The sequence below is a fragment of the Mesoplodon bidens genome (assembly GCF_964165515.1).
Source record: "Mesoplodon bidens genome assembly, contig: HAP1_SCAFFOLD_59, whole genome shotgun sequence".
In the NCBI taxonomy this organism is placed as follows: Eukaryota; Metazoa; Chordata; class Mammalia; order Artiodactyla; family Ziphiidae; genus Mesoplodon; species Mesoplodon bidens.
In genome coordinates this window covers 1,182,832-1,327,010 of record NW_027671484.1, presented here as the reverse complement: position 1 = coordinate 1,327,010, position 144,179 = coordinate 1,182,832, and positions in this window count along the sequence as shown.

Sequence of the window (144,179 nt, the reverse complement as noted above, 5' to 3'; positions counted from 1 at the left end):
GAAATGGTACCTGTGCTTATATCAAACTCTGGTTTTATGCATCACCCCACCTCTCCTTTCCCCTTAAGCAGGCATAAGAGTGTTTTCTAAATGTGAGACTCTGTTCTCTTTCGTAACTCAGTTCATGTGTAGCCATGTTTACAGGATCTTCATAAGTCATATCTTATGATAAGTTTCTTTTTCTGTGTGACTTATTTCACTTAGAATCATCGTACCTGAATCCACTCACTTTGCTGCTCCTGGTCTTATGACATTGATTTCATGGCTGAGGGATATTCCATCGGACATAAATACCACAGTTTTTTGAACCATTTTTATATATCCTGGGATATTTAAGGTGTACCCAAGTTGAGGTTCTTGTAAGCAGTGCAGCCCTAAATTTGGGGGTGGCTCTGTCTTATTGATTTTCAGGTTTCCCAATGTATATTCCCTAGACTGGAAGTGCCCTTGGCTCTGTAGCTCTGTTGTTTACTTGTTTTAGGGAACGCAATGCACTCCTCCAGTGAGACAGTTGGCAATTTACATCCCGCCCATCAGCATAACAAGGCACCCTGTTCTCCAGGGCCAGTCTTGCCTTTCTGGTTTTTACACATTTTGTGGATGTCCCTTTTGACCGGTGGGAAGTGATTCTTCTTTGTAGTTTAGATTTGCATTGCCCGCTTGCTTGTTTGGCCAAAAAGGGCGTATGAGTTTTCTCCTGAATATATTCAGGAGAAAACGCATACGCCCTTTTTGGCCAACTGCGTCACTGTCGAAGTTGTGCCCCTCTTCCTGTGCTTTAAAGGCGATTCCAACGTACCTCTTGAAATCTGTTTCCTGCTATTCTGCCTGGCTTTCAAGTCTGCCTCGTTGCCTTCCCTCAACAGATTGTTGGACGATAGTTGTCCTTTATTACTCTGCCGGTTTGTGAATTGCTGTGGCCCTGAGCTCCATTTCCAACTCGTTTTTTGTGAGCTGTACGCAAGTCCAAAATTTTGGTTCAGGACCTATACTGGTTCCCAGTGGGTGGCTGAGACTCTGGTTAATTCTTCTTCCTGCCGGGAAATTAGAGTGACATGTGCCCGTCCAAATGCCTAACAGCTACTCTCTCATTGGTTCTCCCTCTTCCCTTCCATCCTCTGCCAAATTGGCAACCTGTGCGAACCAGGAGGTTAAAGGGGCTGTCTCTCCAAGTTGGGAGTTTGATAGTAAAGCAGTTGGACAGTCAAACCGGAGCACCAGGAGAGGGACTACTCGTTGAGTTTTAGAAACCTTTTGTATTCACAGTGTGTCCATTCTCTAGGTTTCCCGTACATGTTATATCTGTAGTAATATTCCCTTCAACCTGGAGAGTTGGGACCCATGGAATGGGGGCCATGCATTTTTGCTTTAAAGGGTCTGCATTTGCTCACCCAATCTCACCAATCCTCTCAGGCCCAAGTGTCCAGCCTTATGCCACATCCAGCTGTCATTGTAGACAGGGTTTTTCCAGGTTTCATCAGAGACCCTGAAGGAAATTGAAAGAATTTCCCTGTTTTTTGGTTTTGTTTTTGAAATTCCTTTTTACAGTGGGTTTGAGCTGATTCTCTCTGCCATGTTTATGCCAGTCTAGACACACTTGATTCCCTTACAGAGACATATCAATACATAGGTTTTAAGATTCTTACTAGTCAGATCTATTCCTCTGCGGGAAATATGGGGTTTTGAGTCCCTTTCACTGAGGAAGGTGTAGGTCTTGTCTATTCCACAGTTGGTTTTGGAAATGGTACCTGTGCTTATATCAAACTCTGGTTTTATGCATCACCTCACCTCTCCTTTCCCCTTAAGCAGGCATAAGAGTGTTTTCTAAATGTGAGACTCTGGTCTCCTTCCTAACACAGTTCATGTGTAGCCATGTTTACAGTATCTTCATAAGTCATATCTTATGATAAGTTTCTTTTTCTGTGTGACTTATTTTACTTAGAATCATCGTACCTGAATCCACTCACTTTGCTGCTCCTGGTCTTATGACATTGATTTCATGGCTGAGGGATATTCCATCGGACATAAATACCACAGTTTTTTGAACCATTTTTATATTTCCTGGGATATTTAAGGTGTACCAAAGTTGAGGTTCTTGTAAGCAGTGCAGCCCTAAATTTGGGGGTGGCTCTGTCTTATTGATTTTCAGTGTTCCCAATGTATATTCCCTAGACTGGAAGTGCCCTTGGCTCTGTAGCTCTGTTGTTTACTTGTTTTAGGGAACGCAATGCACTCCTCCAGTGAGGCAGTTGGCAATTTACATCCCGCCCATCAGCATTACAAGACTCCCTGTTCTCCAGGGCCTGTCTTGCCTTTTTGGTTTTTACACATTTTGTGGATGTCCCTTTTGACCGGTGGGAAGTGATTCTTCTTTGTAGTTTAGATTTGCATTGCCCGCTTGCTTGTTTGGCCAAAAAGGGCGTATGCGTTTTCTCCTGAATATATTCAGGAGAAAACGCATACGCCCTTTTTGGCCAACTGCGTCACTGTCGAAGTTGTGCCCCTCTTCCTGTGCTTTAAAGGCGATTCCAACGTACCTCTTGAAATCTGTTTCCTGCTATTCTGCCTGGCTTTCAAGTCTGCCTCGTTGCCTTCCCTCAACAGATTTTTGGACGGTAGTTGTCCTTTATTACTCTGCCGGTTTGTGAATTGCTGTGGCCCTGAGCTCCATTTTCCAACTCATTTTTTGTGAGCTGTACGCAAGTCCAAAATTTTGGTTCAGGACCTATACTGGTTCCCGGTGGGTGGCTGAGACTCTGGTTAATTCTTCTTCCTGCCGGGAAATTAGAGTGACATGTGCCCGTCCAAATGCCTAACAGCTACTCTCTCATTGGTTCTCCCTCTTCCCTTCCATCCTCTGCCAAATTGGCAACCTGTGCGAACCAGGAGGTTAAAGGGGCTGTCTCTCCAAGTTGGGAGATTGATAGTAAAGCAGTTGGAAAGTCAAACCGGAGCACCAGGAGAGGGACTACTCGTTGAGTTTTAGAAACCTTTTGTATTCACAGTGTGTCCATTCTCTAGGTTTCCCGTACATGTTATAGCTGTAGTAATATTCCCTTCAACCTGGAGAGTTGGGACCCATGGAATGGGGGCCATGCATTTTTGCTTTAAAGGGTCTGCATTTGCTCACCCAATCTCACCAATCCTCTCAGTCCCAAGTGTCCAGCCTTATGCCACATCCAGCTCTCATTGTAGACAGGGTTTTTCCAGGTTTCCTCAGAGACCCTGAAGGAAATGTAAAGAATTTCCCTGTTTTTTGGTTTTGTTTTTGAAATTCCTTTTTATAGTGAGTATGAGCTGATTATCTCTGCCGTGTTTATGCCAGTCTAGACACACTTGATTCCCTTACAGAGACATATCAATACATAGGTTTTAAGATTCTTACTAGTCAGATCTATTCCTCTGCGGGCAATATGGGGTTTTGAGTCCCTTTCACTGAGGAAGGTGTAGGTCTTGTCTATTCCACAGTTGGTTTTGGAAATGGTACCTGTGCTTATATCAAACTCTGGTTTTATGCATCACCCCACGTCTCCTTTCCCCTTAAGCAGGCATAAGAGTGTTTTCTAAATGTGAGACTCTGTTCTCTTTCCTAACTCAGTTCATGTGTAGCCATGTTTACAGGATCTTCATAAGTCATATCTTATGATAAGTTTCATTTTCTGTGTGACATATTTCACTTAGAATCATCGTACCTGAATCCACTCACTTTGCTGCTCCTGGTCTTATGACATTGATTTCATGGCTGAGGGATATTCCATCGGACATAAATACCACAGTTTTTTGAACCATTTTTATATTTCCTGGGATATTTAAGGTGTACCCAAGTTGAGGTTCTTGTAAGCAGTGCAGCCCTAAATTTGGGGGTGGCTCTGTCTTATTGATTTTCAGGTATCCCAATGTATATTCCCTAGACTGGAAGTGCCCTTGGCTCTGTAGCTCGGTTGTTTACTTGTTTTAGGGAACGCAATGCACTCCTCCAGAGAGGCAGTTGGCAATTTACATCCCGCCCATCAGCATAACAAGGCTCCCAGTTCTCCAGGGCCAGTCTTGCCTTTCTGCTTTTTACACATTTTGTGGATGTCCCTTTTGACCGGTGGGAAGTGATACTTCTTTGTAGTGCAGATTTGCATTGCCCGCTTGCTTGTTTGGCCAAAAAGGGCGTATGCGTCTTCTCCTGAATATATTCAGGAGAAAACGCATACGCCCTTTTTGGCCAACTGCGTCACTGTCGAAGTTGTGCCCATCTTCCTGTGCTTTAAAGGCTATTCCAACGTACCTCTTGAAATCTATTTCCTGCTATTCTGCCTAGCTTTCAAGTCTGCCTCGTTGCCTTCCCTCAACAGATTTTTGGACGATAGTTGTCCTTTATTACTCTGCCAGTTTGTGAATTGCTGTGGCCCTGAGCTCCATTTTCCAACTCGTTTTTTGTGAGCTGTACGCAAGTCCAAAATTTTGGTTCAGGACCTATACTGGTTCCCGGTGGGTGGCTGAGACTCTGGTTAATTCTTCTTACTGCCGGGAAATTAGAGTGACATGTGCCCGTCCAAATGCCTAACAGCTACTCTCTCATTGGTTCTCCCTCTTCCCTTCCATCCTCTGCCAAATTGGCAACCTGTGCGAACCAGGAGGTTAAAGGGGCTGTCTCTCCAAGTTGGGAGATTGATAGTAAAGCAGTTGGAAAGTCAAACCGGAGCACCAGGAGAGGGACTACTCGTTGAGTTTTAGAAACCTTTTGTATTCACAGTGTGTCCATTCTCTAGGTTTCCCGTACATGTTATAGCTGTAGTAATATTCCCTTCAACCTGGAGAGTTGGGACCCATGGAATGGGGGCCATGCATTTTTGCTTTAAAGGGTCTGCATTTGCTCACCCAATCTCACCAATCCTCTCAGTCCCAAGTGTCCAGCCTTATGCCACATCCAGCTCTCATTGTAGACAGGGTTTTTCCAGGTTTCCTCAGAGACCCTGAAGGAAATGTAAAGAATTTCCCTGTTTTTTGGTTTTGTTTTTGAAATTCCTTTTTATAGTGAGTATGAGCTGATTATCTCTGCCGTGTTTATGCCAGTCTAGACACACTTGATTCCCTTACAGAGACATATCAATACATAGGTTTTAAGATTCTTACTAGTCAGATCTATTCCTCTGCGGGCAATATGGGGTTTTGAGTCCCTTTCACTGAGGAAGGTGTAGGTCTTGTCTATTCCACAGTTGGTTTTGGAAATGGTACCTGTGCTTATATCAAACTCTTGTTTTATGCATCACCCCACCTCTCCTTTCCCCTTAAGCAGGCATAAGAGTGTTTTCTAAATGTGAGACTCTGTTCTCTTTCCTAACTCAGTTCATGTGTAGCCATGTTTACAGGATCTTCATAAGTCATATCTTATGATAAGTTTCATTTTCTGTGTGACATATTTCACTTAGAATCATCGTACCTGAATCCACTCACTTTGCTGCTCCTGGTCTTATGACATTGATTTCATGGCTGAGGGATATTCCATCGGACATAAATACCACAGTTTTTTGAACCATTTTTATATTTCCTGGGATATTTAAGGTGTACCCAAGTTGAGGTTCTTGTAAGCAGTGCAGCCCTAAATTTGGGGGTGGCTCTGTCTTATTGATTTTCAGGTATCCCAATGTATATTCCCTAGACTGGAAGTGCCCTTGGCTCTGTAGCTCGGTTGTTTACTTGTTTTAGGGAACGCAATGCACTCCTCCAGAGAGGCAGTTGGCAATTTACATCCCGCCCATCAGCATAACAAGGCTCCCAGTTCTCCAGGGCCAGTCTTGCCTTTCTGCTTTTTACACATTTTGTGGATGTCCCTTTTGACCGGTGGGAAGTGATACTTCTTTGTAGTGCAGATTTGCATTGCCCGCTTGCTTGTTTGGCCAAAAAGGGCGTATGCGTCTTCTCCTGAATATATTCAGGAGAAAACGCATACGCCCTTTTTGGCCAACTGCGTCATTGTCGAAGTTGTGCCCATCTTCCTGTGCTTTAAAGGCTATTCCAACGTACCTCTTGAAATCTATTTCCTGCTATTCTGCCTGGCTTTCAAGTCTGCCTCGTTGCCTTCCCTCAACAGATTTTTGGACGATAGTTGTCCTTTATTACTCTGCCAGTTTGTGAATTGCTGTGGCCCTGAGCTCCATTTTCCAACTCGTTTTTTGTGAGCTGTACGCAAGTCCAAAATTTTGGTTCAGGACCTATACTGGTTCCCGGTGGGTGGCTGAGACTCTGGTTAATTCTTCTTCCTGCCGGGAAATTAGAGTGACATGTGCCCGTCCAAATGCCTAACAGCTACTCTCTCATTGGTTCTCCCTCTTCCCTTCCATCCTCTGCCAAATTGGCAACCTGTGCGAACCAGGAGGTTAAAGGGGCTGTCTCTCCAAGTTGGGAGATTGATAGTAAAGCAGTTGGAAAGTCAAACCGGAGCACCAGGAGAGGGACTACTCGTTGAGTTTTAGAAACCTTTTGTATTCACAGTGTGTCCATTCTCTAGGTTTCCCGTACATGTTATAGCTGTAGTAATATTCCCTTCAACCTGGAGAGTTGGGACCCATGGAATGGGGGCCATGCATTTTTGCTTTAAAGGGTCTGCATTTGCTCACCCAATCTCACCAATCCTCTCAGTCCCAAGTGTCCAGCCTTATGCCACATCCAGCTGTCATTGTAGACAGGGTTTTTCCAGGTTTCATCAGAGACCCTGAAGGAAATGTAAAGAATTTCCCTGTTTTTTGGTTTTGTTTTTGAAATTCCTTTTTAGAGTGGGTTTGAGCTGATTCTCTCTGCCATGTTTATGCCAGTCTAGACACACTTGATTCCCTTACAGAGACATATCAATACATAGGTTTTAAGATTCTTACTAGTCAGATCTATTCCTCTGCGGGAAATATGGGGTTTTGAGTCCCTTTCAGTGAGGAAGGTGTAGGTCTTGTCTATTCCACAGTTGGTTTTGGAAATGGTACCTGTGCTTATATCAAACTCTGGTTTTATGCATCACCCCACCTCTCCTTTCCCCTTAAGCAGGCATAAGAGTGTTTTCTAAATGTGAGACTCTGGTCTCTTTCCTAACTCAGTTCATGTGTAGCCATGATTACAGGATCTTCATAAGTCATATCTTATGATAAGTTTCTTTTTCTGTGTGACTTATTTCACTTAGAATCATCGTACCTGAATCCATTCACTTTGCTGCTCCTGGTCTTATGACATTGATTTCATGGCTGAGGGATATTCCATCGGACATAAATACAACAGTTTTTTGAACCATTTTTATATTTCCTGTGATATTTAAGGTGTACCCAAGTTGAGGTTCTTGTAAACAGTGCAGCCCTAAATTTGGGGATGGCACTGTCTTATTGATTTTCAGTTTTCCCAATGTATATTCCCTAGACTGGAAGTGTCCTTGGCTCTGTAGCTCTGTTGTTCACTTGTTTTTAGGGAACGCAATGCACTCCTCCAGTGAGGCAGTTGGCAATTTACATCCCGCCCATCAGCATAACAAGGCTCTCTGTTCTCCAGGGCGTGTCTTTCCTTTCTGATTTTTACACATTTTCTGGATGTCCCTATTCAGCGGTGGGATATGATACTTCGTTGTAGTGCAGATTTGCATTGCCCGCTTGCTTGCTTGGACAAAAAGGGCGTATGCGTTTTCTCCTGAATATATTCAGGAGAAAACGCATACGCCCTTTTTGGCCAAGTTGGTCATTGTCGAAGTTGTGCCCTTTTTCCTGTGCTTTAAAGCGATTCCAACGTACCTCTTGAAATCTGTTTCCTGCTATTATGCCTCGCTTTTAAGTCCGCCTCGTTGCCTTCCCTCAACAGATTTTTGGACGATACTTGTCCTTTATTACTCTGCCAGTTTGTGAATTGCTGTGCCACTGAGCTCCATTTTTCAACTCGTTTTTTGTGAGCTGTACGCAAGTCCAAAATTTTGGTTCAGGACCTATACTGGTTCCCGGTCGGTGGCTGAGAGTCTGGTTAATTCTTCTTCCTGCCGGGAAATTAGAGTGACATGTACCCGTCCAAATGCCTAACAGCTACTCTCGCATTGGTTCTCCCTCTTCCCTTCCATCCTCTGACAAATTGGCAACCTGTTCGAACGAGGAGGTTAAAGGGGCTGTCTCTCCAAGTTGGGAAATTGATAGTAAAGCAGTTGGAAAGTCAAACCGGGGCACCAGGAGAGGGACTACGTGTTGAGTTTTAGAAACATTTTGTATTCACAGTGTGTCCATTCTCTAGGTTTCCCGTACATGTTATAGCCGTAGTAATATTCCCTTGAACATGGAGAGTTGGGACCCATGGAATGGGGGCCATGCATTTTTGCTTTAAAGGGTCTGCATTTGCTCACCCAATCTCACCAATCCTCTCAGTCCCAAGTGTCCAGCCTTATGCCACATCCAGCTGTCAATGTAGATAAGGTCATTCCAGGTTTCATCAGAGACCCTGAAGGAAATGTAAAGAATTTCCCTGTTTTTTGGATTTGTTTTTGAAATTCCTTTTTATAGTGGGTTTGAGCTGATTCTCTCTGCCATGTTTATGCCAGTCTAGACACACTTGATTCCCTTACAGAGACATATCAATACATAGGTTTTAAAATTCTTACTAGTCAGATCTATTCCTCTGCGGGAAATATGGGGTTTTGAGTCCCTTTCACTGAGGAAGGTGTAGGTCTTGTCTATTCCACAGTTGGTTTTGGAAATGGTACCTGTGCTTATATCAAACTCTGGTTTTATGCATCACCCCACCTCTCCTTTCCCCTTAAGCAGGCATAAGAGTGTTTTCTAAATGTGAGACTCTGGTCTCTTTCCTAACTCAGTTCATGTGTAGCCATGTTTACAGGATCTTCATAAGTCATATCTTATGATAAGTTTCTTTTTCTGTGTGACTTATTTCACTTAGAATCATCGTACCTGAATCCATTCACTTTGCTGCTCCTGGTCTTATGACATTGATTTCATGGCTGAGGGATATTCCATCGGACATAAATACAACAGTTTTTTGAACCATTTTTATATTTCCTGGGATATTTAAGGTGTACCCAAGTTGAGGTTCTTGTAAACAGTGCAGCCCTAAATTTGGGGATGGCACTGTCTTATTGATTTTCAGTTTTCCCAATGTATATTCCCTAGACTGGAAGTGTCCTTGGCTCTGTAGCTCTGTTGTTCACTTGTTTTTAGGGAACACAATGCACTCCTCCAGTGAGGCAGTTGGCAATTTACATCCCGCCCATCAGCATAACAAGGCTCCCTGTTCTCCAGGGCGTGTCTTTCCTTTCTGATTTTTACACATTTTGTGGATGTCCCTATTGAGCGGTGGGATATGATACTTCGTTGTAGTGCAGATTTGCATTGCCCGCTTGCTTGCTTGGCCAAAAAGGGCGTATGTGTTTTCTCCTGAATATATTCAGGAGAAAACGCATACGCCCTTTTTGGCCAAGTTGGTCATTGTCGAAGTTGTGCCCTTTTTCCTGTGCTTTAAAGCGATTCCAACGTACTTCTTGAAATCTGTTTCCTGCTATTATGCCTCGCTTTTAAGTCCGCCTCGTTGCCTTCCCTCAACAGATTTTTGGACGATACTTGTCCTTTATTACTCTGCCAGTTTGTGAATTGCTGTGCCACTGAGCTCCATTTTTCAACTCGTTTTTTGTGAGCTGTACGCAAGTCCAAAATTTTGGTTCAGGACCTATACTGGTTCCCAGTGGGTGGCTGAGACTCTGGTTAATTCTTCTTCCTGCCGGGAAATTAGAGTGACATGTGCCCGTCCAAATGCCTAACAGCTACTCTCTCATTGGTTCTCCCTCTTCCCTTCCATCCTCTGCCAAATTGGCAACCTGTGCGAACCAGGAGGTTAAAGGGGCTGTCTCTCCAAGATGGGAGTTTGATAGTAAAGCAGTTGGACAGTCAAACCGGAGCACCAGGAGAGGGACTACTCGTTGAGTTTTAGAAACCTTTTGTATTCACAGTGTGTCCATTCTCTAGGTTTCCCGTACATGTTATAGCTGTAGTAATATTCCCTTCAACCTGGAGAGTTGGGACCCATGGAATGGGGGCCATGCATTTTTGCTTTAAAGGGTCTGCATTTGCTCACCCAATCTCACCAATCCTCTCAGGCCCAAGTGTCCAGCCTTATGCCACATCCAGCTGTCATTGTAGACAGGGTTTTTCCAGGTTTCATCAGAGACCCTGAAGGAAATTGAAAGAATTTCCCTGTTTTTTGGTTTTGTTTTTGAAATTCCTTTTTACAGTGGGTTTGAGCTGATTCTCTCTGCCATGTTTATGCCAGTCTAGACACACTTGATTCCCTTACAGAGACATATCAATACATAGGTTTTAAGATTCTTACTAGTCAGATCTATTCCTCTGCGGGAAATATGGTGTTTTGAGTCCCTTTCACTGAGGAAGGTGTAGGTCTTGTCTATTCCACAGTTGGTTTTGGAAATGGTACCTGTGCTTATATCAAACTCTGGTTTTATGCATCACCTCACCTCTCCTTTCCCCTTAAGCAGGCATAAGAGTGTTTTCTAAATGTGAGACTCTGGTCTCCTTCCTAACACAGTTCATGTGTAGCCATGTTTACAGTATCTTCATAAGTCATATCTTATGATAAGTTTCTTTTTCTGTGTGACTTATTTTACTTAGAATCATCGTACCTGAATCCACTCACTTTGCTGCTCCTGGTCTTATGACATTGATTTCATGGCTGAGGGATATTCCATCGGACATAAATACCACAGTTTTTTGAACCATTTTTATATTTCCTGGGATATTTAAGGTGTACCAAAGTTGAGGTTCTTGTAAGCAGTGCAGCCCTAAATTTGGGGGTGGCTCTGTCTTATTGATTTTCAGTGTTCCCAATGTATATTCCCTAGACTGGAAGTGCCCTTGGCTCTGTAGCTCTGTTGTTTACTTGTTTTAGGGAACGCAATGCACTCCTCCAGTGAGGCAGTTGGCAATTTACATCCCGCCCATCAGCATTACAAGACTCCCTGTTCTCCAGGGCCTGTCTTGCCTTTTTGGTTTTTACACATTTTGTGGATGTCCCTTTTGACCGGTGGGAAGTGATACTTCTTTGTAGTGCAGATTTGCATTGCCCGCTTGCTTGTTTGGCCAAAAAGGGCGTATGCGTTTTCTCCTGAATATATTCAGGAGAAAACGCATACGCCCTTTTTGGCCAACTGCGTCACTGTCGAAGTTGTGCCCCTCTTCCTGTGCTTTAAAGGCGATTCCAACGTACCTCTTGAAATCTGTTTCCTGCTATTCTGCCTGGCTTTCAAGTCTGCCTCGTTGCCTTCCCTCAACAGATTTTTGGACGGTAGTTGTCCTTTATTACTCTGCCGGTTTGTGAATTGCTGTGGCCCTGAGCTCCATTTTCCAACTCATTTTTTGTGAGCTGTACGCAAGTCCAAAATTTTGGTTCAGGACCTATACTGGTTCCCGGTGGGTGGCTGAGACTCTGGTTAATTCTTCTTCCTGCCGGGAAATTAGAGTGACATGTGCCCGTCCAAATGCCTAACAGTAACTCTCTCATTGGTTCTCCCTCTTCCCTTCCATCCTCTGCCAAATTGGCAACCTGTGCGAACCAGGAGGTTAAAGGGGCTGTCTCTCCAAGTTGGGAGATTGATAGTAAAGCAGTTGGAAAGTCAAACCGGAGCACCAGGAGAGGGACTACTCGTTGAGTTTTAGAAACCTTTTGTATTCACAGTGTGTCCATTCTCTAGGTTTCCCGTACATGTTATAGCTGTAGTAATATTCCCTTCAACCTGGAGAGTTGGGACCCATGGAATGGGGGCCATGCATTTTTGCTTTAAAGGGTCTGCATTTGCTCACCCAATCTCACCAATCCTCTCAGTCCCAAGTGTCCAGCCTTATGCCACATCCAGCTCTCATTGTAGACAGGGTTTTTCCAGGTTTCCTCAGAGACCCTGAAGGAAATGTAAAGAATTTCCCTGTTTTTTGGTTTTGTTTTTGAAATTCCTTTTTATAGTGAGTATGAGCTGATTATCTCTGCCGTGTTTATGCCAGTCTAGACACACTTGATTCCCTTACAGAGACATATCAATACATAGGTTTTAAGATTCTTACTAGTCAGATCTATTCCTCTGCGGGCAATATGGGGTTTTGAGTCCCTTTCACTGAGGAAGGTGTAGGTCTTGTCTATTCCACAGTTGGTTTTGGAAATGGTACCTGTGCTTATATCAAACTCTTGTTTTATGCATCACCCCACCTCTCCTTTCCCCTTAAGCAGGCATAAGAGTGTTTTCTAAATGTGAGACTCTGTTCTCTTTCCTAACTCAGTTCATGTGTAGCCATGTTTACAGGATCTTCATAAGTCATATCTTATGATAAGTTTCATTTTCTGTGTGACATATTTCACTTAGAATCATCGTACCTGAATCCACTCACTTTGCTGCTCCTGGTCTTATGACATTGATTTCATGGCTGAGGGATATTCCATCGGACATAAATACCACAGTTTTTTGAACCATTTTTATATTTCCTGGGATATTTAAGGTGTACCCAAGTTGAGGTTCTTGTAAGCAGTGCAGCCCTAAATTTGGGGGTGGCTCTGTCTTATTGATTTTCAGGTATCCCAATGTATATTCCCTAGACTGGAAGTGCCCTTGGCTCTGTAGCTCGGTTGTTTACTTGTTTTAGGGAACGCAATGCACTCCTCCAGAGAGGCAGTTGGCAATTTACATCCCGCCCATCAGCATAACAAGGCTCCCTGTTCTCCTGGGCCAGTCTTGCCTTTCTGCTTTTTACACATTTTGTGGATGTCCCTTTTGACCGGTGGGAAGTGATACTTCTTTGTAGTGCAGATTTGCACTGCCCGCTTGCTTGTTTGGCCAAAAAGGGCGTATGCGTCTTCTCCTGAATATATTCAGGAGAAAACGCATACGCCCTTTTTGGCCAACTGCGTCACTGTCGAAGTTGTGCCCATCTTCCTGTGCTTTAAAGGCTATTCCAACGTACCTCTTGAAATCTATTTCCTGCTATTCTGCCTGGCTTTCAAGTCTGCCTCGTTGCCTTCCCTCAACAGATTTTTGGACGATAGTTGTCCTTTATTACTCTGCCAGTTTGTGAATTGCTGTGGCCCTGAGCTCCATTTTCCAACTCGTTTTTTGTGAGCTGTACGCAAGTCCAAAATTTTGGTTCAGGACCTATACTGGTTCCCGGTGGGTGGCTGAGACTCTGGTTAATTCTTCTTCCTGCCGGGAAATTAGAGTGACATGTGCCCGTCCAAATGCCTAACAGCTACTCTCTCATTGGTTCTCCCTCTTCCCTTCCATCCTCTGCCAAATTGGCAACCTGTGCGAACCAGGAGGTTAAAGGGGCTGTCTCTCCAAGTTGGGAGATTGATAGTAAAGCAGTTGGAAAGTCAAACCGGAGCACCAGGAGAGGGACTACTCGTTGAGTTTTAGAAACCTTTTGTATTCACAGTGTGTCCATTCTCTAGGTTTCCCGTACATGTTATAGCTGTAGTAATATTCCCTTCAACCTGGAGAGTTGGGACCCATGGAATGGGGGCCATGCATTTTTGCTTTAAAGGGTCTGCATTTGCTCACCCAATCTCACCAATCCTCTCAGTCCCAAGTGTCCAGCCTTATGCCACATCCAGCTGTCATTGTAGACAGGGTTTTTCCAGGTTTCATCAGAGACCCTGAAGGAAATGTAAAGAATTTCCCTGTTTTTTGGTTTTGTTTTTGAAATTCCTTTTTAGAGTGGGTTTGAGCTGATTCTCTCTGCCATGTTTATGCCAGTCTAGACACACTTGATTCCCTTACAGAGACATATCAATACATAGGTTTTAAGATTCTTACTAGTCAGATCTATTCCTCTGCGGGCAATATGGGGTTTTGAGTCCCTTTCACTGAGGAAGGTGTAGGTCTTGTCTATTCCACAGTTGGTTTTGGAAATGGTACCTGTGCTTATATCAAAATCTGGTTTTATGCATCACCCCACCTCTCCTTTCCCCTTAAGCAGGCATAAGAGTGTTTTCTAAATGTGAGACTCTGGTCTCTTTCCTAACTCAGTTCATGTGTAGCCATGTTTACAGGATCTTCATAAGTCATATCTTATGATAAGTTTCTTTTTCTGTGTGACTTATTTCACTTAGAATCATCGTACCTGAATCCATTCACTTTGCTGCTCCTGGTCTTATGACATTGATTTCATGGCTGAGGGATATTCCATCGGACATAAATACAACAGTTTTTTGAACCACTTTTATATTTCCTGGGATATTTAAGGTGTACCCAAGTTGAGGTTCTTGTAAACAGTGCAGCCCTAAATTTGGGGATGGCACTGTCTTATTGATTTTCAGTTTTCCCAATGTATATTCCCTAGACTGGAAGTGTCCTTGGCTCTGTAGCTCTGTTGTTCACTTGTTTTTAGGGAACGCAATGCACTCCTCCAGTGAGGCAGTTGGCAATTTACATCCCGCCCATCAGCATAAAAAGGCTCTCTGTTCTCCAGGGCGTGTCTTTCCTTTCTGATTTTTACACATTTTCTGGATGTCCCTATTGAGCGGTGGGATATGATACTTCGTTGTAGTGCAGATTTGCATTGCCCGCTTGCTTGCTTGGCCACAAAGGGCGTATGCGTTTTCTCCTGAATATATTCAGGAGAAAACGCATACGCCCTTTTTGGCCAAGTTGGTCATTGTCGAAGTTGTGCCCTTTTTCCTGTGCTTTAAAGCGATTCCAACGTACCTCTTGAAATCTGTTTCCTGCTATTATGCCTCGCTTTTAAGTCCGCCTCGTTGCCTTCCCTCAACAGATTTTTGGACGATACTTGTCCTTTATTACTCTGCCAGTTTGTGAATTGCTGTGCCACTGAGCTCCATTTTTCAACTCGTTTTTTGTGAGCTGTACGCAAGTCCAGAATTTTGGTTCAGGACCTATACTGGTTCCCGGTGGGTGGCTGAGATTCTGGTTAATTCTTCTTCCTGCCGGGAAATTAGAGTGACATGTACCCGTCCAAATGCCTAACAGCTACTCTCGCATTGGTTCTCCCTCTTCCCTTCCATCCTCTGACAAATTGGCAACCTGTTCGAACGAGGAGGTTAAAGGGGCTGTCTCTCCAAGTTGGGAAATTGATAGTAAAGCAGTTGGAAAGTCAAACCGGGGCACCAGGAGAGGGACTACGTGTTGAGTTTTAGAAACATTTTGTATTCACAGTGTGTCCATTCTCTAGGTTTCCCGTACATGTTATAGCCGTAGTAATATTCCCTTGAACATGGAGAGTTGGGACCCATGGAATGGGGGCCATGCATTTTTGCTTTAAAGGGTCTGCATTTGCTCACCCAATCTCACCAATCCTCTCAGTCCCAAGTGTCCAGCCTTATGCCACATCCAGCTGTCAATGTAGATAGGGTCATTCCAGGTTTCATCAGAGACCCTGAAGGAAATGTAAAGAATTTCTCTGTTTTTTGGATTTGTTTTTGAAATTCCTTTTTATAGTGGGTTTGAGCTGATTCTCTCTGCCATGTTTATGCCAGTCTAGACACACTTGATTCCCTTACAGAGACATATCAATACATAGGTTTTAAAATTCTTACTAGTCAGATCTATTCCTCTGCGGGAAATATGGGGTTTTGAGTCCCTTTCACTGAGGAAGGTGTAGGTCTTGTCTATTCCACAGTTGGTTTTGGAAATGGTACCTGTGCTTATATCAAACTCTGGTTTTATGCATCACCCCACCTCTCCTTTCCCCTTAAGCAGGCATAAGAGTGTTTTCTAAATGTGAGACTCTGGTCTCTTTCCTAACTCAGTTCATGTGTAGCCATGTTTACAGGATCTTCATAAGTCATATCTTATGATAAGTTTCTTTTTCTGTGTGACTTATTTCACTTAGAATCATCGTACCTGAATCCATTCACCTTGCTGCTCCTGGTCTTATGACATTGATTTCATGGCTGAGGGATATTCCATCGGACATAAATACAACAGTTTTTTGAACCATTTTTATATTTCCTGGGATATTTAAGGTGTACCCAAGTTGAGGTTCTTGTAAACAGTGCAGCCCTAAATTTGGGGATGGCACTGTCTTATTGATTTTCAGTTTTCCCAATGTATACTCCCTAGACTGGAAGTGTCCTTGGCTCTGTAGCTCTGTTGTTCACTTGTTTTTAGGGAACGCAATGCACTCCTCCAGTGAGGCAGTTGGCAATTTACATCCCGCCCATCAGCATAACAAGGCTCCCTGTTCTCCAGGGCGTGTCTTTCCTTTCTGATTTTTACACATTTTGTGGATGTCCCTATTGAGCGGTGGGATATGATACTTCGTTGTAGTGCAGATTTGCATTGCCCGCTTGCTTGCTTGGCCAAAAAGGGCGTATGCGTTTTCTCCTGAATATATTCAGGAGAAAACGCATACGCCCTTTTTGGCCAAGTTGGTCATTGTCGAAGTTGTGCCCTTTTTCCTGTGCTTTAAAGCGATTCCAACGTACCTCTTGAAATCTGTTTCCTGCTATTATGCCTCGCTTTTAAGTCCGCCTCGTTGCCTTCCCTCAACAGATTTTTGGACGATACTTGTCCTTTATTACTCTGCCAGTTTGTGAATTGCTGTGCCACTGAGCTCCATTTTTCAACTCGTTTTTTGTGAGCTGTACGCAAGTCCAAAATTTTGGTTCAGGACCTATACTGGTTCCCGGTGGGTGGCTGAGATTCTGGTTAATTCTTCTTCCTGCCGGGAAATTAGAGTGACATGTACCCGTCCAAATGCCTAACAGCTACTCTCGCATTGGTTCTCCCTCTTCCCTTCCATCCTCTGACAAATTGGCAACCTGTGCGAACCAGGAGGTTAAAGGGGCTGTCTCTCCAAGTTGGGAAATTGATAGTAAAGCAGTTGGAAAGTCAAACCGGGGCACCAGGAGAGGGACTACGTGTTGAGTTTTAGAAACATTTTGTATTCACAGTGTGTCCATTCTCTAGGTTTCCCGTACATGTTATAGCCGTAGTAATATTCCCTTGAACATGGAGAGTTGGGACCCATGGAATGTGGGCCATGCATTTTTGCTTTAAAGGGTCTGCATTTGCTCACCCAATCTCACCAATCCTCTCAGTCCCAAGTGTCCAGCCTTATGCCACATCCAGCTGTCAATGTAGATAGGGTCATTCCAGGTTTCATCAGAGACCCTGAAGGAAACGTAAAGAATTTCCCTGTTTTTTGGATTTGTTTTTGAAATTCCGTTTTGTAGTGGGTTTGAGCTGATTCTCTCTGCCATGTTTATGCCAGTCTAGACACACTTGATTCCCTTACAGAGACATATCAATACATAGGTTTTAAGATTCTTACTAGTCAGATCTATTCCTCTGCGGGAAATATGGGGTTTTGAGTCCCTTTCACTGAGGAAGGTGTAGGTCTTGTCTATTCCACAGTTGGTTTTGGAAATGGTACCTGTGCTTATATCAAACTCTGGTTTTATGCATCACCCCACCTCTCCTTTCCCCTTAAGCAGGCATAAGAGTATTTTCTAAATGTGAGACTCTGTTCTCTTTCCTAACTCAGTTCATGTGTAGCCATGTTTACAGGATCTTCATAAGTCATATCTTACGATAAGTTTCTTTTTCTGTGTGACTTATTTCACTTAGAATCATCGTACATGAATCCACTCACTTTGCTACTCCTGGTCTTATGACATTGATTTCATGGCTGAGGGATATTCCATCGGACATAAATCCCACTGTTTTTTGAACCATTTTTATATTTCCTGGGATATTTAAGGTGTACCCAAGTTGAGGTTCTTGTAAGCAGTGCAGCCCTAAATTTGGGGGTGGCTCTGTCTTATTGATTTTCAGTTTTCCCAATGTATATTCCCTAGACTCGAAGTGCCCTTGGCTCTGTAGCTCTGTTCTTTACTTGTTTAGGGAACGCAATGCACTCCTCCAGTGAGGCAGTTGGCAATTTACATCCCGCCCATCAGCATAACAAGGCTCCCTGTTCTCCAGGGCCTGTCTTGCCTTTCTGGTTTTTACACATTTTGTGGATGTCCCTTTTGACCGGTGGGAAGTGATACTTCTTTGTAGTGCAGATTTGCATTGCCCGCTTGCTTGTCTGGCCAAAAAGGGCGTATGCGTTTTCTCCTGAATATATTTAGGAGAAAACGCATACGCCCTTTTTGGCCAACTGCGTCATTGTCGAAGTTGTGCCCCTCTTCCTGTGCTTTAAAGGCGATTCCAACGTACCTCTTGAAATCTGTTTCCTGCTATTCTGCCTAGCTTTCAAGTCTGCCTCGTTGCCTTCCCTCAACAGATTTTTGGACGATAGTTGTCCTTTATTACTCTGCCCGTTTGTGAATTGCTGTGGCCCTGAGCTCCATTTTCCAACTCGTATTTTGTGAGCTGTATGCAAGTCCAAAATTTTGGTTCAGGACCTATACTGGTTCCCGGTGGGTGGCTGAGACTCTGGTTAATTCTTCTTCCTGCCGGGAAATTAGAGTGACATGTGCCCGTCCAAATGCCTAACAGTAACTCTCTCATTGGTTCTCCCTCTTCCCTTCCATCCTCTGCCAAATTGGCAACCTGTGCGACCAGGAGGTTAAAGGGGCTGTCTCTCCAAGTTGGGAGATTGATAGTAAAGCAGTTGGAAAGTCTAACCGGAGCACCAGGATAGGGACTACTCGTTGAGTTTTAGAAACATTTTGTATTCACAGTGTGTCCATTTTCTAGGATTCCCGTACATGTTATAGCTGTAGTAATATTCCCTTCAACCTGGAGAGTTGGGAACCAAGGAATGGGGGCCATGCATTTTTGCTTTAAAGGGTCTGCATTTGCTCACCCAATCTCACCAATCCTCTCAGTCCCAAGTGTCCAGCCCTATGCCACATCCAGCTGTCATTGTAGACAGGGTTTTTCCAGGTTTCATCAGAGACCCTGAAGGAAATGTAAAGAATTTCCCTGTTTTTTGGTTTTGTTTTTGAAATTCCTTTTTATAGTGGGTTTGAGCTGATTCTCTCTGCCATGTTTATGCCAGTCTAGACACACTTGATTCCCTTACAGAGACATATCAATACATAGGTTTTAAGATTCTTACTAGTCAGATCTATTCCTCTGCGGGAAATATGGGGTTTTGAGTCCCTTTCACTGAGGAAGGTGTAGGTCTTGTCTATTCCACAGTTGGTTTTGGAAATGGTACCTGTGCTTATATCAAACTCTGGTTTTATGCATCACCCCACCTCTCCTTTCCCCTTAAGCAGGCATAAGAGTGTTTTCTAAATGTGAGACTCTGGTCTCTTTCCTATCTCAGTTCATGTGTAGCCATGTTTACAGGATCTTCATAAGTCATATCTTATGATAAGTTTCTTTTTCGGTGTGACTTATTTCACTTAGAATCATCGTACCTGAATCCACTCACTTTGCTGCTCCTGGTCTTATGACATTGATTTCATGGCTGAGGGATATTCCATCGGACATAAATACCACAGTTTTTTGAACCATTTTTATATTTCCTGGGATATTTAAGGTGTACCCAAGTTGAGGTTCTCGTAAGCAGTGCCGCCCTAAATTTGGGGGTGGCTCTGTCTTATTGATTTTCAGTTTTCCCAATGTATATTCCCTAGACTGGAAGTGCCCTTGGCTCTGTAGCTCTGTTGTTCACTTGTTTTAGGGAACGCAATTCACTCCTCCAGTGAGGCAGTTGGCAATTTACATCCCGCCCATCAGCATAACAAGGCTCCCTGTTCTCCAGGGCCTGTCTTGCCTTTCTGGTTTTTACAAATTATGTGGATGTCCCTTTTGACCGGTGGGAAGTGATACTTCTTAGTAGTGCAGATTTGCATTGCCCGCTTGCTTGTTTGGCCAAAAAGGGCGTATGCGTTTTCTCCTGAATATATTCAGGAGAAAACGCATACGCCCTTTTTGGCCAACTGCGTCACTGTCGAAGTTGTGCCCCTCTTCCTGTGCTTTAAAGGCGATTCCAACGTACCTCTTGAAATCTGTTTCCTGCTATTCTGCCTGGCTTTCAAGTCTGCCTCGTTGCCTTCCCTCAACAGATTTTTGGACGATAGTTGTCCTTTATTACTCTGCCAGTTTGTGAATTGCTGTGCCACTGAGCCCCATTATCCAACTCGTTTTTTGTGAGCTGTACGCAAGTCCAAAATTTTGGTTCAGGACCTATACTGGTTCCCGGTGGGTGGCTGAGACTCTGGTTAATTCTTCTTCCTGCCGGGAAATTAGAGTGACATGTGCCCTTCCAAATGCCTAACAGCTACTCTCTCATTGGTTCTCCCTCTTCCCTTCCATCCTCTGCCAAATTGGCAACCTGTGCGAACCAGGAGGTTAAAGGGGCTGTCTCTCCAAGTTGGGAGATTGATAGTAAAGCAGTTGGAAAGTCAAACCGGAGCACCAGGAGAGGGACTACTCGTTGACTTTTAGAAACCTTTTGTATTCACAGTGTGTCCGTTTTCTAGGATTCCCGTACATGTTATAGCTGTAGTAATATTCCCTTCAACCTGGAGAGTTGGGACCCATGGAATGGGGGCCATGCATTTTTGCTTTAAAGGGTCTGCATTTGCTCACCCAATGTCACCAATCCTCTCAGTCCCAAGTGTCCAGCCCTATGCCACATCCAGCTGTCATTGTAGACAGGGTTTTTCCAGGTTTCATCAGAGACCCTGAAGGAAATGTAAAGAAGTTCCCTGTTTTTAGGTTTTGTTTTTGAAATTCCTTTTTATACTGGATTTGAGCTGATTCTCTCTGCCATGTTTATGCCAGTCTAGACACACTTGATTCCCTTACAGAGACATATCAATACATAGGTTTTAAGATTCTTACTAGTCAGATCTATTCCTCTGCGGGAAATATGGGGTTTTGAGTCCCTTTCACTGAGGAAGGTGTAGGTCTTGTCTATTCCACAGTTGGTTTTGGAAATGGTACCTGTGCTTATATCAAACTCTGGTTTTATGCATCACCCCACCTCTCCTTTCCCCTTAAGCAGGCATAAGAGTGTTTTCTAAATGTGAGACTCTGGTCTCTTTCCTAACTCATTTCATGTGTAGCCATGTTTACAGGATCTTCATAAGTCATATCTTATGATAAGTTTCTTTTTCTGTGTGACTTATTTCACTTAGAATCATCGTACCTGAATCCACTCACTTTGCTGCTCCTGGTCTTATGACATTGATTTCATGGCTGAGGGGTATTCCATCGGACATAATTACCACAGTTTTTTGAACGATTTTTATATTTCCTGGGATATTTAAGGTGTACCCAAGTTGAGGTTCTTGTAAGCAGTGCAGCCCTAAATTTGCGGGTGACTCTGTCTTCTTGATTTTCAGTTTTCCCAATGTATATTCCCTAGACTGGAAGTGCCCTTGGCTCTGTAGCTCTGTTGTTTACTCGTTTTAGGGAACGCAATGCACTCTTCCACTGAGGCAGTTGGCAATTTACATCCCGCCCATCAGCATAACAAGGATCCCTCTTCTCCAGGGCCTGTCTTTCCTTTCTGGTTTTTACACATTTTGTGGATGTCCCTTTTGACCGGTGGGAAGTGATACTTCTTTGTAGTGCAGATATGCATTGCCCGCTTGCTTGTTTGGCCAAAAAGGGCGTATGCGTTTTCTCCTGAATATATTCAGGAGAAAACGCATACGCCCTTTTTCGCCAACTGCGTAATTGTCGATGTTGTGCCCCTCTTCCTGTGCTTTAAAGGCGATTCCAACGTACCTCTTGAAATCTGTTTCCTGCTATTGTGCCTGGCTTTCAAGTCTGCCTCGTTGCCTTCCCTCAACAGATTTTTGGACGATAGTTGTCCTTTATTACTCTGCCAGTTTGTGAATTGCTGTGGCCCTGAGCTCCATTTTCCAACTCTGTTTTTGTGAGCTGTACGCAAGTCCAAAATTTTGGTTCAGGACCTATACTGGTTCCCGGTGGGTGGCTGAGACTCTGGTTAATTCTTCTTCCTGCCGGGAAATTAGAGTGACATGTGCCCGTCCAAATGCCTAACAGTAACTCTCTCATTGGTTCTCCCTCTTCCCTTCCATCCTCTGCCAAATTGGCAACCTGTGCGAACCAGGAGGTTAAAGGGGCTGTCTCTCCAAGTTGGGAGATTGATAGTAAAGCAGTTGGAAAGTCAAACCGGAGCACCAGGAGAGGGACTACTCGTTGAGTATTAGAAACCTTTTGTATTCACTGTGTGTCCATTCTCTAGGTTTCCCGTACATGTTATAGCTGTAGTAATATTCCCTTCAACCTGGAGAGTTGGGACCCATGGAATGGGGGCCATGCATTTTTGCTTAAAATGGTCTGCATTTGCTCACCCAATCTCACCAATCCTCTCAGTCCCAAGTGTCCAGCCTTATGCCACATCCAGCTATCATTGTAGACAGGGTTTTTCCAGGTTTCATCAGAGACCCTGAAGGAAATGTAAAGAATTTCCCTGTTTTTTGGTTTTGTTTTTGAAATTCCTTTTTAGAGTGGGTTTGAGCTGATTCTCTCTGCCATGTTTATGCCAGTCTAGACACACTTGATTCCCTTACAGAGACATATCAATACATAGGTTTTAAGATTCTTACTAGTCAGATCTATTCCTCTGCGGGAAATATGGGGTTTTGAGTCCCTTTCACTGAGGAAGGTGTAGGTCTTGTCTATTCCACAGTTGGTTTTGGAAATGGTACCTGTGCTTATATCAAACTCTGGTTTTATGCATCACCCCACCTCTCCTTTCCCCTTAAGCAGGCATAAGAGTGTTTTCTAAATGTGAGACTCTGGTCTCTTTCCTAACTCAGTTCATGTGTAGCCATGTTTACAGGATCTTCATAAGTCATATCTTATGATAAGTTTCTTTTTCTGTGTGACTTATTTCACTTAGAATCATCGTACCTGAATCCACTCACTTTGCTGCTCCTGGTCTTATGACATTGATTTCATGGCTCAGGGATATTACATCGGACATAAATACCACAGTTTTTTGAACCATTTTTATATTTCCTGTGATATTTAAGGTGTACCCAAGTTGAGGTTCTTGTAAGCAGTGCAGCCCTAAATTTGGGGGTGGCTCTGTCTTATTGATTTTCAGTTTTCCCAATGTATATTCCCTAGACCGGAAGTGCCCTTGGCTCTGTAGCTCTGTTGTTTACTTGTTTTAGGGAGCGCAATGCACTCCTCCAGTGAGGCAGTTGGCAATTTACATCCCGCCCATCAGCATAACAAGGCTCCCTGTTCTCCAGGGCCTGTCTTGCCTTTCTGGTTTTTACACATTTTGTGGATGTCCCTTTTGACCGGTGGGAAGTGATACTTCTTTGTAGTGCCGATTTGCATTGCCCGCTTGCTTGTTTGGCCAAAAAGGGCGTATGCGTTTTCTCCTGAATATATTCAGGAGAAAACGCATACGCCCTTTTTGGCCAACTGTGTCATTGTCGAAGTTGTGCCCCTCTTCCTGTGCTTTAAAGGCGATTCCAACGTACCTCTTGAAATCTGTTTCCTGCTATTCTGCCTGGCTTTCAAGTCTGCCTCATTGCCTTCCCTCAACAGATTTTTGGACGATAGTTGTCCTTTATTACTCTGCCAGTTTGTGAATTGCTGTGGCCCTGAGCTCCATTTTCAAACTCGTTTTTTGTGAGCTGTACGCAAGTCCAAAATTTTGGTTCAGGACCTATACTGGTTCCCGGTGGGTGGCTGAGACTCTGGTTAATTCTTCTTCCTGCCGGGAAATTAGAGTGATATGTGCCGGTCCAAATGCCTAACAGTAATTCTCATTGGTTCTCCCTCTTCCCTTCCATCCTCTTCCAAATTGGCAACCTGTGCGAACCAGGAGGTTAAAGGGGCTGTCTCTCCAAGTTGGGAGATTGATAGTAAAGCAGTTGGAAAGTCAAACCGGAGCACCAGGAGAGGGACTACTCGTTGAGTTTTAGAAACCTTTTGTATTCACAGTGTGTCCATTCTCTAGGTTTCCCGTACATGTTATAGCTGTAGTAATATTCCCTTCAACCTGGAGAGTTGGGACCCATGGAATGGGGGCCATGCATTTTTGCTTAAAATGGTCTGCATTTGCTCACCCAATCTCACCAATCCTCTCAGTTTCAAGTGTCCAGCCTTATGCCACATCCAGCTGTCATTGTAGACAGGGTTTTTCCAGGTTTCATCAGAAACCCTGAAGGAAATGTAAAGAATTTCCCTGTTTTTTTGGTTTTGTTTTTGAAATTCCTTTTGATAGTGGGTTTTAGCTCATTCTCTCTGCCATGTTTATGCCAGTCTAGACACACTTGATTCCCTTACAGAGACATATCAATACATAGGTTTTAAGATTCTTACTAGTCAGATCTATTCCTCTGCGGGAAATATGGGGTTTTGAGTCCCTTTCACTGAGGAAGGTGTAGGTCTTGTCTATTCCACAGTTGGTTTTGGAAATGGTACCTGTGCTTATATCAAACTCTGGTTTTATGCATCACCCCACCTCTCCTTTCCCCTTAAGCAGGCATAAGAGTGTTTTCTAAATGTGAGACTCTGGTCTCTTTCCTAACTCAGTTCATGTGTAGCCATGTTTACAGGATCTTCATAAGTCATATCTTATGATAAGTTTCTTTTTCTGTGTGACTTATTTCACTTAGAATCATCGTACCTGAATCCACTCACTTTGCTGCTCCTGGTCTTATGACATTGATTTCATGGCTGAGGGATATTCCATCGGATATAATTACCACAGTTTTTTGAACCATTTTTATATTTCCTGGGATATTTAAGGTGTACCCAAGTTGTGGTTCTTGTAAGCAGTGCAGCCCTAAATTTGGGGGTGGCTCTGTCTTATTGATTTTCAGTTTTCCCAATGTATATTCCTTAGACTGGAAGTGCCCTTGGCTCTGTAGCTCTGTTGTTTACTTGTTTTAGGGAATGCAATGCACTCCTCCAGTGACGCAGTTGGCAATTTACATCCCGCCCATCAGCATAACAAGTCTCCCTGTTCACCAGGGCCTGTCTTGCCTTTCTGGTTTTTACACATTTTGTGGATGTCCCTTTTGACTGGTGGGAAGTGATACTTCTTTGTAGTGCAGATTTGCATTGCCCGCTTGCTTGTTTGGCCAAAAAGGGCGTATGCGTTTTCTCCTGAATATATTCAGGAGAAAACGCATATGCCCTTTTTGGCCAACTGCGTCATTGTCGAAGTTGTGCCCCTCTTCCTGTGCTTTAAAGGTGATTCCAACGTACCTCTTGAAATCTGTTTCCTGCTATTCTGCCTGGCTTTCAAGTCTGCCTCATTGCCTTCCCTCAACAGATTTTTGGACGATAGTTGTCCTTTATTACTCTGCCAGTTTGTGAATTGCTGTGGCCCTGAGCTCCATTTTCCAACTCGTTTTTTGTGAGCTGTACGCAAGTCCAAAATTTTGGTTCAGGACCTATACTGGTTCCCGGTGGGTGGCTGAGACTCTGGTTAATTCTTCTTCCTGCCGGGAAATTAGAGTGACATGTGCCCGTCCAAATGCCTAACAGCTACTCTCTCATTGGTTCTCCCTCTTCCCTTACATCCTCTGCCAAATTGGCAACCTGTGCGAACCAGGAGGTTAAAGGGGCTGTCTCTCCAAGTTGGGAGATTGATAGTAAAGCAGTTGGAAAGTCAAACCGGAGCACCAGGAGAGGGACTACTCGTTGAGTTTTAGAAACCTTTTGTATTCACAGTGTGTCCATTCTCTAGGTTTCCCGTACATGTTATAGCTGTAGTAATATTCCCTTCAACCTGGAGAGTTGGGACCCATGGAATGGGGGCCATGCATTTTTGCTTTAAAGGGTCTGCATTTGCTCACCCAATCTCACCAATCCTCTCAGTCCCAAGTGTCCAGCCTTATGCCACATCCAGCTGTCATTGTAGACAGGGTTTTTCCAGGTTTCATCAGAGACCCTGAAGGAAATGTAAAGAATTTCCCTGTTTTTTGGTTTTGTTTTTGAAATTCCTTTTTAGAGTGGGTTTGAGCTGATTCTCTCTGCCATGTTTATGCCAGTCTAGACACAATTGATTCCCTTACAGAGACATATCAATACATAGGTTTTAATATTCTTACTAGTCAGATCTATTCCTCTGCGGGAAATATGGGGTTTTGAGTCCCTTTCACTGAGGAAGGTGTAGGTCTTGTCTATTCCACAGTTGGTTTTGGAAATGGTACCTGTGCTTATATCAAACTCGGGTTTATGCATCACCCCACCTCTCCTTTCCCCTTAAGCAGGCATAAGATTGTTTTCTAAATGTGAGACTCTGTTCTCTTTCCTAACTCAGTTCATGTGTAGCCATGTATACAGGATCTTCATAAGTCATATCTTATGATAAGTTTCTTTTTCTGTGTGACTTATTTCACTTAGAATCATCGTACCTGAATCCACTCACTTTGCTGCTCCTGGTCTTATGACATTGATTTCATAGCTGACGGATATTCCATCGGACATAAATACCACAGTTTTTTGAACCATTTTTATATATCCTGGGATATTTAAGGTGTACCCAAGTTGAGGTTCTTGTAAGCAGTGCAGCCCTAAATTTGGGGGTGGCTCTGTCTTATTGATTTTCAGTTTTCCCAATGTATATTCCCTAGACTGGAAGTGCCCTTGGCTCTGTAGCTCTGTTGTTTACTTGTTTTAGGGAACGCAATGCACTCCTCCAGTGAGGCAGTTGGCAATTTACATCCCGCCCATCAGCATAACAAGTCTCCCTGTTCTCCAGGGCCTGTCTTGCCTTTCTGGATTTTACACATTTTGTGGATGTCCCTTTTGACTGGTGGGAAGTGATACTTCTTTGTAGTGCAGATTTGCATTGCCCGCTTGCTTGTTTGGCCAAAAAGGGCGTATGCGTTTTCTCCTGAATATATTCAGGTGAAAATGCATACGCCCTTTTTGGCCAAATGCGTCATTGTCGAAGTTGTGCCCCTCTTCCTGTGCTTTAAAGGTGATTCCAACGTACCTCTTGAAATCTGTTTCCTGCTATTCTGCCTGGCTTTCAAGTCTGCCTCATTGCCTTCCCTCAACAGATTTTTGGACGATAGTTGTCCTTTACTACTCTGCCAGTTTGTGAATTGCTGTGGCCCTGAGCTCCATTTTCCAACTCGTTTTTGTGAGCTGTACGCAAGTCCAAATTTTGGTTCAGGACCTATACTGGTTCCCGGTGGGTGGCTGATACTCTGGTTAATTCTTCTTCCTGCCGGGAAATTAGAGTGACATGTGCCCGTCCAAATGCCTAACAGCTACTCTCTCATTGGTTCTCCCTCTTCCCTTCCATCCTCTGCCAAATTGGCAACCTCTGCGAACCAGGAGGTTAAAGGGGCTGTCTCTCCAAGTTGGGAGATTGTTAGTAAAGCAGTTGGAAAGTCAAACCGGAGCACCAGGAGAGGGACTACTCGTTGAGTTTTAGAAACCTTTTGTATTCACAGTGTGTCCATTCTCTAGGTTTCCCGTACATGTTATAGCTGTAGTAATATTCCCTTCAACCTGGAGAGTTGGGACCCATGGAATGGGGGCCATGCATTTTTGCTTTAAAGGGTCTGCATTTGCTCACCCAATCTCACCAATCCTCACAGTCCCAAGTGTCCAGCATTATGCCACATCCAGCTGTCATTGTAGACAGGGTTTTTCCAGGTTTCATCAGAGACCCTGAAGGAAATGGAAAGAATTTCCCTGTTTTTTGGTATTGTTTTTGAAATTCCTTTTTAGAGTGGGTTTGAGCTGATTCTCTCTGCCATGTTTATGCCAGTCTAGACACACTTGATTCCCTTACAGAGACATATCAATACATAGGTTTTAATATTCTTACTAGTCAGATCTATTCCTCTGCAGGAAATATGGGGTTTTGAGTCCCTTTCACTGAGGAAGGTGTAGGTCTTGTCTATTCCACAGTTGGTTTTGGAAATGGTACCTGTGCTTATATCAAACTCTGGTTTTACGCATCACCCCACCTCTCCTTTCCCCTTAAGCAGGCATAAGAGTGTTTTCTAAATGTGAGACTCTGTTCTCTTTCCTAACTCAGTTCATGTGTAGCCATGTTTACAGGTTCTTCATAAGTCATATCTTATGATAAGTTTCTTTTTCTGTGTGACTTATTTCACTTAGAATCATCGTACCTGAATCCACTCACTTTGCTGCTCCTGGTCTTATGACATTGATTTCATGGCTGAGGGATATTCATTCTTACGTAAGTAACACAGTTTTTTGAACCATTTTTATATTTCCTGTGATATTTAAGGTGTACCCAAGTTGAGGTTCTTGTAAGCAGTGCAGCCCTAAATTTGGGGGTGGCTCTGTCTTATTGATTTTCAGTTTTCCCAATGTATATTCCCCAGACCGGAAGTGCCCTTGGCTCTGTAGCTCTGTTGTTTACTTGTTTTAGGGAGCGCAATGCACTCCTCCAGTGAGGCAGTTGGCAATTTACATCCCGCCCATCAGCATAACAAGGCTCCCTGTTCTCCACGGCCTGTCTTGCCTTTCTGGTTTTTACACATTTTGTGGATGTCCCTTTTGACCGGTGGGAAGTGATACTTCTTTGTAGTGCCGATTTGCATTGCCCGCTTGCTTGTTTGGCCAAAAAGGGCGTATGCGTTTTCTCCTGAATATATTCAGGAGAAAACGCATACGCCCTTTTTGGCCAACTGTGTCATTGTCGAAGTTGTGCCCCTCTTCCTGTGCTTTAAAGGCGATTCCAACGTACCTCTTGAAATCTGTTTCCTGCTATTCTGCCTGGCTTTCAAGTCTGCCTCATTGCCTTCCCTCAACAGATTTTTGGACGATAGTTGTCCTTTATTACTCTGCCAGTTTGTGAATTGCTGTGGCCCTGAGCTCCATTTTCAAACTCGTTTTTTGTGAGCTGTACGCAAGTCCAAAATTTTGGTTCAGGACCTATACTGGTTCCCGGTGGGTGGCTGAGACTCTGGTTAATTCTTCTTCCTGCCCGGAAATTAGAGTGATATGTGCCGGTCCAAATGCCTAACAGTAATTCTCATTGGTTCTCCCTCTTCCCTTCCATCCTCTGCCAAATTGGCAACCTGTGCGAACCAGGAGGTTAAAGGGGCTGTCTCTCCAAGTTGGGAGATTGATAGTAAAGCAGTTGGAAAGTCAAACCGGAGCACCAGGAGAGGGACTACTCGTTGAGTTTTAGAAACCTTTTGTATTCACAGTGTGTCCATTCTCTAGGTTTCCCGTACATGTTATAGCTGTAGTAATATTCCCTTCAACCTGGAGAGTTGGGACCCATGGAATGGGGGCCATGCATTTTTGCTTAAAATGGTCTGCATTTGCTCACCCAATCTCACCAATCCTCTCAGTGCCAAGTGTCCAGCCTTATGCCACATCCAGCTGTCATTGTAGACAGGGTTTTTCCAGGTTTCATCAGAGACCCTGAAGGAAATGTAAAGAATTTCCCTGTTTTTTGGTTTTGTTTTTGAAATTCCTTTTTATAGTGGGTTTGAGCTGATTCTCTCTGCCATGTTTATGCCGGTCTAGACACACTTGATTCCCTTACAGAGACATATCAATACATAGGTTTTAAGATTCTTACTAGTCAGATCTATTCCTCTGCGGGAAATATGGGGTTTTGAGTCCCTTTCACTGAGGAAGGTGTAGGTCTTGTCTATTCCACAGTTGGTTTTGGAAATGGTACCTGTGCTTATATCAAACTCTGGTTTTATGCATCACACCACCTCTCCTTTCCCCTTAAGAAGGCATAAGAGTGTTTTCTAAATGTGAGACTCTGTTCTCTTTCCTAACTCAGTTCATGTGTAGCCATGTTTACAGGATCTTCATAAGTCATATCTTATGATAAGTTTCTTTTTCTGTGTGACTTATTTCACTTAGAATCATCGTACCTGAATCCACTCACTTTGCTGCTCCTGGTCTTATGACATTGATTTCATGGCTGAGGGATATTCCATCGGACATAATTACCACAGTTTTTTGAACCATTTTAATATTTCCTGGGATATTTAAGGTGTACCCAAGTTGTGGTTCTTGTAAGCAGTACAGCCCTAAATTTGGGGGTGGCTCTGTCTTATTGATTTTCAGTTTTCCCAATGTATATTCCCTAGACTGGAAGTGCCCTTGGCTCTGTAGCTCTGTTGTTTACTTGTTTTAGGGAACGCAATGCACTCCTCCAGTGAGGCAGTTGGCAATTTACATCCCGCCCATCAGCATAACAAGTCTCCCTGTTCTAAAGGGCCTTTCTTGCCTTTCTGGTTTTTACACATTTTGTGGATGTCCCTTTTGACTGGTGGGAAGTGATACTTCTTTGTAGTGCAGATTTGCATTGCCCGCTTGCTTGTTTGGCCAAAAAGGGCGTATGCGTTTTCTCCTGAATATATTCAGGAGAAAACGCATACGCCCTTTTTGGCCAACTGCGTCATTGTCGAAGTTGTGCCCCTCTTCCTGTGCTTTAAAGGTGATTCCAACGTACCTCTTGAAATCTGTTTCCTGCTATTCTGCCTGGCTTTCAAGTCTGCCTCGTTGCCTTCCCTCAACAGATTTTTGGACGATAGTTGTCCTTTATTACTCTGCCAGTTTGTGAATTGCTGTGGCCCTGAGCTCCATTTTCCAACTTGTTTTTTGTGAGCTGTACGCAAGTCCAAAATTTTGGTTCAGGACCTATACTGGTTCCCAGTGGGTGGCTGAGACTCTGGTTAATTCTTCTTCCTGCCGGGAAATTAGAGTGACATGTGCCCGTCCAAATGCCTAACAGCTACTCTCTCATTGGTTCTCCCTCTTCCCTTCCATCCTCTGCCAAATTGGCAACCTGTGCGAACCAGGAGGTTAAAGGGGCTGTCTCTCCAAGTTGGGAGATTGATAGTAAAGCAGTTGGAAAGTCAAACCGGAGCACCAGGAGAGGGACTACTCGTTGAGTTTTAGAAACCTTTTGTATTCACAGTGTGTCCATTCTCTAGGTTTCCCGTACATGTTATAGCTGTAGTAATATTCCCTTCAACCTGGAGAGTTGGGACCCATGGAATGGGGGCCATGCATTTTTGCTTTAAAGGGTCTGCATTTGCTCACCCAATCTCACCAATCCTCTCAGTCCCAAGTGTCCAGCCTTTTGCCACATCCAGCTGTCATTGTAGACAGGGTTTTTCCAGGTTTCATCAGAGACCGTGAAGGAAATGTAAAGAATTTCCCTGTTTTTTGGTTTTGTTTTTGAAATTCCTTTTTAGAGTGGGTTTGAGCTGATTCTCTCTGCCATGTTTATGCCAGTCTAGACACACTTGATTCCCTTACAGAGACATATCAATACATAGGTTTTAATATTCTTACTAGTCAGATCTATTCCTCTGCGTGAAATATGGGGTTTTGAGTCCCTTTCACTGAGGAAGGTGTAGGTCTTGTCTATTCCACAGTTGGTTTTGGAAATGGTACCTGTGCTTATATCAAACTCGGGTTTATGCATCACCCCACCTCTCCTTTCCCCTTAAGCAGGCATAAGAGTGTTTCCTAATGTGAGACTCTGTTCTCTTTCCTAACTCAGTTCATGTGTAGCCATGTTTACAGGATCTTCATAAGTCATATCTTATGATAAGTTTCTTTTTCTGTGTGACTTATTTCACTTAGAATCATCGTACCTGAATCCACTCACTTTGCTACTCCTGGTCTTATGACATTGATTTCATGGATGAGGGATATTCCATCGGACATAATTACCACAGTTTTTTGAACCATTTTTATATTTCCTGGGATATTTAAGGGGTACCCAAGTTGTGGTTCTTGTAAGCAGTGCAGCCCTAAATTTGGGGGTGGCTCTGTCTTATTGATTTTCAGTTTTCCCAATGTATATTCCCTAGACTGGAAGTGCCCTTGGCTCTGTAGCTCTGTTGTTTACTTGTTTTAGGGAACGCAATGCACTCCTCCAGTGAGGCAGTTGGCAATTTACATCCCGCCCATCAGCATAACAAGTCTCCCTGTTCTCCAGGGCCTGTCTTGCCTTTCTGGTTTTTACACATTTTGTGGATGTCCGTTTTGACTGGTGGGAAGTGATACTCCTTTGTAGTGCAGATTTGCATTGCCTGCTTGCTTGTTTGGCCAAAAAGGGCGTATGCGTTTTCTCCTGAATATATTCAGGAGAAAATGCATACGCCCTTTTTGGCCAACTTCGTCATTGTCGAAGTTGTGCCCATCTTCCTGTGCTTTAAAGGCGATTCCAACGTACCTCTTGAAATCTGTTTCCTGCTATTCTGCCTGGCTTTCACGTCTGCCTCGTTGCCTTCCATCAACAGATTTTTGGACGATAGTTGTCCTTTATTACTCTGCCAGTTTGTGAATTGCTGTGGCCCTGAGCTCCATTATCCAACTCGTTTTTTGTGAGCTGTACGCAAGTCCAAAATTTTGGTTCAGGACCTATACTGGTTCCCGGTGGGTGGCTGAGACTCTGGTTAATTCTTCTTCCTGCCGGGAAATTAGAGTGACATGTGCCCGTCCAAATGCCTAACAGCTACTCTCTCATTGGTTCTCCCTCTTCCCTTCCATCCTCTGCCAAATTGGCAACCTGTGCGAACCAGGAGGTTAAAGGGGCTGTCTCTCCAAGTTGGGAGATTGATAGTAAAGCAGTTGGAAACTCCAACCGGAGCACCAGGAGAGGGACTACTCGTTGAGTTTTAGAAACCTTTTGTATTCACAGTGTGTCCATTCTCTAGGTTTCCCGTACATGTTATAGCTGTAGTAATATTCCCTTCAACCTGGAGAGTTGGGACCCATGGAATGGGGGCCATGCATTTTTGCTTTAAAGGGTCTGCATTTGCTCACCCAATCTCACCAATCCTCTCAGTCCCAAGTGTCTAGGCTTATGCCACATCCAGCTGTCATTGTAGACAGGGTTTTTCCAGGTTTCCTCAGAGACCCTGAAGGAAATGTAAAGAATTTCCCTGTTTTTTGGTTTTGTTTTTGAAATTCCTTTTTAGAGTGGGTTTGAGCTGATTCTCTCTGCCATGTTTATGCCAGTCTAGACACACTTGATTCCCTTACAGAGACATATCAATACATAGGTTATAATATTCTTACTAGTCAGATCTATTCCTCTGCAGGAAATATGAGGTTTTGAGTCCCTTTCACTGAGGAAGGTGTAGGTCTTGTCTATTCCACAGTTGGTTTTGGAAATGGTACCTGTGCTTATATCAAACTCTGGTTTTATGCATCACCCCACCTCTCCTTTCCCCTTAAGCAGGCATAAGAGTGTTTTCTAAATGTGAGACTCTGGTGTCTTTCCTAACTCAGTTCATGTGTAGCCATGTTTACAGGATCTTCATAAGTCATATCTTATGATAAGTTTCTTTTTCTGTGTGACTTATTTCACTTAGAATCATCGTACCTGAATCCACTCACTTTGCTGCTCCTGGTCTTATGACATTGATTTCATGGCTGAGGGGTATTCCATCGGACATAATTACCACAGTTTTTTGAACGATTTTTATATTTCCTGGGATATTTAAGGTGTACCCAAGTTGAGGTTCTTGTAAGCAGTGCAGCCCTAAATTTGCGGGTGACTCTGTCTTCTTGATTTTCAGTTTTCCCAATGTATATTCCCTAGACTGGAAGTGCCCTTGGCTCTGTAGCTCTGTTGTTTACTCGTTTTAGGGAACGCAATGCACTCTTCCAGTGAGGCAGTTGGCAATTTACATCCCGCCCATCAGCATAACAAGGATCCCTCTTCTCCAGGGCCTGTCTTTCCTTTCTGGTTTTTACACATTTTGTGGATGTCCCTTTTGACCGGTGGGAAGTGATACTTCTTTGTAGTGCAGATATGCATTGCCCGCTTGCTTGTTTGGCCAAAAAGGGCGTATGCGTTTTCTCCTGAATATATTCAGGAGAAAACGCATACGCCCTTTTTCGCCAACTGCGTAATTGTCGATGTTGTGCCCCTCTTCCTGTGCTTTAAAGGCGATTCCAACTTACCTCTTGAAATCTGTTTCCTGCTATTCTGCCTGGCTTTCAAGTCTGCCTCGTTGCCTTCCCTCAACAGATTTTTGGACGATAGTTGTCCTTTATTACTCTGCCAGTTTGTGAATTGCTGTGGCCCTGAGCTCCATTTTCCAACTCTGTTTTTGTGAGCTGTACGCAAGTCCAAAATTTTGGTTCAGGACCTATACTGGTTCCCGGTGGGTGGCTGAGACTCTGGTTAATTCTTCTTCCTGCCGGGAAATTAGAGTGACATGTGCCCGTCCAAATGCCTAACAGTAACTCTCTCATTGGTTCTCCCTCTTCCCTTCCATCCTCTGCCAAATTGGCAACCTGTGCGAACCAGGAGGTTAAAGGGGCTGTCTCTCCAAGTTGGGAGATTGATAGTAAAGCAGTTGGAAAGTCAAACCGGAGCACCAGGAGAGGGACTACTCGTTGAGTATTAGAAACCTTTTGTATTCACAGTGTGTCCATTCTCTAGGTTTCCCGTACATGTTATAGCTGTAGTAATATTCCCTTCAACCTGGAGAGTTGGGACCCATGGAATGGGGGCCATGCATTTTTGCTTAAAATGGTCTGCATTTGCTCACCCAATCTCACCAATCCTCTCAGTCCCAAGTGTCCAGCCTTATGCCACATCCAGCTATCATTGTAGACAGGGTTTTTCCAGGTTTCATCAGAGACCCTGAAGGAAATGTAAAGAATTTCCCTGTTTTTTGGTTTTGTTTTTGAAATTCCTTTTTAGAGTGGGTTTGAGCTGATTCTCTCTGCCATGTTTATGCCAGTCTAGACACACTTGATTCCCTTACAGAGACATATCAATACATAGGTTTTAAGATTCTTACTAGTCAGATCTATTCCTCTGCGGGAAATATGGGGTTTTGAGTCCCTTTCACTGAGGAAGGTGTAGGTCTTGTCTATTCCACAGTTGGTTTTGGAAATGGTACCTGTGCTTATATCAAACTCTGGTTTTATGCATCACCCCACCTCTCCTTTCCCCTTAAGCAGGCATAAGAGTGTTTTCTAAATGTGAGACTCTGGTCTCTTTCCTAACTCAGTTCATGTGTAGCCATGTTTACAGGATCTTCATAAGTCATATCTTATGATAAGTTTCTTTTTCTGTGTGACTTATTTCACTTAGAATCATCGTACCTGAATCCACTCACTTTGCTGCTCCTGGTCTTATGACATTGATTTCATGGCTCAGGGATATTACATCGGACATAAATACCACAGTTTTTTGAACCATTTTTATATTTCCTGTGATATTTAAGGTGTACCCAAGTTGAGGTTCTTGTAAGCAGTGCAGCCCTAAATTTGGGGGTGGCTCTGTCTTATTGATTTTCAGTTTTCCCAATGTATATTCCCTAGACCGGAAGTGCCCTTGGCTCTGTAGCTCTGTTGTTTACTTGTTTTAGGGAGCGCAATGCACTCCTCCAGTGAGGCAGTTGGCAATTTACATCCCGCCCATCAGCATAACAAGGCTCCCTGTTCTCCAGGGCCTGTCTTGCCTTTCTGGTTTTTACACATTTTGTGGATGTCCCTTTTGACCGGTGGGAAGTGATACTTCTTTGTAGTGCCGATTTGCATTGCCCGCTTGCTTGTTTGGCCAAAAAGGGCGTATGCGTTTTCTCCTGAATATATTCAGGAGAAAACGCATACGCCCTTTTTGGCCAACTGTGTCATTGTCGAAGTTGTGCCCCTCTTCCTGTGCTTTAAAGGCGATTCCAACGTACCTCTTGAAATCTGTTTCCTGCTATTCTGCCTGGCTTTCAAGTCTGCCTCATTGCCTTCCCTCAACAGATTTTTGGACGATAGTTGTCCTTTATTACTCTGCCAGTTTGTGAATTGCTGTGGCCCTGAGCTCCATTTTCAAACTCGTTTTTTGTGAGCTGTACGCAAGTCCAAAATTTTGGTTCAGGACCTATACTGGTTCCCGGTGGGTGGCTGAGACTCTGGTTAATTCTTCTTCCTGCCGGGAAATTAGAGTGATATGTGCCGGTCCAAATGCCTAACAGTAATTCTCATTGGTTCTCCCTCTTCCCTTCCATCCTCTTCCAAATTGGCAACCTGTGCGAACCAGGAGGTTAAAGGGGCTGTCTCTCCAAGTTGGGAGATTGATAGTAAAGCAGTTGGAAAGTCAAACCGGAGCACCAGGAGAGGGACTACTCGTTGAGTTTTAGAAACCTTTTGTATTCACAGTGTGTCCATTCTCTAGGTTTCCCGTACATGTTATAGCTGTAGTAATATTCCCTTCAACCTGGAGAGTTGGGACCCATGGAATGGGGGCCATGCATTTTTGCTTAAAATGGTCTGCATTTGCTCACCCAATCTCACCAATCCTCTCAGTTTCAAGTGTCCAGCCTTATGCCACATCCAGCTGTCATTGTAGACAGGGTTTTTCCAGGTTTCATCAGAAACCCTGAAGGAAATGTAAAGAATTTCCCTGTTTTTTTGGTTTTGTTTTTGAAATTCCTTTTGATAGTGGGTTTTAGCTCATTCTCTCTGCCATGTTTATGCCAGTCTAGACACACTTGATTCCCTTACAGAGACATATCAATACATAGGTTTTAAGATTCTTACTAGTCAGATCTATTCCTCTGCGGGAAATATGGGGTTTTGAGTCCCTTTCACTGAGGAAGGTGTAGGTCTTGTCTATTCCACAGTTGGTTTTGGAAATGGTACCTGTGCTTATATCAAACTCTGGTTTTATGCATCACCCCACCTCTCCTTTCCCCTTAAGCAGGCATAAGAGTGTTTTCTAAATGTGAGACTCTGGTCTCTTTCCTAACTCAGTTCATGTGTAGCCATGTTTACAGGATCTTCATAAGTCATATCTTATGATAAGTTTCTTTTTCTGTGTGACTTATTTCACTTAGAATCATCGTACCTGAATCCACTCACTTTGCTGCTCCTGGTCTTATGACATTGATTTCATGGCTGAGGGATATTCCATCGGATATAATTACCACAGTTTTTTGAACCATTTTTATATTTCCTGGGATATTTAAGGTGTACCCAAGTTGTGGTTCTTGTAAGCAGTGCAGCCCTAAATTTGGGGGTGGCTCTGTCTTATTGATTTTCAGTTTTCCCAATGTATATTCCTTAGACTGGAAGTGCCCTTGGCTCTGTAGCTCTGTTGTTTACTTGTTTTAGGGAATGCAATGCACTCCTCCAGTGACGCAGTTGGCAATTTACATCCCGCCCATCAGCATAACAAGTCTCCCTGTTCACCAGGGCCTGTCTTGCCTTTCTGGTTTTTACACATTTTGTGGATGTCCCTTTTGACTGGTGGGAAGTGATACTTCTTTGTAGTGCAGATTTGCATTGCCCGCTTGCTTGTTTGGCCAAAAAGGGCGTATGCGTTTTCTCCTGAATATATTCAGGAGAAAACGCATATGCCCTTTTTGGCCAACTGCGTCATTGTCGAAGTTGTGCCCCTCTTCCTGTGCTTTAAAGGTGATTCCAACGTACCTCTTGAAATCTGTTTCCTGCTATTCTGCCTGGCTTTCAAGTCTGCCTCATTGCCTTCCCTCAACAGATTTTTGGACGATAGTTGTCCTTTATTACTCTGCCAGTTTGTGAATTGCTGTGGCCCTGAGCTCCATTTTCCAACTCGTTTTTTGTGAGCTGTACGCAAGTCCAAAATTTTGGTTCAGGACCTATACTGGTTCCCGGTGGGTGGCTGAGACTCTGGTTAATTCTTCTTCCTGCCGGGAAATTAGAGTGACATGTGCCCGTCCAAATGCCTAACAGCTACTCTCTCATTGGTTCTCCCTCTTCCCTTACATCCTCTGCCAAATTGGCAACCTGTGCGAACCAGGAGGTTAAAGGGGCTGTCTCTCCAAGTTGGGAGATTGATAGTAAAGCAGTTGGAAAGTCAAACCGGAGCACCAGGAGAGGGACTACTCGTTGAGTTTTAGAAACCTTTTGTATTCACAGTGTGTCCATTCTCTAGGTTTCCCGTACATGTTATAGCTGTAGTAATATTCCCTTCAACCTGGAGAGTTGGGACCCATGGAATGGGGGCCATGCATTATTGCTTTAAAGGGTCTGCATTTGCTCACCCAATCTCACCAATCCTCTCAGTCCCAAGTGTCCAGCCTTATGCCACATCCAGCTGTCATTGTAGACAGGGTTTTTCCAGGTTTCATCAGAGACCCTGAAGGAAATGTAAAGAATTTCCCTGTTTTTTGGTTTTGTTTTTGAAATTCCTTTTTAGAGTGGGTTTGAGCTGATTCTCTCTGCCATGTTTATGCCAGTCTAGACACAATTGATTCCCTTACAGAGACATATCAATACATAGGTTTTAATATTCTTACTAGTCAGATCTATTCCTCTGCGGGAAATATGGGGTTTTGAGTCCCTTTCACTGAGGAAGGTGTAGGTCTTGTCTATTCCACAGTTGGTTTTGGAAATAGTACCTGTGCTTATATCAAACTCGGGTTTATGCATCACCCCACCTCTCCTTTCCCCTTAAGCAGGCATAAGATTGTTTTCTAAATGTGAGACTCTGTTCTCTTTCCTAACTCAGTTCATGTGTAGCCATGTTTACAGGATCTTCATAAGTCATATCTTATGATAAGTTTCTTTTTCTGTGTGACTTATTTCACTTAGAATCATCGTACCTGAATCCACTCACTTTGCTGCTCCTGGTCTTATGACATTGATTTCATAGCTGACGGATATTCCATCGGACATAAATACCACAGTTTTTTGAACCATTTTTATATATCCTGGGATATTTAAGGTGTACCCAAGTTGAGGTTCTTGTAAGCAGTGCAGCCCTAAATTTGGGGGTGGCTCTGTCTTATTGATTTTCAGTTTTCCCAATGTATATTCCCTAGACTGGAAGTGCCCTTGGCTCTGTAGCTCTGTTGTTTACTTGTTTTAGGGAACGCAATGCACTCCTCCAGTGAGGCAGTTGGCAATTTACATCCCGCCCATCAGCATAACAAGTCTCCCTGTTCTCCAGGGCCTGTCTTGCCTTTCTGGATTTTACACATTTTGTGGATGTCCCTTTTGACTGGTGGGAAGTGATACTTCTTTGTAGTGCAGATTTGCATTGCCCGCTTGCTTGTTTGGCCAAAAAGGGCGTATGCGTTTTCTCCTGAATATATTCAGGTGAAAATGCATACGCCCTTTTTGGCCAACTGCGTCATTGTCGAAGTTGTGCCCCTCTTCCTGTGCTTTAAAGGTGATTCCAACGTACCTCTTGAAATCTGTTTCCTGCTATTCTGCCTGGCTTTCAAGTCTGCCTCATTGCCTTCCCTCAACAGATTTTTGGACGATAGTTGTCCTTTACTACTCTGCCAGTTTGTGAATTGCTGTGGCCCTGAGCTCCATTTTCCAACTCGTTTTTGTGAGCTGTACACAAGTCCAAATTTTGGTTCAGGACCTATACTGGTTCCCGGTGGGTGGCTGAGACTCTGGTTAATTCTTCTTCCTGCCGGGAAATTAGAGTGACATGTGCCCGTCCAAATGCCTAACAGCTACTCTCTCATTGGTTCTCCCTCTTCCCTTCCATCCTCTGCCAAATTGGCAACCTGTGCGAACCAGGAGGTTAAAGGGGCTGTCTCTCCAAGTTGGGAGATTGATAGTAAAGCAGTTGGAAAGTCAAACCGGAGCACCAGGAGAGGGACTACTCGTTGAGTTTTAGAAACCTTTTGTATTCACAGTGTGTCCATTCTCTAGGTTTCCCGTACATGTTATAGCTGTAGTAATATTCCCTTCAACCTGGAGAGTTGGGACCCATGGAATGGGGGCCATGCATTTTTGCTTTAAAGGGTCTGCATTTGCTCACCCAATCTCACCAATCCTCACAGTCCCAAGTGTCCAGCATTATGCCACATCCAGCTGTCATTGTAGACAGGGTTTTTCCAGGTTTCATCAGAGACCCTGAAGGAAATGGAAAGAATTTCCCTGTTTTTTGGTATTGTTTTTGAAATTCCTTTTTAGAGTGGGTTTGAGCTGATTCTCTCTGCCATGTTTATGCCAGTCTAGACACACTTGATTCCCTTACAGAGACATATCAATACATAGGTTTTAATATTCTTACTAGTCAGATCTATTCCTCTGCAGGAAATATGGGGTTTTGGGTCCCTTTCACTGAGGAAGGTGTAGGTCTTGTCTATTCCACAGTTGGTTTTGGAAATGGTACCTGTGCTTATATCAAACTCTGGTTTTATGCATCACCCCACCTCTCCTTTCCCCTTAAGCAGGCATAAGAGTGTTTTCTAAATGTGAGACTCTGTTCTCTTTCCTAACTCAGTTCATGTGTAGCCATGTTTACAGGTTCTTCATAAGTCATATCTTATGATAAGTTTCTTTTTCTGTGTGACTTATTTCACTTAGAATCATCGTACCTGAATCCACTCACTTTGCTGCTCCTGGTCTTATGACATTGATTTCATGGCTGAGTGGTATTCCATCGGACATAATTACCACAGTTTTTTGAACCATTTTTATATTTCCTGGGATATTTAAGGTGTACCCAAGTTGAGGTTCTTGTAAGCAGTGCAGCCCTAAATTTGGGGGTGGCTCTGTCTTATTGATTTTCAGTTTTCCCAATGTATATTCCCTAGACTGGAAGTGCCCTTGGCTCTGTAGCTCTGTTGTTTACTTGTTTTAGGAAATGCAATGCACTCCTCCAGTGAGGCAGTTGGCAATTTACATCCCGCCCATCAGCATAACAAGGATCCCTGTTCTCCAGGGCCTGTCTTGCCTTTCTGGTTTTTACACATTTTGTGGATGTCCCTTTTGACCGGTGGGAAGTGATACTTCTTTGTAGTGCAGATTTGCATTGCCCGCTTGCTTGTTTGGCCAAAAAGGGCGTATGCGTTTTCTCCTGAATATATTCAGGAGAAAACTCATATGCCCTTTTTGGCCAACTGCGTCATTGTCGAAGTTGTGCCCCTCTTCCTGTGCTTTAAAGGCGATTCCAACGTACCTCTTGAAATCTGTTTCCTGCTATTCTGCCTGGCTTTCAAGTCTGCCTCGTTGCCTTCCCTCAACAGATTTTTGGACGATAGTTGTCCTTTATTACTCTGCCAGTTTGTGAATTGCTGTGGCCCTGAGCTCCATTTTCCAACTCTGTTTTTGTGAGCTGTACGCAAGTCCAAAATTTTGGTTCAGGACCTATACTGGTTCCCGGTGGGTGGCTGAGACTCTGGTTAATTCTTCTTCCTGCCGGGAAATTAGAGTGACATGTGCCCGTCCAAATGCCTAACAGTAACTCTCTCATTGGTTCTCCCTCTTCCCTTCCATCCTCTGCCAAATTGGCAACCTGTGCGAACCAGGAGGTTAAAGGGGCTGTCTCTCCAAGTTGGGAGATTGATAGTAAAGCAGTTGGAAAGTCAAACCGGAGCACCAGGAGAGGGACTACTCGTTGAGTTTTAGAAACCTTTTGTATTCACAGTGTGTCCATTCTCTAGGTTTCCCGTACATGTTATAGCTGTAGTAATATTCCCTTCAACCTGGAGAGTTGGGACCCATGGAATGGGGGCCATGCATTTTTGCTTAAAATGGTCTGCATTTGCTCACCCAATCTCACCAATCCTCTCAGTTTCAAGTGTCCAGCCTTATGCCACATCCAGCTGTCATTGTAGACAGGGTTTTTCCAGGTTTCATCAGAGACCCTGAAGGAAATGTAAAGAATTTCCCTGTTTTTTGGTTTTGTTTTTGAAATTCCTTTTTATAGTGGGTTTGAGCTGATTCTCTCTGCCATGTTTATGCCAGTCTAGACACACTTGATTCCCTTACAGAGACATATCAATACATAGGTTTTAATATTCTTACTAGTCAGATCTATTCCTCTGCGTGAAATATGGGGTTTTGAGTCCCTTTCACTGAGGAAGGTGTAGGTCTTGTCTATTCCACAGTTGGTTTTGGAAATGGTACCTGTGCTTATATCAAACTCTGGTTTTATGCATCACACCACCTCTCCTTTCCCCTTAAGAAGGCATAAGAGTGTTTTCTAAATGTGAGACTCTGTTCTCTTTCCTAACTCAGTTCATGTGTAGCCATGTTTACAGGATCTTCATAAGTCATATCTTATGATAAGTTTCTTTTTCTGTGTGACTTATTTCACTTAGAATCATCGTACCTGAATCCACTCACTTTGCTGCTCCTGGTCTTATGACATTGATTTCATGGCTGAGGGATATTCCATCGGACATAATTACCACAGTTTTTTGAACCATTTTAATATTTCCTGGGATATTTAAGGTGTACCCAAGTTGTGGTTCTTGTAAGCAGTACAGCCCTAAATTTGGGGGTGGCTCTGTCTTATTGATTTTCAGTTTTCCCAATGTATATTCCCTAGACTGGAAGTGCCCTTGGCTCTGTAGCTCTGTTGTTTACTTGTTTTAGGGAACGCAATGCACTCCTCCAGTGAGGCAGTTGGCAATTTACATCCCGCCCATCAGCATAACAAGTCTCCCTGTTCTAAAGGGCCTTTCTTGCCTTTCTGGTTTTTACACATTTTGTGGATGTCCCTTTTGACTGGTGGGAAGTGATACTTCTTTGTAGTGCAGATTTGCATTGCCCGCTTGCTTGTTTGGCCAAAAAGGGCGTATGCGTTTTCTCCTGAATATATTCAGGAGAAAACGCATACGCCCTTTTTGGCCAACTGCGTCATTGTCGAAGTTGTGCCCCTCTTCCTGTGCTTTAAAGGTGATTCCAACGTACCTCTTGAAATCTGTTTCCTGCTATTCTGCCTGGCTTTCAAGTCTGCCTCATTGCCTTCCCTCAACAGATTTTTGGACGATAGTTGTCCTTTATTACTCTGCCAGTTTGTGAATTGCTGTGGCCCTGAGCTCCATTTTCCAACTTGTTATTTGTGAGCTGTACGCAAGTCCAAAATTTTGGTTCAGGACCTATACTGGTTCCCAGTGGGTGGCTGAGACTCTGGTTAATTCTTCTTCCTGCCGGGAAATTAGAGTGACATGTGCCCGTCCAAATGCCTAACAGCTACTCTCTCATTGGTTCTCCCTCTTCCCTTCCATCCTCTGCCAAATTGGCAACCTGTGCGAACCAGGAGGTTAAAGGGGCTGTCTCTCCAAGTTGGGAGATTGATAGTAAAGCAGTTGGAAAGTCAAACCGGAGCACCAGGAGAGGGACTACTCGTTGAGTTTTAGAAACCTTTTGTATTCACAGTGTGTCCATTCTCTAGGTTTCCCGTACATGTTATAGCTGTAGTAATATTCCCTTCAACCTGGAGAGTTGGGACCCATGGAATGGGGGCCATGCATTTTTGCTTTAAAGGGTCTGCATTTGCTCACCCAATCTCACCAATCCTCTCAGTCCCAAGTGTCCAGCCTTTTGCCACATCCAGCTGTCATTGTAGACAGGGTTTTTCCAGGTTTCATCAGAGACCGTGAAGGAAATGTAAAGAATTTCCCTGTTTTTTGGTTTTGTTTTTGAAATTCCTTTTTAGAGTGGGTTTGAGCTGATTCTCTCTGCCATGTTTATGCCAGTCTAGACACACTTGATTCCCTTACAGAGACATATCAATACATAGGTTTTAAAATTCTTACTAGTCAGATCTATTCCTCTGCGTGAAATATGGGGTTTTGAGTCCCTTTCACTGAGGAAGGTGTAGGTCTTGTCTATTCCACAGTTGGTTTTGGAAATGGTACCTGTGCTTATATCAAACTCGGGTTTATGCATCACCCCACCTTTCCTTTCCCCTTAAGCAGGCATAAGAGTGTTTCCTAATGTGAGACTCTGTTCTCTTTCCTAACTCAGTTCATGTGTAGCCATGTTTACAGGATCTTCATAAGTCATATCTTATGATAAGTTTCTTTTTCTGTGTGACTTATTTCACTTAGAATCATCGTACCTGAATCCACTCACTTTGCAGCTCCTGGTCTTATGACATTGATTTCATGGATGAGGGATATTCCATCGGACATAATTACCACAGTTTTTTGAACCATTTTTATATTTCCTGGGATATTTAAGGGGTACCCAAGTTGTGGTTCTTGTAAGCAGTGCAGCCCTAAATTTGGGGGTGGCTCTGTCTTATTGATTTTCAGTTTTCCCAATGTATATTCCCTAGACTGGAAGTGCCCTTGGCTCTGTAGCTCTGTTGTTTACTTGTTTTAGGGAACGCAATGCACTCCTCCAGTGAGGCAGTTGGCAATTTACATCCCGCCCATCAGCATAACAAGTCTCCCTGTTCTCCAGGGCCTGTCTTGCCTTTCTGGTTTTTACACATTTTGTGGATGTCCGTTTTGACTGGTGGGAAGTGATACTCCTTTGTAGTGCAGATTTGCATTGCCTGCTTGCTTGTTTGGCCAAAAAGGGCGTATGCGTTTTCTCCTGAATATATTCAGGAGAAAATGCATACGCCCTTTTTGGCCAACTTCGTCATTGTCGAAGTTGTGCCCATCTTCCTGTGCTTTAAAGGCGATTCCAACGTACCTCTTGAAATCTGTTTCCTGCTATTCTGCCTGGCTTTCAAGTCTGCCTCGTTGCCTTCCATCAACAGATTTTTGGACGATAGTTGTCCTTTATTACTCTGCCAGTTTGTGAATTGCTGTGGCCCTGAGCTCCATTATCCAACTCGTTTTTTGTGAGCTGTACGCAAGTCCAAAATTTTGGTTCAGGACCTATACTGGTTCCCGGTGGGTGGCTGAGACTCTGGTTAATTCTTCTTCCTGCCGGGAAATTAGAGTGACATGTGCCCGTCCAAATGCCTAACAGCTACTCTCTCATTGGTTCTCCCTCTTCCCTTCCATCCTCTGCCAAATTGGCAACCTGTGCGAACCAGGAGGTTAAAGGGGCTGTCTCTCCAAGTTGGGAGATTGATAGTAAAGCAGTTGGAAACTCCAACCGGAGCACCAGGAGAGGGACTACTCGTTGAGTTTTAGAAACCTTTTGTATTCACAGTGTGTCCATTCTCTAGGTTTCCCGTACATGTTATAGCTGTAGTAATATTCCCTTCAACCTGGAGAGTTGGGACCCATGGAATGGGGGCCATGCATTTTTGCTTTAAAGGGTCTGCATTTGCTCACCCAATCTCACCAATCCTCTCAGTCCCAAGTGTCTAGGCTTATGCCACATCCAGCTGTCATTGTAGACAGGGTTTTTCCAGGTTTCCTCAGAGACCCTGAAGGAAATGTAAAGAATTTCCCTGTTTTTTGGTTTTGTTTTTCAAATTCCTTTTTAGAGTGGGTTTGAGCTGATTCTCTCTGCCATGTTTATGCCAGTCTAGACACACTTGATTCCCTTACAGAGACATATCAATACATAGGTTATAATATTCTTACTAGTCAGATCTATTCCTCTGCAGGAAATATGAGGTTTTGAGTCCCTTTCACTGAGGAAGGTGTAGGTCTTGTCTATTCCACAGTTGGTTTTGGAAATGGTACCTGTGCTTATATCAAACTCTGGTTTTATGCATCACCCCACCTCTCCTTTCCCCTTAAGCAGGCATAAGAGTGTTTTCTAAATGTGAGACTCTGGTGTCTTTCCTAACTCAGTTCATGTGTAGCCATGTTTACAGGATCTTCATAAGTCATATCTTATGATAAGTTTCTTTTTCTGTGTGACTTATTTCACTTAGAATCATCGTACCTGAATCCACTCACTTTGCTGCTCCTGGTCTTATGACATTGATTTCATGGCTGAGGGGTATTCCATCGGACATAAATACCACAGTTTTTTGAACCATTTTTATATATCCTGGGATATTTAAGGTGTACCCAAGTTGAGGTTCTTGTAAGCAGTGCAGCCCTAAATTTGGGGGTGGCTCTGTCTTATTGATTTTCAGTTTTCCCAATGTATATTCCCTAGACTGGAAGTGCCCTTGGCTCTGTAGCTCTGTTGTTTACTTGTTTTAGGGAACGCAATGCACTCCTCCAGTGAGGCAGTTGGCAATTTACATCCCGCCCATCAGCATAACAAGTCTCCCTGTTCTCCAGGGCCTGTCTTGCCTTTCTGGATTTTACACATTTTGTGGATGTCCCTTTTGACTGGTGGGAAGTGATACTTCTTTGTAGTGCAGATTTGCATTGCCCGCTTGCTTGTTTGGCCAAAAAGGGCGTATGCGTTTTCTCCTGAATATATTCAGGAGAAAATGCATACGCCCTTTTTCGCCAACTGCGTAATTGTCGATGTTGTGCCCCTCTTCCTGTGCTTTAAAGGCGATTCCAACGTACCTCTTGAAATCTGTTTCCTGCTATTGTGCCTGGCTTTCAAGTCTGCCTCGTTGCCTTCCCTCAACAGATTTTTGGACGATAGTTGTCCTTTATTACTCTGCCAGTTTGTGAATTGCTGTGGCCCTGAACTCCATTTTCCAACTCTGTTTTTGTGAGCTGTACGCAAGTCCAAAATTTTGGTTCAGGACCTATACTGGTTCCCGGTGGGTGGCTGAGACTCTGGTTAATTCTTCTTCCTGCCGGGAAATTAGAGTGACATGTGCCCGTCCAAATGCCTAACAGTAACTCTCTCATTGGTTCTCCCTCTTCCCTTCCATCCTCTGCCAAATTGGCAACCTGTGCGAACCAGGAGGTTAAAGGGGCTGTCTCTCCAAGTTGGGAGATTGATAGTAAAGCAGTTGGAAAGTCAAACCGGAGCACCAGGAGAGGGACTACTCGTTGAGTATTAGAAACCTTTTGTATTCACAGTGTGTCCATTCTCTAGGTTTCCCGTACATGTTATAGCTGTAGTAATATTCCCTTCAACCTGGAGAGTTGGGACCCATGGAATGGGGGCCATGCATTTTTGCTTAAAATGGTCTGCATTTGCTCACCCAATCTCACCAATCCTCTCAGTCCCAAGTGTCCAGCCTTATGCCACATCCAGCTATCATTGTAGACAGGGTTTTTCCAGGTTTCATCAGAGACCCTGAAGGAAATGTAAAGAATTTCCCTGTTTTTTGGTTTTGTTTTTGAAATTCCTTTTTATAGTGGGTTTGAGCTGATTCTCTCTGCCATGTTTATGCCAGTCTAGACACACTTGATTCCCTTACAGAGACATATCAATACATAGGTTTTAAGATTCTTACTAGTCAGATCTATTCCTCTGCGGGAAATATGGGGTTTTGAGTCCCTTTCACTGAGGAAGGTGTAGGTCTTGTCTATTCCACAGTTGGTTTTGGAAATGGTACCTGTGCTTATATCAAACTCTGGTTTTATGCATCACCCCACCTCTCCTTTCCCCTTAAGCAGGCATAAGAGTGTTTTCTAAATGTGAGACTCTGGTCTCTTTCCTAACTCAGTTCATGTGTAGCCATGTTTACAGGATCTTCATAAGTCATATCTTATGATAAGTTTCTTTTTCTGTGTGACTTATTTCACTTAGAATCATCGTACCTGAATCCACTCACTTTGCTGCTCCTGGTCTTATGACATTGATTTCATGGCTCAGGGATATTACATCGGACATAAATACCACAGTTTTTTGAACCATTTTTATATTTCCTGTGATATTTAAGGTGTACCCAAGTTGAGGTTCTTGTAAGCAGTGCAGCCCTAAATTTGGGGGTGGCTCTGTCTTATTGATTTTCAGTTTTCCCAATGTATATTCCCTAGACCGGAAGTGCCCTTGGCTCTGTAGCTCTGTTGTTTACTTGTTTTAGGGAGCGCAATGCACTCCTCCAGTGAGGCAGTTGGCAATTTACATCCCGCCCATCAGCATAACAAGGCTCCCTGTTCTCCAGGGCCTGTCTTGCCTTTCTGGTTTTTACACATTTTGTGGATGTCCCTTTTGACCTGTGGGAAGTGATACTTCTTTGTAGTGCCGATTTGCATTGCCCGCTTGCTTGTTTGGCCAAAAAGGGCGTATGCGTTTTCTCCTGAATATATTCAGGAGAAAACGCATACGCCCTTTTTGGCCAACTGTGTCATTGTCGAAGTTGTGCCCCTCTTCCTGTGCTTTAAAGGCGATTCCAACGTACCTCTTGAAATCTGTTTCCTGCTATTCTGCCTGGCTTTCAAGTCTGCCTCATTGCCTTCCCTCAACAGATTTTTGGACGATAGTTGTCCTTTATTACTCTGCCAGTTTGTGAATTGCTGTGGCCCTGAGCTCCATTTTCAAACTCGTTTTTTGTGAGCTGTACGCAAGTACAAAATTTTGGTTCAGGACCTATACTGGTTCCCGGTGGGTGGCTGAGACTCTGGTTAATTCTTCTTCCTGCCGGAAAATTAGAGTGATATGTGCCGGTCCAAATGCCTAACAGTAATTCTCATTGGTTCTCCCTCTTCCCTTCCATCCTCTTCCAAATTGGCAACCTGTGCGAACCAGGAGGTTAAAGGGGCTGTCTCTCCAAGTTGGGAGATTGATAGTAAAGCAGTTGGAAAGTCAAACCGGAGCACCAGGAGAGGGACTACTCGTTGAGTTTTAGAAACCTTTTGTATTCACAGTGTGTCCATTCTCTAGGTTTCCCGTACATGTTATAGCTGTAGTAATATTCCCTTCAACCTGGAGAGTTGGGACCCATGGAATGGGGGCCATGCATTTTTGCTTAAAATGGTCTGCATTTGCTCACCCAATCTCACCAATCCTCTCAGTTTCAAGTGTCCAGCCTTATGCCACATCCAGCTGTCATTGTAGACAGGGTTTTTCCAGGTTTCATCAGAAACCCTGAAGGAAATGTAAAGAATTTCCCTGTTTTTTGGTTTTGTTTTTGAAATTCCTTTTTAGAGTGGGTTTGAGCTGATTCTCTCTGCCATGTTTATGCCAGTCTAGACACAATTGATTCCCTTACAGAGACATATCAATACATAGGTTTTAATATTCTTACTAGTCAGATCTATTCCTCTGCGGGAAATATGGGGTTTTGAGTCCCTTTCACTGAGGAAGGTGTAGGTCTTGTCTATTCCACAGTTGGTTTTGGAAATGGTACCTGTGCTTATATCAAACTCGGGTTTATGCATCACCCCACCTCTCCTTTCCCCTTAAGCAGGCATAAGATTGTTTTCTAAATGTGAGACTCTGTTCTCTTTCCTAACTCAGTTCATGTGTAGCCATGTATACAGGATCTTCATAAGTCATATCTTATGATAAGTTTCTTTTTCTGTGTGACTTATTTCACTTAGAATCATCGTACCTGAATCCACTCACTTTGCTGCTCCTGGTCTTATGACATTGATTTCATAGCTGACGGATATTCCATCGGACATAAATACCACAGTTTTTTGAACCATTTTTATATATCCTGGGATATTTAAGGTGTACCCAAGTTGAGGTTCTTGTAAGCAGTGCAGCCCTAAATTTGGGGGTGGCTCTGTCTTATTGATTTTCAGTTTTCCCAATGTATATTCCCTAGACTGGAAGTGCCCTTGGCTCTGTAGCTCTGTTGTTTACTTGTTTTAGGGAACGCAATGCACTCCTCCAGTGAGGCAGTTGGCAATTTACATCCCGCCCATCAGCATAACAAGTCTCCCTGTTCTCCAGGGCCTGTCTTGCCTTTCTGGATTTTACACATTTTGTGGATGTCCCTTTTGACTGGTGGGAAGTGATACTTCTTTGTAGTGCAGATTTGCATTGCCCGCTTGCTTGTTTGGCCAAAAAGGGCGTATGCGTTTTCTCCTGAATATATTCAGGTGAAAATGCATACGCCCTTTTTGGCCAAATGCGTCATTGTCGAAGTTGTGCCCCTCTTCCTGTGCTTTAAAGGTGATTCCAACGTACCTCTTGAAATCTGTTTCCTGCTATTCTGCCTGGCTTTCAAGTCTGCCTCATTGGCTTCCCTCAACAGATTTTTGGACGATAGTTGTCCTTTACTACTCTGCCAGTTTGTGAATTGCTGTGGCCCTGAGCTCCATTTTCCAACTCGTTTTTGTGAGCTGTACGCAAGTCCAAATTTTGGTTCAGGACCTATACTGGTTCCCGGTGGGTGGCTGATACTCTGGTTAATTCTTCTTCCTGCCGGGAAATTAGAGTGACATGTGCCCGTCCAAATGCCTAACAGCTACTCTCTCATTGGTTCTCCCTCTTCCCTTCCATCCTCTGCCAAATTGGCAACCTGTGCGAACCAGGAGGTTAAAGGGGCTGTCTCTCCAAGTTGGGAGATTGATAGTAAAGCAGTTGGAAAGTCAAACCGGAGCACCAGGAGAGGGACTACTCGTTGAGTTTTAGAAACCTTTTGTATTCACAGTGTGTCCATTCTCTAGGTTTCCCGTACATGTTATAGCTGTAGTAATATTCCCTTCAACCTGGAGAGTTGGGACCCATGGAATGGGGGCCATGCATTTTTGCTTTAAAGGGTCTGCATTTGCTCACCCAATCTCACCAATCCTCACAGTCCCAAGTGTCCAGCATTATGCCACATCCAGCTGTCATTGTAGACAGGGTTTTTCCAGGTTTCCTCAGAGACCCTGAAGGAAATGGAAAGAATTTCCCTGTTTTTTGGTTTTGTTTTTGAAATTCCTTTTTAGAGTGGGTTTGAGCTGATTCTCTCTGCCATGTTTATGCCAGTCTAGACACACTTGATTCCCTTACAGAGACATATCAATACATAGGTTTTAATATTCTTACTAGTCAGATCTATTCCTCTGCAGGAAATATGGGGTTTTGAGTCCCTTTCACTGAGGAAGGTGTAGGTCTTGTCTAATCCACAGTTGGTTTTGGAAATGGTACCTGTGCTTATATCAAACTCTGGTTTTATGCATCACCCCACCTCTCCTTTCCCCTTAAGCAGGCATAAGAGTGTTTTCTAAATGTGAGACTCTGTTCTCTTTCCTAACTCAGTTCATGTGTAGCCATGTTTACAGGTTCTTCATAAGTCATATCTTATGATAAGTTTCTTTTTCTGTGTGACTTATTTCACTTAGAATCATCGTACCTGAATCCACTCACTTTGCTGCTCCTGGTCTTATGACATTGATTTCATGGCTGAGTGGTATTCCATCGGACATAATTACCACAGTTTTTTGAACCATTTTTATATTTCCTGGGATATTTAAGGTGTACCCAAGTTGAGGTTCTTGTAAGCAGTGCAGCCCTAAATTTGGGGGTGGCTCTGTCTTATTGATTTTCAGTTTTCCCAATGTATATTCCCTAGACTGGAAGTGCCCTTGGCTCTGTAGCTCTGTTGTTTACTTGTTTTAGGAAATGCAATGCACTCCTCCAGTGAGGCAGTTGGCAATTTACATCCCGCCCATCAGCATAACAAGGATCCCTGTTCTCCAGGGCCTGTCTTGCCTTTCTGGTTTTTACACATTTTGTGGATGTCCCTTTTGACCGGTGGGAAGTGATACTTCTTTGTAGTGCAGATTTGCATTGCCCGCTTGCTTGTTTGGCCAAAAAGGGCGTATGCGTTTTCTCCTGAATATATTCAGGAGAAAACTCATATGCCCTTTTTGGCCAACTGCGTCATTGTCGAAGTTGTGCCCCTCTTCCTGTGCTTTAAAGGCGATTCCAACGTACCTCTTGAAATCTGTTTCCTGCTATTCTGCCTGGCTTTCAAGTCTGCCTCGTTGCCTTCCCTCAACAGATTTTTGGACGATAGTTGTCCTTTATTACTCTGCCAGTTTGTGAATTGCTGTGGCCCTGAGCTCCATTTTCCAACTCTGTTTTTGTGAGCTGTACGCAAGTCCAAAATTTTGGTTCAGGACCTATACTGGTTCCCGGTGGGTGGCTGAGACTCTGGTTAATTCTTCTTCCTGCCGGGAAATTAGAGTGACATGTGCCCGTCCAAATGCCTAACAGTAACTCTCTCATTGGTTCTCCCTCTTCCCTTCCATCCTCTGCCAAATTGGCAACCTGTGCGAACCAGGAGGTTAAAGGGGCTGTCTCTCCAAGTTGGGAGATTGATAGTAAAGCAGTTGGAAAGTCAAACCGGAGCACCAGGAGAGGGACTACTCGTTGAGTTTTAGAAACCTTTTGTATTCACAGTGTGTCCATTCTCTAGGTTTCCCGTACATGTTATAGCTGTAGTAATATTCCCTTCAACCTGGAGAGTTGGGACCCATGGAATGGGGGCCATGCATTTTTGCTTTAAAGGGTCTGCATTTGCTCACCCAATCTCACCAATCCTCTCAGTCCCAAGTGTCTAGGCTTATGCCACATCCAGCTGTCATTGTAGACAGGGTTTTTCCAGGTTTCCTCAGAGACCCTGAAGGAAATGTAAAGAATTTCCCTGTTTTTTGGTTTTGTTTTTGAAATTCCTTTTTAGAGTGGGTTTGAGCTGATTCTCTCTGCCATGTTTATGCCAGTCTAGACACACTTGATTCCCTTACAGAGACATATCAATATATAGGGTTAAGATTCTTACTAGTCAGATCTATTCCTCTGCGGGAAATATGGGGTTTTGAGTCTCTTTCACTGAGGAAGGTGTAGGTCTTTTCTATTCCACAGTTGGTTTTGGAAATGGTACATGTGCTTATATCAAACTCTGGTTTTATGCATCACCCCACCTCTCCTTTCCCCTTAAGCAGGCATAAGAGTGTTTTCTAAATGTGAGACTCTGTTCTCTTTCCTAACTCAGTTCATGTGTAGCCATGTTTACAGGATCTTCATAAGTCATATCTTATGATAAGTTTCTTTTTCGGTGTGACTTATTTCTCTTAGAATCATCGTACCTGAATCCACTCACTTTGCTGCTCCTGGTCTTATGACATTGATTTCATGGCTTAGGGATATTCCATCGGACATAAATACTACAGTTTTTTGAACCATTTTTATATTTCCTGGGATATTTAAGGTGTACCCAAGTTGAGGTTCTTGTAAGCAGTGCAGCCCTAAATTTGGGGGTGGCTCTGTCTTATAGATTTTCAGTTTTCCCAATGTATGTTCCCTAGACTGGAAGTGCCCTTGGCTCTGTAGCTCTGTTTTTTACTTGTTTTAGGGAACGCAATGCACTCCTCCAGTGAGGCAGTTGGCAATTTACATCCCGCCCATCAGCATAACAAGTCTCCCTGTTCTCCAGGGCCAGTCTTGCCTTTCTGGTTTTTACACATTTTGTGGATGTCCCTTTTGACCGGTGGGAAGTGATGCTTTTTTGTAGTGCAGATTTGCATTGCCCGCTTGCTTGTTTGGACAAAAAGGGCGTATGCGTTTTCTCCTGAATATATTCAGGAGAAAACGCATACGCCCTTTTTGGCCAACTGCGTCATTGTCGAAGTTGTGCCCCTCTTCCTGTGCTTTAAAGGCGATTCCAACGTACCTCTTGAAATCTGTTTCCTGCTATTCTGCCTGGCTTTCAAGTCTGCCTCGTTGCCTTCCCTCAACAGATTTTTGGACGATAGTTGTCCTTTATTACTCTGCCAGTTTGTGAATTGCTGTGGCCCTGAGCTCCGTTTCCAACTCGTTTTTTTGAGCTGTACGCAAGTCCAAAATTTTGGTTCAGGGACTATACTGGTTCCCGGTGGGTGGCTGAGACTCTGGTTAATTCTTCTTCCTGCCGGGAAATTAGAGTGACATGTGCCCGTCCAAATGCCTAACAGTAACTCTCTCATTGGTTCTCCCTCTTCCCTTCCATCCTCTGCCAAATTGGCAACCTGTGCGAACCAGGAGGTTAAAGGGGCTGTCTCTCCAACTTGGGAGATTGATAGTAAAGCAGTTGGAAAGTCAAACCGGAGCACCAGGAGAGGGACTACTCGTTGAGTTTTAGAAACCTTTTGTATTCACAGTGTGTCCATTTTCTAAGATTCCCGTACATGTTATAGCTGTAGTAATATTCCCTTCAACCTGGAGAGTTGGGAACCATGGAATGGGGGCCATGCATTTTTGCTTTAAAGGGTCTGCATTTGCTCACCCAATCTCACCAATCCTCTCAGTCCCAAGTGTCCAGCCCTATGCCACATCCAGCTGTCATTGTAGACAGGGTTTTTCCAGGTTTCATCAGAGACCCTGAAGGAAATGTAAAGAAGTTCCCTGTTTTTTGGTTTTGTTTTTGAAATTCCTTTTTATAGTGGATTTGAGCTGATTCTCTCTGCCATGTTTATGCCAGTCTAGACACACTTGATTCCCTTACAGAGACATATCAATACATAGGTTTTAAGATTCTTACTAGTCAGATCTATTCCTCTGCGGGAAATATGGGGTTTTGAGTCCCTTTCACTGAGGAAGGTGTAGGTCTTGTCTATTCCACAGTTGGTTTTGGAAATGGTACCTGTGCTTATATCAAACTCTGGTTTTATGCATCACCCCACCTCTCCTTTCCCCTTAAGCAGGCATAAGAGTGTTTTCTAAATGTGAGACTCTGTTCTCTTTCCTAACTCAGTTCATGTGTAGCCATGTTTACAGCATCTTCATAAGTCATATATTATGATAAGTTTCTTTTTCACTGTGACTTATTTCACTTAGAATCATCGTACCTGAATCCACTCACTTTGCTGCTCGTGGTCTTATGACATTGATTTCATGGCTGAGGGATATTCCATCGGACATAAATACCACAGTTTTTTGAACCATTTTTATATTTCCTGTGATATTTAAGGTGTACCCAAGTTGAGGTTCTTGTAAGCAGTGCCGCCCTAAATTTGGGGGTGGCTCTGTCTTATTGATTTTCAGTTTTCCCAATGTATATTCCCTAGACTGGAAGTGCCCTTGGCTCTGTAGCTCTGTTGTTTACTTGTTTTAGGGAACGCAATGCACTCCTCCAGTGAGGCAGTTGGCAATTTACATCCCGCCCATCAGCATAACAAGGCTCCCTGTTCTCCAGGGCCTGTCTTGCCTTTCTGGTTTTTACACATTTTGTGGATGTCCCTATTGACCGGTGGGAAGTGATACTTCTTTGTAGTGCAGATTTGCATTACCCGCTTGCTTGTTTGGCCAAAAAGGGCGTATGCGTTTTCTCCTGAATATATTCAGGAGAAAACGCATACGCCCTTTTTGGCCAACTGCGTCATTGTCGCAGTTGTGCCCATCTTCCTGTGCTTTAAAGGCGATTCCAACGTACCTCTTGAAATCTGTTTCCTGCTATTCTGCCTGGCTTTCAAGTCTGCCTCGTTGCCTTCCATCAACAGATTTTTGGACGATAGTTGTCCTTTATTACTCTGCCAGTTTGTGAATTGCTGTGGCCCTGAGCTCCATTATCCAACTCGTTTTTTGTGAGCTGTACGCAAGTCCAAAATTTTGGTTCAGGACCTATACTGGTTCCCGGTGGGTGGCTGATACTCTGGTTAATTCTTCTTCCTGCCGGGAAATTAGAGTGACATGTGCCCGTCCAAATGCCTAACAGCTACTCTCTCATTGGTTCTCCCTCTTCCCTTCCATCCTCTGCCAAATTGGCAACCTGTGCGAACCAGGAGGTTAAAGGGGCTGTCTCTCCAAGTTGGGAGATTGATAGTAAAGCAGTTGGAAAGTCAAACCGGAGCACCAGGAGAGGGACTACTCGTTGAGTTTTAGAAACCTTTTGTATTCACAGTGTGTCCATTCTCTAGGATTCCCGTACATGTTATAGCTGTAGTAATATTCCCTTCAACCTGGAGAGTTGGGACCCATGGAATGGGGGCCATGCATTTTTGCTTTAAAGGGTCTGCATTTGCTCACCCAATCTCACCAATCCTCTCAGTCCCAAGTGTCCAGCCTTATGCCACATCCAGCTGTCATTGTAGACAGGGTTTTTCCAGGTTTCCTCAGAGACCCTGAAGGAAATGTAAAGAATTTCCCTGTTTTTTGGTTTTGTTTTTGAAATTCCTTTTTAGAGTGGGTTTGAGCTGATTCTCTCTGCCGTGTTTATGCCAGTCTAGACACACTTGATTCCCTTACAGAGACATATCAATACATAGGTTTTAAGATTCTTACTAGTCAGATCTATTCCTCTGTGGGAAATATGGGGTTTTGAGTCCCTTTCACTGAGGAAGGTGTAGGTCTTGTCTATTCCACAGTTGGTTTTGGAAATGGTACCTGTGCTTATATCAAACTCTGGTTTTATGCATCACCCCACCTCTCCTTTCCCCTTAAGCAGGCATAAGAGTGTTTTCTAAATGTGAGACTCTGTTCTCTTTCCTAACTCAGTTCATGTGTAGCCATGTTTACAGGATCTTCATAAGTCATATCTTATGATAAGTTTCTTTTTCTGTGTGACTTATTTCACTTAGAATCATCGTACCTGAATCCACTCACTTTGCTGCTCCTGGTCTTATGACATTGATTTCATGGCTGAGGGGTATTCCATCGGACGTAATTACCACAGTTTTTTGAACCATTTTTATATTTCCTGGGATATTTAAGGTGTACCCAAGTTGAGGTTCTTGTAAGCAGTGCAGCCCTAAATTTGCGGGTGGCTCTGTCTTATTGATTTTCAGTTTTCCCAATGTATATTCCCTAGACTGGAAGTGCCCTTGGCTCTGTAGCTCTGTTGTTTACTCGTTTTAGGGAACGCAATGCACTCCTCCAGTGAGGCAGTTGGCAATTTACATCCCGCCCATCAGCATAACAAGGCTCCCTGTTCTCCAGGGCCTGTCTTGCCTTTCTGGTTTTTACACATTTTGTGGATGTCCCTTTTGACCGGTGGGAAGTGATACTTCTTTGTAGTGCAGATTTGCATTGCCCGCTTGCTTGTTTGGCCAAAAAGGGCATATGCGTTTTCTCCTGAATATATTCAGGATAAAACACATACGCCCTTTTTGGCCAACTGCGTCATTGTCGAAGTTGTGCCCCTCTTCCTGTGCTTTCAAGGCGATTCCAACGTACCTCTTGAAATCTGTTTCCTGCTATTCTGCCTGGCTTTCAAGTCTGCCTCGTTGCCTTCCCTCAACAGATTTTTGGACGATAGTTGTCCTTTATTAGTCTGCCAGTTTGTGTATTGCTGTGGCCCTGTGCTCCATTTTCCAACTCGTTTGTTGTGAGCTCTACGCAAGTCCAAAATTTTGGTTCAGGACCTATACTGGTTCCCGGTGGGTGGCTGAGACTCTGGTTAATTCTTTTTCCTGCCGGGAAATTAGAGTGACATGTGCCCGTCCAAATGCCTAACAGTAACTCTCTCATTGGTTCTCCCTCTTCCCTTCCATCCTCTGCCAAATTGGCAACCTGTGCGAACCAGGAGGTTAAAGGGGCTGTCTCTCCAAGTTGGGAGATTGATAGTAAAGCAGTTGGAAAGTCAAAGCGGAGCACCAGGAGAGGGACAACGCGTTGAGTTTTAGAAACCTTTTGTATTCACAGTGTGTCCATTCTCTAGGTTTCCCGTACATGTTATAGCTGTAGTAATATTCCCTTCAACCTGGAGAGTTGGGACCCATGGAATGGGGACCATGCATTTTTGCTTTAAAGGGTCTGCATTTGCTCACCCAATCTCACCAATCCTCTCAGTCCCAAGTGTCCAGCCTTATGCCACATCCAGCTGTCATGGTAGACAGGGTTTTTCCAGGTTTCATCAGAGACCCTGAAGGAAATGTAAAGAATTTCCCTGTTTTTTGGTTTTGTTTTTGAAATTCCTTTTTAGAGTGGGTTTGAGCTGATTCTCTCTGCCGTGTTTATGCCAGTCTAGACACACTTGATTCCCTTACAGAGACATATCAATACATAGGTTTTAAGATTCTTACTAGTCAGATCTATTCCTCTGTGGGAAATATGGGGTTTTGAGTCCCTTTCACTGAGGAAGGTGTAGGTCTTGTCTATTCCACAGTTGGTTTTGGAAATGGTACCTGTGCTTATATCAAACTCTGGTTTTATGCATCACCCCACCTCTCCTTTCCCCTTAAGCAGGCATAAGAGTGTTTTCTAAATGTGAGACTCTGGTCTCTTTCCTAACTCAGTTCATGTGTAGCCATGTTTACAGGATCTTCATAAGTCATATCTTATGATAAGTTTCTTTTTCTGTGTGACTTATTTCACTTAGAATCATCGTACCTGAATCCACTCACTTTGCTGCTCCTGGTCTTATGACATTGATTTCATGGCTCTGGGATATTACATCAGACATAAATACCACAGGTTTTTGAACCATTTTTATATTTCCTGCGATATTTAAGGTGTACCCAAGTTGAGGTTCTTGTAAGCAGTGCAGCCCTAAATTTGGGGGTGGCTCTGTCTTATTGATTTTCAGTTTTCCCAATGTATATTCCCTAGACCGGAAGTGCCCTTGGCTCTGTAGCTCTGTTGTTTACTTGTTTTAGGGAGCGCAATGCACTCCTCCAGTGAGGCAGTTGGCAATTTACATCCCGCCCATCAGCATAACAAGGCTCCCTGTTCTCCAGGGCCTGTCTTGCCTTTCTGGTTTTTACACATTTTGTGGATGTCCCTTTTGACCGGTGGGAAGTGATACTTCTTTGTATTGCAGATTTGCATTGCCCGCTTGCTTGTTTGGCCAAAAAGGGCGTATGCGTTTTCTCCTGAATATATTCAGGAGAAAACGCATACGCCCTTTTTGGCCAACTGTGTCATTGTCGAAGTTGTGCCCCTCTTCCTGTGCTTTAAAGGCGATTCCAACGTACCTCTTGAAATCTGTTTCCTGCTATTCTGCCTGGCTTTCAAGTCTGCCTCATTGCCTTCCCTCAACAGATTTTTGGACGATAGTTTTCCTTTATTACTCTGCCAGTTTGTGAATTGCTATGGCCCTGAGCTCCATTTTCCAACTCGTTTTTTGTGAGCTGTACGCAAGTCCAAAATTTTGGTTCAGGACCTATACTGGTTCCCGGTGGGTGGCTGAGACTCTGGTTAATTCTTTATCCTGCCGGGAAATTAGAGTGACATGTGCCCATCCAAATGCCTAACAGTAACTCTCTCATTGGTTCTCCCTCTTCCCTTCCATCCTCTGCCAAATTGGCAACCTGTGCGAACCAGGAGGTTAAAGGGGCTGTCTCTCCAACTTGGGAGATTGATAGTAAAGCAGTTGGAAAGTCAAACCGGAGCACCAGGAGAGGGACTACTCGTTGAGTTTTAGAAACCTTTTGTATTCACAGTGTGTCCATTCTCTAGGTTTCCCGTACATGTTATAGCTGTAGTAATATTCCCTTCAACCTGGAGAGTTGGGACCCATGGAATGGGGGCCATGCATTTTTGCTTTAAAGGGTCTGCATTTGCTCACCCAATCTCACCAATCCTCTCAGTCCCAAGTGTCCAGCATTATGCCACATCCAGCTGTCATTGTAGACAGGGTTTTTCCAGGTTTCATCAGAGACCCTGAAGGAAATGGAAAGAATTTCCCTGTTTTTTGGTATTGTTTTTGAAATTCCTTTTTAGAGTGGGTTTGAGCTGATTCTCTCTGCCATGTTTATGCCAGTCTAGACACACTTGATTCCCTTACAGAGACATATCAATACATAGGTTTTAATATTCTTACTAGTCAGATCTATTCCTCTGCGGGAAATATGGGGTTTTGAGTCCCTTTCACTGAGGAAGGTGTAGGTCTTGTCTATTCCACAGTTGGTTTTGGAAATGGTACCTGTGCTTATATCAAACTCGGGTTTTATGCATCACCCCACCTCTCCTTTCCCCTTAAGCAGGCATAAGAGTGTTTTCTAAATGTGAGACTCTGTTCTCTTTCCTAACTCAGTTCATGTGTAGCCATGTTTACAGGATCTTCATAAGTCATATCTTATGATAAGTTTCTTTTTCTGTGTGACTTATTTCACTTAGAATCATCGTACCTGAATCCACTCACTTTGCTGCTCCTGGTCTTATGACATTGATTTCATGGCTGAGGGGTATTCCATCGGACATAATTACCACAGTTTTTTGAACCATTTTTATATTTCCTGGGATATTTAAGGTGTACCCAAGTTGAGGTTCTTGTAAGCAGTGCAGCCCTAAATTTGCGGGTGGCTCTGTCTTATTGATTTTCAGTTTTCCCAATGTATATTCCCTAGACTGGAAGTGCCCTTGGCTCTGTAGCTCTGTTGTTTACTCGTTTTAGGGAACGCAATGCACTCCTCCAGGGAGGCAGTTGGCAATTTACATCCCACCCATCAGCATAACAAGGCTCCCTGTTCTCCAGGGCCTGTCTTGCCTTTCTGGTTTTTACACATTTTGTGGATGTCCCTTTTGACCGGTGGGAAGTGATACTTCTTTGTAGTGCAGATTTGCATTGCCCGCTTGCTTGTTTGGCCAAAAAGGGCATATGCGTTTTCTCCTGAATATATTCAGGAGAAAACACATACGCCCTTTTTGGCCAACTGCGTCATTGTCGAAGTTGTGCCCCTCTTCCTGTGCTTTCAAGGCGATTCCAACGTACCTCTTGAAATCTGTTTCCTGCTATTCTGCCTGGCTTTCAAGTCTGCCTCGTTGCCTTCCCTCAACAGATTTTTGGACGATAGTGGTCCTTTATTACTCTGCCAGTTTGTGAATTGCTGTGGCCCTGAGCTCCATTTTCAAACTCGTTTTTTGTGAGCTGTACGCAAGTCCAAAATTTTGGTTCAGGACCTAGACTTGTTCCCGGTGGGTGGCTGAGACTCTGGTTAATTCTTCTTCCTGCCGGGAAATTAGAGTGACATGTGCCCGTCCAAATGCCTAACAGTAACTCTCTCATTGGTTCTCCCTCTTCCCTTCCATCCTCTGCCAAATTGGCAACCTGTGCGAACCAGGAGGTTAAAGGGGCTGTCTCTCCAAGTTGGGAGATTGATAGTAAAGCAGTTGGAAAGTCAAACCGGAGCACCAGCAGAGGGACTACGCGTTGAGTTTTAGAAAGCTTTTGTATTCACAATGTCTCCATTCTCTAGGTTTCCCGTACATGTTATAGCTGTAGTAATATTCCCTTCAACCTGGAGAGTTGGGACCCATGGAATGGGGGCCATGCATTTTTGCTTTAAAGGGACTGCATTTGCTCACCCAATCTCACCAATCCTCTCAGTCCCAAGTGTCCAGCCTTATGCCACATCCAGCTGTCATTGTAGACAGGGTTTTTCCAGGTTTCATCAGAGACCCTGAAGGAAATGTAAAGAATTTCCCTGTTTTTTGGTTTTTGTTTTTGAAATTCCTTTTTATAGTGGGTTTGAGCTGATTCTCTCTGCCATGTTTATGCCAGTCTAGACACACTTGATTCCCTTACAGAGACATATCAATACATAGGTTTTAAGATTCTTACTAGTCAGATCTATTCCTCTGCGGGAAATATGGGGTTTTGAGTCCCTTTCACTGAGGAAGGTGTAGGTCTTGTATATTCCACAGTTGGTTTTGGAAACGGTACCTGTGCTTATATCAAACTCTGGTGTTATGCATCACCCCACCTCTCCTTTCCCGTTCAGCAGGCATAAGAGTGTTTTCTAAATGTGAGACTCTGTTCTCTTTCCTAACTCAGTTCATGTGTAGCCATGTATACAGGATCATCATAAGTCATATCTAATGATAAGTTTCTTTTTCTGTGTGACTTATTTCACTTAGAATCATCGTACATGAATCCACTCACTTTGCTGCTCCTGGTCTTATGACATTGTTTACATGGCTGAGGGATATTGCATCGGACATAAATACCACAATTTTTTGAACCATTTTTATATTTCCTGGGATATTTAAGGTGTACCCAAGTTGAGGTTCTTGTAAGCAGTGCAGCCGTAAATTTGGGGTTGGCTCTGTCTTATTGATTTTCAGTTTTCCCAAAGTATATTCCCTAGACTGGAAGTGCCCTTGGCTCTGTAGCTCTGTTGTTTAATTGTTTTAGGGAACGCAATGCACTCCTCCATGGAGGCAGTTGGCAATTTACATCCCGCCCATCAGAATAACAAGGTTCCCTGTTCTCCAGGGCCTGTCTTGCCTTTCTGGTTTTTACACATTTTGTGGATGTCCCTTTTGACCGGTGGGAAGTGATACTTCTTTGTAGTGCAGATTTGCATTGCCCGCTTGCTTGTTTGGCCAAAAAGGGCGTATGCGTTTTCTCCTGAATATATTCAGGAGAAAACGCATACGCCCTTTTTGGCCAACTGCGTCATTGTCGAAGTTGTGCCCCTCTTCCTGTGCTTTAAAGGCGATTCCAACGTACCTCTTGAAATCTGTTTCCTGCTATTCTGCCTGGCTTTCAAGTCTGCCTCGTTGCCTTCCCTCAACAGATTTTTGGACGATAGTTGTCCTTTATTACTCTGCCAGTTTGTGAATTGCTGTGGCCCTGAGCTCCATTTTCCAACTCGTTTTTTGTGAGCTGTACGCAAGTCCAAAATTTTGGTTCAGGACCTATACTGGTTCCCGGTGGGTGGCTGAGACTCTGGTTAATTCTTTATCCTGCCGGGAAATTAGAGTGACATGTGCCCGTCCAAATGCCTAACAGTAACTCTCTCATTGGTTCTCCCTCTTCCCTTCCATCCTCTGCCAAATTGGCAACCTGTGCGAACCAGGAGGTTAAAGGGGCTGTCTCTCCAACTTGGGAGACTGATAGTAAAGCAGTTGGAAAGTCAAACCGGAGCACCAGGAGAGGGACTACTCGTTGAGTTTTAGAAACCTTTTGTATTCACAGTGTGTCCATTCTCTAGGTTTCCCGTTCATGTTATAGCTGTAGTAATATTCCCTTCAACCTGGAGAGTTGGGACCCATGGAATGGGGGCCATGCATTTTTGCTTTAAAGGGTCTGCATTTGCTCACCCAATCTCACCAATCCTCTCAGTCCCAAGTGTCCAGCATTATGCCACATCCAGCTGTCATTGTAGACAGGGTTTTTCCAGGTTTCATCAGAGACCCTGAAGGAAATGGAAAGAATTTCCCTGTTTTTTGGTATTGTTTTTGAAATTCCTTTTTAGAGTGGGTTTGAGCTGATTCTCTCTGCCATGTTTATGCCAGTCTAGACACACTTGATTCCCTTACAGAGACATATCAATACATAGGTTTTAATATTCTTACTAGTCAGATCTATTCCTCTGCGGGAAATATGGGGTTTTGAGTCCCTTTCACTGAGGAAGGTGTAGGTCTTGTCTATTCCACAGTTGGTTTTGGAAATGGTACCTGTGCTTATAGCAAACTCGGGTTTTATGCATCACCCCACCTCTCCTTTCCCCTTAAGCAGGCATAAGAGTGTTTTCTAAATGTGAGACTCTGTTCTCTTTCTTAACTCAGTTCATGTGTAGCCATGTTTACAGGATCTTCATAAGTCATATCTTATGATAAGTTTCTTTTTCTGTGTGACTTATTTCACTTAGAATCATCGTACCTGAATCCACTCACTTTGCTGCTCCTGGTCTTATGACATTGATTTCATGGCTGAGGGGTATTCCATCGGACATAATTACCACAGTTTTTTGAACCATTTTTATATTTCCTGGGATATTTAAGGTGTACCCAAGTTGAGGTTCTTGTAAGCAGTGCAGCCCTAAATTTGCGGGTGGCTCTGTCTTATTGATTTTCAGTTTTCCCAATGTATATTCCCTAGACTGGAAGTGCCCTTGGCTCTGTAGCTCTGTTGTTTACTCGTTTTAGGGAACGCAATGCACTCCTCCAGTGAGGCAGTTGGCAATTTACATCCCGCCCATCAGCATAACAAGGCTCCCTGTTCTCCAGGGCCTGTCTTGCCTTTCTGGTTTTTACACATTTCGTGGATGTCCCTTTTGACCGGTGGGAAGTGATACTTCTTTGTAGTGCAGATTTGCATTGCCCGCTTGCTTGTTTGGCCAAAAAGGGCATATGCGTTTTCTCCTGAATATATTCAGGATAAAACACATACGCCCTTTTTGGCCAACTGCGTCATTGTCGAAGTTGTGCTCCTCTTCCTGTGCTTTAAAGGCGATTCCAACGTACCTCTTGAAATCTGTTTCCTGCTATTCTGCCTGGCTTTCAAGTCTGCCTGGTTGCCTTCCCTCAACAGATTTTTGGACGATAGTTGTCCTTTATTACTCTGCCAGTTTGTGAATTGCTGTGGCCCTGAGCTCCATTTTCAAACTCGTTTTTTGTGAGCTGTACGCAAGTCCAAAATTTTGGTTCAGGACCTATACTTGTTCCCGGTGGGTGGCTGAGACTCTGGTTAATTCTTCTTCCTGCCGGGAAATTAGAGAGACATGTGCCCGTCCAGATGCCTAACAGTAACTCTCTCATTGGTTCTCCCTCTTCCCTTCCATCCTCTGCCAAATTGGCAACCTGTGCGAACCAGGAGGTTAAAGGGGCTGTCTCTCCAAGTTGGGAGATTGATAGTAAAGCAGTTGGAAAGTCAAACCGGAGCACCAGGAGAGGGACTACGCGTTGAGTTTTAGAAAGCTTTTGTATTCACAATGTCTCCATTCTCTAGGTTTCCCGTACATGTTATAGCTGTAGTAATATTCCCTTCAACCTGGAGAGTTGGGACCCATGGAATGGGGGCCATGCATTTTTGCTTTAAAGGGTCTGCATTTGCTCACCCAATCTCACCAATCCTCTCAGTCCCAAGTGTCCAGCCTTATGCCACATCCAGCTGTCATTGTAGACAGGGTTTTTCCAGGTTTCATCAGAGACCCTGAAGGAAATGTAAAGAATTTCCCTGTTTTTTGGTTTTGTTTTTGAAATTCCTTTTTATAGTGGGTTTGAGCTGATTCTCTCTGCCATGTTTATGCCAGTCTAGACACACTTGATTCCCTTACAGAGACATATCAATACATAGGTTTTAAGATTCTTACTAGTCAGATCTATTCCTCTGCGGGAAATATGGGGTTTTGAGTCCCTTTCACTGAGGAAGGTGTAGGTCTTTTCTATTCCACAGTTGGTTTTGGAAATGGTACCTGTGCTTATATCAAACTCTGGTTTTATGCATCACCCAACCTCTCCTTTCCCCTTAAGCAGGCATAAGAGTGTTTTCTAAATGTGAGACTCTGTTCTCTTTCCTAACTCAGTTCATGTGTAGCCATGTTTACAGGATCTTCATGAGTCATATCTTATGATAAGTTTCTTTTTCTGTGTGACTTATTTCACTTAGAATCATCGTACCTGAATCCACTCACTTTGCTGCTCCTGGTCTTATGACATTGATTTCATGGCTGAGGGATATTCCATCGGACATAATTACCACAATTTTTTGAACCATTTTTATATTTCCTGGGATATTTAAGGTGTACCCAAGTTGTGGTTCTTGTAAGCAGTGCAGCCCTAAATTTGGGGGTGGCTCTGTCTTATTGATTTTCAGTTTTCCAAATGTATATTCCCTAGACTGGAAGTGCCCTTGGCTCTGTAGCTCTGTTGTTTACTTGTTTTAGGGAACGCAATGCACTCCTCCAGTGAGGCAGTTGGCAATTTACATCCCGCCCATCCGCATAACAAGTCTCCCTGTTCTCCAAGGCCTGTCTTGCCTTTCTGGTTTTTACACATTTTGTGGATATCCCTTTTGACTGCACTTTGTAGTGCAGATTTGCATTGCCCGCTTGCTTGTTTGGCCAAAAAGGGCGTATGCGTTTTCTCCTGAATATATTCAGGAGAAAACACATACGCCCTTTTTGGCCAACTGCGTCATTGTCGAAGTTGTGCCCCTCTTCCTGTGCTTTAAAGGCGATTCCAACGTACCTCTTGAAATCTGTTTCCTGCTATTCTGCCTGGCTTTCAAGTCTGCCTCGTTGCCTTCCCTCAACAGATTTTTGGACGATAGTTGTCCTTTATTAGTCTGCCAGTTTGTGTATTGCTGTGGCCCTGAGCTCCATTTTCAAATTCGTTTGTTGTGAGCTGTACGCAAGTCCAAAATTTTGGTTCAGGACCTATACTGGTTCCCGGTGGGTGGCTGAGACTCTGGTTAATTCTTCTTCCTGCCGGGAAATTAGAGTGACATGTGCCCGTCCAAATGCCTAACAGTAACTCTCTCATTGGTTCTCCCTCTTCCCTTCCATCCTCTGCCAAATTGGCAACCTGTGCGAACCAGGAGGTTAAAGGGGCTGTCTCTCCAAGTTGGGAGATTGATAGTAAAGCAGTTGGAAAGTCAAAGCGGAGCACCAGGAGAGGGACAACGCGTTGAGTTTTAGAAACCTTTTGTATTCACAGTGTGTCCATTCTCTAGGTTTCCCGTACATGTTATAGCTGTAGTAATATTCCCTTCAACCTGGAGAGTTGGGACCCATGGAATGGGGACCATGCATTTTTGCTTTAAAGGGTCTGCATTTGCTCACCCAATCTCACCAATCCTCTCAGTCCCAAGTGTCCAGCCTTATGCCACATCCAGCTGTCATGGTAGACAGGGTTTTTCCAGGTTTCATCAGAGACCCTGAAGGAAATGTAAAGAATTTCCCTGTTTTTTGGTTTTGTTTTTGAAATTCCTTTTTAGAGTGGGTTTGAGCTGATTCTCTCTGCCGTGTTTATGCCAGTCTAGACACACTTGATTCCCTTACAGAGACATATCAATACATAGGTTTTAAGATTCTTACTAGTCAGATCTATTCCTCTGTGGGAAATATGGGGTTTTGAGTCCCTTTCACTGAGGAAGGTGTAGGTCTTGTCTATTCCACAGTTGGTTTTGGAAATGGTACCTGTGCTTATATCAAACTCTGGTTTTATGCATCACCCCACCTCTCCTTTCCCCTTAAGCAGGCATAAGAGTGTTTTCTAAATGTGAGACTCTGGTCTCTTTCCTAACTCAGTTCATGTGTAGCCATGTTTACAGGATCTTCATAAGTCATATCTTATGATAAGTTTCTTTTTCTGTGTGACTTATTTCACTTAGAATCATCGTACCTGAATCCACTCACTTTGCTGCTCCTGGTCTTATGACATTGATTTCATGGCTCTGGGATATTACATCGGACATAAATACCACAGGTTTTTGAACCATTTTTATATTTCCTGCGATATTTAAGGTGTACCCAAGTTGAGGTTCTTGTAAGCAGTGCAGCCCTAAATTTGGGGGTGGCTCTGTCTTATTGATTTTCAGTTTTCCCAATGTATATTCCCTAGACCGGAAGTGCCCTTGGCTCTGTAGCTCTGTTGTTTACTTGTTTTAGGGAGCGCAATGCACTCCTCCAGTGAGGCAGTTGGCAATTTACATCCCGCCCATCAGCATAACAAGGCTCCCTGTTCTCCAGGGCCTGTCTTGCCTTTCTGGTTTTTACACATTTTGTGGATGTCCCTTTTGACCGGTGGGAAGTGATACTTCTTTGTATTGCAGATTTGCATTGCCCGCTTGCTTGTTTGGCCAAAAAGGGCGTATGCGTTTTCTCCTGAATATATTCAGGAGAAAACGCATACGCCCTTTTTGGCCAACTGTGTCATTGTCGAAGTTGTGCCCCTCTTCCTGTGCTTTAAAGGCGATTCCAACGTACCTCTTGAAATCTGTTTCCTGCTATTCTGCCTGGCTTTCAAGTCTGCCTCATTGCCTTCCCTCAACAGATTTTTGGACGATAGTTTTCCTTTATTACTCTGCCAGTTTGTGAATTGCTGTGGCCCTGAGCCCCATTTTCCAACTCGTTTTTTGTGAGCTGTACGCAAGTCCAAAATTTTGGTTCAGGACCTATACTGGTTCCCGGTGGGTGGCTGAGACTCTGGTTAATTCTTTATCCTGCCGGGAAATTAGAGTGACATGTGCCCGTCCAAATGCCTAACAGTAACTCTCTCATTGGTTCTCCCTCTTCCCTTCCATCCTCTGCCAAATTGGCAACCTGTGCGAACCAGGAGGTTAAAGGGGCTGTCTCTCCAACTTGGGAGATTGATAGTAAAGCAGTTGGAAAGTCAAACCGGAGCACCAGGAGAGGGACTACTCGTTGAGTTTTAGAAACCTTTTGTATTCACAGTGTGTCCATTCTCTAGGTTTCCCGTACATGTTATAGCTGTAGTAATATTCCCTTCAACCTGGAGAGTTGGGACCCATGGAATGGGGGCCATGCATTTTTGCTTTAAAGGGTCTGCATTTGCTCACCCAATCTCACCAATCCTCTCAGTCCCAAGTGTCCAGCATTATGCCACATCCAGCTGTCATTGTAGACAGGGTTTTTCCAGGCTTCATCAGAGACCCTGAAGGAAATGGAAAGAATTTCCCTGTTTTTTGGTATTGTTTTTGAAATTCCTTTTTAGAGTGGGTTTGAGCTGATTCTCTCTGCCATGTTTATGCCAGTCTAGACACACTTGATTCCCTTACAGAGACATATCAATACATAGGTTTTAATATTCTTACTAGTCAGATCTATTCCTCTGCGGGAAATATGGGGTTTTGAGTCCCTTTCACTGAGGAAGGTGTAGGTCTTGTCTATTCCACAGTTGGTTTTGGAAATGGTACCTGTGCTTATATCAAACTCGGGTTTTATGCATCACCCCACCTCTCCTTTCCCCTTAAGCAGGCATAAGAGTGTTTTCTAAATGTGAGACTCTGTTCTCTTTCCTAACTCAGTTCATGTGTAGCCATGTTTACAGGATCTTCATAAGTCATATCTTATGATAAGTTTCTTTTTCTGTGTGACTTATTTCACTTAGAATCATCGTACCTGAATCCACTCACTTTGCTGCTCCTGGTCTTATGACATTGATTTCATGGCTGAGGGGTATTCCATCGGACATAATTACCACAGTTTTTTGAACCATTTTTATATTTCCTGGGATATTTAAGGTGTACCCAAGTTGAGGTTCTTGTAAGCAGTGCAGCCCTAAATTTGCGGGTGGCTCTGTCTTATTGATTTTCAGTTTTCCCAATGTATATTCCCTAGACTGGAAGTGCCCTTGGCTCTGTAGCTCTGTTGTTTACTCGTTTTAGGGAACGCAATGCACTCCTCCAGGGAGGCAGTTGGCAATTTACATCCCGCCCATCAGCATAACAAGGCTCCCTGTTCTCCAGGGCCTGTCTTGCCTTTCTGGTTTTTACACATTTTGTGGATGTCCCTTTTGACCGGTGGGAAGTGATACTTCTTTGTAGTGCAGATTTGCATTGCCCGCTTGCTTGTTTGGCCAAAAAGGGCATATGCGTTTTCTCCTGAATATATTCAGGATAAAACACATACGCCCTTTTTGGCCAACTGCGTCATTGTCGAAGTTGTGCCCCTCTTCCTGTGCTTTCAAGGCGATTCCAACGTACCTCTTGAAATCTGTTTCCTGCTATTCTGCCTGGCTTTCAAGTCTGCCTCGTTGCCTTCCCTCAACAGATTTTTGGACGATAGTGGTCCTTTATTACTCTGCCAGTTTGTGAATTGCTGTGGCCCTGAGCTCCATTTTCAAACTCGTTTTTTGTGAGCTGTACGCAAGTCCAAAATTTTGGTTCAGGACCTAGACTTGTTCCCGGTGGGTGGCTGAGACTCTGGTTAATTCTTCTTCCTGCCGGGAAATTAGAGTGACATGTGCCCGTCCAAATGCCTAACAGTAACTCTCTCATTGGTTCTCCCTCTTCCCTTCCATCCTCTGCCAAATTGGCAACCTGTGCGAACCAGGAGGTTAAAGGGGCTGTCTCTCCAAGTTGGGAGATTGATAGTAAAGCAGTTGGAAAGTCAAACCGGAGCACCAGCAGAGGGACTACGCGTTGAGTTTTAGAAAGCTTTTGTATTCACAATGTCTCCATTCTCTAGGTTTCCCGTACATGTTATAGCTGTAGTAATATTCCCTTCAACCTGGAGAGTTGGGACCCATGGAATGGGGGCCATGCATTTTTGCTTTAAAGGGACTGCATTTGCTCACCCAATCTCACCAATCCTCTCAGTCCCAAGTGTCCAGCCTTATGCCACATCCAGCTGTCATTGTAGACAGGGTTTTTCCAGGTTTCATCAGAGACCCTGAAGGAAATGTAAAGAATTTCCCTGTTTTTTGGTTTTTGTTTTTGAAATTCCTTTTTATAGTGGGTTTGAGCTGATTCTCTCTGCCATGTTTATGCCAGTCTAGACACACTTGATTCCCTTACAGAGACATATCAATACATAGGTTTTAAGATTCTTACTAGTCAGATCTATTCCTCTGCGGGAAATATGGGGTTTTGAGTCCCTTTCACTGAGGAAGGTGTAGGTCTTGTATATTCCACAGTTGGTTTTGGAAACGGTACCTGTGCTTATATCAAACTCTGGTGTTATGCATCACCCCACCTCTCCTTTCCCGTTCAGCAGGCATAAGAGTGTTTTCTAAATGTGAGACTCTGTTCTCTTTCCTAACTCAGTTCATGTGTAGCCATGTATACAGGATCATCATAAGTCATATCTAATGATAAGTTTCTTTTTCTGTGTGACTTATTTCACTTAGAATCATCGTACATGAATCCACTCACTTTGCTGCTCCTGGTCTTATGACATTGATTACATGGCTGAGGGATATTGCATCGGACATAAATACCACAATTTTTTGAACCATTTTTATATTTCCTGGGATATTTAAGGTGTACCCAAGTTGAGGTTCTTGTAAGCAGTGCAGCCGTAAATTTGGGGTTGGCTCTGTCTTATTGATTTTCAGTTTTCCCAAAGTATATTCCCTAGACTGGAAGTGCCCTTGGCTCTGTAGCTCTGTTGTTTAATTGTTTTAGGGAACGCAATGCACTCCTCCATGGAGGCAGTTGGCAATTTACATCCCGCCCATCAGAATAACAAGGTTCCCTGTTCTCCAGGGCCTGTCTTGCCTTTCTGGTTTTTACACATTTTGTGGATGTCCCTTTTGACCGGTGGGAAGTGATACTTCTTTGTAGTGCAGATTTGCATTGCCCGCTTGCTTGTTTGGCCAAAAAGGGCGTATGCGTTTTCTCCTGAATATATTCAGGAGAAAACGCATACGCCCTTTTTGGCCAACTGCGTCATTGTCGAAGTTGTGCCCCTCTTCCTGTGCTTTAAAGGCGATTCCAACGTACCTCTTGAAATCTGTTTCCTGCTATTCTGCCTGGCTTTCAAGTCTGCCTCGTTGCCTTCCCTCAACAGATTTTTGGACGATAGTTGTCCTTTATTACTCTGCCAGTTTGTGAATTGCTGTGGCCCTGAGCTCCATTTTCCAACTCGTTTTTTGTGAGCTGTACGCAAGTCCAAAATTTTGGTTCAGGACCTATACTGGTTCCCGGTGGGTGGCTGAGACTCTGGTTAATTTTTCTTCCTGCCGGGAAATTAGAGTGACATGTGCCCGTCCAAATGCCTAACAGTAACTCTCTCATTGGTTCTCCCTCTTCCCTTCCATCCTCTGCCAAATTGGCAACCTGTGCGAAACAGGAGGTTAAAGGGGCTGTCTCTCCAAGTTGGGAGATTGATAGTAAAGCAGGTGGAAAGTCAAACCGGAGCACCAGGAGAGGGACTACTCGTTGAGTTTTAGAAACCTTTTGTATTCACAGTGTGTCCATTCTCTAGGATTCCCGTACATGTTATAGTTGTAGTAATATTCCCTTCAACCTGGAGAGTTGGGACCCATTGAATGGGGACCATGCATTTTTGCTTTAAAGGGTCTGCATTTGCTCACCCAATCTCACCAATCCTCTCAGTCCCAAGTGTCCAGCCTTATGCCACATCCAGCTGTCATTGTAGACAGGGTTTTTCAGGTTTCATCAGAGACCCTGAAGGAAATGTAAAGAATTTCCCTGTTTTTTGGCTTTGTTTTTGAAATTCCTTTTTATAGTGGGTTTGAGCTGATTCTCTCTGCCATGTTTATGCAAGTCTAGACACACTTGATTCCCTTACAGAGACATATCAATACATAGGTTTTAAGATTCTTACTAGTCAGATCTATTCCTCTGCGGGAAATATGGGGTTTTGAGACCCTTTCACTGAGGAAGGTGTAGGACTTGTCTATTCCACAGTTGGTTTTGGAAATGGTACCTGTGCTTATATCAAACTCTGGTTTTATGCATCACCCCACCTCTCATTTCCCGTTAAGCAGGCATAAGAGTGTTTTCTAAATGTGAGACTCTGTTCTCTTGCCTAACTCAGTTCTTGTGTAACCATGTTTACAGGATCTTCATAAGTCATATCTAGTGATAAGTTTCTTTTTCTGTGTGACTTATTTCACTTAGAATCATCGTACCTGAATCCACTCACTTTGCTGCTCCTGGTCTTATGACATTGATTACATGGCTGAGGGATATTGCATCGGACGTAAATACCACAGTTTTTTGAACCATTTTTATATTTCCTGGGATATTTAAGGTGTACCCCAAGTTGAGGTTCTTGTAAGCAGTGCAGCCCTAAATTTGGGGGTGGCTCTGTCTTATTGATTTTCAGTTTTCCCAATGTATATTCCCTAGACTGGAAGTGCCCTTGGCTCTGTAGCTCTTTTGTTTACTTGTTTTAGGGAACGCAATGCACTCCTCCAGTGAGGCAGTTGGCAATTTACATCCCGCCCATCAGCATAACAAGGCTCCCTGTTCTCCAGGGCCTGTCTTGCCTTTCTGGTTTTTACACATTTTGTGGATGTCCCTTTTGACCGGTGGGAAGTGATACTTCTTTGTATTGCAGATTTGCATTGCCCGCTTGCTTGTTTGGCCAAAAAGGGCGTATGCGTTTTCTCCTGAATATATTCAGGAGAAAACGCATACGCCCTTTTTGGCCAACTGTGTCATTGTCGAAGTTGTGCCCCTCTTCCTGTGCTTTAAAGGCGATTCCAACGTACCTCTTGAAATCTGTTTCCTGCTATTCTGCCTGGCTTTCAAGTCTGCCTCATTGCCTTCCCTCAACAGATTTTTGGACGATAGTTTTCCTTTATTACTCTGCCTGTTTGTGAATTGCTGTGGCCCTGAGCTCCATTTTCCAACTCGTTTTTTGTGAGCTGTACGCAAGTCCAAAATTTTGGTTCAGGACCTATACTGGTTCCCGGTGGGTGGCTGAGACTCTGGTTAATTCTTTATCCTGCCGGGAAATTAGAGTGACATGTGCCCATCCAAATGCCTAACAGTAACTCTCTCATTGGTTCTCCCTCTTCCCTTCCATCCTCTGCCAAATTGGCAACCTGTGCGAACCAGGAGGTTAAAGGGGCTGTCTCTCCAACTTGGGAGACTGATAGTAAAGCAGTTGGAAAGTCAAACCGGAGCACCAGGAGAGGGACTACTCGTTGAGTTTTAGAAACCTTTTGTATTCACAGTGTGTCCATTCTCTAGGTTTCCCGTACATGTTATAGCTGTAGTAATATTCCCTTCAACCTGGAGAGTTGGGACCCATGGAATGGGGGCCATGCATTTTTGCTTTAAAGGGTCTGCATTTGCTCACCCAATCTCACCAATCCTCTCAGTCCCAAGTGTCCAGCATTATGCCACATCCAGCTGTCATTGTAGACAGGGTTTTTCCAGGTTTCATCAGAGACCCTGAAGGAAATGGAAAGAATTTCCCTGTTTTTTGGTATTGTTTTTGAAATTCCTTTTTAGAGTGGGTTTGAGCTGATTCTCTCTGCCATGTTTATGCCAGTCTAGACACACTTGATTCCCTTACAGAGACATATCAATACATAGGTTTTAATATTCTTACTAGTCAGATCTATTCCTCTGCGGGAAATATGGGGTTTTGAGTCCCTTTCACTGAGGAAGGTGTAGGTCTTGTCTATTCCACAGTTGGTTTTGGAAATGGTACCTGTGCTTATAGCAAACTCGGGTTTTATGCATCACCCCACCTCTCCTTTCCCCTTAAGCAGGCATAAGAGTGTTTTCTAAATGTGAGACTCTGTTCTCTTTCTTAACTCAGTTCATGTGTAGCCATGTTTACAGGATCTTCATAAGTCATATCTTATGATAAGTTTCTTTTTCTGTGTGACTTATTTCACTTAGAATCATCGTACCTGAATCCACTCACTTTGCTGCTCCTGGTCTTATGACATTGATTTCATGGCTGAGGGGTATTCCATCGGACATAATTACCACAGTTTTTTGAACCATTTTTATATTTCCTGGGATATTTAAGGTGTACCCAAGTTGAGGTTCTTGTAAGCAGTGCAGCCCTAAATTTGCGGGTGGCTCTGTCTTATTGATTTTCAGTTTTCCCAATGTATATTCCCTAGACTGGAAGTGCCCTTGGCTCTGTAGCTCTGTTGTTTACTCGTTTTAGGGAACGCAATGCACTCCTCCAGTGAGGCAGTTGGCAATTTACATCCCGCCCATCAGCATAACAAGGCTCCCTGTTCTCCAGGGCCTGTCTTGCCTTTCTGGTTTTTACACATTTTGTGGATGTCCCTTTTGACCGGTGGGAAGTGATACTTCTTTGTAGTGCAGATTTGCATTGCCCGCTTGCTTGTTTGGCCAAAAAGGGCATATGCGTTTTCTCCTGAATATATTCAGGATAAAACACATACGCCCTTTTTGGCCAACTGCGTCATTGTCGAAGTTGTGCTCCTCTTCCTGTGCTTTAAAGGCGATTCCAACGTACCTCTTGAAATCTGTTTCCTGCTATTCTGCCTGGCTTTCAAGTCTGCCTGGTTGCCTTCCCTCAACAGATTTTTGGACGATAGTTGTCCTTTATTACTCTGCCAGTTTGTGAATTGCTGTGGCCCTGAGCTCCATTTTCAAACTCGTTTTTTGTGAGCTGTACGCAAGTCCAAAATTTTGGTTCAGGACCTATACTTGTTCCCGGTGGGTGGCTGAGACTCTGGTTAATTCTTCTTCCTGCCGGGAAATTAGAGAGACATGTGCCCGTCCAGATGCCTAACAGTAACTCTCTCATTGGTTCTCCCTCTTCCCTTCCATCCTCTGCCAAATTGGCAACCTGTGCGAACCAGGAGGTTAAAGGGGCTGTCTCTCCAAGTTGGGAGATTGATAGTAAAGCAGTTGGAAAGTCAAACCGGAGCACCAGGAGAGGGACTACGCGTTGAGTTTTAGAAAGCTTTTGTATTCACAATGTCTCCATTCTCTAGGTTTCCCGTACATGTTATAGCTGTAGTAATATTCCCTTCAACCTGGAGAGTTGGGACCCATGGAATGGGGGCCATGCATTTTTGCTTTAAAGGGTCTGCATTTGCTCACCCAATCTCACCAATCCTCTCAGTCCCAAGTGTCCAGCCTTATGCCACATCCAGCTGTCATTGTAGACAGGGTTTTTCCAGGTTTCATCAGAGACCCTGAAGGAAATGTAAAGAATTTCCCTGTTTTTTGGTTTTGTTTTTGAAATTCCTTTTTATAGTGGGTTTGAGCTGATTCTCTCTGCCATGTTTATGCCAGTCTAGACACACTTGATTCCCTTACAGAGACATATCAATACATAGGTTTTAAGATTCTTACTAGTCAGATCTATTCCTCTGCGGGAAATATGGTGTTTTGAGTCCCTTTCACTGAGGAAGGTGTAGGTCTTTTCTATTCCACAGTTGGTTTTGGAAATGGTACATGTGCTTATATCAAACTCTGGTTTAATGCATCACCCCACCTCTCCTTTCCCCTTAAGCAGGCATAAGAGTGTTTTCTAAATGTGAGACTCTGTTCTCTTTCCTAACTCAGTTCATGTGTAGCCATGTTTACAGGATCTTCATGAGTCATATCTTATGATAAGTTTCTATTTCTGTGTGACTTATTTCACTTAGAATCATCGTACCTGAATCCACTCACTTTGCTGCTCCTGGTCTTATGACATTGATTTCATGGCTGAGGGGTATTCCATCGGACATAATTACCACAGTTTTTTGAACCATTTTTATATTTCCTGGGATATTTAAGGTGTACCCAAGTTGAGGTTCTTGTAAGCAGTGCAGCCCTAAATTTGCGGGTGGCTCTGTCTTATTGATTTTCAGTTTTCCCAATGTATATTCCCTAGACTGGAAGTGCCCTTGGCTCTGTAGCTCTGTTGTTTACTCGTTTTAGGGAATGCAATGCACTCCTCCAGGGAGGCAGTTGGCAATTTACATCCCGCCCATCAGCATAACAAGGCTCCCTGTTCTCCAGGGCCTGTCTTGCCTTTCTGGTTTTTACACATTTTGTGGATGTCCCTTTTGACCGGTGGGAAGTGATACTTCTTTGTAGTGCAGATTTGCATTGCCCGCTTGCTTGTTTGGCCAAAAAGGGCATATGCGTTTTCTCCTGAATATATTCAGGAGAAAACACATACGCCCTTTTTGGCCAACTGCGTCATTGTCGAAGTTGTGCCCCTCTTCCTGTGCTTTCAAGGCGATTCCAACGTACCTCTTGAAATCTGTTTCCTGCTATTCTGCCTGGCTTTCAAGTCTGCATCGTTGCCTTCCCTCAACAGATTTTTGGACGATAGTGGTCCTTTATTACTCTGCCAGTTTGTGAATTGCTGTGGCCCTGAGCTCCATTTTCAAACTCGTTTTTTGTGAGCTGTACGCAAGTCCAAAATTTTGGTTCAGGACCTAGACTTGTTCCCGGTGGGTGGCTGAGACTCTGGTTAATTCTTCTTCCTGCCGGGAAATTAGAGTGACATGTGCCCGTCCAAATGCCTAACAGTAACTCTCTCATTGGTTCTCCCTCTTCCCTTCCATCCTCTGCCAAATTGGCAACCTGTGCGAACCAGGAGGTTAAAGGGGCTGTCTCTCCAAGTTGGGAGATTGATAGTAAAGCAGTTGGAAAGTCAAACCGGAGCACCAGCAGAGGGACTACGCGTTGAGTTTTAGAAAGCTTTTGTATTCACAATGTCTCCATTCTCTAGGTTTCCCGTACATGTTATAGCTGTAGTAATATTCCCTTCAACCTGGAGAGTTGGGACCCATGGAATGGGGGCCATGCATTTTTGCTTTAAAGGGACTGCATTTGCTCACCCAATCTCACCAATCCTCTCAGTCCCAAGTGTCCAGCCTTATGCCACATCCAGCTGTCATTGTAGACAGGGTTTTTCCAGGTTTCATCAGAGACCCTGAAGGAAATGTAAAGAATTTCCCTGTTTTTTGGTTTTTGTTTTTGAAATTCCTTTTTATAGTGGGTTTGAGCTGATTCTCTCTGCCATGTTTATGCCAGTCTAGACACACTTGATTCCCTTACAGAGACATATAAATACATAGGTTTTAAGATTCTTACTAGTCAGATCTATTCCTCTGCGGGAAATATGGGGTTTTGAGACCCTTTCACTGAGGAAGGTGTAGGACTTGTCTATTCCACAGTTGGTTTTGGAAATGGTACCTGTGCTTATATCAAACTCTGGTTTTATGCATCACCCCACCTCTCATTTCCCGTTAAGCAGGCATAAGAGTGTTTTCTAAATGTGAGACTCTGTTCTCTTGCCTAACTCAGTTCTTGTGTAACCATGTTTACAGGATCTTCATAAGTCATATCTAGTGATAAGTTTCTTTTTCTGTGTGACTTATTTCACTTAGAATCATCGTACCTGAATCCACTCACTTTGCTGCTCCTGGTCTTATGACATTGATTACATGGCTGAGGGATATTGCATCGGACGTAAATACCACAGTTTTTTGAACCATTTTTATATTTCCTGGGATATTTAAGGTGTACCCCAAGTTGAGGTTCTTGTAAGCAGTGCAGCCCTAAATTTGGGGGTGGCTCTGTCTTATTGATTTTCAGTTTTCCCAATGTATATTCCCTAGACTGGAAGTGCCCTTGGCTCTGTAGCTCTTTTGTTTACTTGTTTTAGGGAACGCAATGCACTCCTCCAGTGAGGCAGTTGGCAATTTACATCCCGCCCATCAGCATAACAAGGCTCCCTTTTCTCCAGGGCCTGTCTTGCCTTTCTGGTTTTTACACATTTTGTGGATGTCCCTTTTGACCGGTGGGAAGTGATACTTCTTTGTATTGCAGATTTGCATTGCCCGCTTGCTTGTTTGGCCAAAAAGGGCATATGCGTTTTCTCCTGAATATATTCAGGAGAAAACGCATACGCCCTTTTTGGCCAACTGTGTCATTGTCGAAGTTGTGCCCCTCTTCCTGTGCTTTAAAGGCGATTCCAACGTACCTCTTGAAATCTGTTTCCTGCTATTCTGCCTGGCTTTCAAGTCTGCCTCATTGCCTTCCCTCAACAGATTTTTGGACGATAGTTTTCCTTTATTACTCTGCCTGTTTGTGAATTGCTGTGGCCCTGAGCTCCATATTCCAACTCGTTTTTTGTGAGCTGTACGCAAGTCCAAAATTTTGGTTCAGGACCTATACTGGTTCCCGGTGGGTGGCTGAGACTCTGGTTAATTCTTTATCCTGCCGGGAAATTAGAGTGACATGTGCCCATCCAAATGCCTAACAGTAACTCTCTCATTGGTTCTCCCTCTTCCCTTCCATCCTCTGCCAAATTGGCAACCTGTGCGAACCAGGAGGTTAAAGGGGCTGTCTCTCCAACTTGGGAGATTGATAGTAAAGCAGTTGGAAAGTCAAACCGGAGCACCAGGAGAGGGACTACTCGTTGAGTTTTAGAAACCTTTTGTATTCACAGTGTGTCCATTCTCTAGGTTTCCCGTACATGTTATAGCTGTAGTAATATTCCCTTCAACCTGGAGAGTTGGGACCCATGGAATGGGGGCCATGCATTTTTGCTTTAAAGGGTCTGCATTTGCTCACCCAATCTCACCAATCCTCTCAGTCCCAAGTGTCCAGCATTATGCCACATCCAGCTGTCATTGTAGACAGGGTTTTTCCAGGTTTCATCAGAGACCCTGAAGGAAATGGAAAGAATTTCCCTGTTTTTTGGTATTGTTTTTGAAATTCCTTTTTAGAGTGGGTTTGAGCTGATTCTCTCTGCCATGTTTATGCCAGTCTAGACACACTTGATTCCCTTACAGAGACATATCAATACATAGGTTTTAATATTCTTACTAGTCAGATCTATTCCTCTGCGGGAAATATGGGGTTTTGAGTCCCTTTCACTGAGGAAGGTGTAGGTCTTGTCTATTCCACAGTTGGTTTTGGAAATGGTACCTGTGCTTATAGCAAACTCGGGTTTTATGCATCACCCCACCTCTCCTTTCCCCTTAAGCAGGCATAAGAGTGTTTTCTAAATGTGAGACTCTGTTCTCTTTCTTAACTCAGTTCATGTGTAGCCATGTTTACAGGATCTTCATAAGTCATATCTTATGATAAGTTTCTTTTTCTGTGTGACTTATTTCACTTAGAATCATCGTACCTGAATCCACTCACTTTGCTGCTCCTGGTCTTATGACATTGATTTCATGGCTGAGGGGTATTCCATCGGACATAATTACCACAGTTTTTTGAACCATTTTTATATTTCCTGGGATATTTAAGGTGTACCCAAGTTGAGGTTCTTGTAAGCAGTGCAGCCCTAAATTTGCGGGTGGCTCTGTCTTATTGATTTTCAGTTTTCCCAATGTATATTCCCTAGACTGGAAGTGCCCTTGGCTCTGTAGCTCTGTTGTTTACTCGTTTTAGGGAACGCAATGCACTCCTCCAGTGAGGCAGTTGGCAATTTACATCCCGCCCATCAGCATAACAAGGCTCCCTGTTCTCCAGGGCCTGTCTTGCCTTTCTGGTTTTTACACATTTTGTGGATGTCCCTTTTGACCGGTGGGAAGTGATACTTCTTTGTAGTGCAGATTTGCATTGCCCGCTTGCTTGTTTGGCCAAAAAGGGCATATGCGTTTTCTCCTGAATATATTCAGGATAAAACACATACGCCCTTTTTGGCCAACTGCGTCATTGTCGAAGTTGTGCCCCTCTTCCTGTGCTTTAAAGGCGATTCCAACGTACCTCTTGAAATCTGTTTCCTGCTATTCTGCCTGGCTTTCAAGTCTGCCTGGTTGCCTTCCCTCAACAGATTTTTGGACGATAGTTGTCCTTTATTACTCTGCCAGTTTGTGAATTGCTGTGGCCCTGAGCTCCATTTTCAAACTCGTTTTTTGTGAGCTGTACGCAAGTCCAAAATTTTGGTTCAGGACCTATACTTGTTCCCGGTGGGTGGCTGAGACTCTGGTTAATTCTTCTTCCTGCCGGGAAATTAGAGAGACATGTGCCCGTCCAGATGCCTAACAGTAACTCTCTCATTGGTTCTCCCTCTTCCCTTCCATCCTCTGCCAAATTGGCAACCTGTGCGAACCAGGAGGTTAAAGGGGCTGTCTCTCCAAGTTGGGAGATTGATAGTAAAGCAGTTGGAAAGTCAAACCGGAGCACCAGGAGAGGGACTACGCGTTGAGTTTTAGAAAGCTTTTGTATTCACAATGTCTCCATTCTCTAGGTTTCCCGTACATGTTATAGCTGTAGTAATATTCCCTTCAACCTGGAGAGTTGGGACCCATGGAATGGGGGCCATGCATTTTTGCTTTAAAGGGTCTGCATTTGCTCACCCAATCTCACCAATGCTCTCAGTGCCAAGTGTCCAGCCTTATGCCACATCCAGCTGTCATTGTAGACAGGGTTTTTCCATGTTTCATCAGAGACCCTGAAGGAAATGTAAAGAATTTCCCTGTTTTTTGGTTTTGTTTTTGAAATTCCTTTTTAGAGTGGGTTTGAGCTGATTCTCTCTGCCATGTTTATGCCAGTCTAGACACACTTGATTCCCTTACAGAGACATATCAATACATAGGTTTTAATATTCTTACTAGTCAGATCTATTCCTCTGCGGGAAATATGGGGTTTTGAGTCCCTTTCACTGAGGAAGGGGTAGGTCTTGTCTATTCCACAGTTGGTTTTGGAAATGGTACCTGTGCTTATATCAAACTCGGGTTTATGCATCACCCCACCTCTCCTTTCCCCTTAAGCAGGCATAAGAGTGTTTTATAAATGTGAGACCCTGTTCTCTTTCCTAACTCAGTTCATGTGTAGCCATGTTTACCGGATCTTCATAAGTCATATCTTATGATAAGTTTCTTTTTCTGTGTGACTTATTTCACTTAGAATCATCGTACCTGAATCCACTCACTTTGCTGCTCCTGGTCTTATGACATTGATTTCATGGCTCTGGGATATTACATCGGACATAAATACCACAGTTTTTTGAACCATTTTTATATTTCCTGCGATATTTAAGGTGTACCCAAGTTGAGGTTCTTGTAAGCAGTGCAGCCCTAAATTTGGGGGTGGCTCTGTCTTATTGATTTTCAGTTTTCCCAATGTATATTCCCTAGACCGGAAGTGCCCTTGCCTCTGTAGCTCTGTTGTTTACTTGTTTTAGGGAGCGCAATGCACTCCTCCAGTGAGGCAGTTGGCAATTTACATCCCGCCCATCAGCATAACAAGTCTCCCTGTTCTCCAGGGCCTGTCTTGCCTTTCTGGTTTTTACACATTTTGTGGATATCCCTTTTGACTGCACTTTGTAGTGCAGATTTGCATTGCCCGCTTGCTTGTTTGGCCAAAAAGGGCGTATGCGTTTTCTCCTGAATATATTCAGGAGAAAACGCATACGCCCTTTTTGGCCAACTGCGTCATTGTCGAAGTTGTGCCCCTCTTCCTGTGCTTTAAAGGTGATTCCTACGTACCTCTTGAAATCTGTTTCCTGCTATTCTGCCTGGCTTTCAAGTCTGCCTCATTGCCTTCCCTCAACAGATTTTTGGACGATAGTTGTCCTTTATTACTCTGCCAGTTTGTGAATTGCTGTGGCCCTGAGCTCCATTTTCAAACTCGTTTTTTGTGAGCTGTACGCAAGTCCAAAATTTTGGTTCAGGACTTATACTGGTTCCTGGTGGGTGGCTGGGACTCTGGTTAAATCTTCTTCCTGCCGGGAAATTAGAGTGACATGTGCCCGTCCCAATGCCTAACAGTAACTCTCTCATTGGTTCTCCCTCTTCCCTTCCATCCTCTGCCAAATTGGCAACCTGTGCGAACCAGGAGGTTAAAGGGGCTGTCTCTCCAAGTTGGGAGATTGATAGTAAAGTAGTTGGAAAGTCAAACCAGAGCACCAGGAGAGGGACTACTCATTGAGTGTTAGAAACCTTTTGTATTCACAGTGTGTCCATTCTCTAGGTTTCCCGTACATGTTATAGCTGTAGTAATATTCCCTTCAACCTGGAGAGTTGGGACCCATGGAATGGGGGCCATGCATTTTTGCTTTAAAGGGTCTGCATTTGCTCAACCAATCTCACCAATCCTCTCAGTCCCAAGTGTCCAGCCTTATGCCACATCCAGCTGTCATTGTAGACAGGTTTTTTCCAGGTTTCATCAGAGACCCTGAAGGAAATGTAAAGAATTTCCCTGTTTTTTGGTTTTGTTTTTGAAATTCCTTCTTATAGTGGGTTTGAGCTTATTCTCTCTGCCATGTTTATGCCAGTCTAGACACACTTGATTCCCTTACAGAGACATATCAATACATAGGTTTTAAGATTCTTACTAGTCAGATCTATTCCTCTGCGGGAAATATGGTGTTTTGAGTCCCTTTCACTGAGGAAGGTGTAGGTCTTGTCTATTCCACAGTTGGTTTTGGAAATGGTACCTGTGCTTATATCAAACTCGGGTTTATGCATCACCCCACCTCTCCTTTCCCCTTAATCAGGCATAAGAGTGTTTTCTAAATGTGAGACTCTGTTCTCTTTCCTAACTCAGTTCATGTGTAGCCATGTTTACCGGATCTTCATAAGTCATATCTTATGATAAGTTTCTTTTTCTGTGTCTTATTTCACTTAGAATCATCTTACCTGAATCCACTCACTTTGCTGCTCCTGGTCTTATGACATTGATTTCATGGCTGAGGGATATTCCATCGGACATAAATACCACAGTTTTTTGAACCATTTTTATATTTCCTGGGATATTTAAGGTGTACCCAAGTTGAGGTTCTTGTAAGCAGTGCAGCCCTAAATTTGGGGGTGGCTCTGTCTTCTTCATTTTCAGTTTTCCCAATGTATATTCCCTAGACTGGAAGTGCCCTTGGCTCTGTAGCTCTGTTGTTTACTTGTTTTAGGGAACGCAATGCACTCCTCCAGTGAGGCAGTTGGCAATTTACATCCCGCCCATCAGCATAACAAGGCTCCCTGTTCTCCAGGGCCTGTCTTGCCTTTCTGGTTTTTACACATTTTGTGGATGTCCCTTTTGACCGGTGGGAAGTGATACTTCTTTGTAGTGCAGATTTGCATTGCCCGCTTGCTTGTTTGGCCAAAAAGGGCGTATGCGTTTTCTCCTGAATATATTCAGGAGAAAACGCATACGCCCTTTTTGGCCAACTGCGTCATTGTCGAAGTTGTGCCCCTCTTCCTGTCCTTTAAAGGTGATTCCTACGTACCTCTTGAAATCTGTTTCCTGCTATTCTGCCTGGCTTTCAAGTCTGCCTCGTTGCCTTCCCTCAACAGATTTTTGGACGATAGTTGTCCTTTATTACTCTGCCAGTTTGTGAATTGCTGTGGCCCTGAGCTCCATTTTCAAACTCGTTTTTTGTGAGCTGTACGCAAGTCCAAAATTTTGGTTCAGGACTTATACTGTTTCCTGGTGGGTGGCTGAGACTCTGGTTAATTCTTCTTCCTGCCGGGAAATTAGAGTGACATGTGCCCGTCCAAATGCCTAACAGTAACTCTCTCATTGGTTCTCCCTCTTCCCTTCCATCCTCTGCCAAATTGGCAACCTGTGCGAACCAGGAGGTTAAAGGGGCTGTCTCTTCAAGTTGGGAGATTGATAGTAAAGCAGTTGGAAAGTCAAAGCGGAGCACCAGGAGAGGGACAACGCGTTGAGTTTTAGACACCTTTTGTATTCACAGTGTGTCCATTCTCTAGGTTTCCCGTACATGTTATAGCTGTAGTAATATTCCCTTCAACCTGGAGAGTTGGGACCCATGGAATGGGGACCATGCATTTTTGCTTTAAAGGGTCTGCATTTGCTCACCCAATCTCACCAATCCTCTCAGTCCCAAGTGTCCAGCCTTATGCCACATCCAGCTGTCATTGTAGACAGGGTTTTTCCAGGTTTCATCAGAGACCCTGAAGGAAATGTAAAGAATTTCCCTGTTTTTTGGTTTTGTATTTGAAATTCCTTTTTATACTGGGTTTGAGCTGATTCTCTCTGCCATGTTTATGCCAGTCTAGACACACTTGATTCCCTTACAGAGACATATCAATACATAGGTTTTAAGATTCTTACTAGTCAGATCTATTCCTCTGCGGGAAATATGGGGTTTTGAGTCCCTTTCACTGAGGAAGTTGTAGGTCTTTTCTATTCCACAGTTGGTTTTGGAAATGGTACATGTGCTTATATCAAACTCTGGTTTTATGCATCACCCCACCTCTCCTTTCCCCTTAAGCAGGCATAAGAGTGTTTACTAAATGTGAGACTCTGTTCTCTTTCCTAACTCAGTTCATGTGTAGCCATGTTTACAGGATCTTCATAAGTCATATCTTATGATAAGTTTATTTTTCTGTGTGACTTATTTCACTTAGAATCATCGTACCTGAATCCACTCACTTTGCTGCTCCTGGTCTTATGACATTGATTTCATGGCTGAGGGATATTCCATCGGACATAATTACCACAGTTTTTTGAACCATTTTTATATTTCCTGGGATATTTAAGGTGTACCCAAGTTTTGGTTCTTGTAAGCAGTGCAGCCCTAAATTTGGGGGTGGCTCTGTCTTATTGATTTTCAGTTTTCCCAATGTATATTCCCTAGACTGGAAGTGCCCTTGGCTCTGTAGCTCTGTTGTTTACTTGTTTTAGGGAACACAATGCACTCCTCCAGTGACGCAGTTGGCAATTTACATCCCGCCCATCAGCATAACAAGCCTCCCTGTTCTCCAGGGCCTGTCTTGCCTTTCTGGTTTTTACAGATTTTGTGGATGTCCCTTTTGCCTGGTGGGAAGTGATACTTCTTTGTAGTGCAGATTTGCATTCCCCGCTTGCTTGTTTGGCCAAAAAGGGCGTATGCGTTTTCTCCTGAATATATTCAGGAGAAAACGCATACGCCCTTTTTGGCCAACTGCGTCATTGTCGAAGTTGTGCCCCTCTTCCTGTGCTTTAAAGGTGATTCCAACGTACCTCTTGAAATCTGTTTCCTGCTATTCTGCCTGGCTTTCAAGTCTGCCTCATTGCCTTCCCTCAACAGATTTTTGGACGATAGTTGTCCTTTATTACTCTGCCAGTTTGTGAATTGCTGTGGCCCTGAGCTCCATTTCCCAACTCGTTTTTTGTGAGCTGTACGCAAGTCCAAAATTTTGGTTCAGGACCTATACTGGTTCCCGGTGGGTGGCTGAGACTCTGGTTAATTCTTCTTCCTGCCGGGAAATTAGAGTGACATGTGCCCGTCCAAATGCCTAACAGCTACTCTCTCATTTGTTCTCCCTCTTCCCTTCCATCCTCTGCCAAATTGGCAACCTGTGCGAACCAGGAGGTTAAAGGGGCTGTCTCTCCAAGTTGGGAGATTGATAGTAAAGCAGTTGGAAAGTCAAACCGGAGCACCAGGAGAGGAACTACTCGTTGAGTTTTAGAAACCTTTTGTATTCACAGTGTGTCCATTCTCTAGGTTTCCCGTACATGTTATAGCTGTAGAAATATTCCCTTCAACCTGGAGAGTTGGGACCCATGGAATGGGGGCCATGCATTTTTGCTTTAAAGTGTCTGCATTTGCTCACCCAATCTCACCAATGCTCTCAGTGCCAAGTGTCCAGCCTTCTGCCACATCCAGCTGTCATTGTAGACAGGGTTTTTCCAGGTTTCATCAGAGACCCTGAAGGAAATGTAAAGAATTTCCCTGTTTTTTGGTTTTGTTTTTGAAATTCCTTTTTAGAGTGGGTTTGAGCTGATTCTCTCTGCCATGTTTATGCCAGTCTAGACACACTTGATTCCCTTACAGAGACATATCAATACATAGGTTTTAAAATTCTTACTAGTCAGATCTATTCCTCTGCGGGAAATATGGGGTTTTGAGTCCCTTTCACTGAGGAAGGTGTAGGTCTTGTCTATTCCACAGTTGGTTTTGGAAATGGTACCTGTGCTTATATCAAACTCGGGTTTATGCATCACCCCACCTCTCCTTTCCCCTTAAGCAGGCATAAGAGTGTTTTCTAAATGTGAGACTCTGTTCTCTTTCCTAACTCAGTTCATGTGTAGCCATGTTTACCGGATCTTCATAAGTCATATCTTATGATAAGTTTCTTTTTCTGTGTGACTTATTTCACTTAGAATCATCGTACCTGAATCCACTCACTTTGCTGCTCCTGGTCTTATGACATTGATTTCATGGCTGAGGGATATTCCATCGGACATAAATACCACAGTTTTTTGAACCATTTTTATATTTCCTGGGATATTTAAGGTATACCCAAGTTGAGGTTCTTGTAAGCAGTGCAGCCCTAAATTTGGGGGTGGCTCTGTCTTCTTCATTTTCAGTTTTCCCAATGTATATTCCATAGACTGGAAGTGCCCTTGGCTCTGTAGCTCTGTTGTTTACTTGTTTTAGGGAATGCAATGCACTCCTCCAGTGAGGCAGTTGGCAATTTACATCCCGCCCATCAGCATAACAAGGCTCCCTGTTCTCCAGGGCCTGTCTTGCCTTTCTGGTTTTTACACATTTTGTGGATGTCCCTTTTGACCGGTGGGAAGTGATACTTCTTTGTAGTGCAGATTTGCATTGCCCGCTTGCTTGTTTGGCCAAAAAGGGCGTATGCGTTTTCTCCTGAATATATTCAGGAGAAAACGCATACGCCCTTTTTGGCCAACTGCGTCATTGTCGAAGTTGTGCCCCTCTTCCTGTGCTTTAAATGTGATTCCTACGTACCTCTTGAAATCTGTTTCCTGCTATTCTGCCTGGCTTTCAAGTCTGCCTCGTTGCCTTCCCTCAACAGATTTTTGGACGATAGTTGTCCTTTATTACTCTGCCAGTTTGTGAATTGCTGTGGCCCTGAGCTCCATTTTCAAACTCGTTTTTTGTGAGCTGTACGCAAGTCCAAAATTTTGGTTCAGGACTTATACTGGTTCCTGGTGGGTGGCTGAGACTCTGGTTAATTCTTCTTCCTGCCGGGAAATTAGAGTGACATGTGCCCGTCCAAATGCCTAACAGTAACTCTCTCATTGGTTCTCCCTCTTCCCTTCCATCCTCTGCCAAATTGGCAACCTGTGCGAACCAGGAGGTTAAAGGGGCTGTCTCTCCAACTTGGGAGATTGATAGTAAAGTAGTTGGAAAGTCAAACCGGAGCACCAGGTGAGGGACTACTCATTGAGTTTTAGAAACCTTTTGTATTCACAGTGTGTCCATTCTCTAGGTTTCCCGTACATGTTATAGCTGTAGTAATATTCCCTTCAACCTGGATAGTTGGGACCCATGGAATGGGGGCCATGCATTTTTGCTTTAAAGGGTCTGCATTTGCTAAACCAATCTCACCAATCCTCTCAGTCCCAAGTGTCCAGCCTTATGCCACATCCAGCTGTCATTGTAGAGAGGTTTTTTCCAGGTTTCATCAGAGACCCTGAAGGAAATATAAAGAATTTCCCTGTTTTTTGGTTTTGTTTTTGAAATTCCTTTTTATAGTGGGTTTGAGCTGATTCTCTCTGCCATGTTTATGCCAGTCTAGACACACTTGATTCCCTTACAGAGACATATCAATACATAAGTTTTAAGATTCTTACTAGTCAGACCTATTCCTCTGCGGGAAATATGGGGTTTTGAGTCCCTTTCACTGAGGAAGGTGTAGGTCTTGTCTATTCCACAGTTGGTTTTGGAAATGGTACCTGTGCTTATATCAAACTCGGGTTTATGCATCACCCCACCTCTCCTTTCCCCTTAAGCAGGCATAAGAGTGTTTACTAAATGTGAGACTCTGTTCTCTTTCCTAACTCAGTTCATGTGTAGCCATGTTTACAGGATCTTCATAAGTCATATCTTATGATAAGTTTCTTTTTCGGTGTGACTTATTTCACTTAGAATCATCGTACCTGAATCCACTCACTTTGCTGCTCCTGGTCTTATGACATTGATTTCATGGCTGAGGGATATTCCATCGGACATAAATACCACAGTTTTTTGAACCATTTTTATATTTCCTGGGATATTTAAGGTGTACCCAAGTTGAGGTTCTTGTAAGCAGTGCAGCCCTAAATTTGGGGGTGGCTCTGTCTTATTGATTTTCAGTTTTCCCAAGGTATATTCTCTAGACTGGGAGTGCCCTTGGCTCTGTAGCTCTGTTGTTTACTTGTTTTAGGGAACGCAATGCAGTCCACCTGTGAGGCAGTTGGCAATTTACATCCCGCCCATCAGCATAACAAGGCTCCCTGTTCTCCAGGGCGTGTCTTGCCTTTCTGATTTTTACACATTTTGTGGATGTCCCTTTTGACCGGTGGGATGTGATACTTCTTTGTAGTGCAGATTTGCATTGCCCGCTTGCTTGCTTGGCCAAAAAGGGCGTATGCGTGTTCTCCTGAATATATTCAGGAGAAAACTCATACGCCCTTTTTGGCCAAGTTCGTCATTGTCGAAGTTGTGCCCCTCTTCATGTGCTTTAAAGGCGATTCCAACGTACCTCTTGAAATCAGTTTCCTGCTCTTCTGCCTGGCTTTCAAGTCTGCCTCGTTGCCTTCCCTCAACAGATTTTTGGACGATAGTTGTCCTTTATTACTCTGCCAGTTTGTGAATTGCTGTGCCCCTGAGTTCCATTTTTCAACTCGTTTTTTGTGAGCTGTACGCAAGTCCAAAATTTTGGTTCAGGACCTATACTGGTTCCCGGTGTGTGGCTGAGACTCTGGTTAATTCTTCTTCCTGCCGGGAAATGTGAGTGACATGTGCCCGTCTAAAAGCCTAACAGCTACTCTCTCATTGGTTCTCCCTCTTCCCTTCCATCCTCTGCCAAATTGGCAACCTGTGCGAACCAGGAGGTTAAAGGGGCTGTCTCTCCAAGTTGGGAGATTGATAGTAAAGCAGTTGGAAAGTCAAACCGGAGCACCAGGAGAGGGACTACGCGTTGAGTTTTAGAAACCTTTTGTATTCACAGTGTGTCCATTCTCTAGGTTTCCCGTACATGTTATAGCTGTAGTAATATTCCCGTCAACATGGAGAGTTGGGACCCATGGAAAGGGGGCCATGCATTTTTGCTTTAAAGGGTCTGCATTTGCTCACCCAATCTCACCAATCCTCTCAGTCCCAAGTGTCCAGCCTTATGCCACTTCCAGCTGTCATTGTAGATAGGGTCATTCCAGGTTTCATCAGATAACCTGAAGGAATTGTAAAGACTTTCCCTGTTTTTTGGTTTTGTTTTTGAAATTCCTTTTTATAGTGGGTTTGAGCTGATTCTCGCTGCCATGTTTATGCCAGTCTAGACACACTTGATTCCCTTACAGAGACATATCAATACATAGGTTTTAAGATTCTTACTAGTCAGATCTATTCCTCTACAGGAAATATGGGGTTTTGAGTCCCTTTCACTGAGGAAGGTGTAGGTCTTGTCTATTCCACAGTTGATTTTAGAAATGGTACCTGTGCTTATATCAAACTCTGGTTTTATGCATCACCCCACCTCTCCTTCCCCTTAAGCAGGCATAAGAGTGTTTTCTAAATGTGAGACTCTGTTCTCTTTCCTAACTCAGTTCATGTGTAGCCATGTTTACAGGATCTTCATAAGTCATATCTAATGATAAGTTTCTTTTTCTGTGTGACTTATTTCACTTAGAATCATCGTAACTGAATCCACGCACTTTGCTGCTCCTGGTCTTATGACATTGATTTCATGGCTGAGGGATATTCCATCGGACATAAATACCACAGTTTTTGAACCCTTTTTATATTTCCTGGGATATTTAAGGTGTACCCAAGTTGAGGTTCTTGTAAGCAGTGCAGCCCTAAATTTGAGGGTGGCTCTGTCTTATTGATTTTCAGTTTTCCCAATGTATATTCCCTAGACTGGAAGTGCACTTGTCTCTGTAGCTCTGTTGTTTACTTGTTTTAGGGAACGGAATGCACTCCTCCAGTGAGGCAGTTGGCAATTTACATCCCGCCCATCAGCATAACAAGGCTCCCTGTTCTCCAGGGCCTGTCTTGCCTTTCTGGTTTTTACACATTTTGTGGATGTCCCTTTTGACCGGTGGGAAGTGATACTTCTTTGTAGTGCAGATTTGCATTGCCCGCTTGCTTGTTTGGCCAAAAAGGGCGTATGCGTTTTCTCCTGAATATATTCAGGAGAAAACGCATACGCCCTTTTTGGCCAACTGCGTCATTGTCGAAGTTGTGCCCCTCTTCCTGTGCTTTAAAGGCGATTCCAACGTACCTCTTGAAATCTGTTTCCTGCTATTCTGCCTGGCTTTCAAGTCTGCCTCGTTGCCTTCCCTCAACAGATTTTTGGACGATAGTTGTCCTTTATTACTCTGCCAGTTTGTGAATTGCTGTGGCCCAGAGCTCCATTTTCCAACTCGTATTTTGTGAGCTGTACGCAAGTCCAAAATTTTGGTTCAGGACCTATACTGGTTCCCGGTGGGTGGCTGAGACTCTGGTTAATTCTTCTTCCTGCCGGGAAATTAGAGTGACATGTGCCCGTCCAAATGCCTAACAGTAACTCTCTCATTGGTTCTCCCTCTTCCCTTCCATCCTCTGCCAAATTGGCAACCTGTGCGAACCAGGAGGTTAAAGGGGCTGTCTCTCCAAGTTGGGAGATTGATAGTAAAGCAGTTGGAAAGTCAAACCGGAGAACCAGGAGAGGGACTACACGTTGAGTTTTAGAAACCTTTTGTATTCACAGTGTGTCCATTCTCTAGGTTTACCGTACATGTTATAGCCTTAGTAATATTCCGTTCAACATGGAGAGTTGGGACCCATGGAATGGGGGCCATGCATTTTTGCTTTAAAGGGTCTGCATTTGCTCACCCAATCTCACCAATCCTCTCAGTCCCAAGTGTCCAGCCTTATGCCACATCCAGCTGTCATTGAAGACAGGGTTTTTCCAGGTTTCATCAGAGACCCTGAAGGAAATGTAAAGAATTTCCCTGTTTTTTGGTTTTGTTTTTGAAATTCCTTTTTATAGTGGGTTTGAGCTGATTCTCTCTGCCATGTTTATGCCAGTCTAGACACACTTGATTCCCTTACAGAGACATATCAATACATAGGTTTTAAGATTCTTGCTAGTCAGATCTATTCCTCTGCGGGAAATATGGGGTTTTGAGTCCCTTTCACTGAGGAAGGTGTAGGTATTGTCTATTCAACAGTTGGTTTTGGAAATGGTACCTGTGCTTATATCAAACTCTGGTTTTATGCATCACCCCACCTCTCCTTTCCCCTTAAGCAGGCATAAGAGTGTTTTCTAAATTTGAGACTCTGTTCTCTTTCCTAACTCAGTTCATGTGTAGCCATGTTTACAGGATCTTCATAAGTCATATCTTATGATAAGTTTCTTTTTCTGTGTGACTTATTTCACTTAGAATCATCGTACCTGAATCCACTCACTTTGCTGCACCCGGTCTTATGACATTGTTTTCATGGCTGAGGGATATTCCATCGGACATAAATACCACAGTTTTTTGAACCATTTTTATATTTCCTGGGATATTTAAGGTGTACCCAAGTTGAGGTTCTTGTAAGCAGTGCATCCGAAAATTTGGGGGTGGCTCTGTCTTATTGATTTTCAGTTTTCCCAATGTATATTCCCTAGACTGGAAGTGCCCTTGGCTCTGTAGCTCTGTCGTTTACTTGTTTTAGGGAACGCAATGCACTCCTCCAGTGAGGCAGTTGGCAATTTACATCCCGCCCATCAGCATAACAAGGCTCCCTGTTCTCCAGGGCCTGTCTTGCCTTTCTGGTTTTTACACATTTTGTGGATGTCCCTTTTGACCGGTGGGAAGTGATACTTCTTTGTAGTGCAGATTTGCATTGCCCGCTTGCTTGTTTGGCCAAAAAGGGCGGATGCATTTTCTCCTGAATATATTCAGGAGAAAACGCATACGCCCTTTTTGGCCAACTGCGTCATTGTCGAAGATGTGCCCCTCTTCCTGTGCTTTAAAGGCGATTCCAACATACCTCTTGAAATCTGTGTCCTGCTATTGTGCCTGGCTTTCAAGTCTGCCTCGTTGCCTTCCCTCAACAGATTTTTGGACGATAGTTGTCCTTTATTACTCTGCCAGTTTGTGAATTGCTGTGGCCCTGAGCTCCATTTTCCAACTCGGTTTTTGTGAGCTGTACGCAAGTCCAAAATTTTGGTTCAGGACCTATACTGGTTCCCAGTGGGTTGCTGAGTCTCTGGTTAATTCTTATTCGTGCCGGGAAATTAGAGTGACATGTGCCCGTCCAAATGCCTAACAGTAACTCTCTCATTGGTTCTCCCTCTTCCCTTCCATCCTCTGCCAAATTGGCAACCTGTGCGAACCAGGAGGTTAAAGGGCCTGTCTCTCCAAGTTGGGAGATTGATAGTAAAGCAGTTGGAAAGTCAAACCGGAGCACCAGGAGAGGGACTACTCGTTGAGTTTTAGAAACCTTTTGTATTCACAGTGTGTCCATTCTCTAGGTTTCCCGTACATGTTATAGCTGTAGTAATATACCCTTCAACCTGGAGAGTTGGGACCCATGGAATGGGGGCCATGTATTTTTGCTTTAAAGGGTCTGCATTTGCTCACCCAATCTCACCAATCCTCTCAGTCCCAAGTGTCCAGCCTTATGCCACATCCAGCTGTCATTGTAGACATGGTTTTTCCAGGTTTCATCAGAGATCCTGAAGGAAATGTAAAGAATTTCCCTGTTTTTTTGGTTTTGTTTTTGTAATTCCTTTTTATCGTGGGTTTGAGCTGATTCTCTCTGCCATGTTTATGCCAGTCTGGACACACTTGATTCCCTTACAGAGACATATCAATACATAGGTTTTAAGATTCTTACTAGTCAGATCTATTCCTCTGCGGGAAATATGGGGTTTTCAGTCCCTTTCACTGAGGAAGCTGTAGGTCTTGTCTATTCCACAGTTGGTTTTGTAAATGGTACCTGTGCTTATATCAAACTCTGGTTTTATGCATCACCCCACCTCTCCTTTCCCCTTAAGCAGGCATAAGAGTGTTTTCTAAATGTGAGACTCTGTTCTCTTTCCTAACTCAGTTCCTGTGTAGCCATGTTTACAGGATTTTCATAAGTCATATCTTATGATAAGTTTCTTTTTCTGTGTGACTTATTTCACTTAGAATCATCGTACCTGAATCCACTCACTTTGCTGCTCCTGGTCTTATGACATTGATTTCATGGCTGAGGGATATTCCATCGGACATAAATACCACAGTTTTTTGAACCATTTTTATAATTCCTGGGATATTTAAGGTGTACCCAAGTTGAGGTTCTTGTAAGCAGTGCATCCCTAAATTTGGGGGTGGCTCTGTCTTATTGATTTTCAGTTTTCCCAATGTATATTCCCTAGACTGGAAGTGCCCTTGGCTCTGTAGCTCTGTTGTTTACTTGTTTTAGGGAACGCAATGCACTCCTCCAGTGAGGCAGTTGGCAATTTACATCCCGCCCATCAGCATAACAAGGCTCCCTGTTCTCCAGGGCCTGTCTTGCCTTTCTGGTTTTTACACATTTTGTGGATGTCCCTTTTGACCGGTGGGAAGTGACACTTCTTTGTAGTGCAGATTTGCATTGCCCGCTTGCTTGTTTGGCCAAAAAGGGCGTATGCGTTTTCTCCTGAATATATTCAGGAGAAAACGCATACGCCCTTTTTGGCCAACTGCGTCATTGTCGAAGTTGTGCCCCTCTTCCTGTGCTTTAAAGGCGATTCCAACGTACCTCTTGAAATCTGTTTCCTGCTATTCTGCCTGGCTTTCAAGTCTGCCTCGTTGCCTTCCCTCAACAGATTTTTGGACGATAGTTGTCCTTTATTACTCTGCCAGTTTGTGAATTGCTGTGGCCCTGAGCTCCATTTTCCAACTCGTTTTTTGTGAGCTGTACGCAAGTCCAAAATTTTGGTTCAGGACCTATACTTGTTCCCGGTGGGTGGCTGAGACTCTGGTAAATTCTTCTTCCTGCCGGGAAATTAGAGTGACATGTGCCCGTCCAAATGTCTAACAGTAACTCTCTCATTGGTTCTCCCTCTTCCCTTCCATCCTCTGCCAAATTGGCAACCTGTGCGAACCAGGAGGTAAAAGGGGCTGTCTCTCCAAGTTGGGAGATTGATAGTAAAGCAGTTGGAAAGTCAAACCGGAGCACCAGGAGAGGGACTACTCGTTGAGTTTTAGAAACCTTTTGTATTCACATTGTGTCCATTCTCTAGGTTTACCGTACATGTTATAGCTGTAGTAATTTTCCCTTAACCTGGAGAGTTGGGACCCATGGAATGGGGATCATGCATTTTTGCTTTAAAGGGACTGCATTTGCTCACCCAATCTCACCAATCCTCTCAGTGCCAAGTGTCCAGCCTTATGCCACATCCAGCTGTCATTGTAGACAGGGTTTTTCCAGGTTTCATCAGAGACCCTGAAGGAAATGTAAAGAATTTCCCTGTTTTTTGGTTTTGTTTTTGAAATTCCTTTTTATAGTGGGTTTGAGCTGATTCTCTCTGCCATGTTTATGCCAGTCTAGACACACTTGATTCCCTTACAGAGACATATCAATACATAGGTTTTAAGATTCTTACTAGTCAGATCTATTCCTCTGCGGGAAATATGGGGTTTTGAGTCCCTTTCACTGAGGAAAGTGTAGGTCTTGTCTATTCCACAGTTGGTTTTGGAAATGGTACCTGTGCTTATATCAAACTCTGGTTTTATGCATCACCCCACCTCTCCTTTCCCCTTAAGCAGGCATAAGAGTGTTTTCTAAATGTGAGACTCTGTTCTCTTTCCTAACTCAGTTCATGTGTAGCCATGTTTACAGGATGTTCAAAAGTCATATCTTATGATAAGTTTCTTTTTCTGTGTGACTTATTTCACTTAGAATCATCGTACCTGAATCCACTCACTTTGCTGCTCCTGGTCTTATGACATTGATTTCATGGCTGAGAGATATTCCATCGGACATAAATACCACAGTTTTTTGAACCATTTTTATATTTCCTGGGATATTTAAGGTGTACCCAAGTTGAGGTTCTTGTAAGCAGTGCAGCCCTAAATTTGGGGGTGGCTCTGTCTTATTGATTTTCAGTTTTCCCAATGTATATTCCCTAGACTGGAAGTGCCCTTGGCTCTGTAGCTCAGTTGTTTACTTGTTTTAGGGAACGCAATGCACTCCTCCAGTGAGGCAGTTGGCAATTTACATCCCGCCCATCAGCATAACAAGGCTCCCTGTTCTCCAGGGCCTGTCTTGCCTTTCTGGTTTTTACACATTTTGTGGATGTCCCTTTTGACCGGTGGGAAGTGATACTTCTTTGTAGTGCAGATTTGCATTGCCCGCTTGCTTGTTTGGCCAAAAAGGGCGTATGCGTTTTCTCCTGAATATATTCAGGAGAAAACGCATACGCCCTTTTTGGCCAACTGCGTCATTGTCGAAGTTGTGCCCCTCTTCCTGTGCTTTAAAGGCGATTCCAACGTACCTCTTGAAATCTGTTTCCTGCTATTGTGCCTGGCTTTCAAGTCTGCCTCGTTGCCTTCCCTCAACAGATTTTTGGACGATAGTTGTCCTTTATTACTCTGCCAGTTTGTGAATTGCTGTGGCCCTGAGCTCCATTTTCCAACTCGTTTTTTGTGAGCTGTACGCAAGTCCAAAATTTTGGTTCAGGACCTATACTGGTTCCCGGTGGGTGGCTGAGACTCTGGTAAATTCTTCTTCCTGCCGGGAAATTAGAGTGACATGTGCCCGTCCAAATGTCTAACAGTAACTCTCTCATTGGTTCTCCCTCTTCCCTTCCATCCTCTGCCAAATTGGCAACCTGTGCGAACCAGGAGGTTAAAGGGGCTGTCTCTCCAAGTTGGGAGATTGATAGTAAAGCAGTTGGAAAGTCAAACCGGAGCACCAGGAGAGGGACTACTCGTTGAGTTTTAGAAACCTTTTGTATTCACATTGTGTCCATTCTCTAGGTTTCCCGTACATGTTATAGCTGTAGTAATTTTCCCTTAACCTGGAGAGTTGGGACCCATGGAATGGGGACCATGCATTTTTGCTTTAAAGGGACTGAATTTGCCCACCCAATCTCACCAATCCTCTCAGTGCCAAGTGTCCAGGCTTATGCCACATCCAGCTGTCATTGTAGACAGGGTTTTTCCAGGTTTCATCAGAGACCCTGAAGGAAATGTAAAGAATTTCCCTGTTTTTTGGTTTTGTTTTTGAAATTCCTTTTTAGAGTGGGTTTGAGCTGATTCTCTCTGCCATGTTTATGCCAGTCTAGACACACTTGATTCCCTTACGGAGACATATCAATACATAGGTTTTAAGATTCTTACTAGTCAGATCTATTCCTCTGCGGGAAATATGGGGTTTTGAGTCCCTTTCACTGAGGAAGGTGTAGGTCTTGTCTATTCCACAGTTGGTTTTGGAAATGGTACCTGTGCTTATATCAAACTCTGGTTTTATGCATCACCCCACCTCTCCTTTCCCCTTAAGCAGGCATAAGAGTGTTTTCTAAATGTGAGACTCTGTTCTCTTTCCTAACTCAGTTCATGTGTAGCCATGTTTACAGGATCTTCATAAGTCATATCTTATGATAAGTTTCTTTTTCTGTGTGACTTATTTCACTTAGAATCATCGTACCTGAATCCACTCACTTTGCTGCTCCTGGTCTTATGACATTGATTTCATGGCTGAGGGATATTCCATCGGACATAAATACCACAGTTTTTTGAACCATTTTTATATTTCCTGGGATATTTAAGGTGTACCCAAGTTGAGGTTCTTGTAAGCAGTGCAGCCCTAAATTTGGGGGTGGCTCTGTCTTATTGATTTTCAGTTTTCCCAATGTATATTCCCTAGACTGGAAGTGCCCTTGGCTCTGTAGCTCTGTTGTTTACTTGTTTTAGGGAACGCAATGCACTCCTCCAGTGAGGCAGTTGGCAATTTACATCCCGCCCATCAGCATAACAAGGCTCCCTGTTCTCCAGGGCCTGTCTTGCCTTTCTGGTTTTTACACATTTTGTGGATGTCCCTTTTGACCGGTGGGAAGTGATATTTCTTTGTAGTGCAGATTTGCATTGCCCACTTGCTTGTTTGGCCAATAATGTGTATGCGTTTTCTCCTGAATATATTCAGGAGTAAAAGCATATGCCCTTTTTGGCCAACTGCGTCATTGTCGAAGTTGTGCCCCTCTTCCTGTGCTTTAAAGGCAATTCCAACGTACCTCTTGAAATCTGTTTCCTGCTATTCTGCCTGGCTTTCAAGTCTGCCTCGTTGCCTTCCCTCAACAGATTTTTGGACGATAGTTGTCCTTTATTACTCTGCCAGTTTGTGAATTGCTGTGGCCCTGAGCTCCATTTTCCAACTCGTTTTTTGTGAGCTGTACGCAAGTCCAAAATTTTGGTTCAGGACCTATACTGGTTCCCGGTGGGTGGCTGAGACTCTGGTTAATTCTTCTTCCTGCCGGGATATTAGAGTGAAATGTGCCCGTCCAAATGCCTAACATCAACTCTCTCATTGGTTCTCCCTCTTCCCTTCCATCCTCTGCCAAATTGGCAACCTGTGCGAACCAGGAGGTAAAAGGGGCTGTCTCTCCAAGTTGGGAGATTGATAGTAAAGCAGTTGGAAAGTCAAACCGGAGCACCAGGAGAGGGACTACTCGTTGAGTTTTAGAAACCTTTTGTATTCACATTGTGTCCATTCTCTAGGTTTACCGTACATGTTATAGCTGTAGTAATTTTCCCTTAACCTGGAGAGTTGGGACCCATGGAATGGGGATCATGCATTTTTGCTTTAAAGGGACTGCATTTGCTCACCCAATCTCACCAATCCTCTCAGTGCCAAGTGTCCAGCCTTATGCCACATCCAGCTGTCATTTTAGACAGGGTTTTTCCAGGTTTCATCAGAGACCCTGAAGGAAATGTAAAGAATTTCCCTGTTTTTTGGTTTTGTTTTTGAAATTCCTTTTTAGAGTGGGTTTGAGCTGATTCTCTCTGCCATGTTTATGCCAGTCTAGACACACTTGATTCCCTTACAGAGACATATCAATACATAGGTTTTAAGATTCTTACTAGTCAGATCTATTCCTCTGCGGGAAATATGGGGTTTTGAGTCCCTTTCACTGAGGAAGGTGTAGGTCTTGTCTATTCCACAGTTGGTTTTGGAAATGGTACCTGTGCTTATATCAAACTCTGGTTTTATGCATCACCCCACCTCTCCTTTCCCCTTAAGCAGGCATAAGAGTGTTTTCTAAATGTGAGACTCTGTTCTCTTTCCTAACTCAGTTCATGTGTAGCCATGTTTACAGGATGTTCAAAAGTCATATCTTATGATAAGTTTCTTTTTCTGTGTGACTTATTTCACTTAGAATCATCGTACCTGAATCCACTCACTTTGCTGCTCCTTGTCTTATGACATTGATTTCATGGCTGAGGGATATTCCATCGGACATAAATACCACAGTTTTTTGAACCATTTTTATATTTCCTGGGATATTTAAGGTGTACCCAAGTTGAGGTTCTTGTAAGCAGTGCAGCCCTAAATTTGGGGGTGGCTCTGTCTTATTGCTTTTCAGTTTTTCCAATGTATATTCCCTAGACTGGAAGTGCCCTTGGCTCTGTAGCTCTGTTGTTTACTTGTTTTAGGGAACGCAATGCACTCCTCCAGTGAGGCAGTTGGCAATTTACATCCCGCCCATCAGCATAACAAGGCTCCCTGTTCTCCAGGGCCTGTCTTGCCTTTCTGGTTTTTACACATTTTGTGGATGTCCCTTTTGACCGGTGGGAAGTGATACTTCTTTGTAGTGCAGATTTGCATTGCCCGCTTGCTTGTTTGGCCAAAAAGGGCGTATGCGTTTTCTCCTGAATATATTCAGGAGAAAACGCATACGCCCTTTTTGGCCAACTGCGTCATTGTCGAAGTTGTGCCCCTCTTCCTGTGCTTTAAAGGCGATTCCAACGTACCTCTTGAAATCTGTTTCCTGCTATTGTGCCTGGCTTTCAAGTCTGCCTCGTTACCTTCCCTCAACAGATTTTTGGACGATAGTTGTCCTTTATTACTCTGCCAGTTTGTGAATTGCTGTGGCCCTGAGCTCCATTTTCCAACTCGTTTTTTGTGAGCTGTACGCAAGTCCAAAATTTTGGTTCAGGACCTATACTGGTTCCCGGTGGGTGGCTGAGACTCTGGTAAATTCTTCTTCCTGCCGGGAAATTAGAGTGACATGTGCCCGTCCAAATGTCTAACAGTAACTCTCTCATTGGTTCTCCCTCTTCCCTTCCATCCTCTGCCAAATTGGCAACCTGTGCGAACCAGGAGGTTAAAGGGGCTGTCTCTCCAAGTTGGGAGATTGATAGTAAAGCAGTTGGAAAGTCAAACCGGAGCACCAGGAGAGGGACTACTCGTTGAGTTTTAGAAACCTTTTGTATTCACATTGTGTCCATTCTCTAGGTTTACCGTACATGTTATAGCTGTAGTAATTTTCCCTTAACCTGGAGAGTTGGGACCCATGGAATGGGGACCATGCATTTTTGCTTTAAAGGGACTGCATTTGCTCTCCCAATCTCACCAATCCTCTCAGTGCCAAGTGTCCAGGCTTATGCCACATCCAGCTGTCATTGTAGACAGGGTTTTTCCAGGTTTCATCAGAGACCCTGAAGGAAATGTAAAGAATTTCCCTGTTTTTTGGTTTTGTTTTTGAAATTCCTTTTTAGAGTGGGTTTGAGCTGATTCTCTCTGCCATGTTTATGCCAGTCTAGACACACTTGATTCCCTTACAGAGACATATCAATACATAGGTTTTAAGATTCTTACTAGTCAGATCTATTCCTCTGCGGGAAATATGGGGTTTTGAGTCCCTTTCACTGAGGAAGGTGTAGGTCTTGTCTATTCCACAGTTGGTTTTGGAAATGGTACCTGTGCTTATATCAAACTCTGGTTTTATGCATCACCCCACCTCTCCTTTCCCCTTAAGCAGGCATAAGAGTGTTTTCTAAATGTGAGACTCTGTTCTCTTTCCTAACTCAGTTCATGTGTAGCCATGTTTACAGGATGTTCATAAGTCATATCTTATGATAAGTTTCTTTTTCTGTGTGACTTATTTCACTTAGAATCATCGTACCTGAATCCACTCACTTTGCTGCTCCTGGTCTTATGACATTGATTTCATGGCTGAGGGATATTCCATCGGACATAAATACCACAGTTTTTTGAACCATTTTTATATTTCCTGGGATATTTAAGGTGTACCCAAGTTGAGGTTCTTGTAAGCAGTGCAGCCCTAAATTTGGGGGTGACTCTGTCTTATTGATTTTCAGTTTTCCCAATGTATATTCCCTAGACTGGAAGTGCCCTTGGCTCTGTAGCTCTGTTGTTTACTTGTTTTAGGGAACGCAATGCACTCCTCCAGTGAGGCAGTTGGCAATTTACATCCCGCCCATCAGCATAACAAGGCTCCCTGTTCTCCAGGGCCTGTCTTGCCTTTCTGGTTTTTACACATTTTGTGGATGTCCCTTTTGACCGGTGGGAAGTGATACTTCTTTGTAGTGCAGATTTGCATTGCCCACTTGCTTGTTTGGCCAATAATGTGTATGCGTTTTCTCCTGAATATATTCAGGAGTAAAAGCATAAGCCCTTTTTGGCCAACTGCGTCATTGTCGAAGTTGTGCCCCTCTTCCTGTGCTTTAAAGGCAATTCCAACGTACCTCTTGAAATCTGTTTCCTGCTATTCTGCCTGGCTTTCAAGTCTGCCTCGTTGCCTTCCCTCAACAGATTTTTGGACGATAGTTGTCCTTTATTACTCTGCCAGTTTGTGAATTGCTGTGGCCCTGAGCTCCATTTTCCAACTCGTTTTTTGTGAGCTGTACGCAAGTCCAAAATTTTGGTTCAGGACCTATACTGGTTCCCGGTGGGTGGCTGAGACTCTGGTTAATTCTTCTTCCTGCCGGGAAATTAGAGTGACATGTGCCCGTCCAAATGCCTAACATCAACTCTCTCATTGGTTCTCCCTCTTCCCTTCCATCCTCTGCCAAATTGGCAACCTGTGCGAACCAGGAGGTTAAAGGGGCTGTCTCTCCAAGTTGGGAGATTGATAGTAAAGCAGTTGGAAAGTCAAACCGGAGCACCAGGAGAGGGACTACTCGTTGACTTTTAGAAACTTTTGTATTCACCATGTGTCCATTCTCTAGGTTTCCCGTACATGTTATAGCTGTATTAATATTCCCTTCAACCTGGAGAGTTGGGACCCATGGAATGGGGGCCATGCATTTTTGCTTTAAAGGGTCTGCATTTGCTCACCCAATCTCACCAATCCTCTCAGTCCCAAGTGTCCAGCCTTATGCCACATCCAGCTGTCATTGTAGACAGGGTTTTTCCAGGTTTCATCAGAGACCCTGAAGGAAATGTAAAGAATTCCCCTGTTTTTTTGGTTTTGTTTTTGAAATTCCTTTTTATCGTGGGTTTGAGCTGATTCTCTCTGCCATGTTTATGCCAGTCTAGACACACTTGATTCCCTTACAGAGACATATCAATACATAGGTTTTAAGATTCTTACTAGCAGATCTATTCCTCTGCGGGAAATATGGGGTTTTGAGTCCCTTTCACTGAGGAAGGTGTAGGTCTTGTCTATTCCACAGTTGGTTTTGGAAATGGTACCTGTGCTTATATCAAACTCTTGTTTTATGCATCACCCCACCTCTCCTTTCCCCTTAAGCAGGCATAAGAGTGTTTTCTAAATGTGAGACTCTGTTCTCTTTCGTAACTCAGTTCATGTGTAGCCATGTTTACAGGATCTTCATAAGTCATATCTTATGATAAGTTTCTTTTTCTGTGTGACTTATTTCACTTAGAATCATCGTACCTAAATCCACTCACTTTGCTGCTCCTTGTCTTATGACATTGATTTCATGGCTGAGGGATATTCCATCGGACATAAATACCACAGTTTTTTGAACCATTTTTATATTTCCTGGGATATTTAAGGTGTACCCAAGTTGAGGTTCTTGTAAGCAGTGCAGCCCTAAATTTGGGGGTGGCTCTGTCTTATTGCTTTTCAGTTTTTCCAATGTATATTCCCTAGACTGGAAGTGCCCTTGGCTCTGTAGCTCTGTTGTTTACTTGTTTTAGGGAACGCAATGCACTCCTCCAGTGAGGCAGTTGGCAATTTACATCCCGCCCATCAGCATAACAAGGCTCCCTGTTCTCCAGGGCCTGTCTTGCCTTTCTGGTTTTTACACATTTTGTGGATGTCCCTTTTGACCGGTGGGAAGTGATACTTCTTTGTAGTGCAGATTTGCATTGCCCGCTTGCTTGTTTGGCCAAAAAGGGCGTATGCGTTTTCTCCTGAATATATTCAGGAGAAAACGCATACGCCCTTTTTGGCCAACTGCGTCATTGTCGAAGTTGTGCCCCTCTTCCTGTGCTTTAAAGGCGATTCCAACGTACCTCTTGAAATCTGTTTCCTGCTATTGTGCCTGGCATTCAAGTCTGCCTCGTTGCCTTCCCTCAACAGATTTTTGGACGATAGTTGTCCTTTATTACTCTGCCAGTTTGTGAATTGCTGTGGCCCTGAGCTCCATTTTCCAACTCGTTTTTTGTGAGCTGTACGCAAGTCCAAAATTTTGGTTCAGGACCTATACTGGTTCCCGGTGGGTGGCTGAGACTCTGGTTAATTCTTCTTCCTGCCGGGAAATTAGAGTGACATGTGCCCGTCCAAATGCCTAACATCAACTCTCTCATTGGTTCTCCCTCTTCCCTTCCATCCTCTGCCAAATTGGCAACCTGTGCGAACCAGGAGGTTAAAGGGGCTGTCTCTCCAAGTTGGGAGATTGATAGTAAAGCAGTTGGAAAGTCAAACCGGAGCACCAGGAGAGGGACTACTCGTTGACTTTTAGAAACTTTTGTATTCACCGTGTGTCCATTCTCTAGGTTTCCCGTACATGTTATAGCTGTATTAATATTCCCTTCAACCTGGAGAGTTGGGACCCATGGAATGGGGGCCATGCATTTTTGCTTTAAAGGGTCTGCATTTGCTCACCCAATCTCACCAATCCTCTCAGTCCCAAGTGTCCAGCCTTATGCCACATCCAGCTGTCATTGTAGACAGGGTTTTTCCAGGTTTCATCAGAGACCCTGAAGGAAATGTAAAGAATTCCCCTGTTTTTTTGGTTTTGTTTTTGAAATTCCTTTTTATCGTGGGTTTGAGCTGATTCTCTCTGCCATGTTTATGCCAGTCTAGACACACTTGATTCCCTTACAGAGACATATTAATACATAGGTTTTAAGATTCTTACTAGCAGATCTATTCCTCTGCGGGAAATATGGGGTTTTGAGTCCCTTTCACTGAGGAAGGTGTAGGTCTTGTCTATTCCACAGTTGGTTTTGGAAATGGTACCTGTGCTTATATCAAACTCTTGTTTTATGCATCACCCCACCTCTCCTTTCCCCTTAAGCAGGCATAAGAGTGTTTTCTAAATGTGAGACTCTGTTCTCTTTCGTAACTCAGTTCATGTGTAGCCATGTTTACAGGATCTTCATAAGTCATATCTTATGATAAGTTTCTTTTTCTGTGTGACTTATTTCACTTAGAATCATCGTACCTGAATCCACTCACTTTGCTGCTCCTGGTCTTATGACATTGATTTCATGGCTGAGGGATATTCCATCGGACATAAATACCACAGTTTTTTGAACCATTTTTATAATTCCTGGGATATTTAAGGTGTACCCAATTTGAGGTTCTTGTAAGCAGTGCATCCCTAAATTTGGGGGTGGCTCTGTCTTATTGATTTTCAGTTTTCCCAATGTATATTCCCTAGACTGGAAGTGCCCTTGGCTCTGTAGCTCTGTTGTTTACTTGTTTTAGTGAACGCAATGCACTCCTCCAGTGAGGCAGTTGGCAATTTACATCCCGCCCATCAGCATAACAAGGCTCCCTGTTCTCCAGGGCCTGTCTTGCCTTTCTGGTTTTTACACATTTGTGGATGTCCCTTTTGACCGGTGGGAAGTGATACTTCTTTGTAGTGCAGATTTGCATTGCCCGCTTGCTTGTTTGGCCAAAAAGGGCGTATGCGTTTTCTCCTGAATATATTCAGGAGAAAACGCATACGCCCTTTTTGGCCAACTGCGTCATTGTCGAAGTTGTGCCCCTCTTCCTGTGCTTTAAAGGCGATTCCAACGTACCTCTTGAAATCTGTTTTCTGATATTCTGCCTGGCTTTCAAGTCTGCTTCGTTGCCTTCCCTCAACAGATTTCTGGACGATAGTTGTCCTTTATTACTGTGCCAGTTTGTGAATTGCTGTGGCCCTGAGCTCCATTTTCCAACTCGTTTTTTGTGAGCTGTACGCAAGTCCAAAATTTTGGTTCAGGACCTATACTGGTTCCCGGTGGGTGGCTGAGACTCTGGTTAATTCTTCTTCCTGCCGGGAAATTAGAGTGACATGTGCCCGTCCAAATGTCTAACAGTAACTCTCTCATTGGTTCTCCCTCTTCCCTTCCATCCTCTGCCAAATTGGCAACCTGTGCGAACCAGGAGGTTAAAGGGGCTGTCTCTCCAATTTGGGAGATTGATAGTAAAGCAGTTGGAAAGTCAAACCGGAGCACCAGGAGAGGGACTACTCGTTGAGTTTTAGAAACCTTTTGTATTCACAGTGTGTCCATTCTCTAGGTTTCCCGTACATGTTATAGCTGTAGTAAATTTCCCTTCAACCTGGAGAGTTGGGACCCATGGAATGGGGGCCATGCATTTTTGCTTTAAAGGGTCTGCATTTGCTCACCCAATCTCACCAATCCTCTCAGTCCCAAGTGTCCAGCCTTATGCCACTTCCAGCTGTCATTGTAGATATGGTCATTCCATGTTTCATCAGAGAACCTGTAGGAAATGTCACGAATTGCCCTGTTTTTTGGTTTTGTTTTTGAAATTCCTTTTTATAGTGGGTCTGAGCTGTTTCTCTCTGCCTTGTTTATGCCAGTCCAGACACACTTGATTCCCTTATAGAGACATATCAATACATAGGTTTTAAGATTCCTACTAGTCAGATCTATTACTCTGCGGGAAATATGGGGTTTTGAGTCCCTTTCACTGAGGAAGGTGTAGGTCTTGTCTATTCCACAGTTGGTTTTGGAAATGGTACCTGTGCTTTAATCAAACTCTGGTTTTATGCATCACCCCACCTCTCCTTTCCCCTTAAGCAGGCATAAGAGTGTTTTCTAAATGTGAGACTCTGTTCTCTTTCCTAACTCAGTTCATGTGTAGCCATGTTTACAGGATCTTCATAAGTGATATCTTATGAGAAGTTTCTTTTTCTGTGTGACTTATTTCACTTAGAATCATCGTACCTGAATCCACTCACTTTGCTGCTCCTTGTCTTATGACATTGATTTCATGGCTGAGGGATATTCCATCGGACATAAATACCACAGTTTTTTGAACCATTTTTATATTTCCTGGGATATTTAAGGTGTACCCAAGTTGAGGTTCTTGTAAGCAGTGCAGCCCTAAATTTGGGGGTGGCTCTGTCTTATTGATTTTCAGTTTTCCCAATATATATTCCCTAGAGTGGAAGTGCCCTTGGCTCTGTAGCTCTGTTGTTTACTTGTTTTAGGGAACGCAATGCACTCCTCCAGTGAGGCAGTTGGCAATTTACATCCCGCCCATCAGCATAAAAAGGCTCCCTGTTCTCCAGGGCCTGTCTTGCCTTTCTGGTTTTTACACATTTTGTGGATGTCCCTTTTGACCGGTGGGAAGTGATACTTCTTTGTAGTGCAGATTTGCATTGCCCGCTTGCTTGTTTGGCCAAAAAGGGCGTATGCGTTTTCTCCTGAATATATTCAGGAGAAAACGCATACGCCCTTTTTGGCCAACTGCGTCATTGTCGAAGTTGTGCCCCTCTTCCTGTGCTTTAAAGGCGATTCCAACGTACCTCTTGAAATCTGTTTCCTGCTATTGTGCCTGGCTTTCAAGTCTGCCTCGTTGCCTTCCCTCAACAGATTTTTGGACGATAGTTGTCCTTTAATACTCTGCCAGTTTGTGAATTGCTGTGGCCCTGAGCTCCATTTTCCAACTCGTTTTTTGTGAGCTGTACGCAAGTCCAAAATTTTGGTTCAGGACCTATACTGGTTCCCGGTGGGTGGCTGAGACTCTGGTTAATTCTTCTTCCTGCCGGGAAATTAGAGTGACATGTGCCCGTCCAAATGTCTAACAGTAACTCTCTCATTGGTTCTACCTCTTCCCTTCCATCCTCTGCCAAATTGGCAACCTGTGCGAACCAGGAGGTTAAAGGGGCTGTCTCTCCAAGTTGGGAGATTGATAGTAAAGCAGTTGGAAAGTCAAACCGGAGCACCAGGAGAGGGACTACTCGTTGAGTTTTAGAAACCTTTTGTATTCACAGTGTGTCCATTCTCTAGGTTTCCCGTACATGTTATAGCTGTAGTAATTTTCCCGTCAACCTGGAGAGTTGGGACCCATGGAATGGGGGCCATGCATTTTTGCTTTAAACGGTCTGCATTTGCTCACCCAATCTCACCAATCCTCTCAGTCCCAAGTGTCCAGCCTTATGCCACATCCAGCTGTCATTGTAGACAGGGTTTTTCCAGGTTTCATCAGAGACCCTGAAGGAAATGTAAAGAATTTCCCTGATTTTTTGGTTTTGTTTTTGAAATTCCTTTTTATCGTGGGTTTGAGCTGATTCTCTCCGCCATGTTAATGCCAGTCTAGACACACTTGATTCCCTTACAGAGACATATCAATACATATGTTTTAAGATTCTTACTAGTCAGATCTATTCCTCTGCGGGAAATATGGGGTTTTGAGTCCCTTTCACTGAGGAAGGTGTAGGTCTTGCCTATTCCACAGTTGGTTTTGGAAATGGTACCTGTGCTTATATCAAACTCTGGTTTTATGCATCACCCCACCTCTCCTTTCCCCTTCAGCAGGCATAAGAGTGTTTTCTCAATGTGAGACTCTGTTCTCTTTCCTAAGTCAGTTCATGTGTAGCCATGTTTACAGGATCTTCATAAGTCATATCTTATGATAAGTTTCTTTTTCTGTGTGACTTATTTCACTTAGAATCATCGTACCTCAATCCACTCAATTTGCTGCTCCTGGTCTTATGACATGGATTTCATGGCTGAGGGATATTGCATCGGACATAAATACCACAGTTTTTTGAACCATTTTTATATTTCCTGGGATATTTAAGGTGTACCCAAGTTGAGGTTCTTGTAAGCAGTGCAGCCCTAAATTTGGGGGTGGCTCTGTCTTATTGATTTCCAGTTTTCCCAATGTATATTCCCTAGACTGGAAGTGCCCTTGGCTCTGTAGCTCTGTTGTTTACTTGTTTTAGGGAACGCAATGCACTCCTCCAGTGAGGCAGTTGGCAATTTACATCCCGCCCATCAGCATAACAAGGCTCCCTGTTCTCCAGGGCCTCTCTTGCCTTTCTGGTTTTTACACATTTTGTGGATGTCCCTTTTGACCGGTGGGAAGTGATACTTCTTTGTAGTGCTGATTTGCATTGCCCGCTTGCTTGTTTGGCCAATAATGTGTATGCGTTTTCTCCTGAATATATTCAGGAGAAAACGCATACGCCCTTTTTGGCCAACTGCGTCATTGTCGAAGTTGTGCCCCTCTTACTGTGCTTTAAAGGCGATTCCAACGTACCTCTTGAAATCTGTTTCCTGCTATTCTGCCTGGATTTCAAGTCTGCCTCGTTGCCTTCCCTCAACAGATTTTTGGACGATAGTTGTCCTTTATTACTCTGCCAGTTTGTGAATTGCTGTGGCCCTGAGCTCCATTTTCCAACTCGTTTTTTGTGAGCTGTACGCAAGTCCAAAATTTTGGTTCAGGACCTATACTGGTTCCCGGTGGGTGGCTGAGACTCTGGTTAATTCTTCTTCCTGCCGGGAAATTACAGTGACATGTGCCCGTCCAAATGCCTAACAGTAACTCTCTCATTGGTTCTCCCTCTTCCCTTCCATCCTCTGCCAAATTGGCAACCTGTGCGAACCAGCAGGTTAAAGGGGCTGTCTCTCCAAGTTGGGAGATTGATAGTAAAGCAGTTGGAAAGTCAAACCGGAGCACCAGGAGAGGGACTACTCGTTGAGTTTTAGAAACCTTTTGTATTCACAGTGTGTCCATTCTCTAGGTTTCCCGTATATGTTATAGCTGTAGTAATATTCCCTTCAACCTGGAGAGTTGGGACCCATGGAATGGGGGCCATGCATTTTTGCTTTAAAGGGTCTGCATTTGCTCACCCAATCTCACCAATCCTCTCAGTCCCAAGTGTCCAGCCTTATGCCACATCCAGCTGTCATTGTAGACAGGGTTTTTCCAGGTTTCATCAGAGACCCTGAAGGAAATGTAAAGAATTTCCCTGTTTTTCGGTTTTTGTTTTTGAAATTCCTTTTTATAGTGGGTTTGAGCTGATTCTCTCTGCCATGTTTATGCCAGTCTAGACACACTTGATTCCCTTACAGAGACATATCAATACATAGGTTTTAAGATTCTTACTAGTCAGATCTATTCCTCTGCGGGAAATATGGGGTTTTGAGTCCCTTTCACTGAGGAAGGTGTAGGTCTTGTCTATTCCACAGTTGGTTTTGGAAATGGTACCTGTGCTTATATCAAACTCTGGTGTTATGCATCACCCCACCTCTCCTTTCCCCTTCAGCAGGCATAAGAGTGTTTTCTAAATGTGAGACTCTGTTCTCTTTCCTAACTCAGTTCATGTGTAGCCATGTATACAGGATCATCATAAGTGATATCTTATGATAAGTTTCTTTTTCTGTGTGACTTATTTCACTTAGAATCATCGTACATGAATCCACTCACTTTGCTGCTCCTGGTCTTATGACATTGATTACATGGCTGAGGGATATTGCATCGGACATAAATACCACAATTTTTTGAACCATTTTTATATTTCCTGGGATATTTAAGGTGTACCCAAGTTGAGGTTCTTGTAAGCAGTGCAGCCGTAAATTTGGGGTTGGCTCTGTCTTATTGATTTTCAGTTTTCCCAAAGTATATTCCCTAGACTGGAAGTGCCCTTGGCTCTGTAGCTCTGTTGTTTACTTGTTATAGGAAACGCAATGCACTCCTCCAGGGAGGCAGTTGGCAATTTACATCCCGCCCATCAGAATAACAAGGTTCCCTGTTCTCCAGGGCCTGTCTTGCCTTTCTGGTTTTTACACATTTTGTGGATGTCCCTTTTGACCGGTGGGAAGTGATACTTCTTTGTAGTGCAGATTTGCATTGCCCGCTTGCTTGTTTGGCCAAAAAGGGCGTATGCGTTTTCTCCTGAATATATTCAGGAGAAAACGCATACGCCCTTTTTGGCCAACTGCGTCATTGTCGAAGTTGTGCCCCACTTCCTGTGCTTTAAAGGCGATTCCAACGTACCTCTTGAAATCTGTTTCCTGCTATTCTGCCTGGCTTTCAAGTCTGCCTCGTTGCCTTCCCTCAACAGATTTTTGGACGATAGTTGTCCTTTATTACTCTGCCAGTTTGTGAATTGCTGTGGCCCTGAGCTCCATTTTCCAACTCGTTTTTTGTGAGCTGTACGCAAGTCCAAAATTTTGGTTCAGGACCTATACTGGTTCCCGGTGGGTGGCTGAGACTCTGGTTAATTTTTCTTCCTGCCGGGAAATTAGAGTGACATGTGCCCGTCCAAATGCCTAACAGTAACTCTCTCATTGGTTCTCCCTCTTCCCTTCCATCCTCTGCCAAATTGGCAACCTGTGCGAAACAGGAGGTTAAAGGGGCTGTCTCTCCAAGTTGGGAGATTGATAGTAAAGCAGGTGGAAAGTCAAACCGGAGCACCAGGAGAGGGACTACTCGTTGAGTTTTAGAAACCTTTTGTATTCACAGTGTGTCCATTCTCTAGGATTCCCGTACATGTTATAGTTGTAGTAATATTCCCTTCAACCTGGAGAGTTGGGACCCATTGAATGGGGACCATGCATTTTTGCTTTAAAGGGTCTGCATTTGCTCACCCAATCTCACCAATCCTCTCAGTCCCAAGTGTCCAGCCTTATGCCACATCCAGCTGTCATTGTAGACAGGGTTTTTCCAGGTTTCATCAGAGACCCTGAAGGAAATGTAAAGAATTTCCCTGTTTTTTGGTTTTGTTTTTGAAATTCCTTTTTATAATGGGTTTGAGCTGATTCTCTCTGCCATGTTTATGCAAGTCTAGACACACTTGATTCCCTTACAGAGACATATCAATACATAGGTTTTAAGATTCTTACTAGTCAGATCTATTCCTCTGCGGGAAATATGGGGTTTTGAGACCCTTTCACTGAGGAAGGTGTAGGACTTGTCTATTCCACAGTTGGTTTTGGAAATGGTACCTGTGCTTATATCAAACTCTGGTTTTATGCATCACCCCACCTCTCATTTCCCGTTAAGCAGGCATAAGAGTGTTTTCTAAATGTGAGACTCTGTTCTCTTGCCTAACTCAGTTCTTGTGTAACCATGTTTACAGGATCTTCATAAGTCATATCTAGTGAGAAGTTTCTTTTTCTGTGTGACTTATTTCACTTAGAATCATCGTACCTGAATCCACTCACTTTGCTGCTCCTGGTCTTATGACATTGATTACATGGCTGAGGGATATTGCATCGGACGTAAATACCACAGTTTTTTGAACCATTTTTATATTTCCTGGGATATTTAAGGTGTACCCCAAGTTGAGGTTCTTGTAAGCAGTGCAGCCCTATATTTGGGTGTGGCTGTGTCTTATTGATTTTCAGTTTTCCCAATGTATATTCCCTAGACTGGAAGTGCCCTTGGCTCTGTAGCTCTTTTGTTTACTTGTTTTAGGGAACGCAATGCACTCCTCCAGTGAGGCAGTTGGCAATTTACATCCCGCCCATCAGCATAACAAGGCTCCCTGTTCTCCAGGGCCTGTCTTGCCTTTCTGGTTTTTACACATTTTGTGGATGTCCCTTTTGACCGGTGGGAAGTGATACTTCTTTGTAGTGCAGATTTGCATTGCCCGCTTGCTTGTTTGGCCAAAAAGGGCGTATGCGTTTTCTCCTGAATATATTCAGGAGAAAACGCATACGCCCTTTTTGGCCAACTGCGTCATTGTCGAAGTTGTGCCCCTCTTCCTGTGCTTTAAAGGCGATTCCAACGTACCTCTTGAAATCTGTTTCCTGCTATTCTGCCTGGCTTTCAAGTCTGCCTCGTTGCCTTCCCTCAACAGATTTTTGGACGATAGTTGTCCTTTATTACTCTGCCAGTTTGTGAATTGCTGTGGCCCTGAGCTCCATTTTCCAACTCGTTTTTTGTGAGCTGTACGCAAGTCCAAAATTTTGGTTCAGGACCTATACTGGTTCCCGGTGGGTGGCTGAGACTCTGGTTAATTTTTCTTCCTGCCGGGAAATTAGAGTGACATGTGCCCATCCAAATGCCTAACAGTAACTCTCTCATTGGTTCTCCCTCTTCCCTTCCATCCTCTGCCAAATTGGCAACCTGTGCGAACCAGGAGGTTAAAGGGGCTGTCTCTCCAAGTTGGGAGATTGATAGTAAAGCAGTTGGAAAGTCAAACCGGAGCACCAGGAGAGGGACTACTCGTTGAGTTTTAGAAACCTTTTGTATTCACAGTGTGTCCATTCTCTAGGATTCCCGTACATGTTATAGTTGTAGTAATATTCCCTTCAACCTGGAGAGTTGGGACCCATTGAATGGGGACGATGCATTTTTGCTTTAAAGGGTCTGCATTTGCTCACCCAATCTCACCAATACTCTCAGTCCCAAGTGTCCAGCCTTATGCCACATCCAGCTGTCATTGTAGACAGGGTTTTTCCAGGTTTCATCAGAGACCCTGAAGGAAATGTAAAGAATTTCCCTGTTTTTTGGTTTTGTTTTTGAAATTCCTTTTTATAGTGGGTTTGAGCTGATTCTCTCTGCCATGTTTATGCAAGTCTAGACACACTTGATTCCCTTACAGAGACATATCAATACATAGGTTTTAAGATTCTTACTAGTCAGATCTATTCCTCTGCGGGAAATATGGGGTTTTGAGACCCTTTCACTGAGGAAGGTGTAGGACTTGTCTATTCCACAGTTGGTTTTGGAAATGGTACCTGTGCTTATATCAAACTCTGGTTTTATGCATCACCCCACCTCTCATTTCCCGTTAAGCAGGCATAAGAGTGTTTTCTAAATGTGAGACTCTGTTCTCTTGCCTAACTCAGTTCTTGTGTAACCATGTTTACAGGATCTTCATAAGTCATATCTAGTGATAAGTTTCTTTTTCTGTGTGACTTATTTCACTTAGAATCATCGTACCTGAATCCACTCACTTTGCTGCTCCTGGTCTTATGACATTGATTACATGGCTGAGGGATATTGCATCGGACGTAAATACCACAGTTTTTTGAACCATTTTTATATTTCCTGGGATATTTAAGGTGTACCCCAAGTTGAGGTTCTTGTAAGCAGTGCAGCCCTAAATTTGGGGGTGGCTCTGTCTTATTGATTTTCAGTTTTCCCAATGTATATTCCCTAGACTGGAAGTGCCCTTGGCTCTGTAGCTCTTTTGTTTACTTGTTTTAGGGAACGCAATGCACTCCTCCAGTGAGACAGTTGGCAATTTACATCCCGCCCATCAGCATAACAAGGCTCCCAGTTCTCCAGGGCCTGTCTTGCCTTTCTGGTTTTTACACATTTTGTGGATGTCCCTTTTGACCGGTGGGAAGTGATACTTCTTTGTAGTGCAGATTTGCATTGCCCGCTTGCTTGTTTGGCCAAAAAGGGCGTATGCGTTTTCTCCTGAATATATTCAGGAGAAAACGCATACGCCCTTTTTGGCCAACTGCGACATTGTCGAAGTTGTGCCCCTCTTCCTGTGCTTTAAAGGCGATTCCAACGTACCTCTTGAAATCTGTTTCCTGCTATTCTGCCTGGCTTTCAAGTCTGCCTCGTTGCCTTCCCTCAACAGATTTTTGGACGATAGTTGTCCTTTATTACTCTGCCAGTTTGTGAATTGCTGTGGCCCTGAGCTCCATTTTCCAACTCGTTTTTTGTGAGCTGTACGCAAGTCCAAAATTTTGGTTCAGGACCTATACTGGTTCCCGCTGGGTGGCTGAGACTCTGGTTAATTCTTCTTCCTGCCGGGAAATTAGAGTGACATGTGCCCGTCCAAATGCCTAACAGTAACTCTCTCATTGGTTCTCCCTCTTCCCTTCCATCCTCTGCCAAATTGGCAACGTGCGAAACAGGAGGTTAAAGGGGCTGTCTCTCCAAGTTGGGAGATTGATAGTAAAGCAGTTGGAAAGTCAAACCGGAGCACCAGGAGAGGGACTACTCGTTGAGTTTTAGAAACCTTTTGTATTCACAGTGTGTCCATTCTCTAGGTTTCCCGTACATGTTATAGCTGTAGTAATATTCCCTTCAACCTGGAGAGTTGGGACCCATGGAATGGGGGCCATGCATTTTTGCTTTAAAGGGTCTGCATTTGCTCACCCAATCTCACCAATCCTCTCAGTCCCAAGTGTCCAGCCTTATGCCACATCCAGCTGTCATTGTAGACAGGGTTTTTCCAGGTTTCATCAGAGACCCTGAAGGAAATGTAAAGAATTTCCCTGTTTTTTGGTTTTGTTTTTGAAATTCCTTTTTATAGTGGGTTTGAGCTTATTCTCTCTGCCATGTTTATGCCAGTCTAGACACACTTGATTCCCTTACAGAGACATATCAATACATAGGTTTTAAGATTCCTACTAGTCAGATCTATTCCTCTGCGGGAAATATGGGGTTTTGAGTCCCTTTCACTGAGGAAGGTGTAGGTCTTGTCTATTCCACAGTTGCTTTTGGAAATGGTACCTGTGCTTATATCAAACTCTGGTTTTATGCATCACCCCACCTCTCCTTTCCCCTTCAGCAGGCATAAGAGTGTTTTCTCAATGTGAGACTCTGTTCTCTTTCCTAAGTCAGTTCATGTGTAGCCATGTTTACAGGATCTTCATAAGTCATATCTTATGATAAGTTTCTTTTTCTGTGTGACTTATTTCACTTAGAATCATCGTACCTGAATCCACTCACTTTGCTGCTCCTGGTCTTATGACATTGATTTCATGGCTGAGGGATATTGCATCGGACATAAATACCACAGTTTTTTGAACCATTTTTATATTTCCTGGCATATTTAAGGTGTACCCAAGTTGAGGTTCTTGTAAGCAGTGCAGCCCTAAATTTGGGGCTGGCTCTGTCTTATTGATTTTCACTTTTCCCAATGTATATTCCCTAGACTCGAAGTGCCCTTGGCTCTGTAGCTCTGTTGTTTACTTGTTTTAGGGAACGCAAGGCACTCCTCCAGGGAGGCGGTTGGCAATTTACATCCCGCCCATCAGCATAACAAGGCTCCCTGTTCTCCAGGGCCTGTCTTGCCTTTCTGGTTTTTACACATTTTGTGGATGTCCCTTTTGAACGGTGGGAAGTGATACTTCTTTGTAGTGCAGATTTGCATTGCCCGCTTGCTTGTTTGGCCAAAAAGGGCATATGCGTTTTCTCCTGAATATATTCAGGAGAAAACGCATACGCCCTTTTTGGCCAACTGCGTCATTGTCAAAGTTGTGCCCCTCTTCCTGTGCTTTAAAGGCGATTCCAACATACCTCTTGAAATCTGTTTCCTGCTATTCTGCCTGGCTTTCAAGTCTGCCTCGTTGCCTTCCCTCAACAGATTTTTGGACGATAGTTGTCCTTTAATACTCTGCCAGTTTGTGAATTGCTGTGGCCCTGAGCTCCATTTTCCAACTCGTTTTTTGTGAGCTGTACGCAAGTCCAAAATTTTGGTTCAGGACCTATACAGGTTCCCGGTGGGTGGCTGAGACTCTGGTTAATTCTTCTTCCTGCCGGGAAATTAGAGTGACATGTGCCCGTCCAAATGCCTAACAGTAACTCTCTCATTGGTTCTCCCTCTTCCCTTCCATCCTCTGCCAAATTGGCAACCTGTGAGAACCAGGAGGTTAAAGGGGCTGTCTCTCCAAGTTGGGAGATTGATAGTAAAGAAGTTGGAAAGTCAAACGGGAGCACCAGGAGAGGGACAACTCGTTGAGTTTTAGAAACCTTTTGTATTCACAGTGTGTCCATTCTCTAGGTTTCCCGTACATGTTATAGCTGTAGTAATATTCCCTTCAACCTGGAGAGTTGGGACCCATGGAATGGGGGCCATGCATTTTTGCTTTAAAGGGTCTGCATTTGCTCACCCAATCTCACCAATCCTCTCAGTCCCAAGTGTCCAGCCTTATGCCACATCCAGCTGTCATTGTAGACAGGGTTTTTCCAGGTTTCATCAGAGACCCTGAAGGAAATGTAAAGAATTTCCCTGTTTTTTGGTTTTGTTTTTGAAATTCCTTTTTATAGTGGGTTTGAGCTGATTCTCTCTGCCATGTTTATGCCAGTCTAGACACACTTGATTCCCTTACAGAGACATATCAATACATAGGTTTTAAGATTCTTACTTGTCAGATCTATTCCTCTGCGGGAAATATGGGGTTTTGAGTCCCTTTCACTGAGGAAGGTGTAGGTCTTGTGTATTCCACAGTTGGTTTTGGAAATGGTACCTGTGCTTGTATCAAACTCTGGTTTTATGCATCACCCCACCTCTCCTTTCCCCTTCAGCAGGCATAAGAGTGTTTTCTAAATGTGAGACTCTGTTCTCTTTCCTAACTCAGTTCATGTGTAGCCATGTTTACAGGATCTTCATAAGTCATATATTATGATAAGTTTCTTTTTCTGTGTGACTTATTTCACTTAGAATCATCGTACCTCAATCCACTCAATTTGCTGCTCCTGGTCTTATGACATGGATTTCATGGCTGAGGGATATTGCATCGGCCATAAATACCACAGTTTTTTGAACCATTTTTATATTTCCTGGGACATTTAAGGTGTACCCAAGTTGAGGTTCTTGTAAGCAGTGCAGCCCTAAATTTGGGGGTGGCTCTGTCTTATTGATTTTCAGTTTTCCCAATGTATATTTCCTAGACTGGAAGTGCACTTGGCTCTGTAGCTCTGTTGTTTACTTGTTTTAGGGAACGCAATGCACTCCTCCAGGGAGGCAGTTGGCAATTTACATCCCGCCCATCAGCATAAAAAGGCTCCCTGTTCTCCAGGGCCTGTCTTGCCTTTCTGGTTTTTACACATTTTGTGGATGTCCCTTTTGACCGGTGGGAAGTGATACTTCTTTGTAGTGCAGATTTGCATTGCCCGCTTGCTTGTTTGGCCAAAAAGGGCGTATGCATTTTCTCCTGAATATATTCAGGAGAAAACGCATACGCCCTTTTTGGCCAACTGCGTCATTGTCGAAGTTGTGCCCCTCTTCCTGTGCTTTAAAGGCGATTCCAACGTACCTCTTGAAATCTGTTTCCTGCTATTCTGCCTGGCTTTCAAGTCTGCCTCGTTGCCTTCCCTCAACAGATTTTTGGATGATAGTTGTCCTTTATTATTCTGCCAGTTTGTTAATTGCTGTGGCCCTGAGCTCCATTTTCCAACTCGTTTTTTGTGAGCTGTACGCAAGTCCAAAATTTTGGTTCAGGACCTATACTGGTTCCCGGTGGGTGGCTGAGACTCTGGTTAATTCTTCTTCCTGCCGGGAAATTAGAGTGACATGTGCCCGTCCAAATGCCTAACAGTAACTCTCTCATTGGTTCTCCCTCTTCCCTTCCATCCTCTGCCAAATTGGCAACCTGTGCGAACCAGGAGGTTAAAGGGGCTGTCTCTCCAAGTTGGGAGATTGATAGTAAAGCAGTTGGAAAGTCAAACCGGAGCACCAGGAGAGGGACTACTCGTTGAGTTTTAGAAACCTTTTGTATTCACAGTGTGTCCATTCTCTAGGTTTCCCGTACATATTATAGCTGTAGTAATATTCCCTTCAACCTGGAGAGTTGGGACCCATCGAATGGGGGCCATGCATTTTTGCTTTAAAGGGTCTGCATTTGCTCACCCAATCTCACCAATCCTCTCAGTCCCAAGTGTCCAGCCTTATGCCACATCCAGCTGTCATTGTAGACAGGGTCATTACAGGTTTCATCAGAGACCCTGAAGGAAATGTAAAGAATTTCCCTGTTTTTTGGTTTTGTTTTTGAAATTCCTTTTTATAGTGGGTTTGAGCTTATTCTCTCTGCCATGTTTATGCCAGTCTAGACACACTTGATTCCCTTACAGAGACATATCAATACATAGGTTTTAAGATTCCTACTAGTCAGATCTATTCCTCTGCGGGAAATATGGGGTTTTGAGTCCCTTTCACTGAGGAAGGTGTAGGTCTTGTCTATTCCACAGTTGCTTTTGGAAATGGTACCTGAGCTTATATCAATCTCTGGTTTTATGCATCACCCCACCTCTCCTTTCCCCTTCAGCAGGCATAAGAGTGTTTTCTCAATGTGAGACTCTGTTCTCTTTCCTAAGTCAGTTCATGTGTAGCCATGTTTACAGGATCTTCATAAGTCATATCTTATGATAAGTTTCTTTTTCTGTGTGACTTATTTCACTTAGAATCATCGTACCTGTATCCACTCACTTTGCTGCTCCTGGTCTTATGACATTGATTTCATGGCTGAGGGATATTGCATCGGACATAAATACCACAGTTTTTTGAACCATTTTTATATTTCCTGGCATATATAAGGTGTACCCAAGTTGAGGATCTTGTAAGCAGTGCAGCCCTAAATTTGGGGGTGGCTCTGTCTTATTGATTTTCAGTTTTCCCAATGTATATTCCCTAGACTGGAAGTGACCTTGGCTCTGTAGCTCTGTTGTTTACTTGTTTTAGGAACGCAAGGCACTCCCCCAGGGAGGCGGTTGGCAATTTACATCCCGCCCATCAGCATAACAAGGCTCCCTGTTCTCCAGGGCCTGTCTTGCCTTTCTGGTTTTTACACATTTTGTGGATGTCCCTTTTGAACGGTGGGAAGTGATACTTCTTTGTAGTGCAGATTTGCATTGCCCGCTTGCTTGTTTGGCCAAAAAGGGCGTATGCGTTTTCTCCTGAATATATTCAGGAGAAAACGCATACGCCCTTTTTGGCCAACTGCGTCATTGTCGAAGTTGTGCCCCTCTTCCAGTGCTTTAAAGGCGATTCCAACATACCTCTTGAAATCTGTTTCCTGCTATTCTGCCTGGCTTTGAAGTCTGCCTCGTTGCCTTCCCTCAACAGATTTTTGGACGATAGTTGTCCTTTAATACTCTGCCAGTTTGTGAATTGCTGTGGCCCTGAGCTCCATTTTCCAACTTGTTTTTTGTGAGCTGTACGCAAGTCCAAAATTTTGGTTCAGGAACTATACTGGTTCCCGGTGGGTGGCTGAGACTCTGGTTAATTCTTCTTCCTGCCGGGAAATTAGAGTGACATGTGCCCGTCCAAATGCCTAACAGTAACTCTCTCATTGGTTCTCCCTCTTCCCTTCCATCCTCTGCCAAATTGGCAACCTGTGAGAACCAGGAGGTTAAAGGGGCTGTCTCTCCAAGATGGGAGATTGATAGTAAAGCAGTTGGAAAGTCAAACCGGAGCACCAGGAGAGGGACAAGTCGTTGAGTTTTAGAAACCTTTTGTATTCACAGTGTGTCCATTCTCTAGGTTTCCCGTACATGTTATAGCTGTAGTAATATTCCCTTCCACCTGGAGAGTTGGGACCCATGGAATGGGGGCCATGCATTTTTGCTTTAAAGGGTCTACATTTGCTCACCCAATCTCACCAATCCTCTCAGTCACAAGTGTCCAGCCTTATGCCACATCCAGCTGTCATTGTAGACAGGGTTTTTCAAGGTTTCATCAGAGAACCTGAAGGAAATGTAAAGAATTTCCCTGTTTTTTGGTTTTGTTTTTGAAATTCCTTTTTATAGTGGGTTTGAGCTGATTCTCTCTGCCATGTTTATGCCAGTCTAGACACACTTGATTCCCTTACAGAGACATATCAATACATAGGTTTTAAGATTCTTACTAGTCAGATCTATTCCTCTGCGGGAAATATGGGGTTTTGAGTCCCTTTCACTGAGGAAGGTGTAGGTCTTGTCTATTCCACAGTTGGTTTTGGAAATGGTACCTGTGCTTATATCAAACTCTGGTTTTATGCATCACCCCACCTCTCCTTTCCCCTTCAGCAGGCATAAGAGTGTTTTCTAAATGTGAGACTCTGTTCTCTTTCCTAACTCAGTTCATGTGTAGCCATGTTTACAGGATCTTCATAAGTCATATCTTATGATAAGTTTCTTGTTCTGTGTGACTTATTTCACTTAGAATCATCGTACCTCAATCCACTCAATTTGCTGCTCCTGGTCTTATGACATGGATTTCATGGCTGAGGGATATTGCATCAGACATAAATACCACAGTTTTTTGAACCATTTTTATATTTCCTGGGACATTTAAGGTGTACCCAATTTGAGGTTCTTGTAAGCAGTGCAGCCCTAAATTTGGGGGTGGCTCTGTCTTATTGATTTTCAATTTTCCCAATGTATATTTCCTAGACTGGAAGTGCCCTTGGCTCTGTAGCTCTGTTGTTTACTTGTTTTAGGGAACGCAATGCACTCCTCCAGGGAGGCAGTTGGCAATTTACATCCCGCCCATCAGCATAAAAAGGCTCCCTGTTCTCCAGGGCCTGTCTTGCCTTTCTGGTTTTTACACATTTTGTGGATGTCCCTTTTGACCGGTGGGAAGTGATACTTCTTTGTAGTGCAGATTTGCATTGCCCGCTTGCTTGTTTGGCCAAAAAGGGCGTATGCGTTTTCTCCTGAATATATTCAGGAGAAAACGCATACGCCCTTTTTGGCCAACTGCGTCATTGTCGAAGTTGTGCCCCTCTTCCTGTGCTTTAAAGGCGATTCCAACGTACCTCTTGAAATCTGTTTCCTGCTATTCTGCCTGGCTTTCAAGTCTGCCTCGTTGCCTTCCCTCAACAGATTTTTGGATGATAGTTGTCCCTTAATATTCTGCCAGTTTGTTAATTGCTGTGGCCCTGAGCTCCATTTTCCAACTCGTTTTTTGTGAGCTGTACGCAAGTCCAAAATTTTGGTTCAGGACCTATACTGGTTCCCGGTGGGTGGCTGAGACTCTGGTTAATTCTTCTTCCTGCCGGGATATTAGAGTGACATGTGCATGTCCAAATGCCTAACAGTAACTCTCTCATTGGTTCTCCCTCTTCCCTTCCATCCTCTGCCAAATTGGCAACCTGTGCGAACCAGGAGGTTAAAGGGCTGTCTCTCCAAGTTGGGAGATTGATAGTAAAGCAGTTGGAAAGTCAAACCGGAGCACCAGGAGAGGGACTACTCGTTGAGTTTTAGAAACCTTTTGTATTCACAGTGTGTCCATTCTCTAGGTTTCCCGTACATGTTTTAGCTGTAGTAATATTCCCTTCAACCTGGAGATTTGGGACCCATGGAATGGGGGCCATGCATTTTTCCTTTAAAGGGTCTGCATTTGCTCACCCAATCTCACCAATCCTCTCAGTCCCAAGTGTCCAGCCTTATGCCACATCCAGCTGTCATTGTAGACAGGGTTTTTCCAGGTTTCATCAGAGACCCTGAAGGAAATGTAAACAATTTCCCTGTTTTTTGGTTTTGTTTTTGAAATTCCTTTTTATAGTGGGTTTGAGCTGATTCTCTCTGCCATGTTTATGACAGTCTAGACACACTTGATTCCCTTACAGAGACATATCAATACATAGGTTTTAGGATTCTTACTAGTCAGATCTATTCCTCTGCGGGAAATATGGGGTTTTGAGTCCCTTTCACTGAGGAAGGTTTAGGTCTTGTCTATTCCACAGTTGGTTTTGGAAATGGTACCTGTGCTTATATCAAACTCTGGTTTTATGCATCACCCTACCTCTCCTTTCCCCTTCAGCAGGCATAAGAGTGTTTTCTCAATGTGAGACTCTGTTCTCTTTCCTAACTCAGTTCATGTGTAGCCATGTTTACAGGATCTTCATAAGTGATATCTTATGATAAGTTTCTTTTTCTATGTGACTTATTTCACTTAGAATCATCGTACCTGAATCCACTCACTTTGCTGCTCCTGCTCTTATGACATGGATTTCATGGCTGAGGGATATTCCATCGGACATAAATACCACAGTTTTTTGAACCATTTTTATATTTCCTGGGATATTTAAGGTGTACCCAAGTTGAGGTTCTTGTAAGCAGTGCAGCCCTAAATTTGGGGGTGGCTCTGTCTTATTGATTTTCAGTTTTCCCAATGTATATTCCCTAGACTGGAAGTGCCCTTGGCTCTGTAGCTCTGTTGTTTACTTGTTTTAGGGAACGCAATGCACTCCTCCAGTGAGGCAGTTGGCAATTTACATCCCGCCCATCAGCATAACAAGGCTCCCTGTTCTCCAGGGCCTGTCTTGCCTTTCTTGTTTTTACACATTTTGTGGATGTCCCTTTTGACCGGTGGGAAGTGATACTTCTTTGTAGTGCAGATTTGCATTGCCCGCTTGCTTGTTTGGCCAAAAAGGGCGTATGCGTTTTCTCCTGCATATATTCAGGAGAAAACTCATACGCCCTTTTTGGCCAAGTGCATCATTGTCGAAGTTGTGCCCCTCTTCCTGTGCTTTAAAGGCGATTCCAACGTACCTCTTGAAATCTGTTTCCTGCTATTCTGCCTGGCTTTCAAGACTTCCTCGTTGCCTTCCCTCAACAGATTTTTGGACGATAGTTGTCTTTTATTACTCTGCCAGTTTGTGAATTGCTGTGGCCCTGACCTCCATTTTCCAACTCGTTTTTTGTGAGCTTTACGCAAGTCCAAAATTTTGGTTCAGGACCTATACTGGTTCCCGCTGGGTGGCTGAGACTCTGGTTAATTCTTCTTCCAGCCGGGAAATTAGAGTGACATGTGCCCGTCCAAATGCCTAACAGTAACTCTCTCAATGGTTCTCCCTCTTCCCTTCCATCCTCTGCCAAATTGGCAACCTGTGAGAACCAGGAGGTTAAAGGGGCTGTCTCTCGAAGTTGGGAGATTGATAGTAAAGCAGTTGGAAAGTCAAACCGGGGCACCAGGAGAGGGACTACTCGTTGAGTTTTAGAAACCTTTTGTATTCACAGTGTGTCCATTCTCTAGGTTTCCCGTACATGTTACAGCTGTAGTAATATTCCCTTCAAACTGGAGAGTTGGGACCCATGGAATGGGGGCCATGCATTTTTGCTTTAAAGGGTCTGCATTTGCTCACCCAATCTCACCAATCCTCTCAGTCCCAAGTGTCCAGCCTTATGCCACATCCAGCTGTCATTGTAGACAGGGTTTTTCCACGTTTCATCAGAGACACTGAAGGAAATGTAAAGAATTTCCCTGTTTTTTGGTTTTGTTTTTGAAATTCCTTTTTATAGTGGGTTTGAGCTGATTCTCTCTGCCATGTTTATGCCAGTCTAGACACACTTGATTCCCTTACAGAGACATATCAATACATAGGTTTTAAGATTCTTACTAGTCAGATCTATTCCTCTGCGGGAAATATTGGGTTTTGAGTCCCTTTCACTGAGGAAGGTGTAGGTCTTGTCTATTCCACAGTTGGTTTTGGAAATGGTACCTGTGCTTATATCAAACTCTGGTTTTATGCATCACCCCACCTCTCCTTTCCCCTTCAGCAGGCATAAGAGTGTTTTCTAAATGTGAGACTCTGTTCGCTTTCCTAACTCAGTTCATGTGTAGCCATGTTTACAGGATCTTCATAAGTCATATCTTATGATAAGTTTCTTTTTCTGTGTGACTTATTTCACTTAGAATCATCGTACCTGAATCCACTCACTTTGCTGCTCCTGGTCTTATGACATGGATTTCATGGCTGAGGGATATTGCATCGGACATAAATACCACAGTTTTTTGAACCATTTTTATATTTCCTGGGATATTTAAGGTGTACCCAAGTTGAGGTTCTTGTAAGCAGTGCAGCCCTAAATTTGGGGGTGGCTCTGTCTTATTGATTTTCAGTTTTCCCAATGTATATTCCCTACACTGGAAGTGCCCGTGGCTCTGTAGCTCTTTTGTTTACTTGTTTTAGGGAACGCAATGCACTCCTCCACGGAGGCCGTTGGCAATTTACATCCCGCCCATCAGCATAACAAGGCTCCCTGTTCTCCAGGGCCTGTCTTGCCTTTCTGGTTTTTACACATTTTGTGGATGCCCCTTTTGACCGGTGGGAAGTGATACTTCTTTGTAGTGCAGATTTGCATTGCCCGCTTGCTTGTTTGGCCAAAAAGGGCGTATGCGTTTTCTCCTGAATATATTCAGGAGAAAACGCATACGCCATTTTTGGCCAACTGCGTCATTGTCGAAGTTGTGCCCCTCTTCCTGTGCTTTAAAGGCGATTCCAACGTACCTCTTGAAATCTGTTTCCTGCTATTCTGCCTGGCTTTCAAGTCTGCCTCGTTGCCTTCCCTCAACAGATTTTTGGACGATAGTTGTCCTTTATTACTCTGCCAGTTTGTGAATTGCTGTGGCCCTAAGCTCCATTTCCCAACTCGTTTTTTGTGAGCTGTACGCAAGTCCAAAATTTTGGTTCAGGACCTATACTGGTTCCCGGTGGGTGGCTGAGACTCTGGTTAATTCTTCTTCCTGCCGGGAAATTAGAGTGACATGTGCCCGTCCAAATGCCTAACAGTAACTCTCTCATTGGTTCTCCCTCTTCCCTTCCATCCTCTGCCAAATTGGCAACCTGTGAGAACCAGGAGGTTAAAGGGGCTGTCTCTCCAAGTTGGGAGATTGATAGTAAAGAAGTTGGAAAGTCAAACGGGAGCACCAGGAGAGGGACAACTCGTTGAGTTTTAGAAACCTTTTGTATTCACAGTGTGTCCATTCTCTAGGTTTCCCGTACATGTTATAGCTGTAGTAATATTCCCTTCAACCTGGAGAGTTGGGACCCATGGAATGGGGGCCATGCATTTTTGCTTTAAAGGGTCTGCATTTGCTCACCCAATCTCACCAATACTCTCAGTCCCAAGTGTCCAGCCTTATGCCACATCCAGCTGTCATTGTAGACAGGGTTTTTCAAGGTTTCATCAGAGAACCTGAAGGAAATGTAAAGAATTTCCCTGTTTTTTGGTTTTGTTTTTGAAATTCCTTTTTATAGTGGGTTTGAGCTGATTCTCTCTGCCATGTTTATGCCAGTCTAGACACACTTGATTCCCTTACAGAGACATATGAATACATAGGTTTTAAGATTCTTACTAGTCAGATCTATTCCTCTGCGGGAAATATGGGGTTTTGAGTCCCTTTCACTGAGGAAGGTGTAGGTCTTGTGTATTCCACAGTTGGTTTTGGAAATGGTACCTGTGCTTATATCAAACTCTGGTTTTATGCATCACCCCACCTCTCCTTTCCCCTTCAGCAGGCATAAGAGTGTTTTCTAAATGTGAGACTCTGTTCTCTTTCCTAACTCAGTTCATGTGTAGCCATGTTTACAGGATCTTCATAAGTCATATCTTATGATAAGTTTCTTTTTCTGTGTGACTTATTTCACTTAGAATCATCGTACCTCAATCCACTCAATTTGCTGCTCCTGGTCTTATGACATGGATTTCATGGCTGAGGGATATTGCATCGGACATAAATACCACAGTTTTTTGAACCATTTTTATATTTCCTGGGACATTTAAGGTGTACCCAAGTTGAGGTTCTTGTAAGCAGTGCAGCCCTAAATTTGGGGGTGGCTCTGTCTTATTGATTTTCAGTTTTCCCAATGTATATTTCCTAGACTGGAAGTGCACTTGGCTCTGTAGCTCTGTTGTTTACTTGTTTTAGGGAACGCAATGCACTCCTCCAGGGAGGCAGTTGGCAATTTACATCCCGCCCATCAGCATAAAAAGGCTCCCTGTTCTCCAGGGCCTGTCTTGCCTTTCTGGTTTTTACACATTTTGTGGATGTCCCTTTTGACCGTTGGGAAGTGATACTTCTTTGTAGTGCAGATTTGCATTGCCCGCTTGCTTGTTTGGCCAAAAAGGGGGTATGCGTTTTCTCCTGAATATATTCAGGAGAAAACGCATACGCCCTTTTTGGCCAACTGCGTCATTGTCGAAGTTGTGCCCCTCTTCCTGTGCTTTAAAGGCGATTCCAACGTACCTCTTGAAATCTGTTTCCTGCTATTCTGCCTGGCTTTCAAGTCTGCCTCGTTGCCTTCCCTCAACAGATTTTTGGATGATAGTTGTCCTTTAATATTCTGCCAGTTTGTTAATTGCTGTGGCCCTGAGCTCCTTTTTCCAACTCGTTTTTTGTGAGCTGTACGCAAGTCCAAAATTTTGGTTCAGGACCTATACTGGTTCCCGGTGGGTGGCTGAGACTCTGGTTAATTCTTCTTCCTGCCGGGAAATTAGAGTGACATGTGCCCGTCCAAATGCCTAACAGTAACTCTCTCATTGGTTCTCCCTCTTCCCTTCCATCCTCTGCCAAATTGGCAACCTGTGCGAACCAGCAGGTTAAAGGGGCTGTCTCTCCAAGTTGGGAGATTGATAGTAAAGCAGTTGGAAAGTCAAACCGGAGCACCAGGAGATGGACTACTCGTTGAGTTTTAGAAACCTTTTGTATTCACAGTGTGTCCATTCTCTAGGTTTCCCGTACATGTTATAGCTGTAGTAATATTCCCTTCAACCTGGAGAGTTGGGACCCATGGAATGGGGGCCATGCATTTTTGCTTTAAAGCGTCTGCATTTGCTCACCCAATCTCACCAATCCTCTCAGTCCCAAGTGTCCAGCCTTATGCCACATCCAGCTGTCATTGTAGACAGGGTCATTACAGGTTTCATCAGAGACCCTGAAGGAAATGTAAAGAATTTCCCTGTTTTTTGATTTTGTTTTTGAAATTCCTTTTTATAGTGGGTTTGAGCTGATTCTCTCTGCCATGTTTATGCCAGTCTAGACACACTTGATTCCCTTACAGAGACATATCAATACATAGGTTTTAAGATTCCTACTAGTCAGATCTATTCCTCTGCGGGAAATATGGGGTTTTGAGTCCCTTTCACTGAGGAAGGTGTAGGTCTTGTCTATTCCACAGTTGCTTTTGGAAATGGTACCTGTGCTTATATCAATCTCTGGTTTTATGCATCACCCCACCTCTCCTTTCCCCTTCAGCAGGCATAAGAGTGTTTTCTCAATGTGAGACTCTGTTCTCTTTCCTAAGTCAGTTCATGTGTAGCCATGTTTACAGGATCTTCATAAGTCATATCTTATGATAAGTTTCTTTTTCTGTGTGACTTATTTCACTTAGAATCATCGTACCTGAATCCACTCACTTTGCTGCTCCTGGTCTTATGTCATTGATTTCATGGCTGAGGGATATTGCATCGGACATAAATACCACAGTTTTTTGAACCATTTTTATATTTCCTGGCATATTTAAGGTGTACCCAAGTTGAGGTTCTTGTAAGCAGTGCAGCCCTAAATTTGGGGTTGGCTTTGTCTTATTGATTTTCAGTTTTCCCAATGTATATTCCCTACACTGGAAGTGCCCTTGGCTCTGTAGCTCTGTTGTTTACTTGTTTTAGGAACGCAACGCACTCCCCCAGGGAGGCGGTTGGCAATTTACATCCCGCCCATCAGCATAACAAGGCTCCCCGTTCTCCAGGGCCTGTCTTGCCTTTCTGGTTTTTACACATTTTGTGGATGTCCCTTTTGACCGGTGGGAAGTGATACTTCTTTGTAGTGCTGATTTGCATTGACCGCTTGCTTGTTTGGCCAAAAAGGGCGTATGCGTTTTCTCCTGAATATATTCAGGAGAAAACGCATACGCCCTTTTTGGCCAACTGCGTCATTGTCGAAGTTGTGCCCCTCTTCCAGTGCTTTAAAGGCGATTCCAACATACCTCTTGAAATCTGTTTCCTGCTATTCTGCCTGGCTTTGAAGTCTGCCTCGTTGCCTTCCCTCAACAGATTTTTGGACGATAGTTGTCCTTTAATACTCTGCCAGTTTGTGAATTGCTGTGGCCCTGAGCTCCATTTTCCAACTTGTTTTTTGTGAGCTGTACGCAAGTCCAAAATTTTGGTTCAGGAACTATACTGGTTCCCGGTGGGTGGCTGAGACTCTGGTTAATTCTTCTTCCTGCCGGGAAATTAGAGTGACATGTGCCCGTCCAAATGCCTAACAGTAACTCTCTCATTGGTTCTCCCTCTTCCCTTCCATCCTCTGCCAAATTGGCAACCTGTGAGAACCAGGAGGTTAAAGGGGCTGTCTCTCCAAGATGGGAGATTGATAGTAAAGCAGTTGGAAAGTCAAACCGGAGCACCAGGAGAGGGACAAGTCGTTGAGTTATAGAAACCTTTTGTATTCACAGTGTGTCCATTCTCTAGGTTTCCCGTACATGTTATAGCTGTAGTAATATTCCCTTCCACCTGGAGAGTTGGGACCCAAGGAATGGGGGCCATGCATTTTTGCTTTAAAGGGTCTGCATTTGCTCACCCAATCTCACCAATCATCTCAGTCCCAAGTGTCCAGCCTTATGCCACATCCAGCTGTCATTGTAGACAGGGTTTTTCAAGGTTTCATCAGAGAACCTGAAGGAAATGTAAAGAATTTCCCTGTTTTTTGGTTTTGCTTTTGAAATTCCTTTTTATAGTGGGTTTGAGCTGATTCTCTCTGCCATGTTTATGCCAGTCTAGACACACTTGATTCCCTTACAGAGACATATCAATACATAGGTTTTAAGATTCTTACTAGTCAGATCTATTCCTCTGCGGGAAATATGGTGTTTTGAGTCCCTTTCACTGAGGAAGGTGTAGGTCTTGTCTATTCCACAGTTGGTTTTGGAAATGGTACCTGTGCTTATATCAAACTCTGGTTTTATGCATCACCCCACCTCTCCTTTCCCCTTCAGCAGGCATAAGAGTGTTTTCTAAATGTGAGACTCTGTTCTCTTTCCTAACTCAGTTCATGTGTAGCCATGTTTACAGGATCTTCATAAGTCATATCTTATGATAAGTTTCTTGTTCTGTGTGACTTATTTCACTTAGAATCATCGTACCTCAATCCACTCAATTTGCTGCTCCTGGTCTTATGACATGGATTTCATGGCTGAGGGATATTGCATCAGACATAAATACCACAGTTTTTTGAACCATTTTTATATTTCCTGGGACATTTAAGGTGTACCCAATTTGAGGTTCTTGTAAGCAGTGCAGCCCTAAATTTGGGGGTGGCTCTGTCTTATTGATTTTCAATTTTCCCAATGTATATTTCCTAGACTGGAAGTGCCCTTGGCTCTGTAGCTCTGTTGTTTACTTGTTTTAGGGAACGCAATGCACTCCTCCAGGGAGGCAGTTGGCAATTTACATCCCGCCCATCAGCATAAAAAGGCTCCCTGTTCTCCAGGGCCTGTCTTGCCTTTCTGGTTTTTACACATTTTGTGGATGTCCCTTTTGACCGGTGGGAAGTGATACTTCTTTGTAGTGCAGATTTGCATTGCCCGCTTGCTTGTTTGGCCAAAAAGGGCGTATGCGTTTTCTCCTGAATATATTCAGGAGAAAACGCATACGCCCTTTTTGGCCAACTGCGTCATTGTCGAAGTTGTGCCCCTCTTCCTGTGCTTTAAAGGCGATTCCAACGTACCTCTTGAAATCTGTTTCCTGCTATTCTGCCTGGCTTTCAAGTCTGCCTCGTTGCCTTCCCTCAACAGATTTTTGGATGATAGTTGTCCCTTAATATTCTGCCAGTTTGTTAATTGCTGTGGCCCTGAGCTCCATTTTCCAACTCGTTTTTTGTGAGCTGTACGCAAGTCCAAAATTTTGGTTCAGGACCTATACTGGTTCCCGGTGGGTGGCTGAGACTCTGGTTAATTCTTCTTCCTGCCGGGATATTAGAGTGACATGTGCATGTCCAAATGCCTAACAGTAACTCTCTCATTGGTTCTCCCTCTTCCCTTCCATCCTCTGCCAAATTGGCAACCTGTGCGAACCAGGAGGTTAAAGGGGCAGTCTCTCCAAGTTGGGAGATTGATAGTAAAGCAGTTGGAAAGTCAAACCGGAGCACCAGGAGAGGGACTACACGTTGACTTTTAGAAACCTTTTGTATTCACAGTGTGTCCATTCTCTAGGTTTCCCGTACATGTTATAGCTGTAGTAATATTCCCTTCAACCTGGAGAGTTGGGACCCATGGAATGGGGGCCATGCACTTTTCCTTTAAAGGGTCTGCATTTGCTCACCCAATCTCACCAATCCTCTCAGTCCCAAGTGTCCAGCCTTATGCCACATCCAGCTGTCATTGTAGACAGGGTTTTTCCAGGTTTCATCAGAGACCCTGAAGGAAATGTAAACAATTTCCCTGTTTTTTGGTTTTGTTTTTGAAATTCCTTTTTATAGTGGGTTTGAGCTGATTCTCTCTGCCATGTTTATGACAGTCTAGACACACTTGATTCCCTTACAGAGACATATCAATACATAGGTTTTAGGATTCTTACTAGTCAGATCTATTCCTCTGCGGGAAATATGGGGTTTTGAGTCCCTTTCACTGAGGAAGGTTTAGGTCTTGTCTATTCCACAGTTGGTTTTGGAAATGGTACCTGTGCTTATATCAAACTCTGGTTTTATGCATCACCCTACCTCTCCTTTCCCCTTCAGCAGGCATAAGAGTGTTTTCTCAATGTGAGACTCTGTTCTCTTTCCTAACTCAGTTCATGTGTAGCCATGTTTACAGGATCTTCATAAGTGATATCTTATGATAAGTTTCTTTTTCTATGTGACTTATTTCACTTAGAATCATCGTACCTGAATCCACTCACTTTGCTGCTCCTGGTCTTATGACATGGATTTCATGGCTGAGGGATATTCCATCGGACATAAATACCACAGTTTTTTGAACCATTTTTATATTTCCTGGGATATTTAAGGTGTACCCAAGTTGAGGTTCTTGTAAGCAGTGCAGCCCTAAATTTGGGGGTGGCTCTGTCTTATTGATTTTCAGTTTTCCCAATGTATATTCCCTAGACTGGAAGTGCCCTTGGCTCTGTAGCTCTGTTGTTTACTTGTTTTAGGGAACGCAATGCACTCCTCCAGTGAGGCAGTTGGCAATTTACATCCCGCCCATCAGCATAACAAGGCTACCTGTTCTCCAGGGCCTGTCTTGCCTTTCTGGTTTTTACACATTTTGTGGATGTCCCTTTTGACCGGTGGGAAGTGATACTTCTTTGTAGTGCAGATTTTCATTGCCCGCTTGCTTGTTTGGCCAAAAAGGGCGTATGCGTTTTCTCCTGAATATATTCAGGAGAAAACGCATACGCCCTTTTTGGCCAAGTGCATCATTGTCGAAGTTGTGCCCCTCTTCCTGTGCTTTAAAGGCGATTCCAACGTACCTCTTGAAATCTGTTTCCTGATATTCTGCCTGGCTTTCAAGACTTCCTCGTTGCCTTCCCTCAACAGATTTTTGGACGATAGTTGTCTTTTATTACTCTGCCAGTTTGTGAATTGCTGTGACCCTGAGCTCCATTTTCCAACTCGTTTTTTGTGAGCTTTACGCATGTCCAAAATTTTGGTTCAGGACCTATACTGGTTCCCGCTGGGTGGCTGAGACTCTGGTTAATTCTTCTTCCTGCCGGGAAATTAGAGTGACATGTGCCCGTCCAAATGCCTAACAGTAACTCTCTCATTGGTTCTCCCTCTTCCCTTCCATCCTCTGCCAAATTGGCAACCTGTGAGAACCAGGAGGTTAAAGGGGCTGTCTCTCGAAGTTGGGAGATTGATAGTAAAGCAGTTGGAAAGTCAAACCGGGGCACCAGGAGAGGGACTACTCGTTGAGTTTTAGAAACCTTTTGTATTCACAGTGTGTCCATTCTCTAGGTTTCCCGTACATGTTATAGCTGTAGTAATATTCCCTTCAAACTGGAGAGTTGGGACCCATGGAATGGGGGCCATGCATTTTTGCTTTAAAGGGTCTGCATTTGCTCACCCAATCTCACCAATCCTCTCAGTCCCAAGTGTCCAGCCTTATGCCACATCCAGCTGTCATTGTAGACAGGGTCATTACAGGTTTCATCAGAGACCCTGAAGGAAATGTAAAGAATTTCCCTGTTTTTTGGTTTGTTTTTGAAATTCCTTTTTATAGTGGGTTTGAGCTGATTCTCTCTGCCATGTTTATGCCAGTCTAGACACACTTGATTCCCTTACAGAGACATATCAATACATAGGTTTTAAGATTCCTACTAGTCAGATCTATTCCTCTGCGGGAAATATGGGGTTTTGAGTCCCTTTCACTGAGGAAGGTGTAGGTCTTGTCTATTCCACAGTTGCTTTTGGAAATGGTACCTGTGCTTATATCAATCTCTGGTTTTATGCATCACCCCACCTCTCCTTTCCCCTTCAGCAGGCATAAGAGTGTTTTCTCAATGTGAGACTCTGTTCTCTTTCCTAAGTCAGTTCATGTGTAGCCATGTTTACAGGATCTTCATAAGTCATATCTTATGATAAGTTTCTTTTTCTGTGTGACTTATTTCACTTAGAATCATCGTACCTGAATCCACTCACTTTGCTGCTCCTGGTCTTATGACATTGATTTCATGGCTGAGGGATATTGCATCGGACATAAATACCACAGTTTTTTGAACCATTTTTATATTTCCTGGCATATTTAAGGTGTACCCAAGTTGAGGTTCTTGTAAGCAGTGCAGCCCTAAATTTGGGGGTGGCTCTGTCTTATTGATTTTCAGTTTTCCCAATGTATATTCCCGAGACTGGAAGTGCCCTTGGCTCTGTAGCTCTGTTGTTTACTTGTTTTAGGAACGCAAGGCACTCCCCCAGGGAGGCGGTTGGCAATTTACATCCCGCCCATCAGCATAACAAGGCTCCCTGTTCTCCAGGGCCTGTCTTGCCTTTCTGGTTTTTACACATTTTGTGGATGTCCCTTTTGAACGGTGGGAAGTGATACTTCTTTGTAGTGCAGATTTGTATTGCCCGCTTGCTTGTTTGGCCAAAAAGGGCGTATGCGTTTTCTCCTGAATATATTCAGGAGAAAACGCATACGCCCTTTTTGGCCAACTGCGTCATTGTCGAAGTTGTGCCCCTCTTCCAGTGCTTTAAAGGCGATTCCAACATACCTCTTGAAATCTGTTTCCTGCTATTCTGCCTGGCTTTGAAGTCTGCCTCGTTGCCTTCCCTCAACAGATTTTTGGACGACAGTTGTCCTTTAATACTCTGCCAGTTTGTGAATTGCTGTGGCCCTGAGCTCCATTTTCCAACTTGTTTTTTGTGAGCTGTACGCAAGTCCAAAATTTTGGTTCAGGAACTATACTGGTTCCCGGTGGGTGGCTGAGACTCTGGTTAATTCTTCTTCCTGCCGGGAAATTAGAGTGACATGTGCCCGTCCAAATGCCTAACAGTAACTCTCTCATTGGTTCTCCCTCTTCCCTTCCATCCTCTGCCAAATTGGCAACCTGTGAGAACCAGGAGGTTAAAGGGGCTGTCTCTCCAAGATGGGAGATTGATAGTAAAGCAGTTGGAAAGTCAAACCGTAGCACCAGGAGAGGGACAAGTCGTTGAGTTTTAGAAACCTTTTGTATTCATAGTGTGTCCATTCTCTAGGTTTCCCGTACATGTTATAGCTGTAGTAATATTCCCTTCCACCTGGAGAGTTGGGACCCATGGAATGGGGGCCATGCATTTTTGCTTTAAAGCGTCTGCATTTGCTCACCCAATCTCACCAATCCTCTCAGTCCCAAGTGTCCAGCCTTATGCCACATCCAGCTGTCATTGTAGACAGGGTTTTTCAAGGTTTCATCAGAGAACCTGAAGGAAAAGTAAAGAATTTCCCTGTTTTTTGGTTTTGTTTTTGAAATTCCTTTTTATAGTGGGTTTGAGCTGATTCTCTCTGCCATGTTTATGCCAGTCTAGACACACTTGATTCCCTTACAGAGACATATCAATACATAGGTTTTAAGATTCTTACTAGTCAGATCTATTCCTCTGCGGGAAATATGGGGTTTTGAGTCCTTTCACTGAGGAAGGTGTAGGTCTTGTCTATTCCACAGTTGGTTTTGGAAATGGTACCTGTGCTTATATCAAACTCTGGTTTTATGCATCACCCCACCTCTCCTTTCCCCTTCAGCAGGCATAAGAGTGTTTTCTAAATGTGAGACTCTGTTCTCTTTCCTAACTCAGTTCATGTGTAGCCATGTTTACAGGATCTTCATAAGTCATATCTTATGATAAGTTTCTTGTTCTGTGTGACTTATTTCACTTAGAAACATCGTACCTCAATCCACTCAATTTGCTGCTCCTGGTCTTATGACATGGATTTCATGGCTGAGGGATATTGCATCAGACATAAATACCACAGTTTTTTGAACCATTTTTATATTTCCTGGGACATTTAAGGTGTACCCAATTTGAGGTTCTTGTAAGCAGTGCAGCCCTAAATTTGGGGGTGGCTCTGTCTTATTGATTTTCAATTTTCCCAATGTATATTTCCTAGACTGGAAGTGCCCTTGGCTCTGTAGCTCTGTTGTTTACTTGTTTTAGGGCACGCAATGCACTCCTCCAGGGAGGCAGTTGGCAATTTACATCCTGCCCATCAGCATAAAAAGGCTCCCTGTTCTCCAGGGCCTGTCTTGCCTTTCTGGTTTTTACACATTTTGTGGATGTCCCTTTTGACCGGTGGGAAGTGATACTTCTTTGTAGTGCAGATTTGCATTGCCCGCTTGCTTGTTTGGCCAAAAAGGGCGTATGCGTTTTCTCCTGAATATATTCAGGAGAAAACGCATACGCCCTTTTTGGCCAACTGCGTCATTGTCGAAGTTGTGCCCCTCTTCCTGTGCTTTAAAGGCGATTCCAACGTACCTCTTGAAATCTGTTTCCTGCTATTCTGCCTGGCTTTCAAGTCTGCCTTGTTGCCTTCCCTGAACAGATTTTTGGACGATAGTTGTCCTTTATTACTCTGCCAGTTTGTGAATTGCTGTGGCCCTGAGCTCCATTTCCCAACTCGTTTTTTGTGAGCTGTACGCAAGTCCAAAATTTTGGTTCAGGACCTATACTGGTTCCCGGTGGGTGGCTGAGACGCTGGTTAATTCTTCTTCCTGCCGGGAAATTAGAGTGACATGTGCCCGTCCAAATGCCTAACAGTAACTCTCTCATTGGTTCTCCCTCTTCCCTTCCATCCTCTGCCAAATTGGCAACCTGTGCGAACCAGGAGGTTAAAGGGGCTGTCTCTCGAAGTTGGCAGATTGATAGTAAAGCAGTTGGAAAGTCAAACCGGAGCACCAGGAGAGGGACTACTCGTTGAGTTTTAGAAACCTTTTGTATTCACAGTGTGTCCATTCTCTAGGTTTCCCGTACATGTTATAGCTGTAGTAATATTCCCTTCAACCTGGAGAGTTGGGACCCATGGAATGGGGCCATGCATTTTTGCTTTAAAGGGTCTGCATTTGCTCACCCAGTCTCACCAATCCTCTCAGTCCCAAGTGTCCAGCCTTATGGCACATCCAGCTGTCATTGTAGACAGGGTTTTTCCTGGTTTCATCAGAGACCCTGAAGGAAATTTAAAGAATTTCCCTGTTTTTTGGTTTTGTTTTTGAAATTCCTTTTAATAGTGGGTTTGAGCTGATTCTCTCGGCCATGTTTATGCCAGTCTAGACACACTTAATTCCCTTACAGAGACATATCAATACATAGGTTTTAAGATTCTTACTAGTCAGATCTATTCCTCTGTGGGAAATATGGGGTTTTGAGTCCCTTTCACTGAGGAAGGTGTAGGTCTTGTCTATTCCACAGTTGGTTTTGGAAATGGTACCAGTGCTTATATCAAACTCTGGTTTTATGCATCACCCCACCTCTCCTTTCCCCTTCAGCAGGCATAAGAGTGTTTTCTCAATGTGAGACTCTGTTCTCTTTCCTAACTCAGTTCATGTGTAGCCATGTTTACAGGATCTTCATAAGTCATATCTTATGATAAGTTTCTTTTTCTGTGTGACTTATTTCACTTAGAATCATCGTACCTGTATCCACTCACTTTGCTGCTCCTGGTCTTATGACATTGATTTCATGGCTGAGGGATATTCCATCGGACATAAATACCACAGTTTTTTGAACCATTTTTATATTTCCTGGGACATTTAAGGTGGACCCAAGTTGAGGTTCTTGTAAGCAGTGCAGCCCTAAATTTGGGGGTGGCTCTGTCTTATTGATTTTCAGTTTTCCCAATGTATATTCCCTATACTGGAAGTGCCCTTGGCTCTGTAGCTCTGTTGTTTACTTGTTTTAGGGAACGCAATGCACTCCTCCAGTGAGGCAGTTGGCAATTTACATCCCGCCCATCAGCATAACAAGGCTCCCTGTTCTCCAGGGCCTGTCTTGCCTTTCTGGTTTTTACACATTTTGTGGATGTCCCTTTTGACCGGTGGGAAGTGATACTTCTTTGTAGTGCAGATTTGCATTGCCCGCTTGCTTGTTTGGCCAAAAAGGGCGTATGCGTTTTCTCCTGAATATATTCAGGAGAAAACTCATACGCCCTTTTTGGCGAAGTGCATCATTGTCGAAGTTGTGCCCCTCTTCCTGTGCTTTAAAGGCGATTCCAACGTACCTCTTGAAATCTGTTTCCTGCTATTCTGCCTGGCTTTCAAGTCTTCCTCGTTGCCTTCCCTCAACAGATTTTTGGACGATAGTTGTCTTTTATTACTCTGCCAGTTTGTGAATTTCTGTGGCCCTGAGCTCCATTTTCCAACTCGTTTTTTCTGAGTTTTACGCAAGTCCAAAATTTTGGTTCAGGACCTATACTGTTTCCCAGTGGGTGGCCGAGACTCTGGTTAATTCTTCTTCCTGCCGGGAAATTAGAGTGACATGTGCCCGTCCAAATGCCTAAGAGTAACTCTCTCATTGGTTCTCCCTCTTCCATTCCATCCTCTGCCAAATTGGCAACCTGTGCGAACCAGGTGGTTAAAGGGGCTGTCTGTCCAACTTGGGAGATTGATAGTAAAGCAGTTGGAAAGTTAAACCGGATCACCAGTGGAGGGACTACGCGTTGAGTTTTGGAAACCATTTGTATTCACCGTGTATCCATTCTCTAGGTTTCCTGTACATGTTATAGCTGTAGTAATATTCCCTTCAACATGGAGAGTTGGGACCCATGGAATGGGGGCCATGCATTTTTGCTTTAAAGGGTCTGCATTTGCTCACCCAATCTCACCAATCCTCTCAGTCCCAAGTGTCCAGCCTTATGCCACATCCAGCTGTCATTGTAGATACGGTCATTCCAGGTGTCATCAGAGACACTGAAGGAAATGTAAAGAATTTCCCTGTTTTTTGGTTTTGTTTTTGAAATTCCTTTTTATAGTGGGTTTGAGCTGATTCTCGCTGCCATGTTTATGCCAGTCTAGACACACTTGATTCCCTTACAGAGACATATCAATACATAAGTTTTAAGATTCTTACTAGTCAGATCTATTCCTCTGCGGGAAATATGGGGTTTTGAGTCCCTTTCACTGAGGAAGGTGTAGGTCTTGTCTATTCCACAGTTGGTTTTGGAAATGGTACCTGTGCTTATATCAAACTCTGGTTTTATGCATCACCCCACCTCTCCTTTCCCCTTAAGCAGGCATAAGAGTGTTTTCTAAATGTGAGACTCTGGTCTCTTTCCTAACTCAGTTCATGTGTAGCCATGTTTACAGGATCTTCATAAGTCATATCTTATGATAAGTTTCTTTTTCTGTGTGACTTATTTCACTTAGAATCATCGTACCTGAATCCACTCACTTTGCTGCTCCTGGTCTTATGCCATTGATTTCATGGCTGAGGGATATTCCATCGGACATAAATACCACAGTTTTTTGAACCATTTTTATATTTCCTGGGATATTTAAGGTGTACCCAAGTTGAGGTTCTTGTAAGCAGTGCAGCCCTAAATTTGGGGGTGGCTCTTTATTATTGATTTGCAGTTTTCCCAATGTATATTCCCTAGACTGGAATTGCCCTTGGCTCTGTAGCTCTGTTGTTTACTTGTTTTAGGGAACGCAATGCACTCCTCCAGTGAGGCAGTTGGCAATTTACATCCCGCCCATCAGCATAACAAGGCTCCCTGTTCTCCAGGGCCTGTCTTGCCTTTCTGGTTTTTACAAATATTGTGGCTGTCCCTTTTGACAGGTGGGAAGTGATACTTCTTTGTAGTGCAGATTTGCATTGCCCGCTTGCTTGTTTGGCCAAAAAGGGCGTTTGCATTTTCTCCTGAATACATTCAGGATAAAACTCATACGCACTTTTTGGCCAAGTGCATCATTGTCGAAGTTGTGCCCCTCTTCCTGTGCTTTAAAGGCGATTCCAACGTACCTCTTGAAATCTGTTTCCTGCTATTCTGCCTGGCTTTCAAGTCTTCCTCGTTGCCTTCCCTCATAAGATTTTTTGACGATAGTTGTCTTTTATTACTCTGCCAGTTTGTGAATTGCTGTGGCCCTGAGCTCCATTTTCCAACTCGTTTTTTGTGAGCTTTACGCAAGTCCAAAATTTTGGTTCAGGACCTTTACTGGTTCCCGGTGGGTGGCCGAGACTCTGGTTAATTCTTCTTCCTGCCGGGAAATTAGAGTGACATTTGCCCGTCCAAATGCCTAACAGTAACTCTCTCATTTGTTCTCCCTCTTCCCTTCCATCCTCTGCCAAATTGGCAACCTGTGCGAACCAGGAGGTTAAAGGGGCTGTCTCTCCAAGTTGGGAGATTGATAGTAAAGCAGTTGGAAAGTCCAACCGGAGCACCAGGAGAGGGACTACTCGTTGAGTTTTAGAAACCTTTTGTATTCACAGTGTGTCCATTCTCTAGGTTTCCCGTACATGTTATAGCTGTAGTAATATTCCCTTCAACCAGGAGTGTTGGGACCCATGGAATGGGGGCCATGCATTTTTCCTTTAAAGGGTCTGCATTTGCCCACCCAATCTCACCAATCCTCTCCGTCCCAAGTGTCCAGCCTTATGCCACATCCAGCTGTCATTGTAGACAGGGTTTTTACAGGTTTCATCATAGACCCTGAAGGAAATGTAAAGAATTTCCCTGTTTTTTGCTTTTGTTTTTGAAATTCCTTTTTATAGTGAGTTTGAGCTGATTCTCTCTGCCATGTTTATGCCAGTCTAGACACACTTGATTCCCTTACAGTGACATATCAATACATAGCTTTTAAGATTCTTACTAGTCAGATCTATTCCTCTGCGGGAAATATGGGGTTTTGAGTCCCTTTCACTGAGGAAGGTGTAGGTCTTGTCTATTCCACAGTTGGTTTTGGAAATGGTACCTGTGCTTATATCAAACTCTGGTTTTATGCATCACCCCACCTCTCATTTCCCCTTAAGCAGGCATAAGAGTGTTTTCTAAATGTGAGACTCTGTTCTCTTTCCTAACTCAGTTCATGTGTAGCCATGTTTACAGGATCTTCATAAGTCATATCTTATGATAAGTTTCTTTTTCTGTGTGACTTATTTCACTTAGAATCATCGTACCTGAATCCACTCACTTTGCTGCTCCTGGTCTTATGACATTGATTTCATGGCTGAGGGATATTCCATCGGACATAAATACCACAGTTTTTTGAACCATTTTTATATTTCCTGGGATATTTAAGGTGTACCCAAGTTGAGGTTCTTGTAAGCAGTACAGCCCTAAATTTGGGGGTGGCTCTGTCTTATTGATTTTCAGTTTTCCCGAGGTATATTCTCTAGACTGGGAGTGCCCTTGGCTCTGTAGCTCTGTTGTTTACTTGTTTTAGGGAACGCAATGCACTCCTCCAGTGAGGCAGTTGGCAATTTACATCCCGCCCATCAGCATAACAAGGCTCCCTGTTCTCCAGGGCGTGTCTTGCCTTTCTGATTTTTACACATTTTGGGGATGTCCCTTTTGACCGGTGGGATGTGATACTTCTTTGTAGTGCAGATTTGCATTGCCCGCTTGCTTCCTTGGCCAAAAAGGGCGTATGCGTTTTCTCCTGAATATATTCAGGAGAAAACGCATACACCATTTTTGGCCAAGTTCGTCATTGTCGAAGTTGTGCCCCTATTCCTGTGCTTTAATGTTGATTCCAACGTACCTATTGAAATCTGTTTCCTGCTATTCTGCCTCGCTTTCAAGTCTGCCTCGTTGCTCTCCCTCAACAGATTTTTGGACGATAGTTGTCCTTTATTACTCTGCCAGTTTGTGAATAGCTGTGCCCCTGAGCTCCATTTTTCAACTCGTTTTTTTGAGCTGTACGCAAGTCCAAAATTTTGGTTCAGGACGTATACTGGTTCCTGGTGGGTGGCTGAGACTCTGGTTAATTCTTCTTCCTGCCGGGAAATTAGAGTGACATGTGCCCGTCCAAATGCCTAACAGTAACTCTCTCATTGGTTCTCCCTGTTCCGTTCCATCCTCTGCCAAATTGGCAACCTGTGCGAACCAGGAGGTTAAAGGGGCTGTCTCTCCAAGTTGGGAGATTGATAGTAAAGCAGTTGGAAAGTCAAACCGGAGCACCAGGAGAGGGACTACTCATTGAGTTTTAGAAACCTTTTGTATTCACAGTGTGTCCATTCTCTAGGTTTCCCGTACATGTTATAGCTGTAGTAATATTCCCTTCAACATGGAGAGTTGTGACCCATGGAATGGGGGCCATGCATTATTGCTTTAAAGGGTCTGCATTTACTCACCCAATCTCACCAATCCTCTCAGTCCCAAGTGTCCAGCCTTATGCCACATCCAGCTGTCATTGTAGACAGAGTTTTTCCAGGTTTCATCAGAGACCCTGAAGGAAATGTAAAGAATTTCCCGGTTTTTTGGTTTTGTTTTTGAAATTCCTTTTTATAGTGGTTTTGAGCTGATTCTCTCTGCCATATTTATGCCAGTCTAGACACACTTGATTCCCTTACAGAGACATATCAATACATAGGCTTTAAGATTCTTACTAGTCAGATCTATTCCTCTGCGGGAAATATGGGGTTTTGAGTCCCTTTCACTGAGGAAGGTGTAGGTCTTGTCTATTCCACAGTTGTTTTTGGAAATGGTACCTGTGCTTATATCAAACTCTGGTTTTATGCATCACCCCACCTCTCCTTTCCCCTTCAGCAGGCATAAGAGTGTTTTCTAAATGTGAGACTCTGTTCTCTTTCCTAACTCAGTTCATGTGTAGCCATGTTTACAGGATCTTCATAAGTGATATCTTATGATAAGTTTCTTTTTCTATGTGACTTATTTCACTTAGAATCATCGTACCTCAATCCACTCACTTTGCTGCCTCTGGTCTTATGACATTGATTTCATGGCTGAGGGATATTCCATCGGACATAAATACCACAGTTTTTTGAACCATTTTTATATTTCCTGGGATATTTAAGGTGTACCCAAGTTGAGGTTCTGGTAAGCAGTGCAGCCCTAAATTTGTGGGTGGCTCTGTCTTATTGATTTTCAGTTTTCCCTATGTATATTCTCTAGACTGGAAGTGTCCTTGGCTCTCTAGCTCTGTTGTTTACTTGTTTTTGGGAACGCAATGCACTCCTCCAGTGAGGCAGTTGGCAATTTACATCCCGCCCATCAGCATAACAAGGCTCCCTGTACTCCAGGGCCTGTCTTGCCTTTCTGGTTTTTACACATTTTGTGGATGTCCGTTTTGACTGCTGGGAAGTGATACTTCTTTGTAGTGCAGATTTGCATGGCCCGCTTGCTTGTTCGGCCAAAAAGGGCGTATGCATTTTCTCCTGAATATATTCAGGAGAAAACACATACGCCCTTTTTGGCCAAGTGCGTCATTGTCGAAGTTGTGCCCCTCTTCCTGTGCTTTAAAGGCGATTCCAACGTACCTCTTGAAATCTGTTTCCTGCTATTGTGCCTGGCTTTCAAGTCTGCCTCGTTGCCTTCCCTCAACAGATTTTTGGACGATAGTTGTCCTTTATTACTCTGCCAGTTTGTGAATTGCTGTGGCCCTGAGCTCCATTTTCCAACTCGTTTTTTGTGAGCTGTACGCAAGTCCAAAAGTTTGGTTCAGGACCTATACTGGTTCCCGGTGGGTGGCTGAGACTCTGGTTAATTCTTCTTCCTGCCGGGAAATTAGAGAGACATGTGCCCGTCCAAATGCCTAACAGTAACTCTCTCATTGGTTCTCCCTCTTCCCTTCCATCCTCTGCCAATTTGGCAACCTGTGCGAACCAGGAGGTTAAAGGGGCTGTCTCTCCAAGTTGGGAGATTGATAGTAAAGCAGTAGGAAAGTCAAACCGGAGCACCAGGAGAGGGACTACTCGTTGAGTTTTAGAAACCTTTTGTATTTACAGTGTGTCCATTCTCTAGGTTTCCCATACATGTTATAGCTGTAGTAATATTCCCTTCAACCTGGAGAGTTGGGACCCATGGAATGGGGGCCATGCATTTTTGCTTTAAAGGGTCTGCATTTGCTCACCCAATCTCAGCAATCCTCTCAGTCCCAAGTGTCCAGCCTTATGCCACATCCAGCTGTCATTGTAGACAGGGTTTTTCCAGGTTTCATCAGAGACCCTGAAGGAAATGGAAAGAATTTCCCTGTTTTTTGGTTTTGTTTTTGAAATTCCTTTTTATAGTGGTTTTGAGCTGATTCTCTCTGCCATGTTTATGCCAGTCTAGACACACTTGATTCCCTTACAGAGACATATCAATACATAGGTTTTAAGATTGTTACTAGTCAGATCTATTCCTCTGTGGGAAATATGGGGTTTTGAGTCCCTTTCACTGAGGAAGGTGTAGGTCTTGTCTATTCCACAGTTGGTTTTGGAAATGGTACCTGTGCTTATATGAAACTCTGGATTTATGCATCACCCCACCTCTCCTTTCCCCTTCAGCAGGCATAAGAGTGTTTTCTAAATGTGAGACTCTGTTCTCTTTCCTAACTCAGTTCATGTGTAGCCATGTTTACAGGATCCTCATAAGTGATATATTATGATAAGTTTCTTTTTCTGTGTGACTTATTTCACTTAGAATCATCGTACCTGAATCCACTAACTTTGCTGATCCTGGTCTTATGACATTGATTTCATGGCTGAGGGATATTCCATCGGACATAATTACCACAGTTTTTTGAACCATTTTTATATTCCCTGGGATATTTAAGGTGTACCTAATTTGAGGTTCTGGTAAGCAGTGCAGCCCTAAATTTGGGGGTGGCTCTGTCTTATTGATTTTCAGTTTTCCCAATGTATATACCCTAGACTGGAAGTCCCCTTGGCTCTGTAGCTCTGTTGTTTACTTGTTTTAGGGAACGCAATGCACTCCTCCAGTGAGGCAGTTGGCAATTTACATCCCGCCCATCAGCATAACAAGGCTCCCTGTTCTCCAGGGCCTGTCTTGCCTTTCTGGTTTTTACATATTTTGTGGATGTCCCTTTTGACCGGTGGGAAGTGATACTTCTTTGTAGTGCAGATTTGCATTGCCCGCTTGCTTGTTCGGTCAAAAAGGGCGTATGCGTTTTCTCCTGAATATATTCAGCAGAAAACGCATACACCCTTTTTGGCCAACTGGGTCATTGTCGAAGTTGTGCCCCTCTTCCTGTGCTTTAAAGGCGATTCCAACGTACCTCTTGAAATCTGTTTCCTGCTATTCTGCCTGGCTTTCAAGTCTGCCTCGTTGCCTTCCCTCAACAGATTTTTGGACGATAGTTGTCCTTTCTTACTCTGCCTGTTTGTTAATTGCTGTGGCGCTGAGCTCCATTTTCCAACTCGTTTTTTGTGAGCTGTACGCAAGTCCAAAATTTTGGTTCAGGACCTATACTGGTTCCCGGTGGGTGGCTGAGACTCTGGTTAATTCTTCTTCCTGCCGGGAAATAAGAGTGACATGTGCCCGTCCAAATGCCTAACAGTAACTCTCTCATTGGTTCTCCCTCTTCCCTTCCATCCTCTGCCAAATTGGCAACCTGTGCGAACCAGGAGGTTAAAGGGGCTGTCTCTCCAAGTTGGGAGATTGATAGTAAAGCAGTTAGAAAGTCAAACCGGAGCACCAGGAGAGGGACTACTCGTTGAGTTTTAGAAACCTTTTGTATTCACAGTGTGTCCATTCTCTAGGTTTCCCGTACATGTAATAGCTGTAGTAATATTCCCTTCAACATGGAGAGTTGGGACCCATGGAATGGGGGCCATGCATTTTTGCTTTAAAGGGTCTGCATTTGCTCACCCAATCTCACCAATCCTCTCAGTCCCAAGTGTCCAGCCTTATGCCACATCCAGCTGTCATTGTAGACAGGGTTTTTCCAGGTTTCATCAGAGACCCTGAAGGAAATGTAAAGAATTTCCCTGTTTTTTGGTTTTGTTTTTGAAATTCCTTTTTATAGTGGGTTTGAGCTGATTCTCTCTACCATGTTTATGCCAGTCTAGACACACTTGATTCCCTTACAGAGACATATCAATACATAGGTTTTAAGATTCTTACAAGTCTGATCTATTCCTCTGTGGGAAATATGGGGTTTTGAGTCCCTTTCACTGAGGAAGGTGTAGGTCTTGTCTATTCCACAGTTGGTTTTGGAAATGGTACCTGTGCTTATATCAAACTCTGGTTTTATGCATCACCCCACCTCTCCTTTCCCCTTAAGCAGGCATAAGAGTGTTTTCTAAATGTGAGAATCTGTTCTCTTTCCTAACTCAGTTTATGTGTAGCCATGTTTACAGGATCTTCATAAGTCATATCTTATGATAAGTTTCTTTTTCTGTGTGACATATTTCACTTAGAATCATCGTACCTGAATCCACTCACTTTGCTGCTCCTGGTCTTATGACATTGATTTCATGGCTGAGGGATATTCCATCGGACATAAATACCACAGTTTTTTGAACCATTTTTATATTTCCTGGGATATTTAAGGTGTATCCAAGTTGAGGTTCTTGTAAGCAGTGCAGCCCTAAATTTGGGGGTGGCTCTGTCTTATTGATTTTCAGTTTTCCCAATGTATATTCACTAGACAGGAAGTGCCCTTGGCTCTGTAGCTCTGTTGTTTACTTGTTTTAGGGAACGCAATGCACTCCTCCTGTGAGGCAGTTGCCAATTTACATCCCGCCCATCAGCATAACAAGGCTCCCTGTTCTCCAGGGCCTGTCTTGCCTTTCTGGTTTTTTCACATTTTGTGGATGTCCCTTTTGACCGGTGGGAAGTGATACTTCTTTGTAGTGCAGATTTGCATTGCCCACTTGCTTGTTCGGCCAAAAAGGGCGTATGCGTTTTCTCCTTAATATATTCAGGAGAAAACGCATACGCCTTTTATGGCCAACTGCGTCATTGTCGAAGTTGTGCCCCTCTTCCTGTGCTTTAAAGGCGATTCCAACGTACCTCTTGAAATCTGTTTCCTGCTATTCTGCCTGGCTTTCAAGTCTGCCTCGTTGCCTTCCCTCAACAGATTTTTGGACGATAGTTGTCCTTTATTACTCTGCCAGTTTGTGAATTGCTGGGGCCCTGAGCTCCATTTTCCAACTCGTTTTTTGTGAGCTGTACGCAAGTCCAAAATTTTGGTTCAGGACCTATACTGGTTCCCGGTGGGTGGCTGAGACTCTGGTTAATTCTTCTTCCTGCCGGGAAATTAGAGTGACATGTGCCCGTCCAAATGCCTAACAGTAACTCTCTCATTGGTTCTCCCTCTTCCCTTCCATCCTCTGCCAAATTGGCAACCTGTGCGAACCAGGAGGTTAAAGGGGCTGTCTCTCCAAGTTGGGAGATTGATAGTAAAGCAGTTGGAAAGTCACATCGGAGCACCAGGAGAGGGACTACTCGTTGAGTTTTAGAAACCTTTTGTATTCACAGTGTGTCCATTCTCTAGGTTTCCCGTACATGTTAAAGCTGTAGTAATATTCCCTTCAACATGGAGAGTTGGGACCCATGGAATGGGGGCCATGCATTTTTGCTTTAAAGGGTCTGCATTTGCTCACCCAATCTCACCAATCCTCTCAGTCCCAAGTGTCCAGCCTTATGCCACATCCAGCTGTCATTGTAGACAGGGTTTTTCCAGGTTTCATCAGAGACCCTGAAGGAAATGTAAACAATTTCCCTGTTTTTTGGTTTTGTTTTTGAAATTCTTTTATAGTGAGTTTGAGCTGATTCTCTCTGCCATGTTTATGACAGTATAGACACATTTGATTCCCTTACAGAGACATATCAATACATAGGTTTTAAGATTCTTACTAGTCAGA